The sequence below is a fragment of the Bos javanicus genome, chromosome 19, assembly GCF_032452875.1.
Source record: "Bos javanicus breed banteng chromosome 19, ARS-OSU_banteng_1.0, whole genome shotgun sequence".
Lineage (NCBI taxonomy): Eukaryota > Metazoa > Chordata > Mammalia > Artiodactyla > Bovidae > Bos > Bos javanicus.
The window spans coordinates 26,185,426-26,314,165 of record NC_083886.1 but is presented as its reverse complement, the minus strand read 5'-3'; the positions used below and the strand labels follow the sequence as shown (position 1 = coordinate 26,314,165).

The following is a 128,740-nucleotide window of genomic DNA, read 5'->3' as shown; positions in this document are numbered from 1 at the left end:
GATCATCTCAAAGAATGCAAAATAAAAAGCGTTTAGCAAATCCCACACCATTTCCTGATTAAAACACTCAAACTGAGAACAGGAACTTGCTCATTCTGAAAAAGTACATCTATGAAAAAAATCCACAACTGACATCACAATTAATGACAAAAGACTGGATGTTCCCTCCCATCAAGATCAGAAATACGACTAGAATGTCTGCTCTCCCCTCTTCTACTCAACATTTTAGTGGAGGTAGTAGTCAGGACAATCAAGCAGCGGAGCATTCCCTATGCAGGGGGCCCAGGTTCGATCCCTGGTCAGGGAACTAGATCCCACAGGTAGCAACTAAAGATCCCAGGTGCTGCAACTAAGAACCTACGCAGCCAAATCAATAAATATAAACATTTTTTAAAAATGAAATTCTTGGTTCCTGCTCCCAAGTTCCTCCTCCCTCAGTCTTCTCACACCATTAAAGCACCATCATCCACCAGATGCTCAAGTAAAAAACCAAATGAGCCTTTTTCTTCCTTCATCCCCCATACTCAGTCCTTCTGCAAATCCTGCCCCCTCTGCCTCTAAAACACATTTTGAATCTATCCTTTTTCTCCTCATCTCCAGCAGCCCTCACCTGGACCACCACAGTGGGATGTGAACTGGACCCTCTGTTTCCACCACTGCCTCACCAGCCCACAAGCTACACAACCCCCGAGTGATCTTTGTAAAATGGATATCAGATTAGGTAACTTCCCTGCTTGAGTAAACCACTGGGAGTGGGGGGACTACTTTCCAAAGGTTTTCTCCCACACATAGTGTAAAATCAAATTCCTTTCCCTGATTCAGCCTCTAGTGATCTGACTCTGCTGACTTGGCCCCACATCTCTTATCTCCCTCCCTCCGCCCATCCTGTTACAGTCACGCTTTCTCTGTCCCTCAAACACAAATGCTCATCCTCATTTCAGAAACTTAATCCCCTCTGCCCGGAATGCTGTTCCTTGAGATTGTTGCACAACCAGCTCTTTCTTATTAAGATATCAGCTTAAATGTCACCTCCTCCAGGAAGCCCTCCCTGACTACTCAATTTTAAAAAAGTCACCCAAGGACTTCCCCGGTAGTCCAGTGAGTAGGTCTCCACACTCCCAGTGGAGGGGGCCTCAGGTTTGATCCCTGGCTGGGGAACTGGATACTGTATGCAGGCTGCCACAAAGATCCCACAAGCCACAACTAAGACCCAGCACAGCCAAAATAGATAATAAATAAATTTTTGAAAAACAAAAAGTCACTTAATGTGGAGAAGAGGGAATCCTCCTACACTGTTGGTGGGAATGTAAGTTGGAGGAGCCACTGTTAAAAAAAAAAATGGTGTGTAGGTTCCTAAGAAAACTAAAAATAGAATTACCATGTATGTGTGTGCTCAGTCATGTCTCTCTGTGACTCCGTGGACTGTAGCCTGCCAGGCCCTTCTGTCTATGGAATTTTCCAGACAAGAATACTGGAGTTGGTTGCCATTACCTACTGCAGGGGATCTTCGAAACCCAGGAATTGAACCCTGCTGCTGCTGCTGCTAAGTCGCTTCAGTCGTGTCCGACTCTGTGCGACCCCATAGACGGCAGCCCACCAGGCTCCCCCGTCCCTGGGATTCTCCAGGCAAGAACACTGGAGTGGGTTGCCATTTCCTTCTCCAATGCACGGAAGTGAAAAGTGAAAGTGAAGTCGCTCAGTCGTGTCCGACTCTTAGCGACCCCATGGACTGTAGCCCACCAGGCTCCTCCATCCATGGGATTTTCCAGGCAAGAGTACTGGAGTGGGGTGCCATTGCCTTCTCCGAATTGAACCCTAGTCTCTTGCATCTCCTACATTGGCAGGCTAATTCTTTACCACCACGCCACCTGGAAGCCCAGAATTACCATTTGGTTCAGCAAGACACAGAACCAACCTAAATGTCCATCAACAGATGAATGGATAAACATGTGGCACCTATATACAATGGAATACAACTCAGCCATAAAAAAAGACAAAGCCATTTGCAGCAACATGGATGCAACTAGAGATTATCATACTAAGTAAATCAGAAAAAGACAAATACCACATGATATCACTTATATGTAGAATATAAAATATGACAAGGGACTTCCTGTGGTCCAGTCCAGTGGTTAAGACTCCATGCTTCCAATGCAGAGTATGAGGGTTTTATCCCTGGTCAGGGAACTAGATCCCAAGTGCTTTGCAACACACCCAAAAAATAAAATAAGACCAAATGAACCTATTTATGAAACAGAATCATGGACATAGAGAATAGATTGTAAGGGTGAGAGGTTGTGGGAAGGATGCAAAGGGAGGTTGGGGTTAGCAGATGGAAGGTTTTCTATATAAAATGGATAAACAACAAGGTCCTACTTTATAGCACAGAGAACTATATTTAACATCCTATGATAAGCCATAAAGGAAAAGGACATTTTTTAAAAGTATGCATATTTATGTGTGTGTGTGTGTATAACTGAAACACTTTGCTGTACAGCAGTAATTAACACAACAATGTAAATCTCTATACTTCAACTAAAAAAAAGTCATCCAGTCACTTTCTGTCCCAGCTTCAGTTTAATGCTCTGCATGGTTCCTATCACTGATTGTTTTTTCTTTCTTCCCCCTCTGTCTTAACAACTGCTGTCATCACCAGCACCTAACACTCAAACCGTGTTCATTCACATTTTAATAAAGAAAGGAATGAATTGCTGTGTGACTTAAGGCAGGACAGTGCTATTCTCTGAGCTTTCTCCACCAAAAAAATTATGTGACTGAGTAAGCTCTTGTCTCTAAGGACCAATAGCCCTTAAGGCAAATCAGAGCTATGATGGTCAGTGACCACCAGGTGTCGCTAAAGACAGCTTTGCTAAGAAGTGATTCCGTGGCACAGCCCTTTCAAGGCTGCACCAGAGGGCTAAACCATCAGCTCACCATTAAGAAGGTCTCCAAGAACACTTGGGAGTCAACACACACCTACTAGAGGCCAGCCAGGCAAATGCCCTGGGGCCGGGGACTCAGTCTTCCAATCTGTCCATTGGGCATAGACTCATTGTCCAGGTTCCAGATCAAACACTTCCACTGCTGCAGAATTAGGGTGGGAGGAAACAAATTTAAAACATTTCCGCAGGGACTTCCATGGTGGTCCAGTGGCTAAGACTCAGCACTCCCAATGCAGGGGGCCCAGGTTTGATCCCTGGTCAGGAACAAGATTCCACATGCCACAACTAAAGATACCACATGCCCAGTGGTATCTTTACTGGACCCAGTGCAGCCAAATATAAATAAATACCAAAAACAAAAACATTTCTTCAGAGAGTTCCCTTGTGGCCTAGTGTTTAGATTCTGCGGCTTCGCTGCTATGGCCCAGGTTCAATCCCTGGTCAGGGAACTGAGATCCTGCATGGGGCAGCCAAAAATAAATAAATAACATTTTATCAGCATGAAAGGAAACCCTGTACCCATGAGTAGTCACTCTGCATTCCCCCCAAGTTCCCTCTTCTACCCCTTACCCCGGACCTGGTAACTACCAGTCTACTGTCTGTCTCTATGGATTTGCCTGTTCTGGACATTTCATACGAATGGAATCAGACATGTGGCCATTCGTATCTGGCTTTGTTCACTAACCATAATGTTCTCAAGATTGTCCTCGCCTGGATCGGTACTTCATTCCTTTTTATAGCTGAATAATATTCCATTGTAGGGATCCCCTACCACTTGTTTATCCATTCATCAGTTGGGTTGACATTCGGGTTGTTTCCACCTTTTGGTTGTGAGTAATGCTGCTATAAGCATTCATGTACAAGTTTTTGTGTGAATCTATGTTTTCAATATATTGGGTATATATCTAGAAGCAGAATTGCTGGATCAAATGGCAGCTCCATATTTAAGTTTGAGGAACTGCCAGAATTTTCCCACAGTGACTGTTTTGTTCAGTTCAGTTCAGTTCAGTCACTCAATTGTGTTCGACTCTTTGCGACCCCATGAATTGCAGCACGCCAGGCCTCCCTGTCCATCACCAACTCCCGGAGTTCACTCAGACTCACGTCCATCGAGTCAGTGATGCCATCCAGCCATCTCATCCTCTGTCATCCCCTTCTCCTCCTGCCCCCAATCCCTCCCAGCATCAGAGTCTTTTCCAATGAGTCAACTCTTCGCGTGAGGTGGCCAAAGTACTGGAGTTTCAGCTTTAACATCATTCCTTCCAAAGAAATCCCAGGGCTGATCTTCAGAATGGACTGCTTGGATCTCCTTGCAGTCCAAGGGACTCTCAAGAGTCTTCTCCAGCACCACAGTTCAAAAGCATCAATTCTTCGGCGCTCAGCTTTCTTCACAGTCCGACTCATGACCACTGGAAAAACCATAGCCCTGACTAGACAGACTTTTGTTGGCAAAGTAATGTCTCTGCTTTTTAATATGCTATCTAGGTTGGTCATAACTTTCCTTCCAAGGAGTAAGCGTAACATTCTACATTTCCACCAACAACATTCGAGGATTCTGATTGCCCCACATCCTTGTAAACATTTGTCATCTGCCTTTTTGATTCTAGCCATTCATTCTAGTGAGTGTGAAGTTGTATCTTATTTACTGGGGGTTTGATTGGTACTTCCTTCATGACTAATGATGTTGAACGTCTTTTAGTGTGGTTACTGGTCATTTGCATAACTTCTTCAGAGAAACGTCTACTCAAATCCTTTGCCCATTTTTAAACTGGGTTGTCTTTTTATTGTTCTTTTGTTTTCTGCTTTATTTTTGGCCATGTGGCCTGTGGGGTGTTAGTTCCCCAACCAGGGATCAAACCCCCACAGAAGGCAGTAAAAGTGCAGAGCCGTAACCACTACACCTCCAGTGAATTCCCTCCGTGTCTTTTTATTGTTATATTTTAAGAGTCCTTTATAATTTCTAGATACAACTCCCTTATCAGCTACATGATTTGCATAACTTTTTTTTCCATTCTCCCATGGGTTGTCATGTTCTTGATATTTGCTTTATATGTCTTAAGGTGACTTGTTTCATCTTAGTAGGTTACTCCTAGAATTATGATGTAGACATTCTTATTTTTCCCCATAAATATCTAACTTTTCATTTTTTATTGGGCCATAGCCGATTAACAATGTTGTGACAGTTTCAGGTGAACAGCGAAGGGACTCAGCCCTACATATATACGTATCTGTTCTCCCCCTTCATAAATATTTTTTGTCTTAAATAATTGTTTGATATTTGCAGAGATACACCAGCTTTCTTTTGGTTAGTATTTTCTATTTACTTTCAACCTTCATATCCTTGCTTTAGATGTTTCTCTTTGTAAACAGCATGAATCTGGGCTCTTTTTATAATCCAATCTGACAGCCAATCTGGCCGAGTTGGTGCATTTACAATTATCGTGACTCAGGCTAATCAGAGGTATCTGCAATCTGCCATGGACTGGACGGGAGGAGGGAAAAAGGAACAGCCATTTATCAAATGTTAGTTCTGTGCCAGCCCTGAGCCATGTGTGCCCCACAGGTGGCCTTGCTCAATGCTCACGCTGTGTTGGCATAAACATCATTACTATTTTTTTGGAAATTTTTTTTTTTCTTAATGGCCAAGCCATGTGGCTGGCAGGATCTTAGTTCCCCAGCTGGAGACTGAACCTGTGTTCTCAGCAATGAGAGCTTAAGTCCTAACCACTGGACTGCCAGGGAAGTCCCAGAAGTTTTTTGGGTTTTTTTGAAAGTTTTTTTTTCAATTGAAGTACAGTTAACTTGTTTTTTTAAGTATACAACAACACTTTTTCAGTTATACATAAATATATGTATATATATGTGTGTGTGCAAGCTAAGTCGCTTCAGTTGTGTCCGACTCATTGTGACCCTCTGGACTGTAGCCCACCAGGCTCCTCTGTCCATGGGATTCTCTAGGCAAGAATACTTGAGTGGGTTGCCATGCCCTCCTCCAGGGGATCTTCCCCACCCAGGGATCGAACCCACATCTCTTACATCTCCAGCATTGGCAGGAGGGTTCTTTACCACTAGCACCACCTGGGAAGACTATGTATATATGTATCCTTTTTCAGATTCTTTTCCATGGTAGTTCAGACAGTAAAGAATCCACCTGCAATGCAGGAGACCCAGGTTCAATCCCTGGGTAGGGAAGATCCCCTGCAGAAGGGAATGGTTACCCACTCCAGTATTCTTGCCTGGAGAATTCCATGGACAGAGGAGCCTGCTGGACTACAGTCCATGGGGTCACACAGAGTCGGACACGACTGAGCAACTAACACTTTCCATTATAGGTTATTACAAGATATTGAGTATAGTTCCCTGTGCCATACAGTAGGTCTTTGCCGTTTATCTATTTTGTATATAGTAGAGTGTACATGTTAACCCCAAACTCCTAATTTATCTCCCCCCTCCGTTACTCCTATTTTATAGAGAAAGGGATCAAGGCTCTGCATGGTTGAGTACCCCAAAGCCACACAGCTGGTAGGCAGCAGAGTCGGGGTCCTGGCTGGACTCCGGACACCATCCCTACGACTTGCAGGGCATCCAGGAACCATCCCAGAGCGAGCAGGATCCAGCTGCACCTTGAAGGTCCGATTGTGATAGACAAGGAAAGGTTTCCAGGCGAAGGGTGAAAACACAGCTGTTGGGTACTGAGGTGCATCATGGGCTGGAGGGTGGGGCCCCTGTTCCACTTAACCCAGCTCACCCACAGGTGTAGAAATGTCTGTTCTCCACATTCACCCCCCTCCCACTCCTTGCCCTTGCCCACCAGCACTTCTGCCCACGATGGGCACAGCAGGTCATGCTAATAGCTTACACGGGAATGTGGGAAATAAGGTCATTCTGTTCCCGTTCCAGTCTTGTTCCGGGGAAATGTTTAGCAACCCACTGAGTGGGGAGGGGGACTTGGAGCATCTGCCAGTTGCCACAGGGTAAATACTCCCATCTCAGCTAAAACCTCACGAAAATTGCAACATCACTAAATACACAGCTCTTGTGAGCCCCGAAGAGCCAACTCCAGGCCATCACCCTACCTACTCCCTCCTGGAAAAGTCTGCCTAAAGGTGGATGAGAACTGCTCCTGAAGGCTGTGCCTTCTCAATGCGGTGCAGACCCTTCATGCCCCACCTCTTCTTTCTTCAGCTGGGCTTGGCAATCTTTGCCTTTCAGGGAGTGGTACAGAGATAGAGCTGAAAGGGCGCTTGCCCAGGGAGCTGCTGGAGACAACAGATGCACCTGTGACTGTTTATGTGTACCGTTAGTGCCTGCACAATTCTGCACGTGCCCACATGGGACTATGCATATTCACATGTGTCTGTATGTGGGTGAACATGCCTGTGTAACTGGGGGCTATTCCGGAAGTTGAACCAGAACAGGAACCGTTAAGTGGTGCTTTTTAAATGTGATGCTTTAAAAAAGTACCCGTGTGCTGATAATGACCACAGTTGTGTCCTAAGCTATTAACTGCACATGGCTTCTGTCTGCCTCAGCAATTCTGAACCCCTGTCCCCATGGGCACAGGGACACAGCCCAAGACAAACGTGGAAACCAGCTCCTGGGGCTTCTAGGAGACGACAGTTCATGGCATACAGCCGAATCCTCAGGTGAATGGGAATCATGGTCAAGGAGGACAGCGAGCAGGGAGAAGTGGGCATGGGGGATGCAGACTGTCAGCAGGACGCAGATAAGGAGGGGGTGGAGTACAAGGGACAGGGCCAGTGCTTCAGGCAGCGGGTGCTCCAGACCAGTGGAAGCGCCTTCACTCATCTGCCTGCAGGCATCCCTGGCACCACTGCAGAGGCTTGTGGGGGCAGGGGATGGACACGTGTCTAAATCAACCCAAGGGACCAGTGTCAGCCAACTACCAGCTGACTCCATCACTCAACATGAATGGCATTTCCTTGGCTCCACACTTTGCACACTTTGCTGGTGGGCAGAGCCCCAGGGAGAGGCTTGATTCTAGCTGGCCAGGGAGAGACTGAGTTCCCAGAAAGGCAACCGGGACTGCTGCACCACCTGAGGTCCTCAAATGCAGCCCAGCTTCTCCACCCACACTGCCCCCAGGACTCCTCTCCCCTCTCCTATCTTCCCTCCTCCCCTCTCCCCCAATCTTCCTGCCCAGCTCACTACACCCATCCATCCCTGGGCTGGTCAGAGTTTTCCTAGAGGATTATTTGCAACGTATGTGCATGTGTGAGTGTGCCTGTGTATCCGCAGGGCATACACAACCCCATGTGTGCCTAGGCCTTGAATCTTCTCCCTTGGGATTTACTTTGCCAGAATTCCATATATCATCTACAATGGATGTTAACAGGGCAATCACTCAGGGATGTCCCTGGTGGCCCAGAGGTTAAGACTGAGATCCCAATGTAGGGGGTGAGAGTTCCATCCCTGGTCGGGGTATAAGATCCCACAAGCCATGTAATGTAGCCAAAAATGAAAATAACAATAATAGAATAAAATGGCAGTCACTCACATCTGAAGTCCCTCAGAAGTCACCAAATTCAACCCTACCAATGCTTCTTAGAGAGTCATTATTGGTATATGAATAGAGATAATTCTCACTTTGACGGGACTAAGTGCCGCCTGCATCTTTTGTTTGTTTATTATGCATTGTTTTACATCAATTTTTATTTTTATTTCTTTTTTGGCCATGCCTCTGGGCATGCAGGATCTTAGTTTCCCAATCAGTGATCAAACCTGTGCTCCCTGCAGTGGAAACTTGGAGTCTTAACCACTGGACCTCCAGGGAAGTCCCATGCTGCATCATTTGATGGACCTAGGTACCCCATTCCCTTGGACATGGTGATGTGCTGAGGAGCCCAGTTGTCCAGGTACAGAGTGGGCTACTATGTAGAGATCTGCAGAAATTGCTCTAAGGCTTCCCAATGTGGCTGTCCCAAGGGCCACTCCCCAGCACACAGCACTGGCCGGCTGACTGGTTGTCCCACATCCTCCAGGGCACCTTTTATAGGTGAGACCCAAGGACTGGGGCCTGCCTGGGCCTGAGGATGACCTCACACTGCCTGGATCCCTTGGTCATTAGCATTCCTGGAAAAAATACTTGAGTAGATGTTATTGAGATGAAGGCCTTCTCTGGAAGTTAGATCTGTGCACATAACTATCTTCCATCTGGGAAACAGGCTAAGGTCACTTACCCAGACTTTTAAAATCAGCTTATGACGATGATTCTCTAACAGTTTTTGTCATACTGGATGTTTTACCCAGAGGGAATCTTTCCACTGGATTTTTTTCAAAGTATCTCCCTTTGCAGCAGATTTGAAATAAATTTTTAACTTGGGAGTGAAGTGCTTAAGTGTTCAGTCGCTTCAGTTGTGTCCAACTCTTTGCGATCCCATGGACTGTAGCCCACCAGCCTCCTCTGTCCATAGGATTCTCCAGGCAAGAACACTGGAGTTGGTTGCCATGCCCTTCTCCAGGGGATCTTCCCTACCCAGGGAATCGAACTCGCATCTCCTGTGTCTCTTGCATTACAGGTGGATTCTTTACCCACTGAGCCACCTGGGAAGCCCCTTTTAACTTGGGGGTGGGGGGCGGCGCATCAAATCAGTGTACCTTCTCCTGCCCTCTCAACATGACTTAACATGTAGCTTAACATGACTACACTTTGAACACAGCTGCTTAGAGAAGAAAATTAAGAAAAAAAGTAATCAAAACAGAAATTGAGGGAAAGATTGTCTATATCCACAATCACCTGTCTTCCTTCCTTCCATCCTTCCTTCTTCTGTCTCTTTTCTTCTTCCTTTCTCTGTTTCTTTTCTTTCTCCCTCTGTAAGCAGATAGGTTAGGGGGTCCCTGGAGAAAGAGAACCAGGAATGACTTTCCTGACACTGTTGTTATTTAGTTGCTAAGACGTGTCCAACTCTTTGTGACGCCGTAGACCGTAGCCTGCCAGCCTCCAGTGTCCCTGGAATTCTCCAGGCAAGAATACTGGAGTGGGTAGCCATTCCTTCTCCAGAGGATCTTCCCAACCCAGGGATTGAACCTGGGTCTCCTGCATTGTAGGTGGATTCTTTACCATCTGAGCCACCAGGGAAGCCAGAAACAAGGCAGGCTGCACTTGTTTATGCCCCATAATACATCCTTGGGGCAGGGTCCTGGTTCCTCAGGGGATATACGTAGTAATATATTTTTGAGTTCTTCAGGAACCAAGGCCCCCATCCAGGTGGAAGATAGAATGATGACATTGACCCTCCTGAATTCAATCACCTTCAGCGTGGACTCTGTCACCCTTGGCCCCAATTCTGTGCTGAATGCTCCTCTGCTCAAGCCCCCTCATGAATATGCATGTACCTTTAGGTTAATGGCATCACCGTCATGAGTTTGAGTAAGCTCCGGAAGTTGACGATGGACAGGGAAGCCTGGCGTGCTGCAGTCCATGGGGTCGCAAAGAGTCAGACACGACTGAGCGACTGAACTGACCTTAGGTTAAAACGTCCCCAATTTTGCTGTTGGGGAGACACTGCCTTGGAGGAAATGCCCCTCGTTTTCCTTTCTTGCTGTTGTAATAAATCCTTCCTTCTGATCCTTTTGCTTGGTTGTGACACCCACCAGTGTTCTTTCCTGGAGAATCCCAGGGACAGGGGAGCCTGGTGGGCTGCCATCTATGGGGTCACACAGAGTCGGACACGACTGAAGTGACTTAGCAGCAACAGACACCCACCAAGGGATGAACTCAGTTTTCAGGGAACACCTTCCCTTCCATTCCCTTCCCTTTCCTTCCCTTCCTTTCCTCCTTTCTAGCTTTTGGGAAAGCTTCAGGAAGGTTCCTGGTGCTCTTTAAGCCCCTAGGGAGCCTAAAGCTCACCCCTCATTTCTAACCCCACCCCAACACTAAGCCCTTCCCCCACCAGCAGCACAGGGCTCATTAAAAAAAAAAAAAAACTATTCAAAACTCAAGTATCTAGCAGCCTCTCTGGTAACTGCAAGTGAGAACCTGAGTAAGATCCGTAAAGATCATGTGAGTCAAGGGGGAAATAAGGTCTAATTTACAGAAGTCTCGTTTTGACCAGATTTTCCCCAACCTCTGTCCACCCACCTAACCCCCCACCCACCCCGCGCGGGGTTTCCAACCCTCCCAGCCAGCCTTTCCTGACCCACCGTCCGTGACCCACCTTTCAGGCCAGGCTCCCAGTCCCCTCCCATGGAAATATGACCTGTCACCTCAGCCGCTGGCTCAGACCACACACCGGGACACAGCCCAGCAGGAAAAGTCCAGAAGTGATCATCCCCACAGGCTTACGCCCCCTGGAGCATCGCGGCACTCTGAGCACCGCCCAGATACGCATCCGGAGCCTGGGCGGCGAGGGGGCGCGGGGGGTCCCGGTCTCTAACCCCCAGGTTCCAGGAAGTCTGCCGAGAGGCTGCACGCCCCCTCCTCCCACTTCCCGTCCTCCCCTCTCTCCCCGCCTTTCCCTCCGCCCCATTCCCGGATTGAATTCCGGAAGAGTCCCCGAGCCTGCCGTGGGGTCCTGCAGGCGGTCCCTCTCCCGTCTGCTTTCTCTATTATTCTGATCGACTCTCGGGGACACCGTTTGTCAACTGTCGAGAGCTATGCATATGACCGGGGTTGGTATTGTTATTACTAAGAGGCGCTGGGTTTCGAAATCGCTTTGAATTTTCTGGCACCAAATCTTGGCGGTTCCCGTGCCTGGAAGCCTCGGCCGCGTGGGTGTTTTTTCGTCCCTGTGACTTGCGGAGTGGAAACCCACTCCTGCTTTCCTGCTCGGGAAGACGGTGGTTTGAGACGGGTGAGCAGAGAACTTGAACTTGGAGTTGGCCGGTGGGGGCTGGGACTCTTCCTCTGCGCCTGCCTTTCCCGCTGACCTTAGACAAGTCACGTCACGTCTCCGAGCTTCAGTTTTCTCACCCAGAGTGGACTGAACCCCCTCCTCAGAGTGTTGTCCTGTGACCATGTGCCAAGGGAATGAAAGTAAAGCTCCTGGTGCCTGTACTCTAAAGACCTGGTTCAGTGACAGGTCAGGCATGCTGGCTGTCTCCACCGGCTGGGAGAGGGCTGGCAGGGTGGCCTGAGTTAGCATATTTTAAAAATAGGATGCCCAGTTAAAGTAGAATTTCAAATAAGAGACTTTTGTTTTTAAGTATATAAGTATGTCCTGTACAATATTGGGGATATACTTAGACTAAAAAAAAGTATTCCTTATCTGAAACCCAAATTTATCTGCAAACCCTAAAAGACTAAGGTACTGATAATGGATTCTCTTGGTGCTACTGGAGAGTTTTTGTCTGAGACAGAACTCCGGGGAAGATGAGGTGAGAGTCTTTGAAAGAAATATGGGCTGAAGTAGAAAGATCTAGAACACGGTCCTAAAAAGGGTAGCAGTGGCCTCCAGGCCTGGTTCACCTTCTGCTCTCAGACCAGCAGCAAACACACCAGCAGCCTGGATGGGGGCTGGGCTTGGCGGACCCCTGTCTCTCCTCTTCTCCCCCGTTTGCAGTTTACCTGCTCCTCCTCCAGCTCCGGCTGGGGGCTGGCCACTAGGCCAACAACCCCCTTCCCAACCCTGCGTTCCTTACACCAGAAGGACAGCAAGAGATATCACAGAAGAAGCTAGACCGAGGTAGTAAATCGGGAGTAAAGCTTGCTCTGTGTTAATTATCTTACAGGAAACCAGGACTGTGTCGCTGCAGAAAGCCGGGAGCAAGACACGCCCCAGAGCTGGTTTAACCTGCTGTGACTAGACTGGCTGAATTAACTATCCTTCAACTGGACACATGACCACTCATTCCTATGGAGGACTTTCATCTGACAAACATTTTCTCCTCTCCTTTGTCCATCCCACTGGGAAGCATCAACTGGCTACTCCTCCTCCATCCTGACTCCGCCCCCATCACCTGTCTGCCTCTCCCTCCTCCACCTTACCTAGTCAGTTGCTTGGATCCTCCCCAAGCTCCACTGCTTAGCTCAGGCTCATCAGAGCTCACCTGAACTGCGGTAGCCTCCTCCCCATCTACCCATCTACCCCAGCTCCATTCCCCATAAAAGCAGGTCTCAGCTTGCCACTTCTCTGCTGCTAATCCTGTTTTGCATCAGAGGCCAAGGCCCAGCCCTCAGGGACCAACGAGCAGGACAAACCAGGGTGCCTGAATAAAACATGCCTCTTCCAGTCAGTCACCCAGGAGAAACTTACTCATCCCAGGAGGGGAGGCGGGGGAAGAAGCTCTAGGGAGGATTCTGGCCCAGCCAACTCTCATCAACCGAGGTGAGGAAGGGGGACACGGTGGTGGCTCAGCCTGGGGTAAGGACTAGACCCCACTCCACTTACAAACTGCCCTCTGCTTTTCTTAGATGTTCAACCTCATTCATAAAATCTGCTCAGTTGCTCTGTCGTGTCCGACTCTTTGTGACCCCACAGACTGTAGCCTGTTAGGCTCCTCTGTCCATGGGATTCTCCAGGCAGGAATACTGGAGTGGGTTGCCATTTCCTTCTCCAGGGGATCTTCCCGACCCAGGGATTGAACCCTGGTCTCCTGTATTACAGGCAGATTCTTTACCATCTGAGCCACTGGAGAAGCCCCCATTCATAACATAAGAAATGTAAATTAAAACTACAAGATACCATTTTTCACCTATCAGATGAGCGAAACCAGAAACCCAGCAAAAGGGAGCTCATGCCTGTCGAGGTCAAGGTGTGTGAAAACAGTCTGAAAGTTAATTGGCACAGTCTCTTTAAAGGGCCAACTGGTAATACTTGTCAAAAAATTATATATACAAACTCTTCCTCCTAGCATTTCCACTTTCAGAAATTTACCCTGCAGGTATACAGGTGCCCTGGTGGCTCAGACGGTAATGCATCTGCCTGCAATGCGGGAGACCCGGGTTCGATTCCTGGGTCGGGAAGATCCCCTGAAGAAGGAAATGGCAATCCACTCCAGCACTCTTGCCTGGAAAATCCCACGGATGGCGGAACCTGATAGGCTACAGTCCCTGGGGTCGCAAAGAGTCGGACACGACTGAGCGACTTCACTTTCCTTTCCTTTTCTTATACAGGTGCCCCAGGGTTTTCCCAGTGGATCAATGGTAAAGTATCTGTCAATGCAGGAGACAGTGCGGGTTCTACTCCAGAATTCGGATGATCCCCTGGAGGAGGAAATGGCAATTCACTCCAGTATTCTTACCTGGAAAATCCCAGAGACAGAGGACCCTGGCAGACTATACAGTCCATGAGGTTGCAAAAGAATTGGACCTGACTGAACAACTAAACCATAACAACACCATACAGGTGCCCTAACGTATGTATAATATGCATCAGGATATTCACTGAACTATAGCTTTCATAGTTTCCATTTGGAACCAAAATAGGAGGGTAGTTAATAAGTTCTACTTCAGCAATACAATTAAATATTATGTTCTATTTAAAAGAATGAGGCAGCTAAGTACTAAAATTAAGTGATCCTAATTAAGATTTATCATGTGCAAAAGCAAAGTGCAGAACAGTGAGTACAGCATTTAAAGCTTATGATTTAAAAAAAAAAGTAAACGTTTCATAAGTATAGAGTGTCTTTGGAAGGAAACAATCAACAACAGTGTTGTGGAGTGGGATGCTGGGAGACCAAGAATATAAATGGGAAGAAGACTTTTTGGTGTGTGCCCTTTGAATTTTGTGAAATATTATCAAATCCAGCAAAATATCATGAATGTATATTTCATATGTATATTATGTATGTGTGTGTGTATAGAATAATTTTAAGTGTAAGGGACCTTTTAAAAAATATGTTTATTTATTTATTTGGCCATGCCTTGAAACTCGCAGGATCTTAGTTCTATAACCAGGGATCAAAACTCAGCAGTGGATGTGCACAGTCCTAACCCCTGCACCCCGAGGGAATTCCCTAAAACGAGAGGATTTTTCTACCCTGCTGCCGTCTATGGGGTCGCACAGGGTCGGACACGACTGAAGTGACTTAGCAGCAGCAGCAGCAGTGCTCCGTGAGAGATGGTGATAAGCGTACTGCATGGCCCTGCCCCTTCTAGACCTCAATTTTCCATCTATACAATGGCAGTCTCGGGGACTGCAAGGACATCAAACCAGTCAATCCTAAAAGAAGTCAACCCTGAATATTCATGGAAGGACTGATGCTGAAGCTGAAGCTGCAGTACTTTGACTACATGATTTGACAAGCCGACCCATTGGAAAAGACCCTAATACTGGGGAAGATTAACGGCAGGAGGAAAAGGGGGTGACAGAGGATGAGATGGTTGGATAGCATCACCAACTCAATGGACATGAATTTGAACAAACTCCAGGAGATAGTGGAGGCCAGAGGAGCCTGGTGTGCTGCAGGTCCGTGAGGTTGCAAAGAATCAGACACAACTTACCAAATGAATAACAGTGAGAGTTTGAGACTAGGTTCCTGCCTTATTTCTTAATCTTACAGCTAACCAACCAAACCAGTACCGATGTAGTGGCCATAAGATGACCTTTGATGGGCTGGGGAAGGGATGGTATAAAATGGCATTAATGAATGAGCAAAGTCCGGGAGATAGTGGAGGACAGGGAAGTTGGGCGTGCTGCAGTCACTGGGGTTACAAAGAGTTGGACATGACTTAGCAACTAAAAAACAACAACAACAACAATAAAAGTAGGAGGCACTGCCGTCAGTTGAACAGGATCACTCCTGTGGCTTTGGAGCAAGTGATCATGGGAAAGCTGCATCTGCCTGCATTGGGGACACCTGTCTCTCCTGCAAATCAGTTCCCTAGGGCTTGGCAGCTTCTTCCCTCCCATCACCTATCTGCTTCTTCCATCACCAGTCTGCCCACCTGCCTCTATCCCTGAGGCCCTCAGGGAGGAGCTGACCCAGGGAAGGAGCTAGAGACAGCAGTGGAACAAGTTCTATGGGGCAGAGGGAAGGCGCCTACCTCCCCATTTATTAACTGAGGTCCTGGCCTCCCTCCGGCCCTGATCTAGGCAGATCAGGCTCTGCCTAGCTTAGCCTGCCTGCCCGCTCCTCCCCACCTCCCTGTGCCCATTCAAAGGAGGCAGCTCTCATATATGCTGGAGCTTGACACACCCAGCTCCTTCCACCAGTCTAGCCTTCTCCTCTAACAGAAGATGTCTGTGCCTGAGGCTGGGAGACCTGAGATGCCTGCTATGTTGAGCCTCCCTGGGAGGTGAGACCTGGCAATCTGAGCCTTCAGAGCACACCCGGAGCCCCAGTTAGCAGGCAGCCACCTCTCTCCAAAGCCTCCTGCTGGGCTCAGCACTGGCCTTTTCTCTCTCTGTCTCTTTACAAAAAAAAAAAGTATTTATTTATTTGGTGGTATCAGCCTGTAGGATCTTCAATCTTCGTTGCAGCATGCAAACTCTTAATTGTGGAATTGTCTAGTTCCCTGACCAGGGATCGAACCCAGATCTCCTGCGCTGGGGGCACGGAGTCTTAGCTACTGGACCAGCAGGGAGTTTCCTGGCCTTTTTCTTAATGATCTTAATGATGAGAGCCAAAGGGAAAATACATGGGAGTCAGAGGAACTGAGGCTGGATATTTTCCTGGCCCTTATTCTCTCTCTCCCATCCACCCTGGGTTTTCTGTTCCAGATCAGCCCTAGCCCCGTGATGAAGTCACTCTCCTTCTTGGGGCCTTCTAGTCCAGCTTCAAGAAGAGGGGCTTGGGCCCAGGAAGCTGCTTGTTACCAGATGCCCCCAGGTGGTTCCAAGGCAGGTGCTGGGTGGACAGGGTTAAAGAAGCAGCTGTCTTGTACATTCCAGAAAGGCTTTGTCTTACATTCCTCCTGGATGTACCCCTAGAAGCCAAGGGTCTGAAGTGAGCAACCAAGAGGCTGGGGCTTCTGGAAACAAGGCAGATGATCCTCTTTGTGGGACTTGACTCTGAAAGCTGCTACCATCAGTGGTTAGGATTCTGAGCTTCTACTGCCCGGGGCCCCAGTTCAATCCCTGGTCAGGGAACAAGATCATACAAGCAACACATTGCAGACAAATAAATTTAAAAAAAAATTTTTTTTAAAGAAATACCAATCTTACAACCCAGCCATTGTGTCCTTCGATTCTTACCCAAGAATGAAAACATGTCCACACAAAGACGTTACACAAATGTTTGTAGGAGTTTTTCTGGTAATAACCCCAAACTGGAAACAACACAAATATCGACCGTTAGAATGGATAAACAAATATGGTATATCCATACAACAGAATGTTACTCAGCAGTCAAAAGGAACAAATGATTGATTCACACAACATGGATGAACTTCAAAATAATTATGTTGAGTGAAAGAAGACCAAAAAGAGTATATTCTATTTGATTTCATTTAGGTAAAATTCTAGAAAGGGAATCAGTGGTTACCTGGGGCGAAGGTAGAGAGAAAGAGGGAGAGATTACAAAAGGGCACGGGACTTCCCTGGTGGTCCAGTGGTTAAAACTCCTTGCTCCCAATGCTGGGAGCACGACTTTGATCCCTGGTCTTGGTCCTGCATACTCCACAACACAGCCAAAATAATAGTGATAATGGCATGAAGAAACTTCTAGGTATGATGAGTAGGTTCATTACCTTTATTAAAGTAATGTTGACACATGTTGAAACCCAAATTATTTTGTGCTTTGAATATGCACCGTTTGTTATGTGTCCATTGTAATTTAAACAAATTTTATTGGAAGATATTTGCTTAGTATTGTGCTGATTTCTGCTATCCATCAACATGAACCAGCCACAGGTATACAAATGTCCCCTCCCTCTTGAGCCTCCCTCTCATCTCCCACCCCATCCTACCCCTCTAGGTTGTCACAGAGTACCAGTTGAGCTCCCTGTGTCACGGCAAATTCCCACTGGCTATCTATTTTACACATGGCAAAGTGTGTTTCCATGGTACTCAATTTTTTAAAAGGTGTTAATGAGTGAACGTAGGTTGAGCATATCTAGGTCTAATCAAGCATTGAAGGTGCATACAGAAATCAATCCAGATACTTTTAAGCATGAAGAACAGAAAAACCAACTTAGGTAGCACAAACATAAAATGCTTGATGTCATCTACCTGGAAGGCCAGAGGCTTCAAGTAAAGTTTGACTGATCCCTTCTGAGTACTAGACACCACCTTTACCAATATGATGGAATCCCCATAATTGTCAAGGGACTTAGCTACAAATAACAGAATATACTCTAACTGATTTAAGCAACAAAGGAATGTATTTAAAGATATACATGTAAATAGCTCACACAGTATCTGAGCAGGATAGAGAACTAAGCTTGGAGGCTACAAGCCAGGAACAATATGTCAGTTTTACCCCACGACTGTTATCAGCAAATCACATGCTTTTTGCCTCCACTGGGCATTTTCACCCACATAAGGGAGGAAGGATCTCTACTGAGAGTATTCACATTGCCCCACAAAAGCTCTGTGTCTCTGCCACTCCCTGCAGCATCCTCTTCCCCATATAGCTCTCTTCCGAATCAGAGTCAGCTGCAGCTGATGGGGCAATCCTGGACCACATTCCTGTGCCCTAACTATACAGGAGGCTACATAGAAGAGTCTTTTACCTTATATTTTCCTAATAGGAACTCGTCTTGGCATGCATAGGAGAAGAGGCTTTCAAAAAGATACTGGGTGACCACAACATAAAAAAATGGCTCACTATAAGTCTTATTTGGGAGAGATTATTTATTTTTTTAATTTTATTTTTTTCATTTTTGGCTGTGCTGGGTCTTCCTTGCTGTGTGGACTTTTCTCCAGTCATGGCGAATGGGGACTCCTCTCTAGTTGTGGTGCGAGAGTTTCTCCTTACGGTGGCTTCTCTCGTCGCAGAGCATGGGCTCTGGGGCACCTGGGTTTCAGCAGTTGGGGCACGTGGGCTTAGTGGTTACAGCTCGCAGGCTGTAGAGCACAGGCTCAGTAGTTGTGGTGCACCGATTTAGCTGCTCCGCAGCACGTGATCTTCTTGGCCCAGGGATCAAACCTGGGTCTCCTGCATTGCAAGGCAGATTCTTAACCACTGAGCCACCAGGGAAGCCCTGGGAGAAATTCTTATTTATCACAGTTACAGTTGAGGAAACTAAGACTCTTAAGAAGTTAAGCTGCTTATCCATGGTTCATGGGGTTCTCAGTGTCATATCTTTTTGCCTTTTCATACTGTTCATGGGGATAATATGTCATGTATGGATGTAAGAGTTGGACTATAAAGAAAGTTGAGCGCCAAAGAATAGATGCTTTTGAACTGTGGTGTTAGAGAAGACTCTTGGGAGTCCCTTGGACTGCAAGGAGATCCAACCAGTCCATCCTAGAGGAAATCAGTCCTGAATGTTCATTGAAAGGACTGATGCTGAAGCTGAAACTCCAATACTTTGGCCACCTGATGTGAAGAACTGACTCATTAGAAGACACCCTAATACTGGGAAAGATTGAAGGCAGGAGGAGAAGGGAACGACAGAGGATGAGAACGACAGAGGTTGGATGGCATCACCAACTCGATGGACATGAGTTTGAGTAAGCTCTGGGAGTTGGTGATGGACAGGTAAGCCTGGCGTGCTGTGATTCATGGGGTCACAAAGAGTCAGACACGACTGAGCGACTGAAATGAACTGAACTGAACTGATCCATGGTTACCCAGCTGAGCCTTCCCAGAGGATTCAAACAAGGTCTTCCAGAGTCCATAGCTCAAGGTAGGGTAGGTAAAAGGAACGAAGACAGCTTCTGCCCCACCCTCACTGGCCTTCTCACAGGAAGACATTGTTCTTCCTTGGACCCCCTAGCCATATCTCAACATCCCTGAAGGAAAATACTGCAGTTTTCAGGGACAGGCTGGTCCATACTACAGAAGCACCTGGGGAATCACCCACATAAGTAACAAAAGTAAGTCACAGTTCTATTTGTCCCATGATAGTGTAAACATCATAGGTTTTTGTTTTGTTTTTTAAATCAAGATAGAATCTAGAAAACAAAGAAAAACCAGTTAGATATACCTCTTGATGGAAGTCCCTAATACTACATATGTAGGAGGCATATGGCAACCCACTCCAGTACTCTTGCCTGGAGAATCCCATGGATGGAGCACCCTGGTAGGCTGTGGTCCGTGGGGTCGTCAAGAGTCTGACACGACTGAGTGACTTCGCTTTCACTTTTCACTTTCACGCATTGGAGACGGAAATGGCAACCCACTCCAGTGTTCTTGCCTGGAGAATCCCAGGGACGGTGGAGCCTGTTGGGCTGCCATCTATGGGGTCACACAGAGTCAGACACGACTGAAGTGACTTAGCAGCAGCAGCAGGAGTCTTGGACCATAAAGAAGACAGAATGCCAAAGAATTGATGTCTTCGAACTATGGTGCTGGAGAAGGCTTCTGCAAGTCCCTTGGATAGCAAGGAGATCAAACCAGTCAGTCTTAAAGGTGATCAACCCTGAATATTCACTGGAAGACTGATGATGAAGCTGAAGTTCCGGTATTTTGGTCATCTGATGTGAACAGATGACTCATTGGAAAAGTCCCTGATGCTGGGAAAGATTGAGGGCAGAAGGAGAGGGTGTCAGAGGATGAGAGGGCTGGATGGCATCACTGATGCAATGAACATGAACTTGGGCAAACTCCAGGAGATGGTGAGGGACAGGGAGGCCTGGTGTGCTGCAGTCCATGGGGTCACAAAGAGTCGGACACGACTGGGCAGCTGAACCACAGCAACAGGACAACAACAATAGAACAAAATTGAACCCCCTCTCCTCAAAAGAAAAAGAAGACTTGAGACGCAGAACCAATCAAAAATAGGGACTTTTTTTTTTTTTTAATGAGAGCTTGGGAACAGGCTGTTTTATTCATTTATTTATGTTTTTGGCCAGGCACATGAGATCTTAGTTCCCTCACCAGGGATCAAACCCATGAGGGATCAAACCCTGGACCACTGGACTGTCAGGGAATTCTCTCTCTATGGGTTTTATTTTAAAATAATTGGGTATAGAGTTGGGCTTCCCAGCTGGCTCAATGGTAAAGAATCTGCCTGCTAACCCAAGAAGACTTGGGTTCACTCCCTGGGTCGGGAAGATCCCATGGAGGAGGGAATGGCAACCCACTCCAGCATTCTTGCCTGGAGAATTCCATGGTCTGAGGAGTCTGGTGGGCTATAATCCACAGGGTGGCAGAGTCGGACATGACTCAACATGCATGTAGGGACATGTTGGCTGTGAGTTGGTAGTTGTCCAGTCTGATGACAGATACACAGGGGTTCATTATTCTGTTCTCTCTACTTTTGGATATGTTTGAGATTTTCCATGCTAAGAAGCTATAAACCAAAAAACAATGAACTTCATGGTGTGAAGAATGGCATTGCTGGCCTGCCGGGTTGTATCTGCTCCTCACCACCACCAACCCTTAGGTGTCACACTGTCTCAGCCTAAAAAAGTTAAAGTGAAAGATGCTCTAAAGCATGCACCAAGTTTGCCCTGCAGTCCCCTTTGCTCCCACGAGGTACATGATGAGCAAGTGAAAAACTCTGAGGGAATTCCTTGTGGGTCCAATGGTTAGGATTCTGAGCTTTTCACTGCTCAGGGCCCAGGGTTCGATCCCTGGGCAGGGAACTGAGGTCTCACTGGCCCTACGGTGCAGCCAAAACCAAAACAAACCTCTTCTGAGATTGCCACAAAGCTAATGAGGTAAGTGAGGGACTGCCTCTGATAACGAGTATCAGTTGGATTTCCAAGGACCTTTGTTGATACTTGTCAGCATTCCCCTGCCTTAGTTTGGATTCTCCCAGAAGCAGATCCTGAGACAAAGATTTGAATGCAAGAGGGTTTATTTGGCAGGTGACCCCAGGAACACCTGTAGAGGAGCAAGCAGTTGAAGCAAGGAAAGGGAGGAAGCTGGTAAAAAGCAGTCAGGTAGCTGACTTCTGTGGGTAACAGTGCCTGATTCTTCAGGGGATCTTCAGGGGTCAGTGCAGAACACCCCGTTTCCCCCCAAGGAGAGATGAGCTGGAGTAAATATCAACTCTGATCAGATCAGTTGCCCATTGAGAACAACTAGAAAGGCATGTTAGATCTCCCACACCTTTGGCTGCCATTTGGGTAGAGACTCCAGGCAGGGGAAGAGATCCTCCCACAAAGAGATGTAGACGGCGGCATCCACAGTGCCCCACCTTGGCAATCTCAGTGGGGCTTTGTAGCATCAGCTGCAGTTCCTTTGGAAGAATTCCTGTTAGCATTTTGATCATCTACTTATGCCAACATACACATTGCCTAGGTATAGGGAAACAAGCTGACCAGGTGTTGTTATGCTTTTTGGGGGAGGGGAGGCGGTGGTGGGATTTCAACACACTGAGTATGTTTATGGGCCTTTGTCAAAGATAAATGGTGTGCACTTGCCCTGTGCGAATCAGCATGTGCTGTCCAGAGCCATGGGGGACACAGCCATTCAAGGTCAGCCCTACTGAAGAACCAAAGTATAATTCTATCTCAGAACGGAAGCAGAATCTTTAAAGCATCAGGATAAATGCCTTTGATTTTCCTTGTGGTTTTAAGGTTTTAAGGGCAAGATTTACGTCTGCAAGGAGGGTAGGAATTCGACCCTGAATGAGGCAAGACCACCTTTCAGCTCCAGACTTTCTCATGTGCACACACCAGTCAAATGGATGTGTGAAAAACAAGTGGGGTGACTAAGCGAGTGAATAAGTGCATTTTTAACTGTGCCAGGAGTATAACAGTGTCATTATCCATCAGTCTCCTTTGATCCCCCTGAAATAAACAATTTTTTAAAAATAGACCCTGTTGACTGGAAATGTTAACTTCAGCAGTCACAGTTCAGACTTTGAACAACTGAGAAACAACTCACAGGCTCTTCCTAGTCATCAAACTGTTTCCTTTGTGTGTGAGTGTGTATGTGTGTGTGAGAGAGAGAGAGAGCCACTTTTATCAACAAGCAAAAGGCCCTGAGATTCCAGAGGAGGGTGGACTCTGTCCAGCTGGGGCTGAGGTATTATAGAAAGTTCATACAGAGGCAACATTAGCGTTAGGCCTTGAAGGACAAAGCTAGAATGGAATTTTTGAGCATCCACAGCATGCCAAGCACCATGCTAAGCTTTTACCTACATTTTCTCATATAGTCTTCACAGTAATCTTGTGAGGTTGTATTCCTCTTTTATTAGATGAGAAAATTGAAAAATTGGCAGGCAGGGAGTAAGGGTGTCAATATTTCAGAGCCAGCCTTTGGTCCCAGCACTGCTCTTTGGGGAAAGGGAGACAAGGGCAATTTCAGCACAGGTGCTACCTTTATGGGTCAGGGCTCGGCAATCACTGAAAAATCAGAAACCCGGTAGTCCTAGGTGGGACATCCTATGCTGGGAGGATGAGGAAAACTTGGCTGTCAACACAGAAGCCAGGAAGAGCACTGTTCCTTCTTGGGCTTCTGCAGAAGTCTCCAAGAGTCAGGGTTGATTTGTAAAAATATTTCTTTGGCTGTGCTGGGTCTTAGTTGCGGCATGTGGGATCTAGTTCCCTGACCAGGGATTGAACCTGGGCCCTCTGCATTGGGAGCGTGGAGTCTTAGCCACTGGACCACCAGGAGACTCCCTGAGGTGATTTTCAAGCCCCTTATGAGCCATTGGCTTTGGTCATGTCACAGAGACTGACTTTTATGGAGAAGTTATGTTGTCCTGCCCATGTCACCCACAGCACCAAGGCCACCTTTAAAAGTCACATGTGCTATCCTGGAGTTGGTGCTGATCACGACGAAGCCCTAAAGAGATACAGCAACTGCCAGGCAAAGGTAGCCTTGGTCAAGAATTTATACTGGAAGATTTACTGAGGGAAGAACATTTTTCTCATTCAGTCATTCTTTCATTTATGCATGCAACCAATATTTAAATAGTGAGAGCCAGGCATTATTCCAGGCCTCAGGGATGTGTGGTCAACAAGAAAGATGATGTCCTTGTGCTCACAGATTTTTCATTCTTCTTCTCCTTTTTTTATTTTTGAGGTATGCAGGAGACCCCGGGTTGATTCCTGGGTTGGGAAGATCCCCTGGAGAAGGGAAAGGCTACCCACTCCAGTATTCGGGATCTGGACAATTCCATGGGATGTGTAGTCCATGGGGTCGCAAAGAGTCGGACACGACTGAGCAAGTTTCACTTTCACTTCACAGCTGATTTACAATATTGTGTGCATTCTTTTTTAATGAACTTTTATTGGAGTATCGTTGCTTTACAATGTTGTGTTAGTTTCTGCTGTATAGCAAAGTGAATCAGTATTACATATACATATATCCACTCTTTTTAGATTTCCTTCCCATTTAGGTCACCACAGAGCATTGAACAGGGTTCTCTGTGCTAGACAGAAAGCTCTCTGTATGCATTTCTCTCAGTTGTGGTTGGTTTCTCCAAATGATCTTTAGTTACGGACAACAGCAATAGCACTTCTTCAGATGTTTATTGACGGTTGTTTGGAAGCTTGGGTAATGTGGAGGATGAGCAAACAGCCCGGCCGGGAGGCTGTAGGTCTGCACCGCATCTACTGACAGTACTGTGGCCACTGACTAGTCTGAGTTATGTGCTTTCAGTGTTAAATACAGAGTGAATGTCAAAGACTTAGTATAAAAAATGGTGTAAAGAATATTTTTGTATACCAAACACATGTTAAAATGATAATATTTTGAATACATTGGGTTAAATAAAATATTGGTTGTTCAGTCACTAAGTCACATCCGACTCTGCAACCCTATGGACTGTAACATGCAAGGCTCCTCTGTCCCCCGATGTCTCTTAAAGTTTGCTCAAATTCACGTCCATTGAGTTGGTGACCCTGTCTAACGCCTCATCCTCTGCCACCCCCTTCTCCTTTTGCCCTCAATCTTTCCCAGTCTCAGGGTCTTTTTCAATGAGTCGGCTCTTTGCATCAGGTGATGAAATATTGATATATAAAATATATTGATATATTAAAATACACTGATATGATGGTCTCGGGACTTCCCTAGTGGTCCAGTGAGTGGTTAAGACTCCATGCTTCCAACGCAAGGGGCATGGGTTCAATCCCTAGTCAGGAAACTAAGATCCTGTATGCTGCACAGAATGGCCAAATATATATATATATATAAAATAATAAGATGACCTCACCTTTAAAATTTTTTTTAATGTGGGGGGCTTCCCTGGTGGCTCAGAGGTTAAAGCGTCTGCCTGCAATTCAGGAGACCTGGGATCAATCCCTGGGTCGGGAAGATTCCCCGGAGAAGGAAATGGCAACCCACTCCAGTATCCTTGCCTGGAGAATCCCATGGACGGAGGAGCCTGGTGGGCTACAGTTCATGGGGTCGCAAAGAGTTGGACACGACTGAGCGACTTCACTTTCACTTTAAACAACTTAAAATTGCCTATGTGGCTTACTCTAAATCTCTATTGGACAGCACTTCTCTAGAACTAGTAATAATATGTCAGTCATGCAGCTGGGCTGCTCTAGGAAGGAGGCAGGGCCCACAAGCACTGAACACCTGCATATTTACTCACTTAGCAGTTTCTGAGCATCCTTACTAATGCTGGGACCCCTACCCTGAACATCCTGGCAGGCAAAAGGGATTCTTCAAGGCCAGTGCCACCTTCCTTGTGACACTGAAAGGTTTATGCAGGTGCATCTGATTGGCGATCAAGTCACACTTTCAAGCCCTGGCTGCAAATGAGGTTTGACAGGCAAGTCTTGGCAACTACCTTTGGGAGGTGAGAAATTACCACCGTGTAAGAAATAGGTTCAAAAGACACTGGGGGAGCTACACATATAACAGAGTCCATTACAGGCGCCAATCACTGTTCTGCTACATTTTTGGCAGTGTGTGGATCACCAGGTATAAAGTTCCTCATCATGGGATATGTACATACATTTAAAGAACCTTGTCTGAGAGAATTCCCTGGTGGTCCAGTGGTTAGGACTCTGCACTTTTCACTGCAGAGGTTGTGAGTTCAATCCTTGGTTTGGGAAGTCAGATCCCACAAGCCTTGAACCATGGCCAAAAAGCCCCTGAGAGTTGTCTGAGAGCGCCCATCAACCTGCAAGAATGGTGCCAATAAAACAGATTGTTCTGAGTATAGCAGGTTTGTTTATTTTGTTCAATACCAGGAGTCTCTGGTTCATCACTTCAACCCTTTCACCAATGTTTTCAACTCTCTTGCACTTGTCTCTGGCTCATAGCAACCCTACATTGTTCCACCTTCCCGTCTTCTCTGGGTCTACATCTGGACAAATGGACACTGCTGAACAAAATCACATATCTGAGCAGGTTGGTGCTACTATAAATGGGCCCTCAAAATTGCCTGGCCATTTCCCCTTTTTCCCTGGTCAATTCCCCACTGTTCTCCACAATGGCTATTTCTTAAACCTCCACACCTCTTGTCCCCATGCTCTTCCTGCTTCCCCTGTGGTTTCCTGCCTCCTTCCCCCTCAAACTCACCTTCATCCACGGTAGTTCCTTCTTCCCTCCCTCTAGTTACCAATAGAGAAGTACTTCCCTTCCTGTTGTGAGTTTACGCCTCCACCTGTGCTGTGGGGCACAACTCCTCAATTTGTGACTCTCTTGTGCTTTTGAAAGTTTATCATCCTTCTTTTTTTTTTTTCTTTTGGCTGCACTACATGGCATGTAGGATTTTATTAATAGTTCCCTGACCAGGGATCGAATCTATGCCCTGCTGCAGTGGAAGCTTGGAGTCCCAACCACTGGATGACCAGGGAAGTCCCCTATTATCCTTTTCACTGACTCCTTATTGTCAACATTCCAGCGCGTTCTCAATTCCCTCGTCCTAAAAGACAACTGCAACCCAAACCCAATGGCAAAAACTTCTCCTTTGACTCTGCTGTTTCCCAGTGCTTTCTGTCTTTCGATTCCTTCCTTAATGGTCATATTTCTTGGAAAAGTCACTCAGGGTCAGTCCTCCCACACTGTCGTCTGGCTCATCTTCCCACAGCTCCATTATCAACATGCTTATTGAGATCAACAGCAACTTCCTTGTTGCAGAGGCTGGCAAACACCCAGGACCGGTGAAGGGATCAGGGCTCAGAGGTGGGTGACACCTGGGACAGATGAGCTTCCCGGAGTCCTTAATACCCAGGACAGGTGAGGAGAGGTCAGGTTTTCAGGGGAACTAGATCTTAGCAGACTCTGTGTCTCAAGTTCACTGTTTCTGGCCACTGTGTGCTTTGCAATAACAACAGGAAATGAGAACCGAGGTCTGGGTTCTGTTTCTGGATCGATCTCTGCCTCACGTGGGACCTTCCCCTCTCAGCTCTAATGGGACTCTCAGGGTTGCTGTGAGGCACCCAGCAAGCACTGAGGATGGGTGAGCTGCTCTGGAGTCTGCAGGAAGCTTGAAGTCCTGGCAATCATTTCCTCTGAGGGACCCAAAGGCCTCACACTCAATACCTTCAGGAGGCACATGGGTGCCATCCCATTTTTCAGGTGGCAGAACTGAGGCACCAAAGGCTGAAGAAGTTAATTATCATTTAAGGGGAGTTGTAGGCACTTACTATTACTCCACTGTGATCCAAAAAGGAACAGGTTTGCCGCTCAAACCTGTGAGAACAGCTGGGAGGGTAAGGTGTGAGGAGGAAGCATTAATATAACTTAAAGACTAAGTAATTGTGTTCTTCTGGGCTGGGCATTCATCAGTTCAGTTCAGTTCAGTCACTCAGTTGTGTCCGACTCTTTGCGACCCCATGAATCGCAGCATGCCAGGCCTCCCTGTCCATCACCAACTCCTGGAGTTCACTCAAACTCATGTCCTTCAAGTCGGTGATGCCATCCAGCCATCTCATCCTATACTACACTACTATACTACTACTACTACTACTACTACTACTACTACTAAGTCGCTTCAGTCATGTCTGACTCTGTGCGACCCCATAGACTGAAGCCTACCAGGCTTCTCCGTCCATGGGATTCTCCAGGCAAGAACACTGGAGTGGGTTGCCATTTCCTTCTCCAATGCATGAAAGTGGAAAGTGAAAGTGAAGTTGCTCAGTCGTGTCCAATTCTTAGCGACCCCATGGACTGCAGCCTACCAGGCTCCTCCATCCATGGGATTTTCCGGGCAACAGTACTGGAGTGGGGTGCCATTGTCTTCTCCCATCTCATCCTATAGGGAATATTAATATTAATAAAATTTAAGACCTAGTCATTGTCTTCTTCTGGGCTAGGCATTCATGTCCCTCCCCTGAGCTGTTGCCCCACTTCTTTTCTCTTTCATAATTAAACATCTTGAAGGAGGAGAAACTCCTTCAAATGCTGCAATGACTTCCCACTGCGAGTAGAATAAAATGCACTCCTTCCCTTGGTCCAGGAAGCCTAGGACCTCTGACATCACAGCCTGTCAACCTCTTCCCTCACACCATTCACCCCAGCCCCACAAGCCTTCGTTATGCTCTCACACCAGCCTCAGGGTCTTCTCACTTGCTGTTGCCTCGGCCTGGATCACTCTTCCCAAGTCAATAATACATGGCTACCTCCTTTTCACCATTCAAGTCTCAATTCAAATGTCACCACCTCAAAGAAGCCTTCCCTGACCACCTTAGCTAAAGAAATCTTTCCCATCAGCCTCTCCCGATAGCCCATTTTATTTTCTCAACAGCACTTTTCAGTATCTGCAAATATTATTTTTTTTAAAGTTTATTTATTTATATTTTGGCTGCGCCCAACAGTGCATGGGATCTCAGTTCTCCAGCCAGGGATCAAACCTTCTTCCTCTCCATTGGAAGTGTGGGGTCTTAAGCTCTGGACCACCAGGGACTTCCTGTTTATTGTTTATATTCTCATTCTTGTGCTCTTGCTTTTATTATTTTCTTATTTCTTTGGGTATATGTATTATTTTTTATAACAGATTCGTTGCTGTTGTTGTTTAGTCACTAAGTCATGTCTGACTCTTTGCAACCCCACGGACTGTAGGCCACCAGGCTCCTCTGTCTAAGGGATTTCCCAGGCAAGAATACTGGAGTAGGTTGCCGTTCCCTTTTCCAGGGGATCTTCTCAATCCAGGGACTGAACCAGCATCTCCTGTATTGGCAAGCAGATTCTATACCACTGAGCCACCTGGGAAGCCCCAAAACAGGTTTATTAAGATATAATTTGTATGTCATGCAATTCACCTATATTAATGGTTGTTAGTATATTCACAAAGTTGTACAACCATCACCACAATTAATTTTAGAGCGTTTTCATCACTCCAAAAAGAATTCTGTACCCATCGTATGTTCCTCTCCATTCCCCTCTCTCCAACCCCATCCCCAGACGACAGCTAATTTACTTTCTGTTTCTACAGAGTTTTAACCACTGGACCAACAGGTAAGTCCCCCTATTCTAGATATTTTATATAAATAGAATCATATAATGCTTCCCTGATAGCTCAGTTGGTAAAGAATACGCCTGCAATGCAGGAGACCCCAGTTCGATTCCTGGGTTAGGAAGATCCCCTGCGGAAGGGATAGGCTACCCATTCCAGTATTCTTGGGCTTCCTTTGTGGCTCAGCTGGTAAAGAATCCGCCCACAATGCGAGAGACCTGGGTTTGATCCCTGGGTTGGGAAGATCCCTTGGAGAAGGGAAAGGCTACCCACTCCAGTATTCTGGCCTGGAGAATTCCATGCATTGTATAGTCCATGGGGTCACAAAGAGTCGGACACGACGGAGCGACTTTAACGTTTCACTTTCAGAATCATATAATATGTGGCCTTTAGTGTCTAGCTTCTTTCAGTTGGAATAATGTTTTCAAGGTTCATCCATGTTGTAACAGTATATCATCTCTTTTTATGGCTGAATAATTTTCCATTGTATGGATCTATCATATTTGATTATCTCTTCATTTGTTGATGGAGACTTATTTCCACTTTTTTTTCTTTTATGAATAAAACGCTACAAACATTTGTGTACAAGTTTTTGTGTGAAACTGCTTCCAATTCTACCGAATTGGAATTGCTGTATCATAATGGCACCCCACTCCAGTACTCTTGCCTGGAAAATCCCATGGATGGAGGAGCCTGGTAGGCTGCAGTCCATGGGGTCTCGAAGAGTTGGACACGACTGAGCGACTTCACTTTCATTTTCCACTTTCATGCATTGGAGAAGGAAATGGCAACCCACTCCAGTGTTCTTGCCTGGAGAATCCCAGGGACGGGGGAGCCTGGTGGGCTGCTGTCTATGGGGTCGCACAGAGTCGGACATGACTGAAGTGACGCAGCAGCAGCAGCAGCATAGTATTCTGTATTTAACTTTTGGAGAAACTGTCTTCTACAGTGACACTGTTTTCCACAGTGGTGCACCATTTTACACTTTCACCAAACACTTATGAAGTTTCCAATTTCCTTATATCCTCCCAAAACACTTTTATTATCTTTCAGAGGGCAATTCCCCACCCCACCCCCCACCCCCGCCAATCTCCATTGCTGTGTGCTGGCTTACTCTAGTGGCACCTCGAGAGCTTCTCATTGCCGTGGCTTCTCATCACAGAGGACAGGCTCTAGGTGCGGAGGCTTCCATCAGTTGCAGCATGTGGGCTCAGTACTTGCAGTTTGCAGGCTCTAGAGCTCGGTAGTTGTGGTGCCCGGGCTTAATTCCTCCAAGGCATGTGGAATCTTCCCAGACCAGGGATTGAACCCAGGGCCCCTGCATTAGCAGGTGGATTTTTATCCATTGCACCACCAAGGAAGTCCCTGTCATCTGTCTTTTTGATTCTATCCATTCTAGTGGTTGTGAGGTAGTAACTCACTGTGGTTTCGGTCGCATTTCCCTTATGCCTAATGATATTGATATCTTTTCATGTGCTTATTGGCCATTAGTATATCTACTTCGGGGAAATGTCCATTCAGATCCTGTGTTCATTTTAAAATTGGGTTGTCTTTTTATTATTGACTTGTACAAGTTTTGTATATATTACGGATGGATATCCTATGTCAGATACATGATTTGTAAAAAAACTTTTCTCCTTTTTGGAGGGTTTTCTTTTCATTTTCTCAGCCATGTCCTTAAAGCGTAAACATTTTAAATTTTGATGATGTCCCATTTATCTATGTTTTTCTCTTGTTGCATGTGCTTTGGTGGCTTATCTAAGAAACTATTGCTTAATCCAAGGTCACAAAGATTTATGATTATTTCTTCTTGTAAGAGCTTTATAGCTTTAGTTCTTAGAATTTGATCCATTTTGAGTTTTGCATAAGGTGTGAGGTAGGGATCCAACATCATTCTCTTGTATGTGGATATCCAGTTGGCCCAGTACCTTTCTTTGCATTTATTTTGCTATTTTATTTCTAACTTTTTACAATAAATGCTTAGCTTATTATGTTCTCAGTCTTTCTTCTTTCCTAACATAAGCATTTAAAGTTATATGCTTTCCTTTAAGTATTTTTAACTTTTAAATATCAAACAAGTTGGTGAAATTGACAATCCAAAAGAGGCTTGTTCTGACGCTTCAAGAACACCTTCGCACATCACTGTGTGACCACCCTCTGCCAGCTACACAAACCCAAATTCAAAAACATAGGCCTACACTAGCTTTGAAAGATTATCCGATTGTTAATTTAATAGGATTGACTCATTTATTCAACGGATATTTGTTGAGTGCCTACTGCAGAGCATCATTATATTAAATTCTGAGAACAGAGAAGTAAAAGAGAGTCCTGCTATCCCAAAGCTTACAGACAATTGAAAAGAAAAAAAAAATTGAAATATTGCATTGTAAATGTTAGGGTGGGGTATGTAATACATACTAGAAATAGGAAACATAGGAGTAAGATTAATTTTAAGATTGAGAAAGGTTTTCTGGAGGAAATTGCTCCCTTCAAGGACCTGAAAGATGAATTAATAGGAGCTTGCCAAGTACACAGCAGGAAAGTGTGTCCTGGGCCATTGGAGCAGCAAGTGGAAAGACCCAGAGGTGTTAAAAAAAAAAACCCTTGACGTTTTGGAGGAAGGAAAAGAAACGCACTGTGCTAGGAACAGAGAGTGTCAGGGAGAGGTGCAGGATGAGAGTTAGGATAAACGTGGAGAGGTCCCAAAGACTAGACTGGAAAGTACAATTAAATCATACTGGGGAGCTTGGGCTTCATCCTACAATAGTTGAGAGGTCATTGAAGAATTTTAGGTAGGACTGGGACAATAGCAGATTTGCGTTTTGAAAGTTTTGCTGTGGCTCCAGAAAATAGATGAAGGGAGGGAAGGTCAAGACCAGTGGCCAGGAGACCCTTACAGAGGTTGTAGCAGTTATCCAGGGCTGGGTTAAGGAGTGTCCAAGGGGGTGGAAAAGAGGGAACACAGATGACGGGGTACTGTCAGTTATGTCGGAACAGGCTGGGGAGAAGATGAGTTCTTTTTTTTTTTTAACTAGCCATTTTAAAAAATTGATTTACAATGGTGCATTAGGTTCTGGTGTACAAAAAAGTGATTCGTTTATACATATAAAATATACTTTTTTCAGATTCAATTCTAAGTTATTACAAGATATTGAATTATAGTTCTCTGTGTGGTTCAGTAGGTCCTTGTTGTTTCTCTATTTTATATATAGTAGTGTGTATATGCTAATCCCTTACTCCTCATATTTCTCCTCCAACTCCATCCAGAGGGTGAGTACTTTCTGTACTCTGTTTGTTTTTGCCTTTTTTTTTGGTTGTGGCAAGGCTTGTGGAATCTTAGTTTCCTGACCTGGGATTGAACTTGTGCCTTTGCAGTGAAAGTTCAGAGTCCTAACCTCTGGATCCCCAGGGAAGACCCAGCAGTGAGCTCTGGTCTGGGTAGTTTGAGGAGCTCATAGGATGCTTCTTCACCTCCTGGCCTTATCTGAACCCAGCGATCTTCTAAAGACTCAGGTTCCTTAGCCTTCTCAAGGGAAGGCTGTCTCCTTCTCTCACATTTCGTGGCTCTCAGGGCCAGCAGGCTTAGCATAGTTTCCTGGTTCCTCACTGCTGCTTCCTAATCTTTCTTCTCCTTTACCTTCCCAAACCCGAGCTCTTTTTTTTTTTTTTAATATTTTTATGTGGGAGAATGGATGCATGTATATGTATGGCTGAGTCCCTTCACTGTTCACCTGAAACGTCAGAACATTGTTAATCAGCTGTACCCCAATACAAAATAAAAAATGAAAAAAAGATTTATTTGCATTCATTTATTTATTTGGCTACATTGGGTCTTAGTTCTGGCATGCGGGATCTTCGATCTTTGTTGTGGTACTAGGGGATCTTTAGTTGTGGCACGTGAACTCTTAGTTGTGACATATGGGATCTAGATCCCTTACTAGAGATTGAACCCGGGCCCCCTGCCTTGGTTACTTGCAGTCTTAGCCTCTGGACCCCAAGGGAAGTCCCCAGTCCTGAGCTCTTTGAAGTTAATGCCATCTCTGCTGTACCACTTACTACTCTATTGCTGTTATCTGTGGACCCACATCAATGACTTTGTCTCCTGGTCACAGACTTTCCCTTCATCCTACTCCAACTCCTGTCCTTGGGGACTTACCCATGTGGATGAACTATCCAGTACTTCTGCCTGCCACCCCCTTGACTTCCTCCCTTCCCTTCTCCACCAGCCAGCCTCTCTCAGGTTCACAGGAGACCTACTCACCACCCATAACCATACCTCAACTGAATTCTAAGTTTCAAGCCTACTCTGACCACCATTTCTTATCCTTCCAGGCCCTTTGGTTTAGTGTATACACCACACAACTCTTCAAACTCATCAAGACCCCATTATCTGTATCACTTTTTCACTATCTATCAGCTCCCACCCATTTTCACTTCCTTTTCTGCTCAGCTTAGAAAAGAGTCCATTACTACAGGCACTCTCTTCATACACCCTCCACAAACTCGCCAGTCTCCATCTCAACCTCCATTTACTTGACTGGCTAGCCACCAACCCTAAATGTACCCCAACTATCAGAGTTTTTCACGCCTGCAGCTGAGCAACTGAACACTGCCAGAAAAAAAAATTACTGAGCTGGACCTACTGGTTCCATTTTCTGTTCATGACCACAAACCTCAAATAAGCACTCGACACTGAGATCTCTATTTTTCCATCTTGCAATCAGCTTTCAACCCACTTTGCTCTGTCTACTGTCAAAATTGCTCCATCAGAATCCTATCAAGGTCAAAAACAGTTTCCCAGTTTCAAAATTCAGTGCATGGTTGGGGGAGTGGTGGTAGAGAATGTGAAAGGAATCAATCTGTTATACAACAAGTCACAGGGATGAAATATACATCATGCTGACTATAGTTAGTAATACTGCATTGAATACTTGAAAGTTGCTAAGATAGTACATCTTCAAAGTTCTCACTGTAAGAAAAAAATTCTTTTGTTAATTATGTGTGGTAATGGATGGTAACTAGACTTATTGTGGTGATCTCAGGGTTTACAAACATGGAATCATCATGCTGTTATATCTGAAACTAATGTGTCAATTATACCTCAATAAAAAATTCTAAAAGCACAGATTATATAGAGATTTTTCTGAATAGAGTAGTAGTAATACTGAGACCAACTGCAGGTTAATACTGGCAATTGCTTCATTGAACATTTTTCTAAAAGATATAGAAGGCAAAATGCACAAACATCCAGCTGTGAAGTGTTACTAAACTCTTTCAGGTAGTGAAATGTGAAACTAGTGGTATGGTCATGCCTGAGTGAGTTGTTAAGTAACTTAGTACATTAAGGAGACAAACTGCAGCCTCTTACACCTGCCGTGAGGGAAGGCTGTGCGCTCCAATGGGTAATAACTCAGGCTTTGGCAACAGACAGACTGGGGTCTGAATCCCAGTTCTACCACTTACTATGGTTTAAGAGTAGTCCACTGAATCTAAGCCTCAGTTTCCTTATCTTTCGAATGGAAACAATAGGGTCAATGTACAGAATCTGTGAGCAAATGCATCAAAGTAGTTCTTTATTTTATACATAGTGAATTTCTAATAAATGCCAGTTGTATCAATCAAAAAAAAAAGACAATTCAGTGTATCCTTTTCAGTCCTCATCTTTCTCTGTCTCTCAGTAGCATGTGGCAATTGACCATTCCTTCCTCCTGGGAACATTTGCTCCTGCCTTGGCTTTTGTAACACCACACACTGGTTTTTCTCCTTTGTGTGCAATTTTTCTGACCGTCCATTGCTGGCTCCTCCTCCTCAGCCTGACCTCTAAATGTCTGAGCAGTTCTGGATTCATTTGTATGCTTAAAATCTGAGGAGTTCCCTCATGGTTAGACCTAGTGGTTAGGATTCTGGGCTTTCACTTTTGTGACCCAGGTTCTAGCCCTGGTTGGGGAACTAAGATCCTGCAAGCTGCATTGCACAGCCAAAAAAAAAAATTTCTGTTTATTCTCTCCATAGGAAGCCTGATCTCTCCAAATTTATAGCCTTGGCCTCTCCTCTGAGCTCCAGTCTTATGCATTCATATGCTAATTTGCCATCTCTGCTTGGATGTCTAATAAAGAGCTAAAATATAACTCATCCAAAATAGATCCCTTGATAACCCCTGCCAAACCTGTTGTTCTCTTCTCCCTATTTGAAATCAAGCCAGTTACTCCATAAACCTAGGAGTCATGTCTCCCCTTCACTGACATCCACCATCAAGCCCTTTGTATTTTACTTGCAAAATGTATCTCAACTTCATTCCCAATCTCCCCTCCCCATACGTGCTTTTCCATCCTTGCCCCCATTCTGGTTCAAGTTACCACTGTCTTTTGCTTCATCTTTTGCAATAGCCTTCTGACTGACCTTCTGGCAAAGTCTTCTCTTTTCTATAAGCATCAAAGGGAGCTTTAAACAATATAAATCTGATTGCCCCCGTTTCAAGACTTCCACTGTAACTAAACTAAAATCCATACTGTTTCCTGTGGTCAACAAGGCTTCCGGTATGATAACCCCTATCTGCCTTTCCAACCTGCTCTTAGCACCCTTTTCATCAGGCTCCTGTAGAGCCACCTCACACGTGCTGACCCTCTTTCTAGTCTCTGTACAAGCCAAGCTCTTTCTTCCCATAGGATCTTAGCAGTAGCTTTTCCTCAGCCTGGAATCTCTTGCCCAGAATCCTCAAATGGGACCTCCTATTTGTAATTCAGAACTCAGCTCAAGTATAATCTCTTGAGAGAGGACTCCCTGACTACCTTATCAAAAATAAATCCTTTTCCTTATCCTTTTATTTCCATCATGTGTGTGCCTGAGTGCTAAGTCGCTTCAGTCGTGTCTGACTCTTTGTGACCCTATGCACCATAGCCCACCAGGCTCCTCTGTCCATGGGGTACTCCAGGCAAGAATGCTGGAGTGGGTTGCCATGTCCTCCTCCAGGGAATCTTTCTGATCCAAGAATCAAATCTGTGTCTCTTATGTGTCCTGCATTGGCAGGTGGGTTCTTTACCACTAGCACCACCCAGGAAGCACTTATCATAATCCAATGATGACTTGTTTAATATCTGTTTACCTTTTTAACTGACTGTCCTGTCCCACTGGATGTTCATCCGTGTGGGCAGGGACTTGGTCTGTCTAGTTTACTCCTGGGCCCTAGGTCTTAGAATCAACTCTCGCTCACAGTAAGTGCTCAATAAAACTTTTGTTAAATCAATGAACACAGAGTTAGACAGTTGGATGTGCTGACATAACTGGTGAAAGATCTAGGCTGAAGATACAAATTTGGGAATTATTGTAAAAATAAATCTTAATAAGTAAGGACTAGAAAAGAACTTCCTTAACCTGCTAAAAGAGTCCACAAAAAATCTACAACCTGAAAAAAAAAAAAAAAAAAGAACTATGCAACTGTGATGGAGATCCTAGCCAGCACAGTGAGGCAAAAAGAGAAATGATGCATCAAAAGGAAGAAATAGAAATGCCAATATTTGGACATATATTATTTATGTATAAAAACAAAATCACCTATACATAAATTGTTAATTTAGAGTTTAGTAAAGTTGTAGAATCAACATATAAAAATCAACCGCTTTTTTGGACTTCCCTGGTGGTCCAATGGTTAAGAATCCACCTGCCAATGCAGGGGACACCGGTTTGATCCCTGGTCTGGGAAGATTCCACATGCTGTGGGGTAACTAAAGCCATGGGCCACAGCTTCTGAGCCTGTGTGCCATACAGCCCACAGTCCACAACAAGAGAAGCCACCACGACGAGAAGCCAACATGCCACAACTAGAGAAAGTCCTGGGCAGCAAGGAAGACCCAGCTCAGCCACAAATAAATAAATAAAAATTAAAAAGTAACCCTGCACATCTGCTTCGTGGAGCAGCCACCCACTTTCTCCTAGGTAGATGGGCTCTGCCGCCTAGTGTCCCAGTTCCTGCTGTCCATGATAGCGAGGCCCATGAGGGGTTACCACCAAGGTTTCCACTAGCCCGCAAGCTAGAGCAAGGGAGCCATCCCCCTCATGACTACTACCAGCACCTCCTTGGTTTCACTTCCAGTAACTGCTCCTGCAGAAGCCATACCCCACCACATGGTCTTCCCCCACCACCAGGGTCCCCCCAAGGCACACCCAAGACACTGGTGGGCAAGCTTCTTTTTCAGGAAGTCTACTCTCCCGTTATGGCCACAGTGTTGGAGTCCCCAGAGCACCCCAGAGTCTGCCCAGGCCTCCACCAGCATGATCACCTGTGACCTGGCTCTGTAAGCCATGGGGAAGCAGCAGCCTGGTGGCCAGCCTGGCAAAACGAACTGCAGGCCCCCCATCCTGAGTGACCACCACAGCTGTCAGGCTTCTTTCCAAGACGCTAGGTTCATCAGAGACCTCCCCATCCCCTCTCCTCCCCTCCCCTCCTCTCCCCAAGAATAAGCAGGTTGCAGTCAATGGAAGCAGTTCAGTTTTTAATATTAAAACAGCAAAACACCAAAAAGGAAGTTGAGAGACCTTACTCTTTACTATCCAAGTCACACAAGAGCCTTCTTCACATCCCATAACTCTGTGCCTTGCACCAAGTGGACAATAAATTCCAAGCAGCCAACAAAAACAAAACAAAACAAAACATAAGTTTTCCTTTAAAAATCTCGACTGCTTTTAAAAATAATTTTTATATACCAGGAAAATGCAGACCATCTCATTATTCTAAGCTTATCTCTGTATGAAAACAACCATTCTATCACCACAAAGCTCTGTGAACACAGTGAATTAAAAAAGAAAACACCCTATAGACATATGAACACATGTTAAAATACCAAAAATAACAACAACAAAAATCCTAAGACTAGCCAGGGAAGAAAAAGAAAAGGTCAGTGACAATAGAATAAGAATCAACAGCAACACTGGATGCTAAAAGACAATGGACCAATGCTTTCACATTTTTGAAGAAAATGTATTTGATTTTAGATAAAATTCTATACCCAGCTAAAGTGGCACTTAATTATAGCTGTTTAAAATAATGGCATTTTCCACACATTGTTATAATATTTGAAAATCTGCCTCATGTGTACTCATCAGAAGTTATGTGATAATATTCTCCAGCAAAAGAAGGGAGTAAACAAAAAAAAATTACTCTTGATCCAGAATGCAGTAGATTCAGCACCCAAGGAGAGCAGCCATGGGGGAGTCCTTAAATTCTTATCAGTTACAATAAGAATAAATATATTAGGTCTAAAATGGATAAAGCAGAAAAAGCATTCTATCATTTAGAATAAATGAAGGTAACTACCAGAAGAAACTACTAAAAGAGTTAAAAAGGATTGCCTGTGGTAAGCAGGATTTAGGAATGAGGAAGGAACTATGTGAGAAATACATTTTTTGTTTAATTCCCCTCCCCTCCATGTTTGCTTTCCACAATAATCCTTAATACACTGATTATGAACTGTATACTTGCTTTTTTGATAAAAGTAAAAATTTACTTAAAAAGAAAGATTTTCTTGGTCCAGAAAGGACAGTTAGTGTCAGAAATGGATTTTTTTTTTTCCTTTCCGGGTAAAGCTAAAGAATCTTTAGAGTCCCTGTCAGGGCTGGAATTTGTTCTAGGTGAGAGAAGAGACCATGCTGCAGCCAAGCAGAATTTCTGATAACCTGCCTGAAGAGATCTCAGAGAAAGGGAACAATTCTCTAAGACTACAGTTATTTGTGGTTTATCTTCTCATTCTAAATAGACAGTCATATTCCAACCCTATTTAAAAATGTTTTCCCTTAAAGAGAGTCCTTCAAATGGGGTAAATGTTACTGCTACTGCTAAGTCGCTTCAGTCGTGTCCGACTCTATGTAACCCCCATAGGTGGCAGGCCACCAGGCTCCTCTGTCCCTGGGATTCTCCAGGCAAGAATACTGGAGTGGGTTGCCATTTCCTTCTCCAATGCATGAAAGTGAAAAGTGAAAATGAAGTTGCTCAGTCGTGCCTAACTGTTGGCGACCCCATCGCCTGCAGCCTACCAGGGCTCCTCCATTGGTGGGATTCTCGGGGCAAGGGTACTGGAGTGGGGTGCCATTGCCTTAGGCTTCACAAAATCTGGGTTAGCTTCTTGGAGTTGTTTCCCACAGGAGTCCAAACTTACTCCTTTTTATTAAACGGTCGATTTATGTTTTTATTCAGATTGTTTATTTGTTCTTTTTAATTCTTGTTCTTGCGGGGAGAGTGAGCACAGTTTTTTCAGTAATTTTTTGAGTCAATAAACTGTATTAGAACCTGCTCCGTCTCTGGCTACCTTACCTGGAGCTCGGAGACTGTAAGCCCTTTGAGGCGAGGAACAGAGCCATCCAGTTCAGGTATAAGGTTAATGCGGCTTTAATAAATATTTGTTGAAGGAACAAATACAAATTTGAGCGCCATTCAGATCAGATCAGATCAGTTGCTCAGTCGTGTCCGACTCTTTGCGACCCCATGAATCGCAGCACGCCAGGCCTCCCTGTCCAATACCAACTCCCGGAGTTCACTCAAACTCATGTCCATTGAGTCGGTGATGCCATCCAGCCATCTCATCCTCTGTCGTCCCCTTCTCCTCCTGCCCCCAATCCCTCCCAGCATCAGAGTCTTTTCCAATGAGTCAACTCTTCGCATGAGGTGGCCAAAGTACTGGAGTTTCAGCTTTAGCATCATTCCTTCCAAAGAAATCCCAGGGCTGATCTCCTTTAGGATGGACTGGCTGGATCTCCTTGCAGTCCAAGGGACTCTCAAGAGTCTTCTCCAACACCACAGTTCAAAAGCATCAATTCTTCGGCGCTTCACAGTCCAACTCTCACATCCATACATGACCACAGAAAAAACCATAGCCTTGACTAGACTGACCTTTGTTGGCAAAGTAATGTCTCTGCTTTTGAATATGCCATTAGGTATCATTTTTTCCTTCTGCTTTGTCTGTTTATTGAGACTGTGTTACGCAAGGCTGTGGGAATAAGGGTGAGAGGAGGTAGAGTGATTTTTTCCAAACTTTAGAGCCCACACTTTGACTTTACATAATAGATGCCTTTCTGGACATTTTGTACTGTGTATACCAGATTTTGCTAATCTCAACTCACTTTACACATAGAGATTACTAACGATGTTTAAACATTTTGTACTATGAGATGCAGAGCATTTTTCTTGAAGAATCTGTGTATCTTTCTGTAAAGTGAATTACCAGCATATATGAAGTCTATTTTGGGGGTGTGCTTAAAATGGGGCACACCAGTACTAAGTTCGGCTTTAACAATGACTAATTCGCACACCCTGTGTGCTGTTGGGCGCTCGCCAGCAACTAGGCACCTATCACTTCTCTTGGCCCTTCGCTCCCTGCTGACCACCTGCTTCGACTCGGAGGCGGCGTCTTGACACTCCGCGACCTCTCTGTCATGGCGTCCGCGGGGCGTCTGCCGCCGGGGCCAGGCACTTGGCCGGGCGGCGACCTTCCCAAGATGGCGGCGACAGAGGCCAATTCGCGTAGGGGGCGGGGTTCCGCCTCCGGAGGCGGAGCAGGAGGCAGAAGGGTCGGGCTAGCGGGCAGGCTGCTTCCGAAGTAGGCAGCCTCAGCGCGCCTGCGCGGAGCGGCCCTGCGCGCTGTGAGGCTGTGGCGGGGGAAGGCACCGGTGGGGCCGACGGGCGGGTTGAAGGAGGGAAGCGGGCGAGCGAAGTCCCAGTGCGCGCCGCGGCGGCACGGGTACCCTCCCCTTCCGGGCGTGAGGCGCTGTGAGGAAAGCTGAAGCGAGCGGACTCGCACCGGCAGCGAGGCGCCGCTACCGCCGCCACAGCCCAGCCTTCCTCGGCTTCGGCGCTCCCGTCGTGGGGGCCCGGGTTCCTCAGCACACCCAGCTCCAGCATCTCCGGAGCCTGTGCCCAGTTCTTCGGAAGCCCCGGCGCCAGCCCGGGCCCTTGGCGGGGAGGATGACGGAGCTGCAGTCGGCACTGCTACTGCGAAGACAGCTGGCAGGTGAGGGAGCGGGCGGCTGGGCGGCGGGCCGGGCCGCGATCGCGGCGAGCAGCTGCCCGCTTCTCCTCTCCTCCAGGGCGCTCCCTGGCTGGCGGGCCGGACGGTCGAGGGGAACGGCAGGCTCCGGCGAGATCGGGCGCGGGCCTGCGAGAGTGGGGAGCCTGGGCGCCGGTCCGGGCCGGGTCCATCACTTCTTCCCCGGCTTTCCGAGGGTGTTGGGGGCGGGGGCGCGCCCCAGCCTCGGCCCCCGGACGGGGCCTGGCACCACCGGGGATGGAGGGGAGCTTGTCCCCTCCCCCACTGTTCGGTGGGACGTTGCGGGGGAGGGGCTGTGGGTACCCTGTCCCGGCGGACCCTCCCTGGAGGGGCGGGTCCGGGCTCAGGTGCGCCCGAGACCGCTGGACCCCCCGAGGCAGGTAGAGCATCTGAGCCCGGCCGGCTGCGCGTCGCGGGCTCGGCTGTCTGAACCGCGGGGCGGGCAGCCGGGGGCAGGGTGGGCGAGAGGAACTGGCCGCGGGGCGGGTAGGTGAGGCGCGCCAAACTTCTGCCCGGGCAGCGCCGGGTCCGCGTAGTTGTGGCGGACAACAAAAGCGCCGGCCTCTGCGGCCTGGTCGCTGGCGCACGGGGTCTGAGAGCCCGGCGGGGCGCGGGACGCCGCCTCGCCTGCCTCCGCCTGGCACGGGCTCCGGCTGCGCCGCCCGGCTGGGGGAGGGTAGGAGCGGGCCGAGCCGAGAGCCGCTCGCTGGCCAGCTCGGGGCTTTGTGCTCCGAGCGATTCTGGCTCCTGTGCAGGCCTGCGGGGCCCCGGGGCTGCGGCCCGCGGGCTCTGGCTTGGGGCGGCGGCCGGGTCTGCCTCCCCAGAGGTGCCTGCGTCCCCCCTCCCCCATTGTCCCGGCCTCCGGCCGTTTGCGGCTTCCAGGTTGACTTTTTAGGGGGTTGGCTCCGACTCTGCTAGGACTGTGTGAGCGGAGCATGCGCATTGGAGACGTACGTGTGCGGAGTGAAAGAGGGGGAGGCGGGTTGGTGGCTTCACAATGCCTCCCCACGTGCTGCCAGATTTAAAGAGAAATGAACCAGCAGTTAGCTTCTGCTGCCCAACGCCCGGCGGCTGTCCTTCTCGATTCTGGCGGATCTTCACCTCTCCTCTCTACCGCCGGAGGCCCTGAGCCGTCGGCAGAACCTAGAGGCTGGAATGGACATCCGTTTTTGCAATAGGTTTACAAAGAGTTTGAGGTGCTGGTTAAATCACCTTTGTGACTTCTTAAGGAAAAGGTTGTCAGGGGCTGTTACAGGTTGTATAGTTAGGTTTATTATTAGACCATGAGCAAGCAAGTTTGGACACATACTGAAGTTCTGGATGGTCAGGGGGAGTGATCTAGACTGAATGGAGAAGTTCTGGTGATCTCTGTGTCCATCGCAAATAATGTATTGGACAAGCACTGAATGAATAACAACTTTATTGTATCTTGTAGTTGCAAACACAGCTTACTGTTCTGTGTTTTTTTTGTTTGTTTGTTTTGGTGGAAGGAATTAAGATGTTATTTTGTTTCCCTAAGAATTCCTTGATCAGAATAAGTTTTAATTATGTGAACTATTAAACAGTATTAAATATTAAAACAGTACTCAACTTAAATAATGGGAAAGGTGTGTATATATATATATTTATTTAAAGGTGTAAAAGAAGTTAAGCAGTTGCTGTGAAAATAAAGTATGACTAATAACAGTGTTAGCAGTAGCAGTATTTCAAAATTCTTTCCAACCTACTTGTGAACAGACTCTAAATTTTGATAGCCAGTTGGTTCAGTTTTGCACTCTTAAAAGATTAATCCCAAATATTGATAAAGACATTTTCCAAAACGCTTTCTTAACGGATGACTTTTTGTTAAGGCTTACCAAGATACGCTTTAAGGTTGGAGGACAGAATGATTTAGTTTGTAATCTTTCATGCCTTATTATAAAATTACTTAGCTGCCGATTACTTTTCTTGCCTTCTCAATCAGAAACAAGGACTGTTGTTAATATTTTCTTAAGTTTTTGAAGGATATTAATTAACATACTCAGAATATATGAAGTAGGCCAAGGCCAGTGCATTAAGCGAAATGTGAAAATATCAAGTTTATTGGAAAGACTTGATAACTACATACTGAAATAAAGGCCCTGTTTAGTCTTCAGTAGTACATTGTTTGAGCTTTTTGGTTCTTTAGATATCATTTGAAAACAGGAAAAATGGTAAACTGTTATCTCTTGAACTCATTTAGAGTGAATTTTTGAAAGGCTTAATAATAAATGCTTTAAAAATTGTGTAATATATTGAACTGAGTAGACACTCAAACCTAAGCCATTCTAGGTGGTAGAATTTTGGAAACTTAAAATAGTGGCCAACAGTGGTTAGTTTACTAAGCCCCTAGTCTACCAGTCCTTAAGGATTTTACTTTATTACTTGAGGGGAGAATTTATTTTGTGGGTTTGTTTTCTTTTGTTGGTAATTGTAATGAAGAACCCGGTTACTTTGAGAGTGAAGTGGAATGGTTCCTTGGGTTGCAGTTACTGTGGTGCAGGCCTATATACTATGTAATAGAATGTTAAGCAGTGTTCTTGGCCGCTACCCACCAGATGCCAGTAGTATACCGCCTCAGTTGTGACAACCAGGAATGTCTCTGTTGCCAGATGTCCCCCGAGGGACAAAGTCATCCGAGGTTGAAAAACCTCTGGTTTAAGGTGTTTTGGTTAAGACCAGAATGGCTGTTGTGAAGCAAGTAAGAAATACATTCATGAAATCAGATAGGTTGTATTTCTTTGTGGGTATTATTAGACTATGATTTACTCCTTTGCGAATTCAGCAGTCACAGTTCAGCTTTTGCAGTGCATAATGCTAAATACTAAGAAATTCCACAGCGAAAGAGATGATTTAAATTTTTCAAAAAGATATAAGCAGTGGTTAAAGATACAGAGGATAGAAAAGGTATCATCTTTCCACCCTTGACCCAGACTACTTTTTTTTTTTCGGAAGCAACCATCGTTGATAGTTTCTTGTGTGTTTGAGTTCAGTTCAGTCGCTCAGTCGTGTCCAACTCTGTGACCTCATGGATTGTAGCACACCATGGGGTCTTATGTGTTTATATGGGCTAATGTTTACTGAGAACTAGTATGTACCTGGAATTGTGCTGAGAGCTTTATGTATATATCTCATTTAATCCTCCTAATAAGGAAATTGAGGCTAAGAGAGTTTAAATTACTTATCCAAGGTCACACAGGTAGTAAGTGTATGAATCTATTCATATTCAGGACCTTCCTGTTAGAAGCTTTATTTTTAATTTGCAGCGTTGTCTTCCAGGGAGCAGCGATTTAATATAACTGTGAAATACGGTTTTATAAATTTAAATATTCAAGGTTAATTTATCTACTAACTACCAAAATGATTGGGGAAATATTCCCATCTTAATAAAATTTTATGCACAAAATAATGCACCCTACAATCTAAATGATATTCTTAAGGTAATCATAAAAGGATGTTTTAGCCACTGTTAGTTTAGGAGCAGCATTCTGCAGAGTGTCATAGGTTGAAAGCTGCACTAAGCTTTTTGGTGTTAGCAGTTAACTTGGGGAAAATGAATTGTACTAATTGGTCATATTCCCTACTCTAACCATACTTACTTTATGACAAGCATTTATAAAGAATAAGAGAATCTTTTTTTTTTTTTTTTTAAGATCACTTGAGGTTTTTTAACAATGACAACATAGATTTTCAGTAGTTGCTTTCTCATAGGTACCTGTCATTCCAAAACTAGGAAGAAGAATCTCTTTATGCAGTAACAATAAATAAATTGAACTCCTTTTATTGTAGAAAGTTTGATTGTATATTTTAAAGTAATCTGGAACATTCCCATATCTCCTTGGCTACCTATGTAAGTAGGTTGTGATGAATTATATGTGTTTCTCAGACTTAATGTGCAACAAAATCACATGGGAGTATGTTAAAAATACAGATTCCTGGCTTTACCTCCACAGAATCTTAGTCTACATGTCCAGATGGGGCCCAACAAAGCCAAGTCTTTAAAGCAGTTGTTTTTGTTGATTGTGAAACTGTGTTCTGAACCCCACACTTCAACAGTTTCCCTAAGCTATTTTGTCATCCCTCTGGAGGGCCTTCTGCAAGGAGTCCCATTCCTAGTTTTTGTGGGGTGCTGTGTTTTGTTACCCTGGTGTTCATAGGATATTGAAAGAATGGTGTTTAAAAGGAGGAATTCGATTTAATATTTCGTATTGGCCTTTCTATAATGTATTGGCACTGTGACATAAAATTTCATTAATAATCTTAAACAAGAAAAAATAGAGTATTGATTATTGAAAGGGACCACCCTAGTGGTAGAAGAAACTAAGGTGATGAGCACAATATTATTCTTAATGGTTGTAAACTCACATATTTAGAAATGGAAGAAAAGCCTAAAAGTAAGCCTTATATTGCATCAAATTACTATTTATTTTAATAGAGTTTGGGGAATTTTTAATTCCAGAAATCATTACACTGTTCCAGATATAATGCAGCTACTATATGCTGTCAGAAAAAAAGTATAAACCAAACAAACATTGTGGTTGAAGAAGGGATGTTAGATGACTTGTAAATCCCTGTAGTTGAGGGGGAGCATCAAGGAATTAAGCATCTAATGTTTTGTTACAGAATCTTACTTCAAAATATATACATATACATATATTAAATCATTATGTGTATATCTTACATACAGTGTTATGTGTCAATTCTATCTCAGTAAAGCTGGAAGGAAAATCTTTAGTTCTTGACATTAAGGAGTAAATATTTTAAGTTATAATTTCTGTTGCTCAGTGAATATTTTTGATATATAATGCAATTTAGTTTTTTATAAGTATTGGTAGTTTAAAATAAATGGTAGTTTAATTTTAAATTTAGAATGAACATACTTTCTATATTGTGTAACAGTTGATTTCACTTTCTCAAGTACCACTGAATATATCAAGATGTTGAGGTAAACATTTGTTTACCTATAATTTGTACATATTAGTTTATTAGTATAATCTGTACTTACTGTAAAGTAGTACTAAAGTATATGGTTTTATTATATAGTTTATATAAGTTAATATACTTTATATTTGGTGATGTGTGTGTATATAATGGTGATGTTGTGTATGTTAGTCGCTTAGTTGTGTCCGACTCTTTGCAACCCCGTGGACTGTAGCCCGCCAGGGTCCTCTATCTGTGGAATTCTCCAGGTGAGAATACTGGAATGGGTTGCAGTTTCCTTCTCCAGGGAATCCTCCTGACCCAGGGTTAGAACCCCGGTCTCCTGCATTGCAGGCAGATTTCTTATCTGAGCTATAGGGAAGTCCCAAACATGCCTTAAGTATTAATAGAGTGATACTGAGTATGGAAAATCTGAAAATCCTTTCACTACCTCAATATTACTGTTGCTTTTTGACTTTTCAGGTGAAGCGTGTTTGCAGGTATCAAAATTTTCAATCTTTGGGTTATTTGATCTTGTTTACTTTAGTGCAGGTTTTATTGAGCAGGGAATGCTAGTTTATTGTAAATTGTAGCAGGCTATGCTTTTGCTTCAAGCAAATAAAATGCTAAGCATTCTTTTGTTTTAATGAACTGACTTCAATTTAGGATGAAGAATTTTTCATTTCTAGATTATTGAGAAGTATTTTTGTTAGAATTTAAAACACTAGTTGACCTCCAAAAATCTGTTGAACGGCAACTTTGACTGGTTTGTAGGAAATAACTTTTCAGAGAAGAAAGCATAGTATTAATATATGCTTATGGAACCATTCTGGCCAAGCAAACATAATATAATTATATCTGGTTGAAAGCGTTTCAACTACAGAAAATTACAAATAAGAAAAAGCAAATATTTTGCAAATTTTGGTAATGAACATGAATTTTTGGTATGAACAGATAAATGAGGGGATAAGAATAAAATGCGTCTTTAGGAAATAAGATGTTATCTCTGTGTGTGTGTGTGTGTGTGTGTGTGTGTGTGTGTGTGTGTATATATATATATTTTTTTTTTGCACTAGTTCAAGATACTATTAGACTAATTCAGGTAAATCAGATTTTGTTTTTTCAGCTGTGCCATGCTTGTAGAATCTTAGTTCCCTGACCAGGGATTGAACCTGTGTCCTTGGCAATGAAAGTGCAGATCCTGGCCACTGGACAGCCAGGGAATTTCCTAAGTCAATTTTTTTTATCAGTGCTGTTCCCTTGATAGAGTTTGGCCCTCAGAGAAATTGCTAGGAAAAATTCTGTAATTTATTGCTGTTGCAGTAGACATGTGTACTTCTCTTTATGATGTGAAGTCCTAGAAAATTTTTGAAAAGTCAATTTTTGTAAGTAGAAATGTTTACCTTTTATTAAATGTTTTTATGCTTTTAATTATATTTTCAATTTTATATTCTTATATAAGATGTATTTTAACTAGGAGTTTATGTTTCAAGACAAAGTAATTCTAGACAAGGTAGACATGGCACCAAAAGCATGATCTATACAAGGTAGTATTGGTAAACTGGACATCATCAAAATAAAAAACTTCTGTTTGTGAAACACAAAAGAAAAAGCAGGCTGTAGACTGGAAGAACAAAATTACAAACTATCTGACAGAAGATTGTTCTAGAAAATATAGACCTCTTTAAAATTCAACAGTAAAAGAAAATGAACAGTCTGTTTAGAAAATGGGCAAAAGACATGTACAGACATTTCAGCTGGTAAATAAGCAAATAAAAAGATGTTCAACATCATTAAATACCAGGGAAATGTAAATTGAAACCACTGAGGTATCACCACATACCTATTTAGAACAGCTAAATTAAAACAAGTTAACACCACATGCTGGACAGGAGAAGCAGAAAAACTTCATCTCTCACATGTTGCTGGTGGGGATGTAAAATGGTACTGCCGCTATGGAAACAGTTTGCAGTTTCTTGTAAGACTAAATATACACTTACCATACAACCCATCAAGTACACACTTGGGCATTTATTTCAGAGAAATGGAAACTTATATCCTCATAAAAACTTATCTGAAAATGTTCATAGTAGCTTTATTAGTAATAACTGGTAACTGGAAACAACGCAGATGTCCTTCATTGGGTGAATAAACCGTGGTACATCTGTACTACGGAATATACTACTCAGAAATAAACTGATACACAAAACAACTTGGATGATCTCAAGGGAATTATGCTGAATGAAAAAAGCTAATCTCATAAGGTTGCATATTCTGTGATTCGATTTATATAAAATTCTTTTTTTGATGTAAAAAACATAGAATTGACAGTCAACCATTTTCCAGTGTGGTTTGGTAGTGTTGTTTATTCACAGTGTTGTAAAAAAACAACCCTCCATAACTCTTTCATTTTGAAAACCTGAAATTCAATAAGCAAATCTCCCTTTCCACTTTGACCCCAGCCATTGCTAACCACCGTTTTATGTTTACAGTTTCTCTGCATTTGATTCATATGAGTAAATTCATAGTATTTGTCTTTTTGTGACTGGCTTGTTAGCGTAAGGTTTGTTGTAGCATACAGCAGGATTTCCATCCTTTTGACACTAAATAATACTCCCTCGTATGTATGTATACCGCATTTTGTTAATCCATTCATCTGTAGGTGCATTTGGGTTGCTTTCCTCTCCTGTGATTATTGCTGCCATGCACATGGGTGTGAGATATCTCTTCAAAACCCTGCTTTCAATTCTTTTGAATATATAGCTGGAAGTGGGTTTGCTAGTTCATGTGGTAGTTTTTTTTTTTTTTTTTTTTACAGGTTTAATGGGTTTAATAAGTTTACCCCTTCAGTTCCTATTTGCAGCACCCAATATTCCTTTGAAACACCAGACAGAACCAGCAGTGGCCAACAGTCAAGGTCAGACCTCCAAAGTTTAAAAGTTCAGGTTCTCTGAGCCATGTGGTAGTTTTTTAAAAATAAACTTTACTTTTAGAACCAGTTTTATTTTTTATTTTATTATTTAAGTTAATTTCATTTCTTGGCCATGCTGCAAAGCTTGTGAAATCTTAGTTCCCCCACCAGGGATTGAACCTGGACTCTGGCAGTGGAAATGCCGAGTCCTAACCACTGGACAGCCAGGGAATTCCCTTTAGAGCAGTTTTAGATTCACAGCAATCTTTCTGTTCTATTTTTCCATTGCCCTATACAACTGTATATCAAAATAAAAAGTTTAAAAAAGCCACTTGTAACCAGAGCATTTTTATCAGTCTTTTTTCATGTAAAGAAGTCCTTTTTATTAATAAACTTACTATCATACTTAGATAAGCCTACAGTGTGCCTGCAGTGCCACCTGTGACCTGGGAGACCTGGGGTTTGATCCCAGGGTTGGGAAGATTCTCCTGGAGAAGGGAAAGGCTACCCCCCGTGCCCCGTCCCCCCAGTATTCTGGCCTGCAGTCCATGGGGTCACAAAGAGTCCTGACAGGACTGAGAGACTTTCACATCATACTTAAAAATGTAGCAACATAGTTGCCATATTAACACTTTCAAGGAATAGGAAGCTGCAATTGAGATAAATCTATAGTTTGAGGTAGAAATTCCATCTTAATTTTAAATAATCTTTGTTTAAACTTCTTGTGCTATTGTTTGGAAAATGGGAGAAAGGATCACTATAAAAGCTCATTTATTGAGCACTACTGTTCAGTTGCATTGAGAAACACGGAGAGAATGCAAAAGATAATTGACCTGGTATTCTTGCCTTGAGGTGCTACATTTAATAGGCGTTGATGGACATGTAAACAAAATTATAATGCTGTCAGTTCAGTTCAGTCCCTCAGTCGTGTCGGACTCTTTGCGACCCCATGGGCTGCAGCACTCCAGGCCTCTGTCCATCACCAACTCCCGGAGCATACCCAAACTCATGTCCATTGAGTTGGTGATGCCATCCAACCATCTCATCCTCTGTCGTCCCCTTCTCCTCCTGCCCTCAATCTTTCTCAGCATCAGGGTCTTTTCCAATGAGTCAGTTCTTCACATCAGGTGGCCAAAGTATTGGAGTTTCAGCTTCAACATCAGTCCTTCCAGTGAATACCCAGGACTGATTTCCTTTAGGATGGACTGGTTGGATCTCCTTGCAGTCCAAGGGACTCTCAAGAATCTTCTCCAACACCACAGTTCAAAGGCATCAATTCTTCTGTGCTCAGCTTTCTTTACAGTCCAACTCTCACATCCATACATGACTACTGGAAAAACCATAGCTTTGACTAGACGGACCTTTGTTGGCAAAGTAATGTCTCTGCTTTTTAATATGCTGTCTAGGTCGGTCATAACTTTCCTTCCAAGTAGTAAGCGTCTTTTAATTTCATGGCCGCAGTCACCATCTGCGGTGATTTTGGAGCCCAAGAAAATAAAAGTCTCACTGTTTCCATTGTTTCCCCATCTATTTGCCATGAAGTGATGGGACCGGATGCCATGATCTTCGTTTTCTGAATGTTGAGTTTTAATGCCAAGTTTTTCACTCTCCTCTTTCACTTTCATCAAGAGGCTCTTTAGTGCTTCACTTTCTGCCATAAGGGTGGTGTCATCTGCATATCTGAGGTTATTGATATTTCTCCCGGCAATCTTGATTCCAGCTTGTGTTTCTTCCAGCCCAGCGTTTCTCACGTTGTACTCTGCATATAAGTTAAATAAGCAGGGTGACTATATACAGCCTTGGCGTACTTCTTTTCCTATTTGGAACCAGTCTGTTGTTCCATGTCCAGTTCTAACTGTTGCTTCTTGACCTGCATACAGATTTCTCAGGAGGCAGGTCAGGTGGTCTGGTATTCCTAGCTCTTTCCGAATTTTCCAGTTTGTTGTGATCCACACAGTCAAAGACTTTGGCGTAGTCAATAAAGCAGAAATAGATGCTTTCCTGGAACTCTCTAGCTTTTTTGATGATCCAGCGGATGTTGGCAATTTGATCTCTGGCTCCTCTGCCTTTTCTAAATCCAGCTTGAACGTCTGGAAGTTCACGGTTCACGTACCTTTGAAGCCTGGCTTGGAGAATTTTGAACATTACTTTGCTAGCATGTGCAGAAGGCAATGGCAACCCACTCCAGTACTCTTGCCTGGAAAATCCCATGGATGGAGGAGCCTGGTAGGCTGCAGTCTGGTAGGGTTGCTAAGAGTCGGACATGACTTGAGCGACTTCACTTTCACTTTTCACTTTCCTGCATTTGAGAAGGAAATGGCAACCCACTCCAGTGTTCTTGCCTGGTGAATCCCAAGGACTGCGGAGCCTGGTGGGCTGCCATCTATAGGGTCGCACAGAGTCGGACACAGCTGAAGCAACTTAGCAGCAGCAGCAGCAGTTGCTAGCTAGCATGTGAGATGAGTGCAGTTGTGCAGTAGTTTGAACATTCTTTGGCGTTGCCTTTCTTAGGGATTGGAATGAAAACTGACCTTTTCCAGTCCTGTGGCCACTGCTGAGTTTTCCAAATTTGCTGGCATATTGAGTACAACACTTTAACAGCATCATCTTTTAGGATTTGAAATAACTGGAATTCCATCACCTCCACTAGCTTTGTTCGTAGTGATGCTTCCTAAGGCCCACTTGACTTCACATTCCAAGATGTCTGGCTGTGGGTGAGTGATCACACCATCATGATTATCTGGATCGTGAGATCTTTTTTGTACAGTTCTTCTGTATATTCTTGCCACCTCTTTTTAATATCTTCTGCTTCTGTTGGGGCTATACCATTTCTGTCCTTTATTGAGCCCATCTTTGCATGAAATATTCCCTTGGTATCTCTAATTTTATTGAAGAGATCTCTAGCCTTTCCCATTTTATTATTTTCCTATATTTCTTTGCCCTGATCACTGAGGAGGGCTTTCTTATCTCTCCTTGCTATTCTTTGGAACTCTGCATTCAAATGGGTATATCTTTCCTTTTCTCCTTTGCTTTTTGCTTCTCTTCTTTTCACAGCTATTTGTAAGGCCTACTCAGACAGCCATTTTGCTTTTTTGCATTTATTTTTCTTGGGGATGGTCTTGCTCCCTGTCTCCTGTATAATGTCACGAACCTCCATCCATAGTTCATCAGGCACTCTGTCTATCAGATCTAGTCCCTTAAGTCTATTTCTCACTTCCACTGTATAATCATAAGGGATTTGATTTAGGTCATTACCTGAATGGTCTAGTCGTTTTCCCTAATTTCTTCAATATAATGCTGTATAAGTACATAAACACAAGTAGAAGGAGGACAAAGACTGAGGAAGGAGTATTAATTGTGGGAGGGTACAGTGAAGTTGGAAAATCATAGGGAAAGAGCTATATTTTGGATATAGCAGAATCAAGATGTCAGTTCTTTAAGAGTTTAACTTAAATATTTAAAAAATACTTGGCATTTATCAGTGTAGAAAAATTAGTAATTAGAACTATTTAGCATGACAGAAATTTAATGTTGTGAGACTTAAAAACAAATAGGGGTTTGGAAATGCCGGGCTAAATGAAGCACAAACTGGAATCAAGATTGCCGGGAGAAATATGAATAACTTCAGATACACAGATGACACCGCCCTTATGGCAGAAAGCGAAGAGGAACTAAAGAGCCTCTTGATGAAAGTGAAAGAGGAGAGTGAAAAAGTTGGCTTTAAAACTCAACATTCAGAAAACTAAGATCATGGCATCCGGTCCCATCATTTCATGGCAAACAGATGGGGAAACAGTGACAGACTTTTATTTTCTTGCGCTCCAAAATCACTAAGATGGTGACTGCAGCCATGAAATTAAAAGACGCTTACTCCTTGGAAGAAAAGCTATGACCAACCTAGATAGCATATTAAAAAGCAGAGACATTACTTTACCAACAAAGGTCCGTCTAGTCAAAGCTATGGTTCTTCCAGTAGTCATGTATGGATGTGAAAGTTGGACTGTGAAGAAAGCTGAGTGGCAAAGAATTGATGGTCTTGAACTGTGGTATTGGAGAAGACTCTTTAGAGTCCCTTGGACTGCAAGGAGATCCAACCAGTCAATCCTAAAGGAAATAAGTCCTGAATATTCACTGGAAGGACTGATGTTGAAGCTGAAACTCCAATACTTTGGCCACCTGATGCGAAGAACCGACTTATTAGAAAAGACCCTGATGCTGGGAAAGATTGAAGGTGGGAGGAGAAAGGGATGACAGAGGATGAGGTGGCTGAATGACATCGCTGACTCAATGGACACGAGTTTGGATAAACTCTGGGAGTTGGTGATGGACAGGGAGGCCTGGAGTGCTGAAGTCCATGGGGTCGCAAAGAGCTGGATACGACTGAGTGACTGAATTGATAACTCTACTGAAGATTTCCAAGAAAATAGTCTGGACACAGCTTTTGAGGGATGGCAGTAATTTGTAATTTAAGAAATTTTGTATAGAACCTGTCTGCTTGCTTACTTCACGAGTATATAAAAGTGGAAGGAGGGCAGAAAGGAAACGAGTCATTCTTCATGATCTTAGGACTTCCCGTATGTGGTCAAATTCAGTTCTTACAGCAAATCTTTGGAGTAAACACCTTTCTGGGATAAGGAAATTGAGGTTCAGGGCTTCCCTGGTGGCTCAGCGGTAGAGATTCCACTTGCTATGCAGGAGACGCAGGTTTGATTCCTCCGTTGGGAAGATCCCCCGAAGGAGGGAATGGCAACCCCACTTCAGTATTGCCTGGAGAATTCCATGGACAGAGGAGCCTAGCAGGCTTCAGTCCATAGAGCCACAACTGACCAGCTGAGCACAATTGAGGTTTTTATTATGTCTGGTATTCCCTGGAGCTAATCCCGATGGAGCTGGCTGGCAGAAATATATCTGCTAATGAAATTGAAACCCTTTCCTTATCAGTGGTTTCTTTAACATTTGGGGCTTCTTAGACGCCTTTGAGAATCTAGTAAGCATTAGACCTTCCTTTAGAAAAGGCACACACAGTTTTGGGTATAATTTTAGAGGGTTTTCTGATCTCGTGAATGAGACTTCTGCACATGTAATGCTCTCTCTTACATCATTCACTCAGCAAATTTGATGACAATTTTGTGTGTTATATAGGGATGCCCAAAATGAATAAATTATTCTTGTATTCCAGAAACTCATAGTCTATGGAAAATTGTCAGAGGGCTGCTTTAGCACACTGTGCCAGAGGGAGTCGGGATGTTTGCTTCTGCCTGGACGTCTTCGGAGAAGTTGGTGGCATTTGTGCTTGACTTGAAAAGGATGTGTAAAATTTGATCATGCAAACTTAAGAAAGGATTTAAGGCTGAGAGAGAAGCACAAGCCAGACATAAGACTTTCGCTGAAAATAAGTCACTGTGGTTGGAGTATATGATGAACCGAACTAGTGGGAAGACAGTATTTGGAAAGATTGGTTTCATTTGTGGAAGACCATAAAGATACTGAAGCATAGACTTTTACCAAGGAGGGGAGAAGTGATGTGATCCAAGTGTGTTGGACAAATGCTTCTCCTTATCTGTGGTGAAAGACCAGGTTTAATAAATTTTCCAATTCATTATATAATGATTCTTTAAAAAACAATAAACAAATTATTAGAAAGATGAAATAAAGATAGATTCTAGTCAGTACTTTATAATATTAGATTCATCAGATAAAATGACTGTCATATTGTTCTCTGAGTGTCTAAATGCTTGCTGTGGCTGACGGTCACGGACCAGTAAGTTTGGTACATTGGCACCAGTTAATGGACCACGCTTTAGCACTGCTTTGGGCAGAGTAGAGAGAGATACTAGACTACAGTCTCTCCACAAGGACAGTGATTTTTATTTTTATTAACTGACTTATCACAGATGCCTGGAAGAGTGAAACAGCAAGCAACCAATAAGTATTTATTGGATGGATTAAAATTACTGTACTAGATCCACCTCCACCCTCCCCCCACCTGTCTCCCCGCCCCATTACTTTAGCACATGTGAACTGAACCTTTTAAGGTAGAAAGTGAGACAGTTAGAAACGTCCATAAAGTAAACATTTAGTTCCTTCTATATGCCAGGCCCTGAGGATCCAAAGATTCATGATACAATTCCTGGCTTCCCTGTCTAGTGGAGAGTGTCGAGTTTTATAAACAAATACTGGTTGATCATTAGAATATATATACTTCATCACATTTGTATAGACATTCTTACCTTTCTTACATCCCCGCCTTCACTTGTTTAAAGTATAGCTTTGACCAAATGGGGCTTCCCTGGTGACTCAGGGGTAAAGGATCTGCCTGAAAGGCAGGAGACCTGGGTTCGAACCCTGGGTCAGAAAGATCCCCTGGAGGAGGGCATGGCAACGCACTCCAGTATTCTTGCCTGGGAGATCCCACGGACAGAGGAGCCTCGTGGGCTACAGTCCGTGCAGTTGCAAAGAGCTGGACAGGACTTAAGTGACTGAACAACAACGACGACAGATGTTTTAAAATATAACTTTTCTAATTAATGAACCTATTTATTGTAGACTTGGAAAAGATAAAACGTGATACAAACATCAACCATCCCTTTGCAGCCTCTTAACATTTGATTCTTTTCATTGCATTTTGCTTTTTTTTGTAAATTGAAATTCTGAAAGAAGAACCTTCAATATTAAGGATTGTAGTGAAAATCACGCTCTTCAAAGTAGAGTTTGTTAAAGTTCCTTTTACATACTGATTCTCTTTAAGAAATCTTCAAGATCAAGGAGTTCTTTTTTTCCAAATTTATTTAGCAAGTAAATGACAGAAATTTTAAACTCAGATTTTAAATTCAGGTCATCTTATTACCAGGACTACTGGTTTTTATACAATAGCATGTTTAAACTTTGAAAACTTTGTGATTTTTGGAAGGAGAACTAATATTGCTCGTGGCCTCACCTGATATTTTGAGATTGTCTTTCTCAACTTCTATGCTGTAGGATTCTAAGACTAAAATATCTACTTCATGGCTTATGTCAGGAGGGTTGTTACTCTGAGACTTTTCTTAATACTCTTTTACTTATTACGATAATATTTATTTTTCATGTTTAGCAGTGCGTAGGATGGTTTATATTGTCATCACTAGCCGTCTAGGACTTTGGGCTGTGCTCACTTCTGTATTCAAACTGCTGTGAACATCTGTGGTGTGGTAATTCCCCAGGGAAATACTGTATTTTTTTTTTTTTTTTCCCCAGTGTCTCTTCTGGTTGTTTTTACATCTCTCCCTTAGGATTATACCTTTGCTGCAGTTTCTGCCCTTAGCATTTGCTTGGTGGAAAAAGAACAAAACCGTCGTTATCCAGTTTGGTTTATATTTAACTCTTGTGGGTGCAGCTGTGGCACGGGTGAGGATGCTGTGCTTCCTGCTGCCCTCTTCAGGGTCTAAGGCATTCGGTGTGGCTCTTGGGGGAAGCAGTGCCATTGTGATAGGCCTTCCCCACCCCCCCGCCCCCCGCAATAAATGTAATTTTAGAAGAGTTTTAGATTTACAGAAAAATTCTAAAGATAGAGTTCCTATATACCCTGTACCCAGATTTCCGTATTATTAACACGTTACATTAGTGTGGTTCATTTGTCACAATTAATGAACCAGTGTTGATAGATTATTATTAACTAAACTCCATACTTCATTCAAATTTCCATAGTTATTTTGGGCTGTGCCATATGGCATGTGGGAATCTTAGTTCCCTGACCAGGGATGGAACCCATGTCCCTGGCAGTGGAAGCATGGAGTCTTACCCGCTGGACCACCAGGGAAGCCTCAGATTTCCATAGTTTTTACCTGATATATATTTTCCTGTTCCTCTTTCCTACCCTAGATAACCGCATTGCATTCAGTTGTCCTAAGTCTTGTCTGTTCTTGTAGAGTTTCTCAGTTTCCTTGTTTTTTGTGTCTTTTACAATTTTGGGGAATACCAGTCAGGTATTTTGTAGGATGTTCCTCAAATTGGAGTTGTCTAAAGTTTTTTTCTTGACTAGACTGGTGTTTTCAAAAAGAATACCACAGAGGTGAAGTGCCCTTCTCATCACGTGCCAGTCGATAACCACACAACAGCACTGGTGATGTGAACCTTGATCCTTTGTTTAAGGCTGTGTTGACCAGGTTTTTCCACTGCAGAGTTACTGTTTTTCTCTTTTTCCTATCTTATCTTTGCTACTCACTTATAAATTTCATTCCCCACTCATGTGGGAAGGAAGGACTAGGCCTCACTTCCTGAAGGGGCCCCTATCTACTTATATTATTTGGAATTCATTTGTAAGGAAGATCTGTCACTTCTCCCATTTATTTGTTAATTCAATCGTTTATTCAGCATAGGTTTATATATTTTATAATTAGGGGTTAAAATATGTGTTAGGCGGGGTTCTGCAGGGAAGCAGAACCAGGAGGAGGATATACAGATATATCTGTGTCATGTGATTGTAGGAGCTGGCTAGTCCAAATTCTGCAGGACTGCTTGGAAGCCTGGAGATAAGTCTGTGTGGTAGTGCACGTCCTAAGGCAGAGTGCTGGCAGAATTTCTCTGGGGGGAGGTCAGTCTTTTTAAGAATTATGGCCTTCAGCTGAGTGGATGAGGCCCACTCACATTATGGAGGGTAATCTGCTTCACTGAAAGTCTGCTGATTTAAATTGTAATCTCAAAAAAATAAATAAATAAATAAATTGTAATCTCATTTAAAGAAATAAACACCTTCACAGAAACATCTGGAGTAAGTTTGACCACATAATCTGAGTACCAGAATACTAGAGTGGATAGCCTTTCCCTTCTCCTGGGGATCTTCCCAACCCAGGGATCGAACCTGGTTTTCCTGCATTGCAGGCGGATTCTTTACCAACTGAGCTATCAGGAAAAACAGTTACTCTGCAGTGGAGAAACCTGACCAACACAGCCTTAAATAGTAATCTCGTTTAAGAAAATAAACACCTTCACAGAAACAATCTGGAGTAAGTTTGACCACCTAATCTGAGTACCATGGCCCAGGAATGTTGACATAAGTTAGTCATCATACATTTATTTTATTCCTTATATCATTAATGTTGTCTCTAAATTGTTGCAGCTTTGGTCATTGGGAATTCGTCCAGGCTCGCTTCTGTGTTCCTTTGACATGCACTCAGCCTTTTAGTTTTTAAGCACTTCTTGTTTTCTGATGACTCTAGGATGTGTCAGGCCTATCTTATATTTTCTCTGCCCCAGCCTTCAAGTCAGCTGTTTCTCCATGAATAATATCCAGAAACCAAGATCTGAGCATTGAAAGTGCTCATAGCTACTGGACTTCATTACTGTATTGGTCAGAAACACACACACACAGATAACTAACTTAGGTACATACACATCTATTCTGTCTCTGTATGTCCATCTGTGTATGTATTAAGTTACCCCTAGGTTCATACTGATGTTTCTGATTTTTAGTGATTGTGAATAAAGCTGCTGTGAACATTAATATACAGTTCAACTACCTTGAATAAATACCTAGGGTACAATTGCTAATTGTATGGTAAGACTGTTTAATTTGATAAAAAACTGCTAAATTGTCTTCCACAGTGACCATATCACACATTTTGGTTTAAACATGATACTATCCTAATGTGTTGTTCTGCCTCTTGATTTTTCACTTAATCTTTATTGGTACATAGAAACTTGTTCTTTTCAAATACAGTATGCCATTCTATGGTTAAAACAAAATTCAGTTTTTATTAAAATACTTATTTAAATTATAAAAATATTGCATATTCATGACAAAAATATAAGTTCTACCAGAGAGAATAAAATGAAAAGTCAGTCTCCCATCCATTCACCTCCCTCCTTTTCCTCCTCCAAAGGGAATTTCTAGTTCATGCTTCTGGTTACCACGATAGTTTATATGATTCATGACTAACTTCTCACTATGAAAGATGAAGACTTCCCTGGTGGTCCAGTGGTTAAGACTCTGCACTTCCAATGCAGGGGGCTCTGGTTTAATTCTTGGTAGAGGAACTAAGATCCCACATGTGCTGGCCTGGCCCCAAAATAAATAAATAATTGAGCCCTCCTCCCCCAAGATCCTTGAATAAATAATCCATTAAAAAGAAAGATGTAGACTTTAAACTCTAATTCCCTTTCCTGATTTTTGTTTTATATATGTAGCTCTTCTAATGGTTGGCTTTATTAATGATTTATCTACCTTACATAAGGGCTTCCCCTGTGGCTCAGCTGGCAAAGAATCCACCTGCAATGCGGGAGACCTGGGTTCGATCCCTGGGTTGGGAAAATCCCCTGGAGAAGGGAAAGGCTACCCACTCCAGTATTCTGGCCTGGAGAATTCCATGGACTCTATAGTCCATGGGGTCGAAAAGAGCTGGACACGACTGAGCGACTTTCATTTTCTCTTTCCATAAGAGCTCTTGCTATGAAAGGTAAAGAAATTAGTTAACTTACTGTTTAGTGGTTTCTGTCCCCCCCATGCAGCTTTTAATTGTTTTTATATTGTCAAGTTTTATAGCATTTATATTCTTTTTTTTTTTATAACTGAAATAATGTTTTATGCAGTCTTGAAGAAGAACCAGAAAACAGCGTTTATGTAATTTGTCGGGGTATTCATTATAATACCAAATATGGTTTGTACCTAACTAGCTGCTGTAGTTCCAGTCACTGAAACTTTGTTAATGGAGAATCTTTAAGTATCAAAGTCTTACTTCCTTCACTTTCACTTAGTTATTCTGGCTCATATGCAACTATTGTTTTCTCATAACCCACGTTGTCCTATTCCAGTATTTCTTAAATTTATAGTGTATGGGAGGTGAATTTTGAGTCCTTGCATATTGAAAAGTGCCTTTATTTTGTTCTCACATTTGATAGGTTTTCTGGGAATTGAATTCTTGAGTTGAAAATTTTTTCCCCATGGAACTTTGATGACATTTCATTGTATACAGAATTCCTTATGAGAAGACAGTGAAAAAGAATGGCTCATGTCAAAGTATTGTTCCTGTGTAGATAAATTTTTGAAGTTCTAAAGGATATTCTTCATACCTGGAGTTCTAAAATTTTACCCATATGTGTCTCTTAAGTGTAAATGTTTTCCATTCATTGTTTTAGGCTCTCAATGGGCTCTTTTAGGCTGAAGGCTTAGGTCTGTATTTAGTTCAGAAATTCCCCTGCGTTGTGTTTCGAGCTTCTTTGCTCCAAACACGCTAGTCAGGTGTTTGATCACTTTGTCTCCTTATTACCATTATCCATTTTCTGTTTTTTGTTATTATATCATGGAGATATCCTGCACTTTTTTTTTTCCACACTAGTGACTTGGTCTTCAACCATGCCTGTTTTGTTTAGACTGGCCATTTTAATTTTCATTTGGCAATTGTATTTTTAATTTACAAGAGGTTAGTCTCTGCTCCACCTTCCCAGTGAAAGTCTATTTTTTATGACAGATTTATTGAGGCTTAATTTGAATACCATAAAATCTATTCATTTTAAGTGTACAATCAGTATGTTTAGAGTTGTGCAACCATCATCACAGTGTAATTTTAGAGCGTTTCTATCGCCTCAGCAAGAAACCTTATGCCCATTTGGAGACACTCCCCTTTGCCAGCCCCACACCCAGGCGACTACTAATCTACTTTCAGTCCCCCTAAACCTGCCTTTTCTAGGCATTTCATGTAAATGAGATAATAAGATGTGGGTTCTTTGTTACGGCTTTTTTCACGGCATGATATTTTTAAGACTGATCTGTGTTGTAGCATATGTTTCAGCATCATTCCTATTGAATTACCTTGGAACTTTTGTTGAAAATCTGTTGACCAACCTGTCATAGGTCTTTGGAGACTATGTATTCAGTTGTCGTTTAGTCTCTTAGTCTCTTAAGTTGCGTCTGACTCTTGTGGCCCCATGGAGTATAGCCCTCCAGGCCGCTCTGTCGGTGGGATTTCCCAGGCGAGAATATTAGAGTGGGTTGCCATTTCCTCCCCATTGATACATATGTCTGTCCTTATGCTAGTATCACAGTTTGATTATTGCTGTGTAGTAAGCCCTAAAATCATGTAAGTCTTCTAACTTTGTTTTCCTTTTAAAAATTATTTAGGCTTTTAAAGGTCTTTTCAAGTCAGTTTGACACAATTTCTACAGAAAAACTTACTATGATTTTGAGTGGAATTATAGTTAACATATAGATTAATTTGAGGAGAATTGACATTTTAACAATATGGAGTCTTCCATGAACTTAGTATATTTCTCCATTTATTTAGAGTCTTTTAAATTTTTAGCATATTTGTCGTTTTTGCTGTATAGATTTTGTAGCTTTGTTAAGTGTACCCCTAAGTATTTCCTGTAGGAATACAACTGATATTTTTTCTTTTTCTTTTTTTAAAATTTTTATTGAAATGTAGTTGATTTAAAATGTAGTTTCAGGTGTACAGCAAAGTGAATCAGTTGCACATACAACCACTCTCTTTTAGACTCTCTTCCCATACAGGCCATCACAGAGGACTGAGTTGAGTGCCCTGTGCTGTATACCGTAGCTCCTTATTGGTTGTCTGCTTTGTGCGCAGCAGTGTTCACACGTTGATCCCAATCTCCTAGTTTATCCACACCCCCCGCCTGTAACTATAAGTTTGTTTTCTACATGTGTGACTATTTGTTTTGTAAATAAGTTTATTTGTACCATTTTTTAAAAAAAGATTCCACATATAAGTGATCTCATATGATATTTGTCTCTGTCTTACTTCACTTAGAGTGACAATCTCTAGGTCCATCATGTTCTGGCAAATGGCAGCATTTCATTTTTTTTTTTATGGCTGAGGAATATTCCATCACACATATGTATTTTTGTATTTTGACCTTGAACTGTGCAGCCTTGCTGAATTACTAGATCTAGTAGCCTTTTTATATTTTCCTTAAGAGTTTTTAAATACACAGCTGTAATCTCCGCATAAACACCATTTTACTTCTTCAATCTTTATACTTTTAAAATACTTTTTTTTCTTATGCTGGCCATGATTTGCAGTACAGTGTTGCATAGAAGCAATACAGTGGTTTCTCTTTGATTCATGGTTGTAAATCTGGATCACTGTTGCGGTACTCTGTTCTTGAGTTCTTAGCTCCAGGGCTGCTGTTAGGTCAGTTCTACATTTCCATGGTTGTCATACTGGAAGTTCTTTCTCTAACTCAAACTCTTTTAGCCATTTCAATAATTTTGTAAGCACCGAAGTTCTCATTAAGTTCCTTCTCCTTAAAGCACCAAATATATTTTCTGTTTTCTGCACCCTAAACCTTGACTGATAATGTTTCTATTTACCATATGGCTTGTTCTTAGGGTCCTTGGAGACTATTTCCTTATGGGCCAGGTAATAATTAACACTGGAGTAAAAAGATGGAATGGTCTGGTCAGTCTTCTTAATGGTTCCTTCATGATCTAATTCCACTTATGAACGAGCTGTATAGAAACTTTTTCTCTATAGAGATTGGGAAGGCAGTGTTATCTCAAAGATGATATGGTTATATTCTCTAAAGAGTGTTTTAAATAACTAACAGTGGCCCTGCCATTTAATTATAAGTTGCTTCTTTCAGTCCCTGGGTGTAAATTTTTATAAATAGTTTAATTTGGGGGAGTACAGCAGAAAGTACTCCTCAAAACCAGGCATTCTGTGAATGCTTTGTTACTTGTTTTGAAATGTTCAAGGTGGTTTCTGGACAGGGTTGTTAGCTAGTTAGCTAAGCCATACTATAAGGGATAGGAATTTGCTCATTTGTGTATAAGAAAGGATTTTGAAAAACTTCTAGGCCTAATTTACTTTTTATCAGAGGTAGTCTTGTTCTTCAGGTAAGTATTTGAATGCTGACTTTAAATATTAGTGGGCTTGGGAGACACTGAAAAAATTGTTTCTTGAACGAAGTTCATTTGTTTAGCGTGAAAGATAGTTAAATTTGTAATTGCCATCATATACAGGTTCATATAGCAGGAGTTGGGAAGAGCATTGCTGAGGAAGTACTATCCAAGCTAAGACTAAAGGATGGTTATAGGAACTAGCCAGATGTTTGGAAAGGCCAGGACAATTGAGTCAACAAAAAGAGATCCAGAATGGCTAGGCGTGGTGCTGCCATGCGTCACTGAAGCCTGTTAAGCCATTCTAAGTATCCACTGGAGTATCTTCTCTTTAGTAATAGGAGCTCATTAAGGCTCCCTAGAAGATGTGTGTGTTCTACTGTAGGTGTTTTTGCTCTGTTGGTCACACAGAGTATACATATCTGTGCTTTTTCTACTTGGTTAGTGAGTATAGTCTGAAATTTGCTGCTACCATATTCAGTTACGATAAACAAGATTAAATTACAGTTTTTGAGGATTGACTAAAGTCTCTGCACTCTCTTTCTCTCTCTCTATTTTTATTTAAAAAACCAAAAAACCCACTCCCTGTTTATAGAGGGAGTGTTTAGAGTGTTTTTTGAAAATTTTTACTTATTAATTTTACTTACTCCATCACCCTCCCTCTCAGCATTGGATGGGAGGAGTCTTAACCACTGGACTGCCAGGGAAGTGCAGGGGGTTCTTAAATGGATAGCGTAGTCTGGAATCCTCTGAAATTTTATATTCATAATTGTACATTTAGTGGAGGGAGAGGAAGATCTGTCTCTTAATTTAGATTCTGAGGTTTGAAACCACTTGCCTGCTGATCTCCCTTTGTCCTGTCCTCCTGCAACGAATTAAATATCAGTGTTATGGATACCCTTAGATTGTCCTCAGACTGCTGCCTCAGACACCTACCCTGCTGCACACCTACTCTCCGCAGAGGTGTTTTTCTTTACTGAACTGGGCTGGGGAGAGATCGCTCCTGTCTCCACCTGTGGAGATAATGCTGTCAGCAGCAACCCTGTGGAATTCATTGAGAGTTGTGAAGATGTTCTATAACACTGTCCTTTTTAAGGGGACCTGTAGGAGTAAGTGCATTTTTTTTTTGTTAGCAGTGCAGATAATTCTATTTAATCAGAAAAATAATTTTTCAACCTTAGTGGTAATTAGTTGTGTGACCATCTGATTATATTTCTTTTTTCATATCAGTTGCTAGAAATCTTGAATTAATTGAACTAGTCATTCATCAGAAATTAAGCACCTATTAGCTTGGAGCCAAAATTGTAGGCTATTAACCCTGTGAATGTAGAGGACTGTGATACGTATTTTTAATGCATTTTTTATATTACTCTTATTTCTGATTTCACTTAATGTTCCTATGTTGTTTCCCTTTTTCTCATCTATTTCTCATTTATGTGTTCTATGTTTCTTTGTAAAGCACTTTATTCTTGAGGGCAAGACAGAATATTAAGAACAAACCCTAAACATTCTGATTTAACAGCTTCCCTTTGGAAAAATGTTTTTTCTGTCCTGTTTGTTTCTCTATATAACAAACATACATTTTATTTGGGGGTGTTCCTATCTTTTCCCCATCTTTGCTTAGTAAAATAAACTCATCCTTTAAGGTAAAGGACCAGTTCAGATGTTTTTGTTTTTTAGAAATCCCTGTCCCTTGCCATAATAAGTTGCACTGGGTTGTTGGCATTGAGCATATGTCTCAAGTAGGGTCTGAGTATTTTTAGTGAACTTTTACCTTCTCTACTTAGTATTTTCTTTGTCCTTAAAGCACTTATCATTTTGTACTTGACGATGATTATTAGGTACACGTTTGCTTTTGCCTCCATGTATGATTATTAAATGTCAGTCTGCTATTAGTATCCTATTTCTTAATCCCTATTCCTGTCCTTCTCTCCTCAGTCACGTATAATTTTTTGTAGTGATTCTGTTAAGCTGCCGACAACCATGGTAACCATATGGAAGACTGGATGCTTATATAGTTGAACAGTTATAATTGTAGTGATGTTTGATTGGTTCACAAGAACCATGATGGACAGTCTACTAGTTTGCATCAGGGTTCTTAAACTTAATTGATCCAACTCCAAAAAATAATCACTTGAATGAAGACATCAATATATTAAGTTCGTAGGAATCAAAGGAATTGAATAACCATTAGGTTCATTGATAAAATCAGGACTTAGAAAGTTTTCTATAGTTGGGCGGAAAATTTGCTAAAATAATAATTGTATTTGTCTTTAAAAAAAAGAAAAAAGCTTTTTCAGGGTGAAGTTAGGGAGACTTAGCTTAGCGATAAGTAGCTTGAAAGAAAAAGACTTCTATTGATCACTTTTTGTGTTAGTCAATAAATTAGGTTGTGCTGTGGTTAAAAAACACACACAGACTTGAAAATCGCAGTGGCTTCAAACACAAATGTTTATTCCTTATTGGCTCAGGTTGCCAGAGGTCTCTGCTTGTTGAGATTACTCAGTAGTAGTGCAGCTACCATCTCAAACATTGCCAGAGAGGTGGTGTTTTTCTGGAGGTTTTGTTCAATTAGCAGTTAAATGCTCTGGCCAGAAGTGAATGGAGGCACTTCAGTTAGAAGTCATTGACCAACCAATTCTAGACACAGGGGTCCTCTCAACCACAAGGGGGCCAAGAAAGGTATGTTAATTGTGTGCCTGCATGGGAAGAGAACCAGAAGTATTTGACAATAGCGTTAATGACTACTGCATTATATTACCAGCACATAACAGTACTTTGCTTGACATATAGTATACCTTGAATGGATGGCATTGTTCAAGTAGCTGCTAAGTTTAAATCTTTGGTAGGGATGTTAAGGAATTGCTAGAAGGTTAAACTCAATTTTAGAAGAGCTAAGTAGTCCTTTTCTCAAATTTCTACAGTTGTATTTCTTCCTCTTTAGTATCTTTTTCTCAGGCATCTTTCTTCATTTTCTCTGTACCTCCTTTCTAAATTCTTATTTAAAGTATGAGTTAAGATGAAACCACAGTATCTTACCTACTTTGAAGGACCATGAAAACTGAGTTTGTTGGCTGTCTACTCCATATACTTAGGAGTATTTCAGTTGAGGTCTGGGTGTAATGTTCATACTGTTGACTTGCATTAATATTTGATGTTCATTGGATTAGTGTAAAGAATAATTTACACCTAAAGACTTTTCAGTAGGTAGAAAATACACCTAAGATGAGAACTAAAGTTGGTCTTCACAGTTATGGCAGTAAATGCTACTTGTATTTTATATTCATTTTTATAAAGAGAATAAAGTGGTAAGTTATAAAGAAGTTCTGAATACTGTATTATTGAAACCTCAGTAGCAGATATGAGCATCCTATTAGTAATCATAATGTGAAAATAGTTTGAAAAGTGCAGTCTTGAATTATTCAGTACTTCTATTTCAAATTATGGGAAATATCTATTTTATGATTTTGAATAGAGCCATAGGTTGTTTACTTAAATAAGGATGGCTGTGTTCTTCCTCCCTCTTCTCAATTAGAGGCTGTGGAATTTGTTCTATTTTTACTTGTGGATCTGCGTACTGAAGCTGTCTCTGATTTCATGCTCTGAAGATCAACAAGAGATCTTCTCTTGTAAGATGAGAATTGTGTAATAGGTGACTATTAGACGAGTAAACAAGTCTTAGTAAGTCAGTAAACATTTATTGAAGTTTTTTTCGGTAAAAGCAATTCTGTACTGTATGTCTCTTGGTACTGTGAATAAAGATAACTGAATAATAAATTCAATGGCTAGCTTTATGCCTGATAAGTAATTTCTAGAAGTAATTTTTTATAGTATTATTGAAGCTTTATTTTCTTTTTTTAACTTTCTTTATGTTTAGTTTTTAAACTTTTTTAAAGTGATCAATGAAAGTAATACATATGAAATATTTACACTGTTGGAAATAAGCCAGTGCTACTGCTACTGCTAAGTCACTTCAGTCGTGTCCGACTCTGTGCGACCCCAGAGACGGCAGCCCACCAGGCTCCTGTCCCTGGGATTCTCCAGGTAAGAACCAACCCACTCCAGTACTCTTGCCTGGAAAATCCCATGGACAGAGGAGCCTGGTAGGCTGCAGTCCATGGGGTCACTAGGAGTCGGAGACAACTGAGTGACTTCACTTTCACTTTTCACTTTCATGCATTGGAGAAGGAAATGGCAACCCACTCCAGTGTTATTGAATTTGAAAGAAGTCTTGCAAATCAAATTTAATCTTCATTTTCATTATAAACTGAAAGTGAAGTGGTACTGTTAAAATTCAAATTGGGCAACATTTATATGTTTTCAAGACATTGAATCTGCTTGGGGCTTGGTTTGAAAAGATCTGGGGGGAGCATGCTGCACAGCTTGTGGGATCCTTAGTTTCCCCACCAGGGATCGAACTCGGGCCCTGGCAGTGAAAGCTGTTTGGTTATTGATTGGGCTTCTTGTTTGGAGATTATTTGAAGTACAGACTGTGTTGTTGTGTGCTCAGTGTTAATAGCAATAACTAGGTACTCTTTGACTACTGTTTATTCCTCGTTAACATGCTTTACTATCAAGGATAACCTTGGCTCTGCCTTCAGTAAATGAAGGACGTAGTACTGTTTTAGAAACCAGCAGGAGCACCGGCATATTTGTTTGCCTCAGTTTTTTCTTTTGGCTGATAGTCATTGCTATTTTTTTCCAGAGACATCCCTAGAGCTTTAGTCTCTAGAGTTTATATCTGTTGAAATGAAAGAAATTTACCAGTAATATGTGCTTTTTCCCCTTCTTGAAAAAAAGGTTGAAGAAGAGTATAGTGAAATCTTACTCTCTTATATAGGAAAAGAGGACTTGGCCTTGTTTTAAAGTTTTATCACTTTTAAGTGGTTGAATCATGTGAAAGCTATCTCACATAGCACGTTCAACTCAAAGTGCTGACATATCAAATTTAATGTCTAAATTTAATTCTATAGTCATTTAGCAAATATTTGAGTGCTTGCTTTTGTAAGCATTATAGTACTTTAAAGAACAGAACATAAAAATCTTGCTGGCACAGAGTTTAACATTTAGTATGGGAAGACAGGTAATCAACTGAATAATTAAGTTAAAATGTGGTGTGTTAAATAATAAGTACCCTGAAGAGGAAATAAAAGTGGGGAAAGAAGATGGAAAGTTGAGGGTGGAGCACTGGTGTCTTGGAGGCCAGGCTTCCCAGGCAGAGAGGCTCTGAGGTGGGAGGAGGGGCCTGGTTTGTCAGTAGACAGCAAGATGGGGTTGGCAGTATGGTCTTTATAGGTAAGGACTTTGGGTTTTATGCTGAGACAGACCATTACAAGGTTTTCAGCATAAGAGTTTACATGATTGGATATACATTTTAACAGGATCACACTTGACTTGTGATGCTTACTATATAGACCGCAGGGAGACAAGGACAGAAAGTCATGAGACTTAAGCAGTAAATCAGAAGAGATAGGACATTCCCTTGGACCAGGATGGTGGCAATGGAGATGATAAATTGTTGAGTTTGGGGATGTATTTGCTAAATAGAGTGGTCAGGATTTATGATGAGCTAGATTTTAGGTGGAGTGGGGTGTGTGTGTGTGTGTGTGTGTGTGTGAGAGAGAGAGAGAGAAAGTATCCAGGATGACTTCAGTTTTTAGCCTAGCAGCTGAAAGAATGGAGTTGTTATTAACTGCAGTGGAAAAGACTGCAGGACAAGATGGAGGGATTACAAGGGGCTCAGTTCTGAATGTACCGATTTTGATTGGGGTTCCTTTATCTTTCCTTCAGGGAACCTCAGCCCATCATAAAATCTGTACTAGTTTGTACCCCAATTTTAAACCAGGTTCACCTTTCATAGAAGGTATGAGCAGCACGTGCTTTCGTTTCCCTGAATGGTTCCTGAGGGTTAAGCTGCTGGTCTGCCTGAAGTGCAAAAGTAAAAGTTAGGTTTAGGGGAGTAAGATGACTTATATTGACTGAAAGTTGCTTTATTTTTGACCCAGAAAATTTTTAAAAATTATTTGCTTATTTTTTAAATCCTATTTTGCATTTAACTTTTCTAATACATCTGAAACTAATGTGACAAACATGTGACAATATTTTTGTTACAATTAGTTTTCCTAGTAAGTGTTCAATAACTCACTATTTGCCATATATATTGATATTTTCATTATTATATCTTATTAAGGTGGTTTATTTCCCTGCTGATTTTCAAAAATAGGTATTTGTTTATCTAATAACATGTTTACTTACCTATTTCTCCTTTCCTATTTTAAAATTATGAATTATTTTGAGTATACCAGAAAACTGCTGTGGCAAACAGTAATGTACCCACATTCTAAAATAGCAAATAATAACATTTTGTTGTATTTGCTTCTGATATTTTTAAGTAAAATTTGTAGTAATTTACAAAAATCACTCCTCAGTTCCATTCTCTACTTTCTCTTCTCCTCTTGAGCTAATCATTTTTGAAGCTAATATGTATCTGTGTGTTTATAACTTTATATGCATGTATAAATAAAATTTTACTTAGTATTTTGTGAGTTTTAAGATACTACAAATATCATATAGTTTACACTATATATTTTAATTTATCAGTATCTTTTACAAGTCGCTTTTTTATTTAATATAACTTTTAGTCTATCTTAATACTTATAGACCTTATTTAACTACTGTAGAGTATTTCTGCATATGAGTGACAATTGACATCTTTATATTGATGAATATTTAAATTGTTTGCATATTTACGTACCATCTTTCGTGTCATTTTCGGCATATAACTGGAATGTAGAATGTCTAATTTTAAAAATTTAATGAGTTTGTATTTTAGAATTAAGTTTAAACCATTTAAATTTATAGTAATAACTTAATATATTTGATTTATTTTCCCACCTTCTTTTCCTTTCTGCCCATATGATCTTTCTTGCTCCTCCCTCTCTACTCTGTGTCTCTTTTCATCTCATTCTTGACTGTGCTGGATTGTTTTCTTCATTGCTTTTTATTTGTTTGTGTTTACTTAGCTGATTTGGAAGGTTTAGATTTCATTTGACAAGATTGGTTTCCAAGGTGGCTCAGTGGTAAAAGAATCTGTCTGTCAATGCAGGAGCCAAAAGAGACTCAGGTTCCACCCCTGGGTTGGGAAGATCCCCTGGAGGAGGGCATGGCAACCCACTCCAGTTATTCTTCCCTGGAGAATCCCATGAACAGAGGAGCCTGGCAGACTACAGTCTGTGGGATCACAAAGAGTCAGCACAAGTGCAATTTGACATTAAATCACTTTAGATGGTGACTGCAGCCATGAAATTAAAAGACGCTTACCCCTTGGAAGGAAACTTATGGCCAACCTAGATAGCATATTCAAAAGCAGAGACATTACTTTGCCAACAGAGGTTTGTCTAGGCAAGGCTGTGGTTTTTCCAGTAGTCGTGTGGATGTGAGAGTTGGACTGTGAAGAAAGCTGAGTGCCGAAGAACTGATGCTTTTGAACTGTGGTGTTGGAGAAGACTCTTGAGAGTCCCTGGGACTGCAAGGAGCTCCAACCAGTGCATTCTAAAGGAGATCAGTCCTGGGTGTTCTTTGGAGGGAATGATGTTAAAGCTGAAACTCCAGTACTTTGGCCACCTCATGCGAAGAGTTGACTCATTGGAAAAGACTCTGATGCTGGGAGGGATTGGGGGCAGGAGGAGAAGGGGAAGACAGAGGATGAGATGGCTGGATGGCATCACTGACTCCATGGACGTGAGTCTGGGTGAACTCCAGGAGTTGGTGATGGACAGGGAGGCCGGGCGTGCTGCAATTCATGGGGTCGCAAAGAGCTGGACACGACTGAGCGACTGAAGTGAACTGAACTGAAAGAAACCATATAGACATCATATATGATCAGTTTATCATATATGATCAGGAATTCAGTGAAGAGTGTGGCTCAGCTGGTAAAGAATCCTCCTGCAATGCAGGAGACCTGGGTTCAATCCCAGGGTTGGGAAGATCCCTTGGAGAAGGGAAAGGTTACCCGCTCTAGTATTCTGGCCTGGAGAATTCCATGGACTGTATAATCCATGGGGTCGCAAAGAGTCAGACACAACTGAGCGACTTTCACTTTCAGTGAAGTGCATGGCTTAGAGACATAAACTGGGGAACTGTTGGTGTATAGATTGTGTACAAACCATGAAACTTGGATAGGGTCAGTAAGAGAAGGGGATTAAGGACCAAGTTTTGGGGCACACCAGCACTAAAAAATCAGAGAAATTATCAGAAACTAGGGAAGGAGAGTGAGGGAGAGTGGTCAGGGAGGTAAGTGGAAAACCAAAATATGGTGGCCTTATAAGCCAAGTTAAGACATTTTAGGAAGGAGGAAGATCAGCTGTGTCAAGTAGGAGATCAAGTGAGACAAGGCTTGATAAATGACTAGTAGAGGTGAGTGGAGACTTTGCAAAGGACAGTTTCAGTGCCAGTGGTGGGGCAAAAGCCAAACGGGTGTGAACTTGAGTGAACAGAAGGGGAGGAACTGGAGACCAGGAGTGCAGATAACGCCTAAAAGTTGTGTTCCTAAACTGGGGGAGCAGAGAAATGGGACAGTAACTGGAGCAAGCGTGGGCTTTTTTTGTGTGTTTGTAAAGCTTGGAAATGATTGCATGTATGTTGATGGGATTGAATTCAGTAGAGGGAAGAACTGATGACACAGGAGAGGTTAGGAATTTCTTCAGCAATGTCTGAGTCGGGGAAATTAGATGGGATCTAATTACTGCCCAGTTTGGAAGCCTTAGCTAGGAGGATGAGCAGCTAGCTCATCAGAGTTAACACCAGAGACGGTGGAGTAATGAGTCCATGGGAAGATATTCCGGGAAGAGGGTGGGTTTGTATACAATGTGGAAAATTTTAGTACTTATCTCATAGGATTTTTGTGAGTATTCAGTAGGTTAATACTTGTAAAGGGATGATTATAGAACATAGCAAAGTACTTGATAATTGTTGACTAGTATCATCACTTGTACAGGTAACTGTAAACTAGTGTGTGAAATTGTTAAGGTTGTAATATTTGTTTATAAAGTCACAGGGTTATTTACTTGACCAGTTAATTTAAATCTCTTGTGTTTAAGAGGGACCATGTCTATAGGGTCCATCTCTAAATATTTATTTTATATCTTAGAATATTGTTGTCCAATGTTGAACATTCAGTTAGCAAATGATGGATGCTCAAAACATAATTTTATGTTTTTATACTTTATAATTTTATAAATACAAAAATAATTTAGGGGCAAAGATGTTGGGGTTAGGTGCAAACCCTAATTCTGGAAGTTGGGTTGGGGTTAGTACTTATCCTATGAGATAAGTACTAAAATTTTCCACATTGTGTACAAATCCACCCTCTTCCTGAATATCTTCCCATGGACTCATTACTCCACCTTCTCTTGTGTTACTCTGATGAGCTGGCTGCCCATGCTCCTAGCTAAGGCTTCCAAACTGGGCAGCACCTTTAGGGTGCTTAGGGTTCCAAACCCTAACTTAGGGAAGTTCCAAACCCTAACTTAGGGAAGTTATAAACACCTAAGTGTTGGGGTTAGGTGCAAACCCTAATTCCGAAAATTCTGGCTGTTCATTTGAGCTAGATGGATCAGTTCAATAATTTCTGGTTATGCTGTCGTTTCTTTGCAAAGATGCTGGCCACTAGAGGTGCTACTCACACAGAATATTAATTTAAAGCACATCCCAGAAAGATAGAATTTTCATAGTTCTAATCAGAAACATTGTAATTTTATGTTATAGTTTTGAAAGTGGTACGCTTTCTTTAATATGTGGGTAAAAGTCCCTTTATCAAAACTGTCAAATAGAAAAATCCTTTTTATATTTTGGTTAGAAGTTACAGAGAAATAATATATATTTATATAAATTGTAATCACAATTTTAGGACTGATCGTAAAGCTGGGGCAGATAATCTAGGAATATTAGAGGGAGAACTGGATCCTGGAGATGCTTGGGAAATCTACTCAGACTCTCACCTGGCTTTAATTATGTTAATATTTTGAAAATGAGACGGAGTATGCTTAAAACAGACAAGTACATCAGTATCATTTTAGAGTGATATGGGGGTGAAAGGTTAAAAAAGGAGATAAGGAAGTCTGATCAGTGAACCCAGAGCTGCTTTTTAGAGGCAGGGTTTCTGTGATGGAGAAACAGATCTTGGCATATAGAACCCCAGATTCTGACCAGATTGTTGTGTAACAAGTAATAGAGCTACGATACATAGATTGGGAAAGACAAGACCTAGAATGTAAAAACTTTTAGAAGGCTTTTAACTGATCTGGCAAAGAGAGGAAGTTAAAGGAAGTTAAAGATTTAAATCAAGAGCCAGTAATTGGTAAGAATTTAAAATTTACTGTTTGAAACACCTTTGTACCTAAATTATTTTTGTATTTATAAAATTATAAAGTATAAAAACATAAAATTATGCTTTGAGCATCCATCATTTGCTAACTGAATGTTCAACATTGGACAGTATTCTAAGATATAAAATAAATATTTAGACATGGACCTTGTAGTCGATAAAACCATATCAAGGAAGTAATATACCATAAGAAAAAGTTATTGTGCTCTAGGTTTTTATAAGAGGAAGAGGGTACCTTCAGTTAAAAAGAGTTCATGGAGGAAGTAGCATTGGGTAATGGCTCTTGAAAATGGAAGATAGAAATGTTGATGAGAATATTTTAGGTAACAGAACATATAATAATGATAGGAAAGAGTTGGTAGTGTATTAGATAGGAAATAGTAGTCCTATAAATAGTTCAGGTTAAAATTAAATCCAAGTAAATGTCTCAGAGCAGTTTTTTCCCCGTTCTTCTTTCTTTTAATCCACCACTGAATCCTTTGCAAGTTTGTGGGTGAGGTGGGTAGGAAGTGGAAAAGGGTTGAGAGGGTGAAGCAGAAAGCTATGGTAACCATTTAAAGAAGTTACTTTTTTTTAATTATGAAAGAGTATGCTTGAAAAGCATAGGAATATAGAAGTGAAGAAAAAAACTGTAAGCAGTGAGAAAAATACTGTGGCCAATTCATGTTCTTAGTTTTTAAAATTAAAATTAGTTTTGTTAAAAATTGCAACAAGACAGAAAAAGTCAAATTTTCTTGGAATAATATTTCTTAGATTTCTTAAAAACAAATGAGCCTCCTTTGTGTTTTCTATGTTATCTCTTTCTGAAACTTATGTTAATGGGATGATAGACTTGTTGATGTTGGAAGAGTAAGGTGAACAGTGGGAAGAAAAGTAGGAGATGCAGTCAGACAGCTAAAGGGGAGGATGTGGGCTATTATAAGGACATGGGCCTCTGCTCTAAGTGAGGTGGAGAGCTGAGAAGGGTTTTCAGCAGGGGAGAGAAATGATCTGACTCTTACTGTAGCAGGCTCACTCTGACACAAGACTGCAGCTCAGCCTTTCTGAATAAGAGATGGGATTATTCAGAATTGCAGTTAGAATAGTTTTAGCAGCTAGAAAAATTTTTCTACAATTCAGATGATTTTATAGCTGTATTTTTTTAGCCCAAACTTAAAAATATTTTTCTTTTTGTGTGTATTTTAAGTAAAATTTTAGTGTTTTAGTTTTCAATAGCTTATATTAATTTTATCAGTTAATAATGGTTGTATATTTAACATATACTTTAGTGAAAGTACATTTTCTTGATATTTCACAGTTAACACTTTTGCATTGAGATGATTATTTTTACAAATTCTACAAACTTGTTAAAAGTTCTGAACAGTTTAAAATGCAAATATTAATGCTGGTATTTTGATATTAAGTGAAAAAACACTGGCATCTTTTTGCTCTAGAGTCATTTTGTCAGGTTTTACTCACCACTGTCCCTCATCCTGCCCTTCAGTACTTTGCAGTTTTGATTGAGTGCATTGCATTGAATTTATAGATTGATTAAGGGTGGTTGGACAAGAACAAAAATCTGGCTTCCCATGTAATCCCAGCTTTCAGTGGGCATTTTATTTATTTTTAAGACTAGCTCGACATTTTTCTGTTAGACTTGAGTTGCTTATGGGTACAGGATTATTTTTCCACTTTTTAAAATTAGTTTATATTTATACATGTATAAGAAAGCTGTTATTTATTTAATTTTGTAATTGCCCTCTTTGTTTAGTTTTTCATTTGGTTTTGTTAGTTTTCCTAGCTATACAATAATCATATTCAAATCTCCTCTTTAAATATATTTTTGAACCTGAATACATTGCTTAATTTTTCTAAAACTTTGCTAAATGTTTTACTATTATTTATTAATAATAGCTTTTTAAAAATATAAATGTTATATGCTTTCATTTTTATTTTTCTTTCCTCAAAAAAAATGAGTGATTTTTTTTTTTAATGAATTTTATTATTACTCATCTTCAATTACTTTCATAATAGCTGTCATGGCAAGCATCCTTGTTTTGTTACTAGACTTCAGTGAGACTACTTCTAATTTTTGCCTTACAGGCTTAATGTATTATGTGTGTATGTAAAATCTTTATCATAATATACAACTTCATGTGTATTATATGGTATGTCTTTCTTCAAAATATTGGTACTATATCCACCTCTATTTTATTGGGATTCTCTTTCCTTTTAATTGGGAGTGTATATTGCACTTTTAAAAAAATAGCTGCATTTCTTTTATTTTTAAAACTTTTTTGGCCTTGCCTTGAGGCATGCAGGATCTTAGTTCCTTGACCAGGGATTGAACTTGCACCCTTTGCAGTGGAAGCACCAAGTCTTCACCAGTGGACTGCCAGGGAACTCTCTGTATTGTCATTTTATGAAAAAATGTCAACAATAAAAATGAATGCCCTTTCTCACTTGATCTCAATGTGATGTTAGCTCAAAAGATTGAGCCTCTGTTGTATTTGTGGAAGAGTGACACACCCTTTAAGTTCATTGTTGGATTGTATTTGTTCTGTTGTTTTGTCACCCAGTTGTGTCTGACTCTTTGTGACCCCATGGACTGCAGCACGTTCTGTCCCTGGTTATCTCCCAGAGTTTGCCTAAGTTCATGTTCATTGCATCAGTGATGCCATCCAGCCATCTCATCCTCTGATGCCCTCTTCTCCTTCTGCCCTCAGTCTTTCCCAGTGTTGGGGACTTTTCCAGTGAGTCGTCTGTTTGCATCAGATGACCAAAATACTGGAACTTCAGCTTCATCATCAGTCTTCTAGTGAATATTCAGGGTTGATCTCCTTTAAGATTGACTGGTTTGATCTCCTTGCTGTCCAAGAGACTTTCAGGAGCCTTCTCCAGCACCACAGTTGGAAGGCATCAGTTCTTTGGTGCTCTGACTTTTTTATGGTCCAGGTCTCAAAACCACTGGGAGACGTGACCACTGGGAAGACCATAGCCTTGACTATACGGACCTTCGTCGGCAGAGTACTGTTTCTGCTTTTCAACACTGTCTAGGTTTGTCAAAGCTTTCCTGCCAAGAGGCAGTTGTCTCCTGACTTTGTGGCTGCAGTCACCATCCGCAGTGATTTTGGAGCCCAAGATGAGGAAATCTGTCACTACTTCCACCTTTTCTTCCCTTTCTGTTTGCCATGCAGTAATGGGGAAGGGGGCGGATGCCATGATCTTAGTTTTTTAATATTTAGTCTTAAGCCAGTTCTTTATCTCTACTCATCACCCTCATCAAAAGGCCCTCTAGTTCCTCTTTGCTTTCTGCCATTCGAGTGTATCATCTGCATATCTGAAGTTGTAGATGTTTCTCCCACCTATCTTGATTTCAGCTTGTAACTTAACCCAGCCCAGTATTTCTCATGATGTGCTCAGCATATAGGTTAAACTGAGTAACAGCTGACAGCCCTATTACAATCTTTTCTCAATCTTGAACCAATCAGTTGTTCCATATAGGGTTCTAACTGTTGCTTCTTGTATTTACTAGTATTTTATTTTAGAAAGGCTGTATAGCATACAAGTTACGTGCCCTAGCCTCTCTTTTATCTAACTAATCTGGGTCTGTTTCCTCAGCTGTAAAGTGGAGATAACAAATACTTCTCAGCTCATAGGCAGGTAATGATAATCACTCAGTAGGCACTAGTACTAATGTGATGGATGCACAGGTGTTTAAACTACTTGGTCCCTTCCGTGGCTGTTACCCTTCCTGCCTGTGATCTGGCCAACTAACAGGGTACTGTGTGGCAAAAAAGAGGGGCTCTAGGAGGATTCCTACGTAGCCAAGGTCTGGCATGCTTCTGATGGGTTAGTGACTGTTCTGGACCTGCTGTTAAATATTTGGTTCTCCAGCTCATCAGATTGCTTTGAGAGTAAATGAGTTGATTTATGTAATTGCCCATCAGAGACCAGTGTTTAGGATATAGTAAATACTATGTTAGTGTTTGCTGTTCAGAATTTTTGTCAGAGTATCCTTTGTGCTGTCTGTGCACAATTGGTTCCATGAAATGTAGAAAACTTTCGTTTCTGAATCAGTTCAGTCGTTCAGTCGTGTCTGACTCTTTGTGACCCCATGGACTGCAGCACTCCAGGCCTCCCTGTCCATCACCAACTCCCAGAGTTTCTGGATATACTTTAATAAAGGAATTACCTTTCACATTTTTACAGTGAACATGTCTAGTACTGGTAGAATGGTTGGAGAGATAACTTACTCAGTTCTTTGAAGGTTATTGAGGTATTTACTTTCTAATTCTACTTGATTCCAATTGACAATTTGTATTTTCCAAGAAAACCATTTTATCTACATTTTAACATTTAGTAACTTAAAAATTTACTGGAAGCTTCTTTTGGTTTCCTCTATCATTTTATTCCTTTTTCAGTTTTAATTTTATATATTTGTTTTTTTTAGTCTAGCTAATGGTTTGTTTGGAATTTTTCTTCCCTTCAAAATGCAGTTCCTAGGTTTTAGAGTTAAACTTACTAGCTTCTGTTTTCTAATTGAGTAACTTATAAATTTCTTTAATTACTTCTGCTTTTTAAAATTGAAGTATAATTGATATACAGTACTTTCTGCTGTACAGCAAAGTGACTCAGTTATACACACACACAGACATTTTTGTTTATGTTCTTTTCCATTATGATTTATCCCATAATGGCAGTCGTGTCCCACTCTTTGCAACCCCATGGGGTGTAGCCCACCAGGCTCCATGGGATTTCCCAGGCAAGAATACTGAAGTGGGTTGCCATTCCCTTCCCCAGGGGATCTTCCCCACCCAGAGATCGAACCCAGGTCTCCTGCACTGCAAGCAGATTCTTTATCACTGAGCCACTACGGTTCTATACAATAGCATCCTGTTATTCATACATTCTATACGAAACTGGTTTCATCTACTAACTCCCAAACTCCTAGTTATCCTCCTCCTTTCCTTCTCTCTGTTCTTTTTTTTTTTTTAGTTCTATTTACTTTCTAACCTTGAATGCTTATTATTTAATTTTAATTCTTCATCGGTTGATAGGATTTATTTAGTCTGTGGATCTTCCTCTTGAGTATAGCTTTGTGTATCAAAGGTTTTTTTTTTTAATATAGGTAGTTTTTATAATTGTTATTAGATAATCTGTATTAATTTTAATATCCATCTTTGAATGGAGTAGTTTAGGGAGAGCCAGTACATAAATGGTCAAGTCTCTTCCCCTTAGTGGAAGAGACTTGACAGTTTGTTTCATTTTCAGATTTCATGGTCTCTATTGTTTCTACCTTTGTAAATTTTTACATGTTACGGTCTAATTAGATGATCAGGTTTTATAAACTGTTACATAGGAATTTGATCACATCATATGTTCACCTGTTTAATCTGTTTGATTTTTAAGAACTGAAATGGTGATTGCCTTCTACTATGTATCCATGTATATGTGTATATGATGTTGGGAATGAGAGAGAAGGTTTGGTGTATATAGTTTTATATCTTCTTTATAGATTGTAATCTTGAGCATTCTGAAAAATGACCATTTTTGCTACCTTAATGTTCTACTTTGAATCCAGTTGATGAGTGTTTATACTTGTCTGTTATACTTCTGTCTAACCTTTTAATGTTAACCTCTCCAAGTTCTTGTTTTAGATTTGTCTCATGTAGACTTCATGTAGTTGGATAAAGAAAGGTTTGTTTTTTAAGACCCAATCTGAGATGCTTTTAATCATTTACTTTAATTGTTGTATGTTTGGTTTTGCTTCTTTAATATTGTTCATTGCCTATCTTTTTGTTTAGTTTTCTTTTTTCTTCCTTAAACTACATGGCTTCTTTTCTTTCCTCTCTCTCATTTTGGCAGTTATATACTGTATTTTATTATGTCTGAGGTACTGTTGATTGTAGGATGCCTTATTTAGACAACCATTAACATGGTTAAACTCTGTCAAAGAAACTGTGACATGACATTGATTGTAATATGCATGCTGATTTCAGATATTCTAAAATGTGAAAAAATAAAGTACATCTTAGGCTAGATGAAATATGGTAGTTTATAGTTCTGTGGCTATTATAAAGCTGTAGCTTTAATATACTTAAATTTATTATGTTTATCAAATAGCTTTTTCTGTTTGAGGAATGGTTGTTTAAATGCTCTATTCTCAGGATTCTTGTATGTTTAAAAATGTTGGTGGCTTTCACAAATGGAGTTATATTTTGGCTGGTTATAGAATTTTTGAGCTATGTTACCTTCCCCTTAATACCCAGTAGACATTACTCCATTATCTTCTGGCATCTCGGATTACTCTAGAGAAGTCTGGGGCCAGCCTGACTTTTTTTTTCCCTTTGTAGGTGACCTACTTCTGCCTGGGTATTGGTAGAATTCTTTCTTTATCCTTGAAGTTCAGTAACTTCATCAGGATATATCTCGGTCTTGGTGTGATTCTCTATTACATTTTCCTGTTACATGGTAAGCCATTTCAATCTGTGACTCAGGAATATTTTCATATATATTTTGTAATATGCTTTCATTTTTATTTTTCTTTCCTCAAAGGACATCAGTTTTATCATTGTGCACCTTCATTTCCTGTCTTTTGTATTATTTTTCTAAATGCTTCCTTTGTTCTCTTCTGCTGTGTTCTAGGAAATTTTCTTGAGATTATCTTTCATTTCATAAATTTGTTTTTATCAATATCAGGTCTGCTACTTCCTTTATACGACGGAGTTTTCATTGTGCCAGTGGCTTGTGTACTTGATTCAGTTTTATTTATTTATGTCTGTGAGCTATCCTTGCAACTTGTCTCGTTTATTTCCCTCTTTAAAAAAGCCTTTACTTCTTGTGGTAAAAGTAAGTAAAAACCACATTGTTTTTTGAGAAGATGGATGGGTAAAACCAGTTGCAAAGCGGCTAACATCAAAATTTATTCTCAACACAAAAAACAAGTGATTAGTGAAATTGTTTTATCAAGACATGCTGTTAAATGAGCTTTATTAATGGCATGAAATATGGAAAAAGCATTATTCATTTGCAGGCTCAAAGACGTTTCTTTTTGGGGTTGGATAAGCTTCTTTTGTGCTCAGTAGAAATCTGTTTTACCATGTGTGCTTTTGTGTGTGTGAGGGAAAAGTGTTCAAGGATTTTTCTTATTAATCATTGAAAATCTGTTGAAGATGTTTTTCTTCCGTCAGTGAGTTGTAATGTAGACTAGAAAAAGATTCACTGAAGAAGGAGATCATGACTGACAGGCTTTGTCGTCTGCATGTGCCACAGTGAAGACCTGCTGCGTGAATGTTTCGGGAATGCTAACTTGCTCATTGTTTTATTATGAAGAAGTAAAGGTGATCAACAGTGTGCCCCTTGATCTCCATTTGGGGTTGAAGGAAACAGTGAAAATTGGGAATATGTGCAAATTGTGATTACTCGAGCATGAGTCACTGTGACTTATTAAGAAAATGTACAAGACTTGTTCACTTTCAAGTGTCTGTTGTTTAGAGTAGGTTCTCCCCCCACCCCTTTTTAAAAAAAATTGCAGCTGAGATACCAGCATTTTCATTGTTACTGTTGATGTTAACAAAGGTTATTTTAATTATTTCAGTGGACTTGCACAGTCAGTATGACTCAGTATGCTAGCAACATACTCAGTATTGTGAATGACTTTACTACTTCAGAGTCTGCTGCTGCTGCTAAGTCGCTTCAGTCGTGTCCAACTCTGTGCGACCCCATAGACGGCAGCCCACCAGGCTCCCCCGTCCCTGGGATTCTCCAGGCAAGAATACTGGAGTGGGTTGCCATTTCCTTCTCCAATGCACGGAAGTGAAAAGTGAAAGTGAAGTCGCTCAGTCGTGTCCGACTCTTAGCGACCCCATGGACTGCAGCCTACCAGTCTCCTCCACCCATGGGATTTTCCAGGCAAGAGTACTGGAGTGGGGTGCCATTGCCTTCTCCACTTCAGAGTCTAAATCATAGCTTATCCTTATAATTGAAATTATCAAAACATCTTAAAGGTTCCAGACTGTTGTGCTTGATTGCCAATAGTGTGGTATCTTCATAAAATGATACATATGTTTTAACTAATCTATTCATTCAAATTTACAGAGGATCTGCTACATGTCAGGAACTGCTACATGTCAGGAACTGTAACAGATGCTGGACTACAGCAGTAAACAGATAAGAATCCATGTTCTTTTAGAGCATGCATTCTCATGGAAATGGGAGAGATAAATTTAAGAGAAAGTTGTATGCTCTGGGAGAAGTAAAATGGAATAAAGTAGGAAGTATGAAGAATAAAAGGGGATAATAATATAATAAGGAATAAGGGGGTAAAATAGGGAATACAGCATAAGAGTGTGGGGATTATGATTTAAATTAGATGACGTTTGAGTAATTGAATTAGCTGAGGATGGGAATTGTCCAGAGGCTACAGCAAACACAAAGGCCTTGAAGTGGAGATAGACTTGAATGTCGAGGAAGACAAGGAGAGCAGTTAGCCAAATGAACGTAGAAAGTTGGATAATTCTAAAGGACCTTTTAGGCCGTTATTGCAGGCTGTTCATTAGCCTGACCCAGAACTCAAAGCCGTTGGAGTTGTGACATGATCAGAATTCACAGTTCAACAGGACCCTCTGGATGCTGGGTTGAGAATAGACGAAGGAGACGCCTCACAGTGCCCTGGTAAACGCTCTTAAGTAAACATTTATAACTGAACTGAAAACGTCATCAAAGATATCCCTATTTTATTTTCCCTTTTTATAAGGAGAAAGAAATGTTATTTATGTCCCACTAGATCCGTTTCATGACTGTGTAACTTATAGCTGAAAAACACTGCTAAATGAGACACAGCCTCTGCCTTGGTGGGAAGGAAGTAGAAGTAGGGTGTTGCATATTAAAGGAAAATGAACAAAGTATAAAATGGAAAAGGATGAAAACATAAAATCAGTACTCTATCAACACTTAGCTTAAAAAATCAAGTAATCAAATATCAGTGATACAAAAGGCCTAATAATGAAGAGCCCCACTCCCCCAGAGGCAACTACTTTGAAAGAAACTTTTCTGGTTCAGATTTCCTGGGGCTTAACTCCATGTTCTAAATAATATGCTTATAGTGTTTATTTTTTGGTTTATCAACTTTAGACATTCTCTGTTGACTTCTTGCTATGACAGATGTTTTCAGTCCCACTTCTCACTACTGACCTTCCTCGTACGACGGTCACAGAACTGGCGCCTCTCTGGGGTTCTGCCCAGAAGATTAGCCTTCCTCGGCTGCTGCTCCCCCTCTGTGAGTATTCTGCTCGTCTCCCTCCACTGTGCCTAATCAGTTCACATTCCTTCATCCGTTCTCCATCTTTTCAGAACCATGGGCAATCCACCTAGGTATTTTTAAAATATCTTTAAAAAGTATATTTTTTACTATAAAACTAAACAAAAAGTTATTTTTAAATTTCTTTAGAGAAGTTTATTCAGTTAAGTGAAGGAGAAAGGATAAACACTTGCTCACGCTGGCACCTTGAGCTGGAAACTAGAGGTAGAGGTTTAGGTCAAATTTTTTGGCCTCATTTTTTAAAATACATGTAGTGTATGTGTTTTTAAGAGATATACTTAATAATATTTTATTTTTCAAAAACAAATTATAAATATTTTCCTGTGTGGGGAAATACTTTTTCAAAGTATTTAAAATTGATATTTAGCATTCTTTCATATGTAAATATCGTAGGATTCCCCAAATTTTTGACTTTAGGTTATTTTTGTGTTACAAATTATTTAAATTATAGCTAATGCTGCTGTGGATTTTCCTTATGAATAAATGTTTATACATAGTCTTTTTATTATTTCTCTTAGGATAAATATATAGATGTGGTCATTGCTGAATCAAAGAAGATAAATGTTTTGGGGTTTTTTTTTTTTTCTGTTTTGTTGGGATAGGATAGATATACAGTGCTGTGTATGTTTAAGGTATATAGCATAATGACTTACTATGTTGTGAAATGCTTACTACGGTAAAATAGTTAGCATTCATCATGTTGCACAGTTACTCCAGTTTCTTTTCCGCTTGTGACGAGGACTTTCAGGGCTTACTGTCTTACATCTGTCAGAAGTATAGCACACAGCAGTGCTAGCTGCAGTCGCTGTGTGGTGCGTTACACCCCAGGTCTTAGTTTATCTTGTAACTGGAAGTTTGTGTCTTTTTGAGGTTCTTAACAAATGTCACCTAGAAGGTGATAGTCCCACTATCACTATATTAAAATTCCATTTTTTGCTGTGTTGTTACTATTAGAGACTTCTAAAAAAGGCTTGATTCTGCTGGGTAAAAAGAATATTTTTATTTAAAAAACTTCCAATAAAATTGAATGCTTCTTGACAGTTTTGAATTGTATGTGTGGGAGAGAAGGAGAGGCTTGTTTTAAAGGTTTGTAAGAGTAGTTCTTTGTCTTTTTCTTTTTTTGACCACACTGAGTGGCTTGCAGGATCTTAGTTCCCCAACCAGGGATTGAACCCAGGCCCTGGAAGTGAAAAGTGTGGAGTCCTGACCATTGGACCACTGGGGAATTACCAGTGCCTTTGTAAATTTTTATGGCGCTCTTTTTCAGTTGTCCAATTAATTAGGCTTTCTTTGTGTTTTCTTTGACACTTAGAATATTTCCTGTTCCTAAAATCAGACAAGACTGGAAAATTTGAAGATAGCTCTGAAATGGGTGGGGTTGGGGGGAGAAACTTTTGAAAACAATCGATTAGAAACACTTGGCCTTCAGCTTGTATTGAGAAAAATCTATCATGATTTAGATTTCAAATTGTTGCTGCTTCTAAATATGATCAGTTGCCTTGTGCTATAAAATGTTAAATTATTAAATCTGTCCATCAAAGGACAGTATATATATGAGATGTTATTAGTACTAGTAACTCTGTGCTTGGGTAATCTGGCTAAACTAGTCTTTCCACAAAGGGCATAATGCTTAAGCTTTCTTTTAGTGAGTCATGGAATGTTACCAGGGAATTTGTCACTATTTGGCATAATTCCATTAGGAACTTAGGCTGGCAATAGTTTAGTCCTTTTTGGGGAAAAATTAATTTCATTTTAGACAGAAAGAACTTTACTGACTTTTTAAGCTATTTATAAGTAGCTTTGTAACATTTTATAAAACAAAATTAAAAAAAAAAAAAAGCCCTTAAAAAAGCCTAAATGGCAGTGGACCAGACTTCATAGTAAAAGTTATATTAGGAAAAGAAAGCTTGGTTTATGAATTGACTACAGCAGATAGATCAGTGCTATTTTTGAAGGAATCCCTATTTTCTGGGATTATTGAAATCCTTAATCATTATTAAAATGCCTTGAATTTTCATGACTCTTTAAGCTATAGAAATTCCTATTCATGAGCAGTGGATTAATTGGGGAGAGAGAAAGAGAGAAAATGTCAATCTCTTTTCACCCAAAAGCTATTACTTATGGTTTTGTTGTATTTTTTTCTTCCAACCTTTTTAATATATTTCATAATCATGTGTTACTGTACTTAGTAACATAAATATTTCTCATTTTACTACACTGGTGTCTTCACTTTCATTTTTAATGTGGCACTAGAGCCCTGTGGGAGACCTGGGTTTGATCCCTGAGTTGGGAAGATCCCCTGGAGAAGGGAACTGCTACCCACTCCAGTATTCAGGCATGGAGAATTCCATGGACTGTATAGTCCATAAGGTCATAAAGAGTCGGACATGACTGAGCGACCTTCACTTTCGCAGCCCACCCAGTGGCAATCACATAATTTTTTGTTTAGACTATGTTTTGGAAAAGTTTAGTTAAATTCTAGTTTTTCACATAGGTGCTTAGATTTCCTTTATAAATTTGAGTAAATATATTACTGGTTTCAGAGTTGACTCAGATTCTTTACCTCAAGCAGATAACTGTAGCAGAAGGTGGTGGTTGGGGCGGGGAGCCAGTGACGTAGAGGAATGAAATTGGAAGCAAAGAAGCATCCTTTCATCTTGTTCCATCCTCTTCCCCTCTCTCCAGTAGTCTGGGTACAAGGCATTGAATTCAGATCACAATCTTTAGCTTTACTGTACTCTTGTTAGCTAAATATTTGTTAATTCTCTTGGCATTTATTATGCCCATCAGAGCTTTTTGATATGTGTAAGGTACTAAAGGGCTTTGCCCCAAAAACAAAAAATCAGTATATCAGTATTTTGAAGAACATAAAATAGTTGCAATGTGTATATTTATTTAAATAATTTGTGAAAAGTATTTCTATTTTTTTTTTTTAATTTAAATGAAGACTAGTTTATCTTCCTGTTCTAGTTCTCAGTTGGGAGAACCAGACTAGCCGTTACTTTTCTAGTCTAGGCCTCAAGTTCCCACTCCATAAAAATGATGACTTGCAATTTGATATCCCTCACAAACCTACGAAGTCTGTTTTGTGATCCATTTGGAGTTGTTTTTCATATATATGTTGTTAACAGTGAGAATGAGGGTTTTGGCTTACTTGAACCTCACGCAGACTGAAATGGCCCTTCATTGAGGAGAAGCTTCACAGAAAACAAGGGAGAAGGGGTTCACACAAAGGCAAAGAAGGGCAGATTGGTTTCCAAAGGCCACATATTAAGGCAAGGATAGCAGATGTCTTTCATCTTGTGTTTTTTTGGCTGGAGTGACTCCTGAATACTGTATTAAGAAAATTTGGGTTCCATGATTGGTTGTTAATGGTTCCTTCATTGAGTGTGGATCACATCCAAGATGTGAGAGTGATTAAGAACAATGATATCCTCAATGTGTACATAGGGATCTGTCATACAAAGTGGTTAAGAGGATGACTGTTTCTATTTGAGGTGTTCCACGTTGATCTCATTTGTATATTTGGACTTTTTTGTGTTGTGATAAAATGCACATAACATAAAATTGATCATTAAAACCATTTTTAAGTGTTTAGTTCAGTGGCATTAAGTTTATGCACACTGTTTAGTTACCATCACCACTGTTTCCAAAACCTTTTCATCATCTCCAATTGAAAAAACTCTGTACCCACTAAATAGTTTAACCCATTCTTGGCCTTCCACTGGCCCCTAGTAACCACCATTTTACTTTCTGTCTCTATGAGTTTGACTACTCCAGAAACCTTGTAAGAATCACAAATAATCTGTCCTTTTGTGTCTGGCTTGTCTCACCTTGATCTTTTCCAGATTCATCTGTATTGTAGCATATTTTCAGAATTTCTTTTTTTTTAAGGCTGATACTCCAGTGTATGTATATACTACATGTTGGTGTTCGCTTTCATTTTGGTTTTATTATCCAAGTAATTTTGTTGCCAAATCTAATGTCATGAAGATTTCCCTCTGTGTTTTCTCCTAAGAATTTTAGAGTTTTAGCTTTAGGTCTGTGATTCATTTTGAATTAATTTTTGCATCTGATGTGTGGAAAGAGTCCAGTTTCATTTTTCTGCATGTGGATATCCAGTTTTCCCCAACACCATTGGGTGGAAAGACTGCCCTTTCCGCATTGAATGGTCTTGACACCCTTGGCGAAAATCATTTGACTATGTATGCCAGGGTTTTTTTTTTCCTGAGCTCTTATTTTATTCTGTTGATCTCTTTGTGTTTTTATGCCAGCACTGCACTGTTTTGATTATGACAGCTTTGTAATAAGTTTTGAAATTAGAAAATAGGAGTCCTCCAGGAACTTTGTTCTTCTTTAAGATTGTTTGAGGAAAAGATTCAGTTGTCCATAGGTTTCTCTCTTTTTGAAATTTAAAAGTTCTCAATCTGTTTCTAATGTTTGTCTTTTTTATTCTTAAACTGTATAGGCACATCTATAGAACAGTGTATTTTGTGTGTGATGTATGCAATATAAAACATGTTTGCTTTAAAGGGTTGTTATAAAGCAAGGTGTAGCTACTACCTCGGTGAAGAAATAGTTGTGTAAAGTTTTAAAAACAATTAAACTAAAGCATGGCCAATCAAGTGATTCTGTCAGCTGAAGTCAGAAAACAGAACTGTGTTTCTCAGGGTGTACTAGGAAGAATACTGCACTGGGGGTGTGTATGCAGGGAATTGGAGCCCTGGGGACACAATAGGACAGGATTTCCTAGAGCCTGGTGGTGTAGGGAGAGTAGGGAATCTTCGAGTGTCTAAATCTGAAAATACTAAATTTGTAGTTTGTTTTGTCCAGGATTAAGAGGGAATGGGATTAAGAGTAATGTAGCTAGAAAGCAGTGCCTATTAGAGCTGAGTCATAATGTAATAAGAATTGAAGCTATTTTGAAACAGAGTAACTTGATCTGGTTGAAACACTAATCACTACTTGTCAAAACACCAAGCTCTTTACATAATCAAAGTCAAGTGTGGTTGTGTATCCAGTTGGATAGCCTAGATTTAAATGTCATTTTGGCAAACTGTAATGATAAATACTTAACAATTATTAACTAAGTTTAGTATGGTTCTTATTTAAAACTACATGGTTTATACTCAGGGTTCATATGCTTTAGCTTTTTTTGTAGAAGTTTTTGTTTCTTCCCTCCCCCAAATAAATGGCTCCCTTTGAACCTCTGAAATTACATTTGAGTGATAAGGACAAACAGAATTCATAACTGAAATGGGGCAAATTCACTAATAGAAAAATACTAGGGAGCACAGATGAGAAGGTTAATTTACATCCCTGATTTGGTGGGGTTTATAGGAGGATCTGGGGCTTCCTAAGTGGCACAGTGGTAAAGAATCCGCTTGCCAGTGCAGGAGGTGCAAGAGACGTGGGTTTGATCCCAGGGTTGGGAAGATCCCTTGGAGTAGGAAATGGCAACCTGCTCCAGTATTCTTGTCTGGAAAATCCCATGGACAGAGGAACCTGGTGGGCTACAGTCCATGGGGTTGCAAAGAGCACATCTTAGGTAAAGGTTTGAGGAGGTGTTTAAGGCATGATGGTGAGATATACCAGAAAGTGGATTAATAGCAATTTATCACTGCTGCTTCTACATAACCCACCTGTTATTCTCCTTTCTGGAAGAAAGCTTGGAGTGGAACTGGAATAGCCTGCTGCTTAGATTTATTTTTTTCCCCTATGGCAAGGGTTTGGGGCGGGGGATTGGGCCTACTTAGAGGACATAGAAGAATCAGAAATCACGCTTTTTAATATGCATTTGTGAGTTAGAACATCTTACATTTATGTTAACAATTCCAGTTTTTACTTTGTGCATTGCTGTTTTTGTGTCTGTAATGTAAATCTACTTATGTGCTGCTGCTGCTGCTAAGTCGCTTCAGTCATGTCCGACTCTGTGCGACCCCATAGATGGCAGCCCACCAGGCTCCGCCGTCCCTGGGATTCTCCAGGCAAGAACACTGGAGTGGGTTGCCCTTTCCTTCTCCAATGCATGAAAGTGAAAAGTGAAAGTGAAGTCGCTCAGTCGTGTCCGACTCTTAGTGACCCCATGGACTGCGGCCTACCAGGCTCCTCTGTCCATGGGATTTTCCAGGCAAGAGTACTGGAGTGGGGTTCCATTGCCTTCTCCGATTCTGGTACATATCCCTCTTTATTTTAGTTACGCTATTGTAAAAATGGTAAAGCTTTCTGATTCATTTTGAGCCTATGTCCAATATCAAAATCTGACAGCACACAGAAATACTCTGGACCAATCCCAGTTATAGATGCCAATGTCTTCTAATACATTAAGGAAGAAACAGTCCCATGATTGTGGATCACTAATAATATATGTTGAAAATGCATTTGAAAAAATTTGGCTTCCATCCTTTACCCTTAAAAACAAACCAGGTTAGGGCTGGTCCAGTGGTTAGGACTTCATACTTCTTGTGCTTACCTGTTCTTCATTTATGAGGAAGACTATGAAAGGATTTTCTTCTTAGAGTACAAGTAAGCACAAGATGGATATGAATTTTCATAATTAAAAACTAAATTTGATTAAGCTATCAAGCATTCAGGTTGATAATACACTGATATGTAGATTTTTTATTTTTAATGTGACAGAATTAAGGACACAGCAAGAGAATGTTTGACTTTTGCATGCTAGCATATAATAAGATCTGTATAATGAATCATTAGCTTCTTACTTAAGTAAATGATGAGAGTTTGACTGTTGTAAGTATCAGATGCATTTGGCCCTAAATATCACACAGTCTTGTAACTTTGTGTTTAGAGTTTATCCTGGAAATGAGATGGCAAGGGGACACCACATGGTTCAGTTAGTGTATTCTTCTAACCTTCATCAGATGGCATATGTCACTGCATCTCATTTCTCTAAGAAATTGTTTTCTGTCATTCTTTGCAAGCCATTGGGATGCAGTTAAGTCAAACCATTAGTTAGCATAGGAAACATTTTCTATTCCTTAGAGGTCAGCTCTTTCCTTAGATTGCTTTAATAACTACTTAAACTTTCCATCTAGATGGACCATCTACTTATAGTCTTGGTGCTTCTTTCTTTTTCATTTTCTGGGTTTAAGTCCATTTTTTTTTTTTTTTTCCCTAAGTCCACTTGTTCCTTGTATTGTTTAAGGGATGTGTTCTTCATGCAGTTAGAAATAGTCTGTTTTACTGTCTCTCAGTCATTTTATCTGAGTTTTATTTAATTTTTGTTTTTTAAGTTTCTATCATAAGCTCGCTCAGTCGTGTCTGACTCTTTTGTGACCCCATGGACTGTACCCCTCCAGGCTTTTCTGTCCATGGGATTTCTCAGGCAAGAGTACCAGATTGGATTGCCATTTGCTTCTCTAGGGGATCTTCCTGACCCAGGGATCAAACCCGAATCTCTTGTGCCTTCTGCCTTGCAGCCAGATTCTTTATCTCCTGCCATTCACAAATGACTGGAGACTTTGAAATACTTTTGTGAACGTGTAGGCAAAGTTTACTTTTATTAAAGAAAAGGCTCATTGCCAATAAACTCTTATTTTCTCTTTACCTAAAACAAGCTTTCCAAATCATAAAAATCAGTATTATAGAAAATTTGGAGAAATGTAGGGAGTTTAATTTTTAATATTGGCATGCTTTCTTTCTATGTGTTCTGTAGGCAATTTAGAAATTTATCTATGTGTATAACAAATAAAAGAATGGAACTATCAATTTGGGTGCTTTTCTTTTCTTGGTAGATTTTAAGGTGAGTCAAACACTTTATAAGGAAATGCTGTTATATACAAATATGAAACCAAAGTCAGAATTCAGTGCCATAGTGGAAAGAAGCAGTGAATTTAGATTTCAATGACCTTTAACTCTTGGGGGAAAAGTGGATTATTTGATAAAATGCCTTGGAACAACTGGTTTATCATACTGGGGATAGGTGGAGGGGAAGATGATTTATGTGTTTATGTTTACATGAATTATAAAAGGACTGGGATAGTTTCTGAGTGCTGACTTACAGTGTGCCAGGTGTACCGTGTGCGTGAATATGTTCCTCAGACAGACCTTCTGAAGTGTAGACAGTGTTATCCTCACTTTACACAGGAGGAACCATGGTCAAACAGTTGGCCAAGAATTGAAATTAAAGATAAAATCATAAAGTAAAACCTATCGAGAATATTGTTTTAGTCTGGGCTTGAGGGAGTTAGGCTTTTTTCTAAGCAAGACAAACCAAAGAGCTATGAAAAAGATTGATTTTTTAAAAAACTTGCACTCTTTGAACTTATTCTTAAATGAGAATTTAAAGAGGTAACACAAGAACATTTTAAAACAAAAATGGCAGTATAACTGCCATAATGCTTATAAAACTCACCCAAATCAATAAGAAAAAAGCTGAATCACTTAATGTAAAAAAAAAAAAAAAAGGCAAAAAATACAAGTAGGTAATGCATGTAGGGAGTTGTCAACAGGAAAAGGATAATATCCAAGGCTGTAGAGAAATATATACCTATAGTGTTTCTGGAAATATAAATTGAACTTTTGATGGATGATATGTATGTTCCTTTGACTCACAATTCAACTTACAGGAGCTTGGATTCTAGGTAGTACTTCCACAGATGTACAGGACAGTACAGAAATGTTTTTGGCAGTATTATAAATGAATGAAGGGGGTAGAAACTGTCTGATGTTCGTAGCACTTGAGTGACTAAGGTATAAAATGATACCTCACTTTCTGTACTATGTGGCATAAATTTTTAATTTAAGTTGGTTGCATTTGACTAAAAAAAAACTAAAAACTCAGATACTATTATAAATATGATTGATCTGTGTTACTACAAACATGTTTTTTACTGCCAGAAAGAATTCCTGAAAGGGTTCTAAAGCTGAGAGAAGAAAATTCTAAAAACCTCTAAATAGTTTTGAGTCCCTTTTAGTATAACCCATTGACTTATTGATAAGCCAGGATGAGGGGAGAAACAATACATATATATACATCCCATGTATTGATATATGAAGCAGAGCAGTTTACCTAGTTTTACACAAAACACATAGATAAGGTGATAGGAACTGTTAGAAACCTTAATTTAATTTTGAGTAGTACTTAAGGAAATCAACATGAAGTGAAGTAGTTAATGATTCTCACCCTCAGCTGGTGGCAGAGTGAACAGATTACCCCATTCATCTACCTCTGGGGGTGATCATACCTTACCAGCTCTGCTGAGAATGTTTGTAACCTCTGTGTAATGTGGTTTGAGAGAGGAAAGGAAAGCTAGGAACTACTGCTATACAGAAAGTATTAGAGGCGAAACTGCCTAGAGACCAACTGGGATGTAAGATTAAAAATATGACTCTCTGAATAGAGAAAAGGGTACTCTTAGCAAGAGGAATTGAACTAGGATAAGTTTAGACAGTGTTTTAGACATAAAGTAAGTTTAGACATAAAGCTGAGTGCCAAAGAATTGATGCTTTTGACCTGTGGTGTTGGAGAAGACTTGAGAATGGACTGCCTGGAGATCCAGCCATTCAATCCTAAAGGGAATCAGTCCTTGAAAATTCATTGGAAGGACTGATGCTGAAGCTGAAGCTGCAATACTTTGGCCACCTGATATGGAGAACTGACTCACTGGAAAAGATCCTGATGCTGGGAAAGATTGAAGGCAGAAGGAGAAGGGGACAACAGAGGATGAGATGGTTGGATGGCATCACCAACTCAATGGACATGAGTTTGAGCAAGCTCTGGCAGTTGGTGATGGACAGGGAAGCCTGGCGTGCTGCAGTCCAGGGGGTCGCAAAGAGTCAGACACGACTGAGCAACTGACCTGAAGTTTGGACTAAACAGGAAATTTGATGCTTAATTTATGGAAGAGGGCAGGAGTGGTACCAGGTTTAAGGAACTAGAATTCTGTTAGGACCTTTCTCCTTGTTGCTTGCTTTTGTTCATTTTCGCGTATCTGCTTTCTCCTTGAGATCTGAGCTGTGGGCCTACCCCATGGATTGGAGTTCCTTTTGTTTAATGCCAGTTTGAAAAATTCTCAGCAAGATCTTATTCTCTTGGCGTGTCAGGTATTCCTTCACTCCCTTGTGTGTCCCAGCGGTACTGTGTACAGAATAAACTGGTACAGAACAAGCAACAGCAAAACAAGTAGTTGTGTGTGATATTCAGGGGAAGGTAGTATTTCCCAAAAGAAGTGCTTACAGTATGGCTTGTCCTTGAGATTCTGAAGAAGACTGTATTCATTTTATCGCCGAGTCTAATGAGCAATTTTAAAGGAGAATAACAGACACTTGACATTCATTGTACTCTAAGGTGGATGGTCTTGCAGTACTGCTCCTCTGTCCTGCAGCACTGCCATGGGATTTACTGTACTTTACTGACGAGCAAAAGGACATCAAAAAAGAGTCATGACATGTTTAAGACGCTAAGTATAGTGAGAGAGTTGGCATTCGAACCCAGGTGTTACTGACATAGTACCGTGCTCTGCGCCCAAACTGTGGCCCATGTTTTCTCTTGTGAGATGAAATTCACATGCCTCTCCTCCCACCTCTGCATCGTGTCTTTATCAACTTATTTCTAAAAAATAAACGAGAAGTTTATATAAAACAGTAGACTGTAGTTGTAGTGTCAGGGCCTAACAATTTATGCCCTGGGGGAATTCCTGCCATACTAAATCTTGGCAGGGACATATGAGACAGCTGCTGTATTTAAGCACAAGCAACACCATATTTAGGGCCTACTGTTGAAGAGCCCTTAGATAATAAGTGTTTGAAGAGGATGTAAGCAAGGTGAAACATTGCAGGTAGCAGAACTTCCCGAAGTGCTATTTTAGGAGTCTGGTCCGGAATTCTGCCCAGCAAATCCTTTCAGAAGCATATTGCCAAATATTTGCAAGATAGGATCTGCGGACTCTTCTGCTCCTCTGCTTCATATTCCTTATGTGCTTGAGGCACAGTAAAAGAAATTCATCTAGGCTGAAAATGTTTTCGATTAGGAAATCAGCTTGCCTTATCCAGCCCTAGCCTAGGACATATAGTGTAAAGAAAAAAATTCTGATTTTAAGCAAACTTTAAAGTTTACCAGAAATCTGTTAAGTTGATTTAATTGATGCATTTATAAAATCTTTAGAGGAAATATGAGCAAACCATTGGTTGTTTGCTGATAACACTACTTTTCAGTATTGATTACTTAATGGAAGTTTGCAAGACCAGGGATATTTTCCCAGTTAATTCTGGTAACTAGCTTTCTGGCGATATATGTGTTTTAAAGTAATGTGGCAATTTATTCATGTAATAATGAGGTCAAAATTATTTTGACAAACCATCTCAGTGCTTAGGAGTAATTGGATAGTGTCTGGATAAAAGGTTCTATCTGAGACTTCAACAGTTTGAAAGAAAGCCAGTGTAAAAATAGTCACTTTACAGATATGCACCTTACAACCAGCTGTGTGTTACATAAATAACCTTGACAGGAATGCACATTCCCAGGAGCAGAAGACCACAACCATCAAGACACAAAGGAAAGTCATTGCTGTGCTATAAATATGTTTGGCTTTGTAACTTAACTTAGTCAACTGTTGGTCTTGACAAAGTGTATTTACGATTAAAGTAGGTTATTTTTTCTTAATAGCCACGTATAAAATGACATACACTTGAGCCTTTGAATGTTGTTATCCTGAGATACCTTGTATTTTTGATAAAGCCCAGTGAAGGTTTATTTTCACATGGTTGACCAAATATTGTAAACCATTATTTTAGACTACATTAAAACTGTCTTTTTAGCATTTGAAAAAAAACTTTTATGGAGAAAAAAAATTTAAGAATATAATAACACCAAAGTTGACTGACTGTACAATGAACCTGCATGTGCTTACCTAGACTCAACAGTTGCTCGGTCACAACCAGTCTTGTTTTATCTGTCTCTGCCCACTCCCTTGTGATTTTGAAGCACAACCCAAACACCATCATCATTTGTCTGTAAATGTTTCAGTAACTTTAAAGATTTATGTACCTCCTAAAAAAGTGGGAGTAAAAAACCATGTGGCATGACCACACTTGAAAAAATTAAAAATAGTTTAATATTGTTAGATGTAGTTAGCCTCTAAATTTGTGCATGTGTCATACATTTTTTAAAAGTCTGAATTCAGTCTTCTCCGTTGTTGCTCCTTGCAGTATACTTATTGAGGATTCTAGACCTTGCCTTTTAGAATTTCCCAAAGTATAGATTTTACTAATTGTATCTTGGGAATATTCTTAAATATATTTCTCCGTGTTTTCTATAAATTGGTAATTGTGTCTAGGGGTTCTGGTTTATGAGTCAGGTGAGATCACTTCATAAGTGGTGGCGTATTTATCAGGAGGCACGTTAATGTCTGCTTGTCCTTTCTAAAATGCCTAGGTTAAAATGACAAAATGGCAAGGTTTCAGTAAGTTTTCATTTTTCAACTGGTCTGTCTCTGTAGGGAGAGATACCTCATTTGATCAAATAGTAGTTACTGTTTGATTTCCTGACAATGCTATTTGTATAGAAAAGGAAGACTAAATCTTGTGTTTTTGTTTTGTTTTGTTTTTTTTAAAGGAGGAAAAAAAAAAAAGTGGTTTTCAAAATAACAAAATGGTTTACTAGCATCCTGTACTGGGATCAGTCAATTTGTTGTTTCTTGTATCAGTTTATAAACTCATGGGTTGAAACATATGTTTCAGTCCTTAGTGGTTATTAACTGTTGATACTCAAATTGTCCCCTATGGGCCAGTGGAAGTCTCTTCAAGTTGTCAGAGTTCTTTTAACATGACCATGGAATTACTTGATAGCTTCGGTTTTATCTGTTATGAAAGTTGAGCCTAGAACACTTCCTGCCCCAGACCTGAAATCACCCATTTTTATGAAGAGCCCTGCTCCATTTAAGTGTAGCTCATATATGGAACTGAGAAGGCAATGGCACCCCACTCCAGTACTCTTGCCTGGAAAATCCCATGGATGGAGGAGCCTGGTGGGCTGCAGTTCATGGGGTCTCTTAAGAGTTGGGCACGACTGAGCGACTTCACTTTCACTTTTCACTTTCATGCATTGGAGAAGGAAATGGCAACCAATCAGCAATACTTTGGGATTATTGAGTTTTAGAAATTGAAGTATAATATGCACAAAGAAAAATGCATAAATATTATGTACAGCCTGCCATTACTAGCATCCCAGAATCTCTTTCTTTCTTCTTTCCGTATACCACTCATTCCCCATTGAAAGAAAAAGAAGAAAATGTGACTGTTGTCCTGACTTCTAATGTTACTGATTAGTTTTGCCTGCTTTAGAACTTTAAAATTTTGTCTGAGCATTCATGATATGAGAAAAAGAGAGCTCTTTCTAGCTGTTTCCAACTTTACTCATGTCCAGGTAGCATCCAGGAAAAAAGTATCATTATCTTTTTCACATTCAAAACTTCTCTGTAATATCTTAGGAATCTAAGTAAAAACCCAGGCATATACAGTTCTTGGTTTAAATATTTGTCTTAAGCAGGCTAGATTTTTGTGTATGTTAGCAATTTCCATTTCCCCTCATTGTATTTTTACCCTTTGCATGTTTCCCCTTTCTTTTGATTAACAGGAAATCTATTTGTATTAGGGATATTAGACTTGTACCTATTGTGCTGTAAATATACGCTCCTAGTCTCTCATTTGTGTTTAAACTTAATTGCCCTGGTGAATTTAAAATACCTTGTATAGTATGTTCTGACTGTTGAGTTTTGTGTTCTGCTTAGGAATGCCACCTCCAACTAAAAGTATGTTAAAAAATAAATCTGCATCTTTTTTTTCCAGCTGACTTTCATTATTTACTTGTATTTGTATTCAAATACAGTATGAGGTATCTCTGTTAGCATTTAAATGTAGTAGGCTGTTTAAACATCTTTCCTTGGACTTTCCCATTAAAAAGGGGATTTAAAAATGGAATTTCGCTGGAATTTCATCTACATATGGCTACTACACTTTTCATCACAAACTTCTAGAGGAAATTTCCACCTTCATTTGTTACTTCACCTTCTTTTTGTCAATTGAATGTTATCTGCATGGCTTTACAATTACACTGAAACCACCTATGCCCAGGGCAGCCTTGGCCATTCTTTGAACTGAACCCAGTAGACTGAATTTAGGCCTCCTCTTTCCTAAACAGTGTGCATTTATTGTTGGCAACTTTCTCCTTGGAACACATCTTATTTGGCTTCTTTGATCTAGCTTTTTCCTGGTTTTCTTCCTACTGCTGTCTTATTTGTAGCTGTTTCTTTTTTAATCTCCCTGATATTGGTATTCTCTAGAATTCCTTCAGTTAGATTCCACAGTTCACACTTAGGCTCATCCTTGGGTAATACCATCAGTCTTATGGCTTCAGTTATCAGCAATATTCTGATAATCCCCAGGTCTCTAGCTGAAATTTCTTTTGGAAACAATGTATTTATGTCCTATAGGTACATAAAACCAAACCTGTCATTTCTTTCCCTCCCTCTAAATTCAGCACATCTTTATTATAATTCCCATTTCAGAAAAAGAATAGACTCCTACCCAGTTTCTCTGCATAGAAACCTCTATTTTCATTTTAAAAAATTGAGTTGAAACTCAGATAACATAAAACTAGCCATTTTAAAGTGTACAGTTCAATGGTATTCACAGTGTTGTGCAAACAACCACTGTTACTCTCTTCAGTTTCAGAACACTTTCATCACCCCACAAAAACTCCCAGACTAATTAAATAATTGCACTCACCGCCCACCCCCCACCCCGTTCTGCTTTCTGTCTGTGGATTTGTAGATATGAAAGGAATCATACGGTATGCGGCCTTATGTGTCTGGTTTCTTTCGCTTAGCTTGATGTTCTTGAAGTTCATCGAGAACCAACATGCCACAATCGAAGTTGTAGCTAGTTGTAGCATGTATCAGCACCTAATTCCTTTTCTTATGGCTCGATTATATTCCATTGTATGTATATGTTATATTTTGTTTATTCATTCATTGATGGACATTTGGATTCTACTTTTTGACTATGCTGCAGTGTAAAACATTTGAGTATAAATTCCTATGTGGATAAATGTTTTCATTTCTCTTGGGAATATACCTAGAAGTGTAATTACTGGGTTATATGGTAACTATGCTTATAAACTTTTTGAGGAGTTATGTATTGTTATTGACTTTTTAAACTCCCTATATCACCAGTCTTGGTTGGTTGATTCTACCTCCTATGTATCTGTGTTTTCCATCATTATTCCCACTACTATATACTGAAGATACACTTCCCAGGATTACTTTAATAGCTTCCTTTCCTTTTTTGGCTTCTTTGTCATCACATGGCCTTACTCTATCACATACTTTTCACATTCTGAGAGATTGGTTTTTGAAAATGTAAATTTCATGAGATGACCTCTTTGTTTTAAAAACAAAGCAAAATAAAACGCAAACAAAAATTGTTCTCTGGGTAAAACCTAAACTAACATGGCTTACAAAGCCCCTTTGCTGTCCTCCTCCTGACATGCTGTCTAGCTTCAGCTACATGGTGTGTTGCACCCCTCTGCCGCCATGCTGATCTCCATATTTCAGATTTTTGTAGTATATATTCTTCTGTCTAAGCCTTGCTGTTACTCTACCCAAATCCTTTGTCTTATTTCAGATATCTCTTCTCTTTTTAGAAGACTTTTTGTCTCTTTTTGATTGTATTGTGCCCTTCTTTGTGCCCCTCCAAATTCCTGTGCTAATGTTGGACCATTTAATACATATTGTAATCGCCTTTTTACTTCTGTGAGAATCAGGAGCTAATAGTCAAGTGCCAGGGGATGCACTACAGACTACAAGTATGATTAATAGGAATTTAGCAGAAGACAAGATTATTTGGTAAATTGTTTAGGGAAGGCCTCATGGAGGAGGAATATGGTACTTGAATTGGACCTTGAAGGGAGCATTCATAAAAAGTATGATAATGGTTGGCCTCTATAGGTAGATTAAATCTGTTAAATGTCCATGGATCTAGGCTATGAGGAGCCATGCTGGGGGCAAAAACCATGACAAAACCGATATGCATGGACATCTTTCAGCATTACTTTTGTATTACTTAATGAAACAAGCAGTAGGCACAGTCACTCCTGTAGAAGAGAAGAATGCAAAGAACATGTAAAAGACTTTTCTAGAACTTGTGTATTGATGAAATATATAATGAGAAGCAATAATATACTTTATGGAAAGTAGAAGGAAGTTTTCAAGGGTAGTTTTGACCATATATGCTAATTTAACAATCTATCCACCTATGTTTATAAAATTCCACCGGACTTCTAATGCAAGATTCAATAACTAGGTGATTTCTGGACAAATTATAAAATCTCTGCAAGACTCTTACAGCTATTGTTGGAGAAAGTGGTCTGAGTAATATACTAGTGTTTGTCCAGAGAAAGGTTAGAAATGAGATAACTCAGTGTAGAAATTTCCTGTCCAGATAGTGATTGTGCTCTAGTCGCCCCTCAGTTGACAGTAAAAATGGGACTTGCAGATCTTTTCCGGAATGTCTGCAGCATATTTTGCATTCATAAACAAAATAACCAGATTGAAATACAACTTCTTTGCATTTTCAGTATTTAAAGAATGTCTTAGAATGGCTGTTTAAAAGTAAAACTGCATTTCTTATATTTTGCAACACGGTACTGATTTAAAACTATTTATAAAAGTCTGCTTTGCCAGTTAGGCAAAAATATTAGACTTAGAAATTAAAAAAAAGAATTTCCTTCAAATTTTGAGAAAAGAAGCCATTCATGTTTAAATGTAAATAAACTTTCACTTTTGGCTCTCTCTGGGTTTCACTGGCATGTTGGGGTGTTAAATCTTAGTTGTTGAAATAAACACGTCTGATTCCTCAAAAAATTAAATATTTTCTTCTTAGTTAATAACACACTTTGTTCAGTTTTTTATGGCACTCTGAGTTGTGTTGCACTTACTTATCATGAGACCAAGCTTCTTGAGGAGGATGGCAGGAATTATGTGAGAATTAGAAACCTGTTCAGCCACCTAGCAACTTCTCTCTCAGTTGCTCTCTTGGGTGCTTTGTCCCCTCTTCTCAGTTTGAGCCAACCAGTGCCTCTTGTTGGTGATTCATATATTTATACACAACACACACACACTCAATCATGACAGTGGTGATGACTTCACAGCTGTGTATATATATCAATGTGTAAGAAATTATATAATTTAAATGCCTACAATTTACTGAATGTCAATTATATCTTGTTAAAGCTTTTTTAAAAATCCTAACATGATGCCCACCATCGATGGGTCATTACTTTATTAAGCCCCGTGTCTCCAGGAACTGTTCAGACTTTGCTCTCTTTCTCACCTGCTCCTCTCAGGGGCCCTCATGGCCTGCGTCCCCCTACCTCACTAGTTCTCTGCCTTTGTTCTTATCCCCAGCCCCCATCATTCTCTATCCATGCTAGAGCACTATCTCTGGAAGAGGAAGATCTCATGTTGCTAGTGTTGTTCCTGTAGGCCCCAGCTATTATTCTTAAGCCATTCCTGAATGCTGGAGATTGTGGCAAAAGGTTCAACATACACAGGCAGGACAGATGGAGTCTGTCTTCTCTGAGTACTCAGTCTGTTGGGGCACACATGGACGCCAGCTGCAGACATGTATCCCCAAGAATGCAGAGGACTTAGTCATGCAGATACATAGTTACTAGTATAAATTAAGATTGGTTATATAGCAAGTTCCATTGAAAAGGTACCAGGCACTCTATTGGTATTTCTGAAAGGCCAAAGACCCTAAAGACCATACCATAAGAATTATCAGAAATACTGGTTTGATTTTCCTCTGAACCAGAATCTCTGGGGAATGAGTCTGACAACTGCATTCTAATAAGCTCTCTGTCCCACTATACCTATATACCACCAGAGAGCTACTTAGAATGGTAGGAACCTTGCTGGAAACCAGGGTAGATGTAAAAGGGGGGTAGAAGTTGATCTTCTGGATAGCTTGCTTTACCCATTGCCTCCTTGTGTTATAGAAATGAAAGGTTTTGACATCAGGTAGCATTTTGCTAATGGGTCCAGGTGTATTCATTTAATAGTTTAGAATTTTTAATGGTCTGTAATGAATGTTGGGTGAAGATTATGTACTTAAATTTTGTTATAAAACTATTCTTTTTCCACAGAGCTCAACAAAAATCCAGTGGAAGGCTTTTCAGCAGGTTTAATAGATGACAATGATCTCTACCGATGGGAAGTGCTTATTATTGGTCCTCCAGATACACTTTAGTAAGTATAATGGAACTGACATCCAAGTGGAACTCTTTTAATAATTAAAATATAAACTATTTTGACAAACTGAAGTTTCCCAGTTTATAAGAATGATTGTTAATCACTTAATTAATCACTATTAACTGATATAAAGATAGACAGCAGAGTGTGGTATTATCAAAAAGCAAAGAAAAGATGGACTTTCTTATATATGTAGTACATTTTTAGATTCAGAGACCACACACAGTCTGATTTTCTGTTCCAAGTGTTTGCAGGTCAACTTAAACTTACTAATATTTAATGTTCTGTAAGATGGATCATGACTGTCTGATGTCAATGACTAGTACAAGTTGCATGCTTTTTATAGAAGTTGAGGTGTTGGGAAAAAATGCAGCAACCTTCTCAAAGCCATGCAACTGAGGGATAGCAGGGTCTTTCTTGGGAGATTCTTAGTCACTCAACCTTGGTCCTTGATGGTACTAAGCAGCAAGGATTTGGATACATAAGACTTTTTTTCTTTTTTTTTTTTTTTACAATGAGATAGTTTTATTTTAGATGTTCTGAATGGTAACTCCTTTGCCTCCCCTCTGCACCTCCCCAACCTGATGGAAGAGAAAATCCAGAGCTAGTTCTATACCAGAGCAAACTGATATATGACATACATAGTTGAGCTGTAGTATTGATTGGGAGGTTTTCTAAGGTCTGAAAATAAATGATTTAGGTTTTGTCACAACTATTGCTGATCAAAATTTTTGCTGATTTATTTCCCAATGGTACATTTGCATTGGTAATTGTTGCAAGCTAAGATAACTCAATCTAGTCACTCTATCTACAGTGATAGTTTGGTAGATAACAGTAGTCAATGAAAGCCATCCTAGAGGTCTTCCCCCACAACCTTAATATTATTTGAAAGTAAATTTCTTACCAAGTTTTGCACACAAAATCATACTTGTGCCTGGCTTCTGAGCCTGATGAGGTTCTGTTCTGGGTTTCTAAATCAAAACACATTGCATGAAGGTTTACTCAAGGAAGACACAGCAGCATTCCAGTGACAGAATCTTGTTGATCTTAAAGTTGGTTTGTGATAACAAGAGAAGTTCTTCTGAACTAATGTCTGAGTAGAAAATGAAGTGAGGCATCCAGGTTTGACCTCCCGTCGCTAAGGACCTCACATGATTTTTATACTTTTTTCATGAGATGGTGGCAAGCACCGCTAAATGTTACTAGCTGGTCCGTATACATGTTGTGTCCCTTCAGCTTCATGAAAGAAAGACACTTTAATACTCATTGTACTAATTAACAGGCCATCCTTCCTACCAATGAAAACCTGTTTCTGGCATTTCATATACATTTTAAAAGTGCTGACTGTCTATCTGAGGCGTGGATAACAGAAGCGTTTGTGGCAGCTCCTCTGGAGTTGCTGACTGGCTGCCACTTCCTCACTGTCCCTTACTGATGAGAGCACTGACTGCACCCAGGCTACAGTTTAACCTCAGTGCCAAATATACTTTGAGCATCCTGTGAACAATGAAGACTTAATGCCGTTGACAGACCTTATAATAATCATCCAAATTTACCTGGGTATGATTCCTTTTTATGAATGACCTTTTCTAAAACTCACATGCTAGAAGTTATGAAATTGTTTATAAAGCCTTCAGGAAGTGGGTTTAAGATTTATTGAGTGTTGGCCATCCCTTTTAGCAACTTCCCATTTAGAATTGTTTCAAAAATAAAGCATCGTAGGCATTTACACTACTCATTCATTTAGTTTCCTAATTTTTTGAGCACTCTTATGCTAGATGCTACAAACATGGGCTTAAATCACTTAATAGGTGCTGCTCCAAAGCGGTTACAGTTTAGTTGGCAAAGCTGCTCATTGTGTAGTTATTTAATACACTTTGGGGACAGCCATGATGGAGGGAGGCATTGGGATATGGTGAGAACTCACTGGGTGTGTGGCAAGTTTTCAGTGTGTTGGGGAATTTTTCCCAGAGGAGGAGATGTCTAAAATGAGAACTGAAGAGTTAGTCACTGTATTAGTAGGCTTCTGGCTATAAGCAAAAGAAATCTGATTTTAGCTGGCTTAGAATATAAGAAAATTTGTTTTCTTAACAGAGATAGTAAAATGGTTACAACAGTTTTGAGCATTTCAGAGTATGCTGAAAAGGAAGAAGTGAAAGTAGTTTCTGCTTGTGTTTTATGTATTTCTTATATAGAAATAAGAATAGAGCCTCCAATTAAAATAACTCAGTTTTTTAAAATATAAACTTATTTATTTTAATTGGAGGCTAATTACTTTACAATATTGTATTGGTTTTGCCATACATCAACATGAATCCGCCACGGGTATACACATGTTCCCCATCCTGAACCCCCCTCCCACCTCCCTCCCTATACCATCCCTCTGGGTCATCCCAGTGCACCAGTCCCAAGCATCCTGTATCCTGCATCGAACCTGGACTGGCGATTCATTTCATATATGATATTATACATGTTTCAATGCCATTCTCCCAAATCATCCCACCCTCTCCCTCTCCCACAGAGTCCAAAAGACTATTCTATACACCTGTGTCTCTTTTACTGTCTTGTATACAGGGTTATCATTACCATGTTTCTAAATTCCATATATATGCATTAGTATACTGTATTGGTGTTTTTCTTTCTGGCTTACTTCACTCTGTATAATAGGCTCCAGTTTCATCCACCTCATTAGAACTGATTCAAATGTATTCTTTTTAATGGCTGAGTAATACTCCATTGTGTATATGTACCACAGCTTTCTTATCCATTCATCTGCTGATGGACATCTAGGTTGCTTCCATGTCCTGGCTATTATAAACAGTGCTGCGATGAACATTGGGGTACACGTGTCTCTTTCAGTTCTGGTTTCCTCGATGTGTATGCCCAGCAGTGGGATTGCTGGGTCACAAGGCAGTTCTATTTCCAGTTTTTTAAGGAATCTCCACACTGTTCTCCATAGTGGCTGTACTAGTTTTCATTCCCACCAACAGTGTAAGAGGGTTTCCTTTTCTCCACACCCTCTCCAGCATTTATTGCTTGTAGACTTTTGGATAGCAGCCATTCTGACTGGTGTGAAATGGTACCTCATTGTGGTTTTGATTTGCATTTCTCTGATAATGAGTGATGTTGAGCATCTTTTCATGTGTTTGTTAGCCATCTGTATGTCTTCTTTGGAGAAATGTCTGTTTAGTTCTTTGGCCCATTTTTTGATTGGGTCTTTTATTTTTCTGGAATTGAGCTGCAGGAGTTGCTTGTATATTTTTGAGATTAGTTCTTTGTCAGTTGCTTCATTTGCTATTATTTTCTCCCATTCTGAAGGCTGTCTTTTCACCTTGCTTATAGTTTCCTTTGTTGTGCAGAAGCTTTTAAGTTTAATTAGGTCCCATTTGTTTATTTTTGCTTTTATTTCCCATATTCTGGGAGGTGGGTCATAGAGGATCCTGCTGTGATTGATGTTGGATAGTGTTTTGCCTATGTTCTCCTCTAGGACTTGTATAGTTTCTGGTCTTACGTTTAGATCTTTAATCCATTTGGAGTTTATTTTTGTGTATGGTGTTAGAAAGTGTTCTAGTTTCATTCTTTTACAAGTGGTTGACCAGTTTTCCCAACTCCACTTGTTAAAGAGATTGTCTTTAATCCATTGTATATTCTTGCCTCCTTTGTCAAAGATAAGGTGTCCATAGGTGTGTGGATTTATCTCTGGGCTTTCTGTTTTGTTCCACTGATCATTATTTCTGTCTTTGTGCCAGTACTACACTGTCTTGATGACTGTGGCTTTGTAGTAGAGCCTGAAGTCAGGCAGGTTGATTCTTCCAGTTCCATTCTTCTTTCTCAAGATTGCTTTGGCTATTTGAGGTTTTTTGTATTTCCATACAAATTGTGAAATTATTTGTTATAGCTCTGTGAAAAATACCGTTGGTAGCTTGATAGGGATTGCATTGAATCTATAGATTGCTTTGGGTAGTGTACTCATTTTCACTATGTTGATTTTTCCGATCCATGAACATGGTATATTTCTCCATCTATTAGTGTCCTCTTTGATTTCTTTCACCAGTGTTTTATAGTTTTCTATATATAGGTCTTTCGTTTCTTTAGGTAGATATATTCCTAAATACTTTATTCTTTTCATTGTAGTGGATAAATGGAATTCACGGTGAATGGAATTGTTTCCTTAATTTCTCTATTTTCTCATTATTAGTGTATAGGAATGCAAGGGATTTCTGTGTGTTGATTTTATATCCTGCAACTTTACTATATTCATTGATTAGCTCTAGTAATTTTCTGGTGAAGTCTTTAGGGTTTTCTATGTAGAGGATCATATCCTATGCAAACAGTGAGAGTTTTACTTCTTCTTTTCCAATTTGGAATCCAATCCCCAATATGGATGGGGAACATGTGTACACCCATGGCGGATTCTTGTTGATGAATGGCAAAACCAATACAAAATTGTAGAGTAATTAGCCTCCAATTAAAATAAATAAATCCAATTAAAAAAAAATAAGTCTCAGTGAGCTAAAGTCAAAAAGGTAGAAAAAAAAAGTAATTTTTTATGTATTTCAATGTAGAAAAGCCTTTTTTCTGGAAGCTCTCCAGCAGACTCTTGTCTCATTTGTTGGAATCAAGTTGCTTCATTCCTTACTTGGTAACTGGCAAGATGAATGAGATTGCCACGTTTGGTTTAATTATTCTGGGATTGAAGAGATTTTGGATTGTCAATAGCTAGGGTAAGGATTAACTAGACAGATACTCTGGCATAGCAGTGGGATTAGGAGATGGGAATAAGTAGGAGATGGGGGTAAGTGGAAGGGAAGCTGGGCATTGAGTTTCATAGGGAGAAAGAAATGTTTGTGTACATAGGCCTGGAAAATAAGGGACAGAACAAGGGGATGGCAACTGAGCAATTCAGAGAATGAGGTTGGCTAGAGAGTTGAGGGCTAGAAAATGTTTGTAAACATTATTAAGGAGTTAGAATTTTTCTTTTGTCCTGAGGACCAGGCATAACCATTGGGGAGTTTTACATCAAGAATTATAAGATTTATATTTTAGAATATGCATCAGATTCTAAGTATCATAACTTTGGAATTATAAATTTTATTTTCCCTCAGCTTACTTGTATTTTATTTTTGTAGTAAAATGTTTTAAACTATTGTTAAAAAAAAATTAGGGGGGGCGATCTATAGTGTAAGAAGGGGCTTCCTTGATAGCTCAGCTGGTAAAGAATCACCTGCAATGCAGGAGACCCTGGTTTGATTCCCGAGTCAGGAAGATCCCCTGGAGAAGGAATAGGCTACCTACTCCAGTATTCTTGGGCTTCCCCGGTGGCTCAGACAGTAAAGAATCTGCCTGCAGTGCGGGAGATGTGGGTTCAATCCCTGGGTTGGGAAGATATCCTGGAGGAGGGCATGGCAACAGACTCCAGTATTCTTGCTTGGAGAATCCCCAGGAACAGAGGTGCCTGGTGGGCTACAGTCCATGGAGTCTCAAAGAGTCAGACACAACTGAGCAGCTAAGCATTTGTGCATGCATAGTGTAAGAAATGGACTGAAATAGGGAGATCAACAGCCTTGCCCAGGGGATGACACACATGTGCCTAGGCCAGGGCCCTGAGAAAAGCAGAGGAAGTTAGCCAGACATCTAATAGAAGGTTTTATAGAAGGAAGCTTTCTAAAATGCCACCAAGAATCAAGTATTTAATGCTGTTTGTTGATTTAACAGTAAGGAAATTTCAGTGGAGTGAAGAGGGCAGAGGCCTTCTCGTGGTTGTTGGAGGGAGTGTTACTTGAAATGAGACACAGATCTTAAGTGTAAGTAAGAGGAGAAACAGAGAGACTGGTAATGGGAGGAGGGGTTATAGTATTGAAAGTAGTTAATGTGAGCAAACCTAAGTGATTGATCCATCACTTAGTAATTAATTAGGTCATTTCTGTAATAATAGAATGATTGCTGTACTAAAATTCTTTAAAAGCTAGTGTAGTTCATGGTGGTGTCATTAACCCTCATTTAGCCACTAGAGGGCACCCCACACTCCTTACAATCCATGTGTCAATAACTGGTATATTCAGGCATTACTTTATTGATAGTTGCTTTGAGTATTAATTTAGCTGTTACATTTATCTTTACACAGTATTAACTTTTTATTGCTGTTCTTGTCATTGGCTCAGACAGTAAAGAGTCTGCCCACAATATAAGAGACCTGGGTTCGATCCCTAGGTCGGGAAGATCCCCTGGTGAAGGAAATGGCAACCCACTCCAGTATTCTTGTCTGGAAAATTCCATGGATGGAGGAACCTGGTGGGCTACAGTCCATGGGGTCACAAAGAGTTGGACACAAACTGAGCGACTAACACTTGCCATTAATTAATGTTTCTGGAGATATTAAAAATAGATTCTTGAGGCTTTCTCTCTATGAAAAATAATCTGAAACTGGTGTGACAACCTGCTATTTTCAGACTAATGATTATCAAGTACTGTGACTAGCTGCCCATATCCAGAGAAAGAATAATATCAGGTAGGAACGGCAGTAGGTTTTGAAAGAAACTTTAGGAGATATGGGTTTCACTGTGAATTATAAATTTTATAAATTTGTATTAATAAATGATATGTAACTTTTGCTGTATCTCTTTTTCATCACTCATGGTTGGTGTGCTCAAGAAGTATGTTTTATATTGTTTCCTACCTCTGGCAATGGTGTGAAAAATTTGTAGAATCTTGGAAGATTATATGTATCTTGTTATTGCCTTACCTTGATGGATATAGAAAGCGAAGAGTTGACTAACCAAATTCTTGGATTAATATTCTTTTACAGTAACAAAATTCTTATACAGTCTGTTTAAAACTTAGCTGCACAAGCTATATATTTTGTATGAACTTTCAGAAGGAATGAACCTGGTGCCTGACTTAGAAATTGATTGATCCATGGCAGTACCGTATCATTTATCATTTAGTGCTTAAGAATGTGAGTTTTGGAGAATATCTTTGTTTACCTCCCTGAGTCTACTACTGTTATTATCCGTGTGACTTTTAATAGTTATTTAAACTTCATCCTGTTTCATTTCTAGGGTAAAACCTTGTGCCTAGAAAGTGTTCAGAATGTTCAGTGTTTTATTGTTTGTAGTAGCAAAAACATTGGAAGCCATCAAATATTTTATGAAGGTAATAGATGAATTGTGACAGGTAAAAATGAATAAACAGAAGACAGATGTGAAAAGGAATATATAAAAGAACAATGTTGATGGTACATATGGTATATCATTTAAAGAAAGTAAATATGGCTGAATGATAGGATCTGACAAGGTAGAATGATAGGCTCTTATCCTTGTAAGACTTTTATACATTTAATACAAAGACAGTAAGGGAAGTCTAATAGAAGAAACTTGAACTGGCCTAGAATATCATGCTAGTAATCATATATGTAATATGATATATCTGTAATATATAGCAGTTATACTCTTACACTGTTAATATCTGTGAAGAGAAAGTAGGAAAGCATCATTTAAACCATTGATGCTTTTCATAAAACTTTGATTTTGCTCATCATAGTAGCATCTTTATGTATTTGAAAAATAGTGAATATGTGACATTTTAATATTTATTTAACCATGTTTTGTACACTATGTTTTGAGTTTTAGGCTTAAAAAAAAGTATGATTTTCACAGGTGTTAGAGAAATTAAGGATTCCACCTATAGGAAAAAAAAACTAAAGACTTGCATGATTGATTCAGAATGGACGATGAGGACATTGCAGACAAAAAAAATCGTGTACTTTAAACTTTTAAGGATAATCCAATTAATTAAATTTGATCAAAATTTTTAATAGACTAAGGTAATCTTTCATGGTAGGGATTTCAATCAGCTGTTGTAAAGCTTTTAAGTGCATCTGATATCAGTCAAAATTTAGGGATCCGGGAAAGCTAACTTAGTATCAGGGAATAGCCTTACCAATGGTTTAAAGTACATGGGCTTTGTGGTAGCTGTTCTGATGTTCTTTTACATGGATTCTTGCCTAGTTTTTGTATTTGTGGCTTTCAAAGTGTTTTTTTTTAAACCACAACCCATAATCAGAAATATTTTACATTATGACCCTCTGTATACTTAATACACTTCATAGAAAGAAGCATGTATGTAAGCATAAAGAGAAACATGTTCCTTACTCGGAGCCCAGTGGCCTTTCCTAAGTATTCAGAAGTGTTTGGTGTTAATGATCTACCTTTCTTTAACACCGTCCTGCCATCTTGCTTCTATGATCAGAAAAAAGTAATGAGAATACGTACTTGCTTTGGTTAAAACTTCAAGTGATAGCAAAATGTACAAAGCAGAAAGTAAAAAATCTCATAATCCCATGCTTCAGAGTTAACCATTTTGGTGTATTGGTATCATGTTTCCAGACATTTTTCTATTTCTATACAAACATACCCTCACTTTTTCTTCTTAAAGACAAATGGGCTCATTCTGTAGATACTTTTTAAAAACTTAACAATAGATTGCTCATTTCATTCCAGTATTTATTACTGGTACTTTTCTTGCTATTATCCTCTGACCCTAGAATGGTAAGTGCTGTAAATCAGTGATCTCTGATGTCCTGTTCTCTGTCATATCCTTTTACGTACAGCAGTGCCTTCTCTAGGTAGATAATCAATGTCTGTTTGTTTAATGAATGAAAACCATTTAATGAGCTGAGAATTCTATTATTTACTGATCTGAAACAAACACAGTCAGATGACCCTGCATCTGACCCTGCTCTATGGGGTATTTATCTTATAATAAAAGAATCAGAGGTGTGAATTCCTTTTGCAGTAAAGAAATGGAAAAGAAGTCCACGTGATAGAGGGACACAGGGGCTAGTTAGAATTGGGTAGCCAAGTGAAATCTTTCTCAGAGGTAACATTTTGGCTGAGTTCTGACTATAACAAAGGGAGAAGCGCCTTTGAAACAGAGGAAACAGCGGTACCAAGGTCACTAGTCAGAAACTTTGTCATTTTTGCCCCATAAGGCTGACTTTTTTCATTGGTTTTCTGCAACATTGACTTGCGTTGTTTTGACCGTTGTTTAGGAACAGTTCCTAAGCATAGCAGTCACTAGTCACTTGTGGCTATTAGAATTAAACAAGATTAAAAATTCAGTTAATCAGTTGTATTGGGTTGGCCAAAAAGTTCTCAAACTTTTTGAGAACCAAGTACTAGCCATATTACAAGTGGTTGGTGGCTACCATGTTGGAGAACGTAACTATAGACCATCTCCAGTTGCAGAAAGTTCTGTTGCACAGCAGTACTTTGAAACACACCAGAATATTAAGTACTTGAGAGACTTTGTTTTGTTCACTGCTGAACTCCCAGTGTCTCCACATAAAGACTGAATAAATACTTGTTAAATGATAAGATGAATAAATGGATGGATGGATGGTTGGAGGTCAGCACAACTGTTCCCAGAGAGGCAATAAGAAAATGCATAAGCTCTCAGATGAGAAAAAGCTTGTTGTGTTTAAAGAACAGAAAGAAGAATGACTGGGATGAGAGAGAAGAGTGACAGGTTGAGATCAATATAGAGAAATTGACAACTTGACCCTGATAGGCAATGTTAAACATTTGAGTTTTAAGTGCAGTGGGAAGCAATGAAAAGATGTGTGTAGCCAACAGTAGTGTGATCTCATCTGGATGCCTTTTTAAAGCTGTTTCTTTCATTTTACTGTTTTTTGAGAGTTTAATAAGGTGGTAGGCATGACAGTTTATTAAACTTGGTATTTGAGTAAGTAAACTGCTTGCAATCCAGATTATTTCGTTTATAATGTTAGCACTAGCATCCTTGTTTTATGTTTGTTTTAATAATTATCTTACTTATAAGCAGGAACTTATAGGCAAGAACTTGTTTTTGTTTTTCCAGTGAAGGTGGTGTTTTTAAAGCTCATCTCACTTTCCCAAAAGATTATCCCCTTCGGCCTCCTAAAATGAAATTCATTACAGAAATCTGGCATCCAAATGGTAAGTTTATCTGGTTTTACATTTGCAAGTATGACAGCCTGTCACTGACGTTTTCAAGGTCATAAGATGTAGTTCTCAGTGAAATTGTGTTGGAATTTTTATGATAGGTTTATTGTGTTTGTTATATACATGGTCTTGGATTAGATTCCTTCTAAAAGAAAGAGTAATGGATCAAATGGAAAAAGTTTGTTGATTTACTTAGTTCTCAGCTATGATGTTCACAGCTGAGATGTTCATGAGTTCATGGGTGATACTCAGCATTTAATAGAGCTCTTAAAATTGAGATTATTTCTAAGGTATGATGTGATTAATTGGCTATTACAGAGAACATAGAAGTAGTTAAACTTGGATTTTTAATTATTATTTTCTCATCTTAGCTCCTAGACTATGGACACTCTTAACTGTTTATGTATATTCTTCATAAGGAAAAGGAATGTTTTACCTATGTCATAAGATGATTGATAGGGTCAAATGAGATAAAACTCTGTGTGTTTAGATCTTTGGAAAGTATCTAACAGTGCTGTGCATCAAATGGTGACATTGACTTTTTTACCTGAAGTTGTACAACCATTTAAAATTCACTTTGTGAGCCAAAGGCTAGTCTAGATAAACTATGTTTATACATAGTCTCTCTGAACTTTTGGCCTTGTTTTGTATGATTGAGCTTGCAAGAATTTCTTTCGTAAGTATTTTGACTATAAGTATTTTGTAATCAGTGTTGTTTTTTTAGACTATTACACCAGTCTGCGTTCTACTTCTCATAACCCAGACATTGTGTTGCAAGGAAGAGAAACCCTTCTATATTAGTTTAAGCAAAAATCAGTGAGAGTAATGGATGCATGAATAAACCAAGGCTTTGTTACAAGGAAATGTAATAGAACTCAGTGACCTGAAAAACAGTTGAGTCTTAGAAGAGACTAGAACTGATGAATGGAAAACTATTGGGAATCAAGGAGGCCACCATATTTCATCACATCTTAGGTAGCAGTGATCACAGAAGACATAGTATGCACCAGTATGAAGGGGAAAAAAGAATTTCTTTCTGGTAGAACACGTTAATGATAGCCCTGCACAATGTATGGGTGCATGAATCGACCACATCTGCCCGTTGTTGCTTGGGCATATGTTCATTTCTTCCTAGGCTCTTGGCAGTTTCCCCTGCCTTCTCTTGAATTATTCAGTGTGTAATAGTCAATTTTTTTGCACCTGTTTGAAAGGAAAATGTAACAAAAAGTTTCTGAATGCTGTCTTTTGCGTGAATTAGCCTATGTTACTGTTGGTAAAGCCTCTTGGAGCCTTAGTTTCTTTGTGAGTTAAATGAGAGCATATACAAAAGTAATACATGGACTCTAATTATTAAGAGGAATGATAGCACTGGCCTTTTCACTCAATTATCAGCTCAATTATTTCACTCAGTTATCTTGCCTTTAAAAAAAATACTACAATTTTAATAGGTAATAGGTATTAAGCATAAAAGCCTCATTCTAAGAGGTTTAAAATGTTTTCTATGTGTTTAAAATGAAATGACATGAGGTTAAAATTTTAAAGATGCTAAATTATAACAATTTCTATAAAAGGAAAATGGATCTTAAATCGATTCTCTGATAGAATTTTATACAAACATTTGATATTAAATGTTCTCAAAAACATATGACTTCCTTTTCTCAAGGAAAAATTTATATTATGTGGTAAGTGAGGAAAATATCTTAACACTGTACTATCATTTTCTGTTCAACTTTATAGTGCTGTTACAAGTTTTACTGTTGTTATTCTTGCTTCTTGATCTGGTTATTTCATTTTAGTTAATAGATTATATTAGAAGGTGTAGGTGAGTTGGGATAAGGAGCGTTAATTGTAGAATAGCTCATGTACAGTACACTGAAGGCATGGGTCTTAAATGTTGCATTCACTGCTAAACTCTCTGTGTCAATTGTGGGTGCCTGGCATACAGCATGCATTCAGAAAGCATTAGTTGTAGAGCCACAATGCATATAAACTTTGATGCTGGTTCCCCAGAGGTGAAAAATACGCTTTAACATTATACCTATCATAAATTTGTTGGACTTTAGGTAGGAAGTCAGAAATGAACATAAGTATTATTATTGGTTTTTATAGGATTTGCAGATTTGGTTGTGTAATGTAAAGAAGTTAGTAGAATATAGGACTCCATTCCCCCTTTTGATCAACAATTAATTTATGGCTTGGATTTTAAAATAGGTTTATAGATTAGAGACCTAATGAATGTATGCTGATGAGTTTTCACTGGCAATATAACATGGTCTTTTTGGAGAAGGGAATGGCAACCCACTCCAGTACTCTTGCCTGGAAAATCTCATGGGTAGAGGAGCCTGGCAGGCTACAGTCCATGGGGTTGCAAAGAGTTGGACACTTCACTTTGTGGATTTGTGTGTGTTTTTTTCCCTGAAAATATAATTTTGCCTTTATGTGATTTAAAAAGTATTTTATGATGTTATTTTTCATTTTTTTCTTAGGAAAGTCTTAGACCTCTGACTATCAACAATTTCAATCAGTAAGTTGCTAGGGAAACTAGGAAATCATACAGAAACTCAGTTCTGATGTTTGGACCATATACTTTGTATAAATGAACAGATTCAATAGATACCATTTATTTCATTATATTTATTACATGTAAATGCTAGGTACCATCTACATATTAACTTGAAATTTTGCAGAAATGAAAAACATGGCTTACATTTCTTTTGGCTTTGTCAGGTGGATCCTATTTGGTAAAATCTCTGGTCTTCCTAAAAGGTTAACAGGTTCCATTTTGGACATTAACTTCTGTACGTATTCAGTGGAACAGTGTGGTACTGAATCTTACACAGATACCATGGGAATCAGGATCATATCAACTAATATGTATTTTATGTATAGCCAATTTTTTAAAGTATTTGAAACTGGAATCTTACCCTCTAATTTTGCAGTTGATAAAAATGGTGATGTATGCATTTCTATTCTTCACGAACCTGGAGAAGATAAATATGGTTATGAAAAGCCAGAGGAGCGCTGGCTGCCTATTCACACCGTGGAAACCATCATGATTAGTGTCATTTCTATGCTGGCAGACCCCAATGGAGACTCACCTGCCAATGTTGATGCTGCAGTAAGGACACATCTGCTCTCCCCTTTAATTAAGCTTGATTTAAACTATATACTTTTATATGTATGTGTTTGTGGACGTGTATTGATATATCTGTTTATTTTCATTTATTTTTCTCATAAATCTTATTTTACTGCCAAATAGTTGTACCTTTTAAGAATAAGGATGCTATCCTACATAATTGTAAAACTATTATTATACTTAATATCTAGTCGCTATTAGGTCCATATTATTTGCAAGCGTTTATCTTTGAGACTTTGAGACCTAACAAAACGTTGGATTACCCTACACCCTACACATAGATTTACCATTGTGGAGATTTTGCAATGTTGTTGTTATTATTAACATTATTGTCATTATTATTATTTGCTAAACTGAGAAGGCTTTACAGATCTTTATATTTAAATACTTCAGCATGTAGCTCTTAAGAACAAAGAGAGGGGGCGAGGGAGAATCCAGAATTTAGGAACTTATTGTATTTTGTATTCATGTTTTATTTATTTATTCATTTATTTTTACTTAGTTTTTTATTTTTTAAAGGATGGTGTTTCCTATCATTTTATTATAGGTTTCTCATTTTTACATTATTGTTTTTATTTTATTTTTCAATCTTCCTTCTTTTCCTTTTAAAAAAATTATTTGTTTTTTGTTCCTGTTTTTTTTGCCTGCACCATGTGGCATATGGAATCTTAGTTCCCTGATCAGGGATTGAACTTGTGGCCCTGCAGTGGAAGCGTGGAGTCTTAACCACTAGGGAAGTCCTGTATTCATGTTTTATTAGTCTTTTTTTTAATCTAGAATAGTCCTAGTTCCTCAGTCATCTATCCCTCTTTAAAAATCCTTTTGTTCTAATTCTTGGAACCTTTGTTAGGATATGTGAAAGCCAGCAGGTTAAATTCACCTTTTTTTTTTCCCTCTTGTTAATTCAGATCTACATAAAAACTTGGGGGTAAAAATCTTACTTGTAGAAAAACACTACATATATAACCACCTTTCATTTGATCTTAGCCAAAAGGCCAAGAAGCGCTATAACCACCTTTCAAATCTCTGACTTTGAATTTTTGAATTTAGTAATTGAAGTAAACACTGACAGAAAATCATTCTAACTTTATGCTTAGTCAAGTCAACATAAGGGATGTATGTGTGCAGAATTGGTTCTCCTTAGGAGTGTGTGAGTGGTAAGCCAGATACTAAACTAAGAGTGAAAAAAAAAAGTAAGAGTGAGTTGGAGGAAGAGAGGTGTCAAATGCCAAAATGAAGAAGTAATTACTTTCCATACCAAATACCCATACCTGGAGCTCAAATTCTAGTGGTCTTCAGATATTTTTATAAAATCTGTATATCATCATTATTACTTTAGGAAGGTATTAAAATTTGGGGTGTGTGTAGAAGGAAAGGCCAAACTTTCTGTCATTCAGTTTTCAACCCCACTTTTTAGTGGCTTCAAGCTGCCATTCCCAAACTTTAACTTTGGGGCTCTCTTCAGTAGGTCCTTTCCCTCTTGGCTGGGGTCCCACTGAGACTTCCCTAGGCTGCTGCTTTCTCTGCTCTGCTGCACGTTTCATTGTTCTTTCATCTACCTTTGGTCTTCCAGGAAAAATTTCTCCCCATTATTAGATGACTTCACTGCCATTTTCTTTAGTCGTGAGGATTTATATCTTACAAAAGTAATTCCAGGGACTTCCCTGATGGCCCCAGTGGTTAAGATTTCATGCTCCCAATGCAGGGAGCACAGGTTCTAGAATTAGGATCCCACATGCTACATGGTGCACTCAAATAATAATAATTCCATATGATCTTTTTAATACCTTTCTACCTGATCCCCCTTGCTCTCAGTCTTAATTCTCTCTGCTGAGTGTGCTTTTTAGGTGATTTTTTTTCTCCTTTGTTTTGACCTCCCCTTTTTACTGGAATTGCTCTTTCTTAAAATGTCTTAGAAATGATAATGAGGTAATTAGAGACAATAACATTTTATTCACAAATACTTTATCAAATATCTACAAATCTCTCTGCATTTCCACATTATAGTTTACCTCATCATTTACTATAATGATTGGCTTACTGGGGTGCCTTGCTTTGAGGGGAAAAAATTGTTCAGATCTCTTCCTCTGCAAGAACAAGTGTTGAAGGTTTCTACAGTCTTTGCTGTCCCTACATGGATGATACAGGGAAAAAAATAGGCCGGGCATTTTAGTGAGAAGTTCCTGCTATTTACATGCTAAATACAAATCAGCTCTCTTCTCACGTGAAAGTATGCTGGTGCTCTTTTGTGTTCCCTTTTCATGTGCCTGGCAGTAATAGTGTTATTGTTACTGTCATGTCCTGGCCCCTCCCCCACTAGAAATACTACTCAGTATCATCTCAATATGATGCACTACACCCATCTACTTGATATAGGAGGCACAGTTCTGTCTACTTTATTTTCTGGGTGCTTCCAGTAGAGAGTTGGTGATCCTCCAGATAGCCTGGATATCTTATTTGTAAGCAGCAGCTTTCTTTTCAGTGTAATACAAAATTGCTAAAGCTTTTTAGGGCCCTTTCCTTTTTCAAAGAGACTTTGCCTATAGAAGTAATTTGTATGTATCCTGGCAGAGTGCCTTGCAAAAGTGTTTTCAATCTTATCAACTGTTTAACATTTTAAACGTGTTCACATTGCCAAAGCATTACATTCAAAATTAAAGTAGGTATTTGAGGTAAGAGGAGTTTGCATAAAATCACTTGCTATTACTTTTGTACTTACAGAAAGAATGGAGGGAAGACAGAAATGGAGAATTCAAAAGGAAAGTTGCCCGCTGTGTAAGAAAAAGCCAAGAGACTGCTTTTGAGTGACATTTATTCAACAGCTGTAACTTCACTTATTTCAGGGTAAGTTCATTTAAAAAAATCATCCTACTCTTTTACGTTTTTTATACATGACATAGTGTTTTTAGAAAATGTGTGATTTGGGGATTTGAATTGCTTGTTTACATTGGCTTCATTTTTCAGTGGTAGTGTCCAGTAATCTGCTGTTTCTCAGCAGATTAGTGTCATCTACTTGCTTTTTCCTTCAGTAAATCTAGCTGTTTTTAACTAGATATTCCGTGTTAAACTGATTTAGTATGGTAGTAGTTCACTGTTGGTAAAATTTCTCATTATAGAGGGTTTTTTTGTTTGCTTTTGTTTTTGCTACATTTTCTTTGTTTTTACCTTTTGGTCTGCCATCTTTGACTAAACTAGGCACTGAAATTTCTTATATTTTCTCATACTGTGCTGTATATGGTAAAGATTGACTTAAGTTTTTCCTAGTTTTTTTAAAAAAAGAAAGACCATAGTTTATAATATATTGATAAGACCATTAAATATCTACCTTTCTTGTTTTAATTGGTCTTTATCTCTTTGCTCATTACTTACAGGGCCAGTAGGAAAATTTTTCCTTTTCTTGTATACCATCTGTCCACAAGTCTGCTTTAAGTCTATCAAGGAGCCAAAGATAGTAGGCACCCATCTGGCTTAGCAGAAGACACGGTGTAGATGAATTGACCAAATGTGTGATATTTAAGTTCTTTGGCTTTTCTTTCTTTAAATTAAATATTGAGGTGATAAAACCTACTTATGAAACGTAGCATCTAAAAAAGTCAGAGTACATGCTATATATCTTTGTACCCGCCACCTATTTTAAGAAAAAGAGCTTTATTATTAACTGTTACATCTCCTACATTCCCCTCCTCTACCAATACTTTTTCCATATTCCCAATTCTGTGTTTATCATTGTTTTTCTTCACAATTTCATCAATTTTTATTCCTAAACAACATATTGCATGTTTTTGAGCTGAATATATGTGGAATTATAATGTCTTTTTTGGGTCATATTCTTTTGTGACTTTGTTGCTCAACATTATATTGTTGCAATTGTCCTTTGTTATGTACAGTTATATTCCATGTTCTCTGTTATGTAGTATTTCATTAGATAAATTTACTCTTGGTTCTCATTTCATTATTTCTCTAGAGTGGGGTTTTTGTTTGTTTTTTGTTATTGTTGTTTTTGCTTATTCTTGTTTCTGTTTTTGTTTTGTTTTTATTTGGGGGAGGCTGTTTCTTGTTTTTGGCTGTACTGCCTGATTCCTAGGATCTTAGTTCCCCAGTCAGGGATTGAACCTGGGCCTACGGCAGTGAAAACACTGAGTCTTAATCACTGGACCACCAGGGAATTTCCCTATTTTGCTTTGTTTTTGCTATTACAGAGAATGTAGCTATCCTTGTTTCTTGTAGATGTACTAAAAGAGTTTCTCTGGGGTGTATACCTAGGGGTGGAATTAAGTTAAAGGTGTATACACATCACTTTAACTAGATAATGCCAAATTATTTTTTAAAATATTGGATCTATTTATACCCCTGTTGGCAAGGACAAGGGTTCTATTTGCTCCATATTGTCTTTAACATTTGATATTATCAGACTTCTGCAAAGTCTTGTTTGTTTTCCCAGTTTTTTCTTTTGGGTCTTCACTGCGGTGGACGGGCTTTCTCTAGTTGTAGCGTGCAGGCTTAGTTGTCCTGCGGCATGTGGAATCCTCTGTAACCAGGGATCAAACCTACAGTCCTTGAATTGGAAGGCAGATTCTTAACCACTGGACCACCAGGGAGGTCCTTCCCCAAAGTTTTTGATCTAGTATCAGATGAGATGTCATTACAGACTTGATGTGTGTTGCCCTAGTTACAATGCAGTTGCATGCTATAATGTGTTTGACCATGGATACTTCCTCTGTGAAGTGCTTTTTCTGGTCTTTCCTATTTTTCAGTTAGGTTATTGATTTCTATCCTTGTCAGTTTACTTTCTTTATAGTATCTTTGGGTGAACAGAGGTGCTTAATTGTAATGCAGTTGAATTTTAATTTTTTCCTATATGGATTTTACTTTCTGTGTCTTAGATTCTTCCCTGCCACCAGAAAGTTATTATTGTAGGATGAAGTAAGAGGACAAAGGGAGAAACAAAATCTTCCCGCTCCCACAGATCAGCTACATGGCCACATTCTGTACCACCAGGCAAAAGGATTCTGTCTTTTGGTTCTGTATCAAGGGTAGAGGGACTGTATTAATTCCCTTGCTATTTTACAAATTACCCCGTGCAATGACCTAAAACAACATCTGTTATCTCGTCCACGTTGAATCTTCTGGCTTTGGGGTCATCATAATGCTGCAGTCAAGGTGTTGGCTGGCACTGTAGCCATCTATCTCAGGGTTCAGCTGTGGGTGGATCTGCTTCCAAGTTCAGTCATGTGGTTGTCGGCAGGTTTCTGTTCCTCACAGGCTGTTGACTGGGTTCTTTCTAAGTTTTGTCACATGGGCCTCTTCATAGGTTAGCTCACAGTATACTGGTTGGCTTCACCAGGAAATAAATAAGATGGTAAGAGAAGATAAGGTCTCTGGGTGTGGTGGATGTTACTGCCTGTCCAGAGGGAAATAATCATACTCCAGGCTGTTGGGAATGTTGCCTGCTGATAACTCATAGCTGACTTGCTTTCTAGGAGTTAAGAGATCACTTGCCCAAGTTAGTCCCTTTCCTCAGAAGCCACTTGCATCCATGGACTGTTTGGTTTGGAGAAAGAATGGGTTGATACAAAGACTTGGGCTTTTTTCTCAATTTGGGGATTATCTGAAAGGCCATTCCAGTGTTGGATTGCCTGAAGTCTGTATTTCAGCTGCGCTACCCCCACCATCTTCTGCTTAGATCTGTTTCCCTCACTGTTGCTCTTCAAAGCACTTCCCAGTAAACCTTACACAAATACCTGTCTCAGAATCTATTTCCTAGGCAACCTGACCAGGACACAAGGCATTGTGTAACCCAAGACAGTAATGCTGAAGAATCTGAGTTGAACAGTTCAATGAAGACTATAAGACCTTCTAGAACTAACACCCCCAAAAGATGTTCTTTTCATTATAGGGCACTGGAATGCAAAAGTAGGAAATCAAGAAATACCTGGACTAACAGGCAAATTTGACCTTGGAGTACAGAATGAAGCAGGACAAAGGCTAATAGAGTTTTGCCAAGAGAACGCGCTGGTCATGGCAAACACCCTCTTCCAACAGCACAAGAGAAGAATCTACACGTGGACATCACCAGACAGATGGTCAGTACCGAAATCAGACTGATTATATTCTTTGCATCCAAAGATGGAGAACTCTATACAGTCACCAAAAACAAGACCAGGAGCTGACTGTGGCTCAGATCATGAACTCCTTATTGCCAAATTCAGACTTAAATTGAAGAAGGTAGGGAAAACCACTAGACCGTTCAGGTATGACCTAAATCAAATCCCTTACCTTTACACAGTGGAAGTGACAAATAGATTCAAGGGATTAGATTTGATAGAGTGCCTGAAGAACTATGGACGGAGATCATGACATTGTACAGGAGGCAGTGATCAAGACCATCCCCAAGAAAAAGAAATACAAAAAGGCAAAATGGTTGTCTGAGGAGGCCTTACAAATAGCTGTGAAAAGAAGAGAAGCGAAAAGCAAAGGAGAAAAGGAAAGATATACCCATTTGAATGGAGAGCTGTAAAGAAAAGCAAGGAGAGATAAGAAAGCCTTCCTTGGTGATCAGTGCAAAGAAATAAGAGGAAAACAATAGAATGGGAAAGACTAGAGATCTTGTCAAGAAAACTAGAGATACCAAGGGAATATTTCATGCAAAGATGGGCACAATAAAGGACAGAAATGGTATGGACCTAATAGAAGCAGAAGATATTAAGAAGAGGTGGCAACAATACACAGAAGAACTATACAAAAAAGATCTTCATGACCCAGATAACCACGATGGTGTGATCACTCACCTAGAGCCAGACATCCTGGAATGCAAAGTCAAGTGGGCCTGAGGAAGCATTACTATGAACAAAGCTAGTGAAGGTGATGGAATTCCAGTTGATCTATTTCAAATCCTAAAAGATGATGCTGTAAAAGTGTTGCACTCAATATGCCAGCAAATTTGGAAAACTCAGCAGTGGCCACAGGACTGGAAAAGGTCAGTTTTCATTCCAGTACCAAAGAAAGGCAATGCCAAAGAATGCTCAAACTATTGCACAATTGCACTCATTTACACGCTAGCAAAGTGATGCTCAAAAGTCTCCAAGCCAGGCTTCAACAGTATGTGAACCGTGAATTTCTAGATGGATGTAGAAGAGGCAGAAGAACCAGAGATCAAATTGCCAACATCCATTGGATTGTCGAAAAAGCAAGAGAGTTCTAGAAAAACATTTACTTCTGCTTTATTGACTATGCCAAAGCCTTTGACTGTGTGGATTACAACAAACTATGGAAAATTCTTAAAGAAATGGGAATACCAGACCACCTGACCTGCCTCCTGAGAAATCTGTATGCAGGTCAAGAAGCAACAGTTAGAACTGGACATGGAACAACAGTCTGGTTCCAAATCGGGAAAGGAGTACGTCAAGGCTGTATATTGTCACCCTGCTTATTTAACTTATATGCAGAGTACATCATGAGAAATGATGGACTGGATGAAGCACAAGCTGGAATCAAGATTGCTGGGAGGAATATCAATAACCTCAGATATGCAGATGATACCACACTTACGGCAGAAAGCAAAGAAGAACTAAAGAGCCTCGTGATGAAAGTGAAAGAAGAGAGTGAAAAAGTTGGCTTAAAACTCAACATTCAGAAAACTAGGATCGTGGCATCCAGTCTCATCACTTCATGGCAAAGAGATAGGGAAAAAATGACAGACTTTATTTTTTTGGGCTCCAAAATCACTGTAGATGGTGACCGCAGCCATGAAATTAAAAGACGCTTGCTCCTTGGAAGAATAGTTATTACCAACCTAGACAGCATATTAAAAAGCAGAGACATTACTTTGCCAACAAAGGTCCATCTAGTCAAAATCTATGGTTTTTCCAGTGGTCATGTATGGATGTGATAGTTGGGACTATAAAGAAAACTGAGCACAAAGAATTGATGGTTTTGAACCATGGTGTTGGAGAAGATTCTTGAGAGTAAGGACTGATGCTGAAGCTGAAACTCCAATACTTTGGTCACCTGACGCGAAGAACTGACTCATTTGAAAAGACCCTGACGCTGGGAAAGATTGAAGGCGGGAGGAGAAGGGGGCGACAGAGGATAAGATGGTTGCATGGCGTCACCAACTCAATGGACGTGAGTTTGAGTAAACTCCAGGAGTTGGTGATGGACAGGGAAGCCTGGCGTGCTGCAGTCCACGGGGTTGCAAAGAGTCAGACACAACTGAGCAATTGAGCTGAACTGAACTGTACCCAAGACAGCAGGACAGAAGACTCACTGCTTTACCTAGTTGCATATGTGTACATGTGAATCTAGAGTCATTGGCTCACAAGTAGAAGTACAAATGGATCTGTATATGGCTTCTGTTTGTCCTAAGCAGCCGTCTTTTCTCCCCTGCTTATTTGAGACCACATTCACAGTATGTGGTTATCTCAATAGGACCACACCCTTGATGGGTTTCCTATTTGGATCATTTAAGGATTGGCCTCCACATCTCACCCATATCTCCTTAAAAATTAAGGCTCCTGAAATGCTGAGCCTTTCTTATCGCCTTTGCTACAATAAGATTATGAAGAAAAGTGAAAACTCTCCTCAGTGGGCTTCAGGACACACCCATCTCACTGCCAATGATACAGGTGATCTGTAGTGGTCTTGCTGACTGAGAAAGGGAGGAGGCTAAACTGTCTCCAGTAAGTTTTAAAACATAAGACAGATATGAAAAACAAAACTACTAAAACAAAATACAGGAGAATATCAAAGTAGAGAAGGATTTATTAGGCACAAATAACACCCATAAAAGGGAAAAATGATAAATTTGGCTACATCAAAACCCAAAACTTAAATATTATGACAAGACAAAAGAAATAAAAATAAGTGGCAAACTGGGAAAATATTTCTCTAATCTAATATTTAGGATTTCTATCTACTGTCTACAACAAAATTTTGAAAATCAATGAGAATATCAGCACAAAGTAAAATGATATGAATAGATAATAGAAGCAAAAGAAAGCTGATAGTTGTTATGCATGCCACAAGTAACTCAGCTGCATTTATAAGCAGAAATACAAAGCTGCAGGGGATGACATCAAATTCATCAGGCTGTCAAACTCAAAATGTCCAAGAAACCCAGGTGTTGGTGAGGATTTCAGGAAATGGTATATACTTGAACTCCTTCCTGGCATGTGAGGCTGTTCTGTCAACACTGGAGAGTGATTTGGTAATACCTAGTAAGTGTTCTTGCCTGGAGAATCCCAGGGACGGGGAGCCTGGTGGGCTGCCGTCTCTGGGGTCGCAGAGTCGGACACGACTGAAGCGACTTAGCAGCAGCAGCAGCAGTCAATTTGAAAACACATATCCTGCAATTTAGGTGTATAGGTTAAGAGAAACTCTAGCACATGTATACAAAGAGACATGATACAAAGATATTGCTTATAATACTGTGTGTAATTTTTAAAAGCCCCATCAGAAGTAATCAGTTATTGTTAATATCAGTTACAATATTGTTAATCAACGAAAATACATAATGTAGACTTAGTTATATGTAATCACATAGTTAACAGTCTTGAATAGGAGAAGCAATGTGATAACAAGAAAAAAGAATGATACCATTTATATATAAGTAAAACCCACCATTCTGTTGTAGCTATCTGACAGAATGAAAGTTTTTTAAAAAGAAAGGACTAGAAGAAATACATAAAATTCTTAAATTTTGCAGTAGTACTTTAGGGAGGAAGAGAGGGACCTGGGAAACAAAAGGACTTTGCCTTGTTTTTTTAACTGTCAGTCTTGCAGCATGTTATGCTCACCTTCCTTCTCCATAGAATACTAAAGTAGTAAGGAGACCAGGGGCTGCCTGTTTGCCACATTCAAAGGCTTAATTTCAGTTTTGATGAGGGTATTTTTGTTGTTTGTTTTTTGCCTGTGGCATGAGGGGTTTAGTTCCCCAACCAGGAATGCAGTGGAAGCATGGAGTCTTAACCATTGGACCTCTAGGAAAGTCCCTTAGTTTTGGTTTTTTAATTTCTGTAGCATTTGAACTGAATTGACTATTGATCTCCCTTCTAGAAACATCTTCTCTTACCCATAAATATCATGGCTGTCTCTTGGTTTCCTCTGAATCTGACTGCTACCTTTAGAGCTGCAGCTATATGTAAGGAAAAGTAAACCTCTTTCCCATCTCAGCCCACCAGTTCTCAGAAGTAACCATTGCTTAATCTTTCAGAAATCTAATCTACCCCAACACCCATGTACATACAAGTGTGATTTTGTCTGTGTCTATAGCATACATGTATACATAGTGTCCACTCTGAGCTTTCTGGTTAATGTTGTCTTTTGATATTTTATTAATATCAATTGTCAGTAATATATATCTGCTTCCCTTTTAACAGTTGCATGTTATTAAGGTTTAAGATTTATATCTTGGAATGAGAGGTAACACCAAGAACAGCACACCTTGAACTCATTTCATTTCTTATTTAATGAATATTTCCAAAGGCACTATTCTCTTGGGAAAGAAGGGGTTCTCCAGAGTACCATAGATACTATCCAGGCCAATAAAGAACTGTTCACCTGGCCAGTTAGACCAGGCACAGGAATGTTAAACCACATGGAAAGCTTTAGTGGGAGTAATAGCAGAGCATGGCTTTAAGTCAGCACATGCCTAGTACTGAATGGTTAAGATAGAGGTTAAACGTAGGGCTGTGAGTGAGATTAGAAGTCTCCAGAGTAGAGATGTCCATTCATTTGGTACAGAGAGCAGTACTTACTAGGGCCAAGGACAGCATCCTTCAGACGCTGGGGACAGAAATACGTGGGCTGGTTCGTCACCAGGAGAAGAGCTAGGAGAGTGAGCTGTTAGACCTCAGAAAGGAAATGTGTGAATGGTCCAAAGTGGATAACATAAAGGAAAGAATAAGAATAGTTCAGTTTGGGGGAGAAGGATGGGTTGGTGATGGGGGAGAGTTGTTTAGTGCCACCACACTTGGTGGCAGTGTAGAATGAATTGGAACTTTTGGAAGAAAGGTAATGCCCTGATATAAACCTATTTAACTTATGGACTGCTTTCACTTAAGAATGGTTGAGATTATTGGGACACTTACCCTTGAGTGAGAAATTACTTTCATTATTGCCTTTTAACATCAAAAAGTGTTTTTTGTGTGTGTTGTTTTTTTTAAAGCATGCTTGTCTGCTTTTTATTTTTTAGGCCTTTTAAAAGATTAAAATGTGTAGCCACTTGGAAAATTAATGATATGATTCTAGTTTTAGAAATAAATGGAATAAGACACTTTGAAGCTAAACCATCTCCAGATTTGTAGGTTAGAAATCAGGAATAGTTAAGACTTAGGTTTAAGGCAAAAAACAGATACTTATTTCATAAAGTTGATATGAAAACAGTGTGATTTTTAACACCACCACACAGATTTTAAACCAGAAATAGGATATATATATATCCTATATATGTAAATCTACATACATATATATATGTATATATATCCTATATATGTAAATAGGATATATGTATATCTTATATATGTAAAATGACTATTTTAGATCAACACCATTTATTTGAGTATTAGGTAAATTCAGCTTCTAGAATTTTTCTTTCTAGAGCAAAGAACAGCAAACTTGCTTTTGCTGTACCAAGGCTTTTTTTCTGTTTAGAATATATTTTATTCAAAGGAGGGGAAATAGATTTTTTTTTTCTCTGCCTGCAAGAAGCTAAAGCTATTTAAAGCTGGTTCCTCACTATTAAAAGGCTTGAATGTCTGATATTAGATAATTAATGAGTTTCTGTAGTCAGTCTTCTCTGGGGTATTTTTCTTTAAAACCTCACCTGGAAATGGTTTTTAAATGATTGTTTTGTGGCCCTGAAATTTCTTGTTCATAACATAAGAGAGTGATTACTGAATGCCTAAGTTCTATACCCAGTTCTTTTTCAGCCCTGAGAAGTTAACTGACCAGGGATTAATTTGAGTGTGGTATATAGTCTTTGGAAAAACATTTTAAGTAACATAACCTGGAATTACAATCCTATTCATTACAATTTTTCTTGAGGATCAGTCTGTGCCTTTAGATTTTCTAATAAAATATGTACATATATGTGTATCTGTGTGCAAAGGATAGAACCTGGTGCTGGTGAAAGGTTTGGTGGATTCAGAGCTTTGCTGGGGATCATTTACATTGGTTGCTACAAGCCCTTTGGGGAGAAATTTAGCAGTCATTCTACTTCTCAAGAGCTGTCTTAGGAGGTAGTCTAGATTCTAGAAACAGGCACATGTTTGACCATAAATATCCCACAGTTTTCTTCCTGCCCACTGCAGAGCTTTGGTATGGTTGAATTTGGGTGACTGTAATATTGATAACTTCATTTGGGGATTTAGAAGACACATTGAACTTTTCCCATGTCTGGTATAAGTTAAATATTTGCCATGCTGGCTCTAATAAGTACATTTGGCTTCTTTGTTAGGAGTTTAAAATTATATCCCTTGGATTCCTAGTTATTATGTATGAGTCTTCTTGTGACCAACAATGGCTTGGCAGGTGATACAGACTCCCGAGTTTCGAAGCAGTTGATCTGATGTAACACTAATAGGCATTTTTCTCCCTTGCCCCTTTCTTGTGCTCCCCTTACATATTTCAAAGGACACATTCATATAATAAAAGCTCTAAAAAGTTTAATCATTTCACTAGATTTTTTTTTTTAACTGAAACAAGTGTTTTGTTAACCTTTTGAACAGAAAACTCTGCCATTTATTAGCTCTGTGACCTTGTCTTTCTTTTCTCTGTAAAATGGGGGAAACCCCTTTATATGGTAATTATGAGCATTACATGAGATGAGTTTTTAAGGCACTTTGTATACTGCTTGGCACATAATAAGCACTCCATAAGGTGACGGATGTTTTTATTTAGCTGTGGTTCTTCTAGTCTAATTGAAGACAGGAGATCAGCAGATACAAAACAATAGAAAACTCTAATTGGGAGAGAAGATCATTTGTTGGAGCCTGGATGGATAAAATAGGTTTGGGCTGAACTTAGAGAAGTCTCTAAGTTAAGTCTGTGTGATACAACTTTCTTCACTGGTGGATATAATCTATATTTGCAGTATCCAGTATGGTAGTCACTAGGCACACTGAGCACTTGATATGTGGGTAGTGTTACTGAGGAACTAAATTTAAAACTTTATGAACTATTATTTGAATTTAAAATGAAATGGTTGGATGTGGCTACCATATTGGACGTGGGCAAAAGTGAGCTTAAAGTGAAATGAAGAATTTGTTTCCCAAGAAGTGGAATACAAATAAAAATTGCTAATCAATTAATCCTTCTGTAACTTTTAAATTCACTATATAATGCTGTTTGCTTTCTTGTAGGTCTCCAATTGAGAAACATGGCACTGTTTTTCCTGCACTCTACCCACCTATTGCTGGACTTCTGTTGTAACAAGTTGGCAAACACTGGCTGGAACTGGGCTGCAATAAAACATGCCAGTATCAATGCTGACAAGAGCCTAACAAGTGCCAACTTACAGATGATTACGCATTTTGAATTCTAATGAACTGTTTTAACCTTCAGGAAGAATTGTAAAGACCTGTACATAGCACAACATGATCCGGATAATATATATACTGTTCATGTACATCCACAAATACACCTTGTACCAAATAATGCTTTCTTGTAGTAGAATAAGAATCGTGTAAATTCTAAAAAATTTTAGCAGGTTTTCTTTCCCTATTCATTGTTTCTTATCAGTTTTAAAAGACTCCTTACAGCATGTCAGATAAAAAGCAATTAGGATTAAAAGTTTCCATTTAATTTCCTTTAAACCATTGAGGCTTCATTAAACTCTTTCCACTTACTAAACTTTTGTATCTTCTTTGTTTTGACACACTCCCCTTTACTTTTATCTCTTGTGTCTGCCAGGAAGTTTTCAAATCATTTAGTTCAAATACCGAAGTACTCAATAAGCAACTACTTGATTTTTAATGATGACTTCAGAGGAGCGGTCATCACTAGGTGCTTTGTCCCTTTTGTACCTGCACCCATCTCTCAGATTGGATACAGCAATAACATTTTCTTGTCGTTGAGAGCTCTTGAATTCAGTCATTATCCCTAGGAACTAAAAAGAGTGAGTTCTGGATTCAATTCAGATTTAAAATGATTGCAATTTACTCCCAACACAAAACTCTGATTTGGTTTTATTTTTGCCCTCAGTTACCTAATGTGAAGGTTGGATGAATAAAGCATGCACAGCTACAGGCTTTCTACTTAACTTCTGGGTTTGCTATTAAAAATGCTGTTTACCCTCGTACCCTTCCCCTTAGCCCTTCATATTTCTTTGCCTCTATTCTAATACTGCAGAATTTTCTCACCTATTGTACAAAGAAATTGCGATGTATATTTTCATGTAATTTGATTTTGGAATTCTGTCACCTTATGTAGTGAGTTCTTCCAAAATATAATTTTTTTCCAATAATTTGTCAAGTTGTTGGCTTTTATTGTATTGAATGAAGGTTATAATAATGAGTGTCAGAGAAGTGCAGTTTAGAAAAATCTCAGGTTGATTCCTTATGCAAACAAACTTAATACTTGAAAATCACACGGCCATCAGTATATATATTGGACTCTCTATGGATTCTTATATGAATCTCAAAGCATTACAGGGCTATAAATGCTTTGCTGTTTGACATATAGATTCTGTCACTGACATA

The 128,740-nt window shown here is 40.1% G+C and overlaps 1 protein-coding gene and 1 long non-coding RNA gene across 3 annotated transcripts; both read left to right on the top strand.

Annotated features, from left to right (window-relative positions):
* The first annotated feature begins 11,665 nt into the window (after positions 1 to 11,665).
* On the top strand, positions 11,666 to 18,104 carry LOC133231962 (uncharacterized). The gene is made up of 3 exons (XR_009731272.1): positions 11,666 to 11,755; positions 12,633 to 13,228; positions 14,017 to 18,104. It is a non-coding gene; the product is annotated as an uncharacterized LOC133231962 (long non-coding RNA).
* Positions 18,105 to 40,827: 22,723 nt separating this feature from the next.
* On the top strand, positions 40,828 to 128,505 carry UBE2G1 (ubiquitin conjugating enzyme E2 G1). Of its 2 annotated transcripts, none has more exons than XM_061390755.1 (6): positions 40,828 to 41,258; positions 100,823 to 100,925; positions 110,805 to 110,902; positions 113,848 to 114,026; positions 116,766 to 116,888; positions 127,403 to 128,505. In XM_061390755.1, exons 1-5 carry the CDS (start codon positions 41,213 to 41,215, stop codon positions 116,850 to 116,852), a joined length of 513 nt encoding a protein of 170 aa, XP_061246739.1. In that variant the 5' UTR covers positions 40,828 to 41,212; the 3' UTR covers positions 116,853 to 116,888; positions 127,403 to 128,505. The 2 variants fall into 2 exon arrangements, with proteins under 2 accessions (XP_061246739.1, XP_061246738.1); XM_061390754.1 differs by lacking the exon at positions 40,828 to 41,258 and adding an exon at positions 63,733 to 64,083.
* The last annotated feature ends 235 nt before the right edge of the window (positions 128,506 to 128,740 follow it).

What these genes read in the sequence shown, in the direction of transcription:
- UBE2G1 (XM_061390754.1), top strand. Translation starts at nt 63,999, where the DNA reads ATGCTGTCAGCAGCAACCCTGTGGAATTCATTGAGAGTTGTGAAGATG. An exon ending in TTTTAAGGGGACCTGTAGGA is followed by an intron (nt 64,084 to 100,822) that starts GTAAGTGCATTT and finishes CTTTTTCCACAG; the next exon opens with AGCTCAACAAAAATCCAGTG. An exon ending in GGTCCTCCAGATACACTTTA is followed by an intron (nt 100,926 to 110,804) that starts GTAAGTATAATG and finishes TTGTTTTTCCAG; the next exon opens with TGAAGGTGGTGTTTTTAAAG.